General features: G+C 49.9%; 1 protein-coding gene and 2 long non-coding RNA genes across 5 annotated transcripts; 2 read left to right on the top strand and 1 right to left on the bottom strand.

Annotated features, from left to right (window-relative positions):
* Positions 1-25,241: 25,241 nt before the first annotated feature.
* LOC146437304 (gamma-aminobutyric acid receptor subunit beta-4) lies at positions 25,242-95,100 on the top strand. Of its 2 annotated transcripts, none has more exons than XM_085060104.1 (9): positions 25,242-26,243; positions 30,001-30,089; positions 50,894-50,961; positions 72,384-72,604; positions 84,713-84,795; positions 88,742-88,879; positions 90,503-90,655; positions 93,320-93,564; positions 94,579-95,100. In XM_085060104.1, exons 1-9 carry the CDS (start codon positions 26,164-26,166, stop codon positions 94,954-94,956), a joined length of 1,455 nt encoding a protein of 484 aa, XP_084916230.1. In that variant the 5' UTR covers positions 25,242-26,163; the 3' UTR covers positions 94,957-95,100. The 2 variants fall into 2 exon arrangements, with proteins under 2 accessions (XP_084916230.1, XP_084916229.1); XM_085060103.1 differs by having other exon boundaries at positions 25,246-26,243; positions 93,320-93,576.
* On the bottom strand, positions 70,028-74,967 carry LOC146437306 (uncharacterized). Of its 2 annotated transcripts, none has more exons than XR_014852178.1 (4): positions 74,779-74,967; positions 74,614-74,655; positions 72,510-72,634; positions 70,028-71,901 (listed from the first exon to the last, which is right to left on the bottom strand). It is a non-coding gene; the product is annotated as an uncharacterized LOC146437306 (long non-coding RNA). The 2 variants fall into 2 exon arrangements; XR_014852177.1 differs by having other exon boundaries at positions 70,028-71,904; positions 74,779-74,966.
* LOC146437305 (uncharacterized) lies at positions 75,691-79,605 on the top strand. The gene is made up of 3 exons (XR_014852179.1): positions 75,691-76,490; positions 77,314-77,615; positions 78,834-79,605. It is a non-coding gene; the product is annotated as an uncharacterized LOC146437305 (long non-coding RNA).
* Positions 95,101-138,585: the final 43,485 nt, after the last annotated feature.

The raw sequence follows: 138,585 nt of genomic DNA, 5'->3' as shown, positions 1-138,585 counted from the left end.
CTGCCAGCTCTGCCTGTCAGCCCAGCTATTTTGGGATTGGTGAGGGAGGTAGGAACAGCTGAGGCAAGGCCACACTGGTCAAACACTGGGCTGAAGACACAGGACTTTGGATGATGAAGAGCAGCCAAAGCACGTGGGGAGAGGACCAGAGCCCATAAACATCTCTGTGGCTACAAGTGTCTGCTGCCAGCAGCCTGTGAAGCCTCTCCAAAGCAATATCCACGAGGTTAGGGAGTCAAGCATCACAATCAGGAGTGCCAGGACTCAGAGCAGCCCTGATGCCCTCCTACACAGACAGAAGAGCAGCAAATTACGATGGTGTTTAATTATATAATCCCGTTACCTCACTCCAGCACCTCCAGCTCTGCCAGCCAGCCAGATGTATCTATCCCAGACGGAATTAGCACAATGAAGGAGCTGCAGTTCCTGTTTACAGGGAGCTGCTATTTGTAGCTGATGATGGGGGACAAACAGCAGACAGCCATGAAGCTGCACAAAGACAGAGGATCTGCTCTTGTGAGGGCACATTGTGGGAGCAGGCACTGCCTCTGGCTCTTACAGAGCAACTCAAGCCCAAGTTTCCATAGGGAGCCACTTTTTGGTTCCCAGAGGTGTTAGAGACCTGGGCCAGGCACCCCTTACTCCTACTCAGGGGCAGCTGCACTGCACTGCAGCCCTCTGGGGTGAGGTATTCCTGAAATCGTGACCCTAGAGATCTCCAGCTCGACAGCCAGAAGCATTCACTGCTTTCCTGCTTGAAGCTCTGCATGTCAATTCTCACAAATTTAAAGAGAGGCTAAAAATAACGTGTCTTCCAGTAGTGGTGGTGTGAAATTAAATTCATTACCATGTGTGAAGCACTCTAATACAATAGTGATGAGTACTACTGAGGAAAGGAGCAGATTGTACAATAGGCAAAAGAAAAAGCCCTAAAAGCCACATTGAATGCAAGTGCTCAGTGGGATAGAGGTGCTGGAGAGAAGATCAGTAGGGGTCACATAATTGGGATTGTATTGATGCATGTGCACAGCAGGGGGTGGAGTAAGGTAAGAGAGGCAGATTCAGTTTTCATCTCCCTGAACTTCAGGCTTCACTGCTTAAACATTTCAGTAACATCAGCAAGCACAGTAGAGAAAAGCTTGGCAAAGAGCAGAAGGTTAGAAATTAGGCAGGGAAAAAAAACCCAAAACCCAACAAAATAAGGACAAACAACAAACAACAAACAAAAACCCCACAGAAAAAAAAAAAAATCCCAACCCCAAAAAACAAACAACCCACAAAAACCCACAGCCCAAACAAAAACCCAAGCAACACAAAAGAAAAGTTTTAGGCCAAAAAGACAAATGAAATCAAGGTAGAAAATAGCAGGTTTGCAAAAAAGCTCAGCTGCTGATAAAGCACAAGTTCTTGAAAAGGCTGATCTAAGAGCCAGGACTTCATTTACTCCAAACCCCTTGGCTATGAAAGAAAAGATATCCAGAGTGTAGAGGTGAGGGGAGAGGAAAAGTGGGCAAATAGAAAGGTGGAAAGACACACGTACAAAACCAGGGCTGTCAGAGTGACTCCAGACATCCCAAAAGCCATTAAAGGCACACCCAGGAGCTCTGCTAACCCCTCCTACGGTTGCCACACCAATGAGGGCTCACCACAGACTCTGGGGAGGAATTTTCAGCCATCTGATGCCTTTGCCTGGCTTGGGTTTCGCAGCTGCGGCTTGAGCCTCACAGAGCAGCAGCCAGCTGTCCTTGGCCTCCAGCCCACAACAAGCACATCTGGAACAGCTGGGGATGGCCAACTGCTGTTGGCCAGGAGAGGATTCATCATGTGGATTTAATGTTCTGCTTTTCATGCGATGTTTTGGATGGGGAGTGGGGAAGAGCCACTTTTGTGGCCACCTGGGCAGGCCAGGAACCACTGCAAAGGCTCCCTGGGCCACTTGCAGCTCTTGGCTTCCCCAGGGGATTTGATCATTGCCACCTGAGGCTCCTGCAGGCACTCAGACTGCTTTCCATCCCAGTCATCTGCAGGTAGTTTGGTTTGATCCTTTGTGTCCCACCTTCAGAACGCCTTTGTTTTCAAGGATTTTGTCTCCTATGAGAGCTTCCAAGGGATAAACTTTAACAGTCTCATCCTTCATCACATTTATAAAATGGCAGCACAACCTACAGCTGTGTCCACATTTCCTCTAAAAACAACCTCAATTTTTTACTTTAAAAATGTAAAACAAAACTTTTGAAAAAACTGCATTATTTTCTGTGGGGTCTTACATTTCCACTTTAAGCTCTCTACAAGGCAGACCAGCAAGTAAGACAGATTAATTTTTCAGAGGAAACAGAACAATCGCTTTCAGCTCTTTTCTCCTTTTTATGCTTCTATTTTCACCTGAGTGACAAAGAAGTCAGAATATTTGAGCAAGTAGTTACTGCCTTAGTCCCATTCTTCACTCCCATTTTACCAGCTTGAAAAGAAATGAGGGGTTTTCATCACTTTGAGGGAGGTGGAAAGGCCTGGTAAGTCTTCCTATTAGAAGGTAAAAAAATAAAACAGAACAAAAAAAAAGCTTTGTCAGGTGAAAATGGATGAGAAACCACCCATTTGAACCAGGTTCAACTCTTGTGCTAAGACATTCCTCCTAAAAAGCAGAAAAAGAGGGTTTAGTTTAGTACTTGCTGCTAGAGATCCTTTTTTGAACCTGGGCTGATAATAGCAACTAGTTTCCAAAGTAAAACGGTGAAACTGCCTTTCTTTCCCAGGCAAAGCTCAGAGCCTTGGGAGGCAGGCAGTGCTGAGCAGTAATCGATGCAGAACAAAGAACAGTCCCAGTCCTGGCAGTGAGGATGGGGCTAAGGAACACCCTAAATCCATGAGAGGTGTTTTCCAGGGGGATCACACACCTCTGAAGGTTCTCAGGTGTTGGGGGATGACAGCCTGCACAAGTCCTTGCTGCTGGAACGTTTTCTGGTGAGACCCAACCTGCCTGCAGCTCTGGGGTCCAGCATAGGAAGATAATCCAGAGGAGGCACCAGGATGATCAGAGGGATGGAACAGCTTTGCCTTGAGGAAAGGCTGAGAGAATCAGGACTGTTCAGCCTGTAAAAGAGAAACTTCAGGGTGACCTAACTGTGGCCTTTCAGTTGAAGAGAGCCCACAAAAAAGATGGAAAGAGACTGTTTACAAGGGATGGAGAGACAGGACAAGGGGGAAGGGCTTCACACTGACAGAGGGCAGGTTTAGATTGGATATTAGGAAAAAATTCTTTACTGTGAGAGTGGTGAGGCACCAGAATAGGCTGTCCAGAGAAGCTGTGGCTGCCCCATCCCTGGAAATGTCCGAGGTTGGGGTGCCACAGGGCTTGGAGCAACCTGGGATAGTGGAAGTTGTCCCTGCCCATGGCAGGGGGTGGAATGAGATGATCTTTGAAGTCCCTGCCAAACCAGCCCATTCTAGGACACTGTGATGGGAACAGCTGCACATTTTCCTGCATTACCAAGGGAGGGGAAGCCACACCCTGGAAGGTGTTGGGCTGTGCAGGTCAGAACCCCTTTGCCCTGGCACTGAACGCTAGCAGAACACCCTGGGTCAGGAGAGCTAGAAAGAGGCATCCCTATGAGGGAGCTTCCAGAGGGATTCCCTCAGCTATTCACACCCGGAGAGCCTTGGCAAGGCTCACTCTGGAAGCTGCAGCAATACAGATGCTGTGCAAGCTCCCTCTGGGCCTTTTAGGCAGCGCCTGACTCAAATGGAAATCAATGCAAGCCTGGAGTCAACTGCTCCGGAGAGAAAAAGCTGCATGCAGTGCCAAGCCCAGGCCAGCCCCCAGCCCAGGGGGGCTGTCCCTGGCTCAAAGGTGCTGTCCCAGAGGGACCCACTTGGGCAGCCACATCCAGACTGGGCTGGCCCCACAGGCAATGCCACCACATGGCTCTGACTGGCCCCAACACCTCATCAGGAAATGAGTGTCTCACAGAATATCCTGAGTTAGAAGGGACCCATGAAGATCAAAGTCCAGCTCTGAGCCCTGCACAGGACACCCCAAGAGTCACACCATGTGCCTGAGAACAGTGTCCAAATACTTCTTGAACTCAAGGCCATGACCACTGCCCTGGGGAACCTGTCCCAGTGTTTCACCATCCTCTGGGTGAAGAGCTTTTTCCTAATATCCACCCTAAACCTCCCCTGACACAGCTTCATGCCATTCCCCTGGGTCCTGTCACTGCTCACCAGGCAGCACAGACTGGCGCTGTCCCCGGGAGGAAGCTGTAGGCTCTGAGCTCCATCCTTCTCCAGGCCCTTCACCATCCCTGTGGCCTCCTTTGGATGCTCTCTAACAGCTTTAGATCTCTCTTATGTTGTGGCACCCAAAACTGCCTCAGCACCGCAGGTTGGGTGGCCCCAGTGAGAGCAGAGCGGGACAGTGCCGTCCCTGTCCCTGCTGTGCCGGGTGTCCCCAGGACAAGGTGTCCCCGGGACAGGACAGGGTGTCCCCGCGACAAGACAAGGTGTCCTCGGGACAGGACAAGGTGTCCCCGCAGCTCTAGCTGTCCCCATGTCCCCGTGCGTTCCGCGGGGTCTGGCGCCCCCTGCCGCCGCGGGGAGGAGCGGCAGCGGCCCCGACACGGATCGCACGGAATGCATCGATTGGGGTGGAAAAGACCTCTGAGATCATCGGGTCCAACCTCTGATGGATCACCGCCTTGTCAGAAGACCATGGCACCGAGTGCCACGTCCAGCCGTTCCTTGAACACCTCCAGGGACGGTGACTCCGCTGGGCAGCCCATTCCAATGTCTAATTGCATCCTCTGACGCTGTCACTTTACATGGGAGCAGAGCCCGACCTCCACCCGGCTCCGCCCTCCCGCCAGGGAGTTGTAGAGAGTGATAAGGACACCCCTGAGCTTCCTTTTGTCCAGGCTGAGCCCCCACACCTCCCTCAGATGCTCCTGGTAAGATTTGTACTCCAGACCTTCCCCAGCTTTACTGCCCCTCCCTGGACTCACTCCAGCAGCTCAATGTCCTTCCTGAATTGAGGAGCCAGGACTGGACACAGGTGTGACCTCAGCAGTGCCCAGTGCAGGGGGACAATCACTGCCACACTATTCCTGACACAAGCCAGGTGCCCTTGGTCTTCTTGGATTATCTGGGCACAGCTGGCTCACATTCAGCCCCTGCCCACCAGCACCCTCATGGGCTTTTTCTGCTGGGGTACTTCCTAATCTCTACCCACAGCCAAAAAACAAACAGTTTTCTTTTTGGGACCCCTCACAGTTCCAGCACGGTGACCTGGCTGTGGAAAAGCACAGCTGGTTTATTTCCACATATTGATAGCAGCAGAGAAGTGATGGAACAGGCAGGGAGCTCCCTGGTTCCTCAGGAAGGAAACCAACCCCACAGCCACTCTACAGACTCCAGGAGAGCCAAAACTCCCCAGACAGATGAACAGAGAGCAGCTTCCCTCACTGCTCTCCTTTTAACAGGTCTTGTGGCAGCCCAGGGCTCCTAGAGTATCTTTGCAAGGCTCACTTGCTCATGTGACAAGCTGTAAAACAATAGCAGTGTCACCTGCAGACACGTGCCACAGCTGTTCAGGTCACCCAGTGCATTGCTGGTGAGTGGCCATGGCCACAGGAGATCTCTGCCTTCCTTCCCACAGGAACTTCCATTTAAACTGAAGCTTATTCAAGCATTTGCTTCCCAGTGATGCATGAAAGTGTCCCTCTGCAGGTAAAGTGACTGTAAGATGGCATTTTTGTGTATCTGGGATTTTTTTTCAAGCTGAGCTATGGATAGTTCCCTCTTCAGGTTGTTGCTTTTCGGTAGATTTAGAGCTACAAGCTCTGAATTCAGCCTGTCAGCCTCCCCAGCAAGGCAAGGAGCAAAGCAGGGGCTGAACCCCTCCCTGCAGCTCTGCACAAGTTCTGCCTGCACAGCTGTCCCAGCAGACATCTGGGAGTCACTGGCTCTGTTTTTGAGGGATGGGGATGCTCCTTCTCCCTTCACCTATACTAAGGCCCCACAGACAGCTGGCAGCACGTCTAACCCTGGCCCTGCTGAGGAAAAGGCTCCCTCACAAACGAGATTTGTCCCCGCAGCTCTCAGCCTGAGCCAGGCAGCCACTCTGCACCAAGCATTTGCCAGCGTGGGCTACCACAGACACACCATGGGCTCGCTGCAAGAGGCTCCTTGCTCTCCTGACACTCATCCTGCCCCACAGGCAGCAGGGCTCACAGAACTGGGGTCAGTGCACTACCCTCAGGGCCATCCCCACACCCCTCTGCTCCTATCCCTTTGTTGGTGCTCATTTGCAGCCACAGAGGCACAAACCTGCATTAGCCATACCCCTCTCTGGAGAGCTTACAGCAGAAAACTCCATTAAACTGTGGGGTTTGCTTTTCTTCCCCACTAGAACTCCTTGGCTACTTGCAGCTTTTGGGTTGAAAAGCCTTGGTTTCATCTCCAAAAGGAAGATCATTTTTTAAGAACTGTTCAGACAAAGTGTGACATAACAGGGTATCTATTTCTTGAACGGATCTGTTTCCCTGCATTTGTTTGAAGTCTGACCTGATTATTCTTGCAATTGTATTTTTAATGCTCATCAGGTATCCTTAGAGAAAATGGAGAGTCACTTTTTTTAGATCATGCATATGTAATCAGACAAACAAAATATAGCTCACCTGCCCTGTTCTTCCTCTCCACAGCAAAAAGCACATCCTCAACCATTGCTCCAGAGAAAGCAACAGCTATTCAGATGGGACAGAGCACCAGTTTCTGATCTGCCTTGGGCACAGACACCAGAAGTGCCATCTGTCTTCATTGTAGGGACAAATGCTGCCCTCATGCTGGAATAAACAAGAATAAGTTGTTCCCCTGTCACCCCTGCAGTAGCCCTACTCATATCATGCACGCAGTGCCTTCCTCCAGTATTGCTCTCACATATTTGTACAGGTTTAATCTAGATTTTTCAGGTGGAAAGTTCAGCTCCATGGGTACTTCTAGTCCTGTTTTATACAGTTTAATAACCATTACCTGGACAGGACAGCAGGAGGGAACATCCCTCACAGGGTGAGCTTTCATTTCCCAGCAGCTCCAGCACAGCTCAGCATCCTCTGCCCATTCCTGCCTCAGCACTCCCTTCCCTGCTCTGAAACCCCCTGGGTCAGGCTCAGCAAGGCTGGGCTGCAGGGCAGCTCCACACACCCATCTGAGCAGCAAGAGCCACAGAAAGCCCCTCCAGGGCTGAGGCAGAGAGTTTGAGCTGCAGCAGAGTGCTGCCATAAGCAGAAACCATGGACACAGGCAGTGTCTGCACCTCATCAATCATCAGGAGGGGGCAGAGAACTAGTCACCATTTCATCAGTTAATTACAACTGTTAATCATATTTTCATTAACCTGAAATGAAGCTGCCAGCATTCCCCCTCTTTTCACCCCGTGCCCCATGTCCCATTTCTCAGAGAGCAATTCTCCTCCAGGCAGGACACATTCTGTCCTTCACGGTGCACATCTGGCCAGCAATTCCCAGAGCCTGCTTGCCTCTTTTCCACATCTTTAGCCCTTCCCAGGCCTCAGGAGGCACCCGTGCTGCCTTTGCTATGCAGGGAATGGGTTTAGCCCCCTCATACTCACCCAAAGCTGCTCCAGGTACCCACAGTCCTGCTGAGGATGGGGAAAGCATGCAAGGTCTCTATTTCTGTCAGACTTGCTGCCACACTCATCACGTTGCTATAATAACATGCCCCATTTTCCCCTATTTTTAAAGATGACCTGGTCTATAAGCCTGCTCCTGTAAAGCATTTTTAGCTCTCCACCTCCGCTTCTAAACAGAGCTGTCAATGGCAGATATTCCATGGGACAGACAGGAGGGGCAGGAGCACCTTGTCTCTCAGCAGGGCAGAAGGTCACACTGCTCAGTGCCCCAGGGACAGCTCTGCACACTCCAGCTCTGCTCCTGCTCCCACTCCTGGCTCTCCGTGAAGGGAAAGGGTGTTGATTAGTGTTCATTGAAGACTTTGGAGGCTACACCTTCCCCCAGGGTACAGAGAAATGAGCAGTGTGACATTTGAGGTCCCCTTTGCTTCAGCCCTGCCTGAGGGGACAGCTCACCTCTGGGGTGAGATGGGGATTCAGCATTCCCAGGCATTCTCTGCTCTCCTTCCCTATTCCAGGCCTAGAGAGCCCCTCTGCCAGGCTGAGGCATCCCAGACCTCATGTCTTTGTGTTCTTGGGAAAGCAGGACCTGAGCATGGCCACCCCCAAGGCTGCAAAGCAGCAAGCCACCTCCAGGGCACCAGAGTCATGGAACAGCTCTTGCCAGAGGCTGGGGAGAGGAAGGACAGGGGAGCAATCCCAGACCTTGATCCTTCCTGCTCACCTTGCTCTGGTTCAGCCTTGCCCTCCCAGTCGGAACTTCGTGGCTTGAGAGATAGTAGTGACCACCCAGGTCCAAGCCAAGGGGCAGGACAGCACTTTCTCAGCCTCCAGAGCTGTCCCAGACTCCTCACATGGGGAGGGTGCACCTTTTCCTCCATTTGCTTAATCTCTTCATCCTCTCCTAACATTCCAGAGTGAGTTCTTCTCTGTTTGCTCCCCTCCCTGCAGATCTGGGAAGGTGTCAGAAAGCCAGCACCAGAGGCTTCAAGCTCTGCAGTTGCTTTTTCCTCCCTCTCCTCTCTCCCCAGCCTCCAGGAGCCTCAGATGTGCTAAGCAGCCTGTAAAGGTGTTAATGGGGAATGGATCACCCCTGCCACAATTGTGATGCACCATGGCACCCAGGACAGAAATGAGATATAAAGTATGTACTTACTCTCCCAGTGTGAAAACTGCTGGGTTAAATATAACCCAGGCTTGCTGGCTTCAGAGAGCGTGGCTGATCTCTTCATTTGATGGCAGAGTGCTTGCTTTGCCAAACAGCCCTCAATCCCCACGGAGCCAGCAATTCCCCCTGTGTTAAATGTGGATTTACATTACCAGGTACCACAGAGGTGCTGAAATTGCCTTCTTTATATGTATTTCCTTGTAAAGTGTCACAGCCCAATGCCTCACCAGCCAAGCCTGGCTTTTGTTTTTTGTCCAGGCAGGTTTTTGATTGGGTAGAAGTCCCATTGGTTTCTGCAGATGCAGAATTGAATGAAGGAGGAGCAAAGAGGGGCCAAGAAACCTTTGACACCTCCCTGGCAGCCTCAGGGCAGCACAAAGCAAGCAAAACACAAGATTGTTACTGGTTAGGACCTGTGGCAGCCTTGAGATTTAGCATCTGCCTTCCAGTTAGACTTTTAGCCAGATTTCCTCTTCCTTTTCTGACCTGTTGGGCCTCAGACAGAGTCTTGGAGTGATAATAAACTGCATTTGCAACACACCAACCCCCTGACAGCATGGGCTGCTTGGTATTCACCCCAGGCCTTCCACAGGATCATCTGTTACCCCCTGGACTGGAGTCCCACCCTGGACTGGAGTCCCACCCTGGACTGGAGTCCCACCCTGGACATCCTGACCAGCTCCCAGTGAGGGCTTTAAATGCCAAATTAATGCTCCCAACGAGCTCTAGAGCTGCTCCCACAGCTGAGCAACTCCCACACCTTGTGCCCATGGCAGGAGGCTGCAGGTGCTCACACCATTACAGAGAAAGCTGCAAAAGCAAAGCCCTCTAAATTCAGCATAAAGCTGGGTTAGTCTGACCCTGGGGGAGAAGAGGGGAAGAAGGTGAGAAATAAGACTTGCCTGGAGGATGAAGAAAGACTTCTCTGCCAGAAGTGACCTTCAGAGTTTGAAGTTAGCCAGGGAAAAAGTCACAAACTGCACACTTTTAATGGCAGTGGTAATTAGGTACTGCATTGCCTGCTACTGCATTCTATGTCCATTTGCATAGGATTTTCTGTTTACAAGAGATCTATAAATCAAAATACAACCTTCCTAATAAGCTGGCCTTGCCAAACACCTCCTCTGCCTTCATCCTGCTGAAGTCATTTGGCTCATCAACTGAGAAGTGTCAACCGGCTGAAACTTCAGGATACCCTAGATAGAAAAAAAAAAAACTTATTCATATTATCCCTTCTGGCCTCAAACTCCACGAGCTCAAACCTTCTTTGAACCCTTATCAAAAGTGAAGCCATTTCTTGTACCAGCCTAGCTAACTGCCAGCAACACAGGAACACACCACTCACCTTAAAAAAGTCAGCATTAATATTTACTAACTGAATGCAGGCTGCATAACAGCTCTTATCTGTGCTGTTTAATTGTGCCAGCTTTAAGAGCAGCCCAATAAAGGCATGTCAGCAAGGTTTCTTTTTTTAAAGAGGGTGCCAAGGGATCTTGTTGTAAGTGAAGATCTTGGAGAAAAGCGAGGAGATTCATTGCATTAAGTGTATGGTATGAAAGTGGGTTAGACAGAACTGCTCTCCCTGGGGGGCTGCCTCTGCCACTCACCTGGGGAGAAGGATCTTTTAGAGAAAAGCCAAACAACCTGCAGTACTACCCAATGAATTGAAGATTGTGGCCCTTTTCCAGCCCAGTTTTCCTCCTCAGCTGGGAGGTGGCACCCTCAGCCCCCTCTGTCCATTATCCCAGCTGGGTGAGGACACAGCAAAGGGCTACTGGCAAGGAAGCTTTGCCACCTGACCCTTCAGATGCCACTCCTGGGATCACACTGTCACTGCTGGGAGCGAAGCCACAAACAGCAGCAGCTCCAGTGAACCCACAGGGTCCCCATTTGACTCCCTACACCCCACACCCTCACTGCCAGGCAATATTTTGTTACTGCCTCCACTCCTGGTTTCCCATAGCAGTCTCAGACATCTGGCTCCTTTATTTTAATTGTGGCACAGCAGCATAACAGCAGCTTGAGCCAGGGAGAGACCCCAACAAAGCAACCCCTGGGCTTGTCTGCCCTTGCAGTCTGTGCACCCATTCCTCACACACCCTTCACATCGCCCTCTTGGTTCAGTGGGGACATTTGTTCTGGGGTTTTCTCTGGGTTCTCCAGAGTCTCTGGGTGACTGCCACTCTCCTCACTCCCTGCCAGAGCCCACACCTCCATAGCACTACAGCTCCAGCATCACCTGCCCTCCAACTAATCCAGGTCACGGGCTGGAGAAATCCTGAGGAGCAGCTTCCAATACATCCCAGCTTCCAGTGCATCCCAGCCCACCTGGAAGACAAGGCCACAGAGGGCATTTGGAAGCTCTCTTACATCCATGGTGTTCTTACATCCCTTCATTTTATCCCCCAGCACTGAGGCACAGAGCAGGGCAGGCTAAACACCATCCCAGAGCCTGCAGCCTCGCCGCTGGGAGAACTGGGAAGCAACAGAGCCTTATTAGCCTTGTTTCTTCAGGCTGCAAGAAGAGCTTTGAAGATGCAGGCAACAAAGGGGAAAGTTTTGGCTCACCTGAAGCATTTTGCTAAAAATAGCTGCTCTACCTCCCATCACAAGCTCGCATTAGGCTGCTGTAGTATTTCAGAAGGGAGGTTATGCATACAGCTTGCTCCTCTTACCTCACTGCATCTCTGATCTGCAGCTCATGCACACACACACTACAGCATGCACTGTGCCCTGGCAACCAGGCTGCCCTCAGGGCCAGCTCAAAAGGCAAAACCCAACACATTTGGGGCAGGAATTGCTCAAGTGCCCTCAATACTTTGCAGAGGAATCGCAAAACTCAGGAGCTCCCTACAGAAGGAGGAAGGCTAAAATAAGAGGCAGAAGCAAGAAACAATACCTAATCACAGCAAAGAATGGAAAAACCCCACACTCTGCAGTGCCTTGGACCCATCTCTAAGGGCATCTGGCTGCACTACTGACACTGAGTCCCTCATCACAGTCCAGAGAAATCTGCCCCACAGTTCTGCTGCCAGGGTTAGCCCAGCCCAACCTGTGAGACCTCCCCCAGGAGCACAGCACCTATCAATCAGTAATTATGCTGATTGTGATCTGTGAGTGGTTAATTGTAGGTGATTTTACTGCAGTCTGTGGGGTGGATACAGAGGTTCCCTCCAGTATCACAGGTGGCTGCTGGAGGCTGGAGAGGAGATGGATGCTGGCACCAGTGCCAAGGGTGCTGCTCCCAGGCTCAGATTTTGTTATTTCTCAGCCTGGGAGTGCCCTAGGTGAACACAGCTCTTCACCAAGATATTCAGTGCTTAGACTAATTCCTCAGCAAACACCCCACCTGGAGAGCAAAGCCTTCCTCTCTCATGCTCTGGTTTTAAAACAAGATGTTTTTGCAGAAGGGTTTTAAAGTCATCCAGTCTGCTACAGATCACCAGTGGGAGATGATGTCTGGGCTAATGCTCAGCTACATCTCTTAGGGCAAAGGCCAGGGAGAAATACTGCAGGAGAGCGGAGAGGGAGGGAGAGGAATTCCCTGAGCAGAAATTATTTTGAGCACAGAAAGCTGCAGAGCAGTGTGGAACGAGGCAGAAGAAATTCAGGAGAGAGAGGTGGTTGTGCTGGGGGAGACAAAAGAACAGAGGCGAGAGGAAGCTCAAAGGATTCCTCTGGGGGGAATGGAGGTGGGATGCTGCTCGGAGGGGCTGTGGGGAGGATCCCTGCCAGGGGCTGGCTGGGCTCAGCAGAGCTGCTGCCTGCACAGGGATTCCCTGTGCCACCCGCGATTGGTGCTGGCGCAGTGACGAGCTGCTGGAGAGGATTCCTCCTGCCTGCACATCAACCAGAGCTATAGGAAAAGAGCAGCCCCATCCCCCTCTGCTCCCCTCCGGAGATGGGGGATTCCTTCCTCTGCCATCGACAGCACCAGGGCTGAGCCCTCGCACAAAACCACACGAGCTCTCGCCAAGGAAATGCAGAGGGCTGTGCTCAGCCTGGCTGCAGGGCTCAGGGGAAGGTGGCTGCACCAGCAGAGCATTGGGGAAGGGATTCAAAAGCTCAGTCCCTGCTGAGAGCCAACACATCAGCTGCTGTCACTGAGACACCCCTGAGCCATGAGAGGGTCCTGTCTGTCCCCACAGAGGAAGACACCATGACAAGAGCCAGTCTTGCAGAGCAGTCATGCTGCTGTATATGCAGGAGGTGCAAGTGAAGCAGCCCAGGGGATGTGGGACATCGGTTCTCCTCCCTGACCAACCCCTTCTGCCTTTTCACCCTCAGGAGAAAGGGACACAAGGGACTCCCCATCTATTCAGGATCATACTCAGCCATATCTGAGTGCAAAATATCAGAGCCTAAACACCTACCTAGAGTTCAAGGTGTATTTTAGTGACAAAGCACTAATCTCTGATATAGACCTCCTGAGTGACCTTAGAACATTGCTCTGTTCTTGTCCCTCTTGCCAAGGGAAAGGATGCCTTCATTCTTACCTTGAGGAGGGATTAGGAGCAGGACCTGGCCCATGTTCTGTTCAGCCAGCAAGTATTCCAATAGGAATTACACCATGGGAGACTCAGCTGGTACCTGCATGCCAGAAGCACCTCTGCTCTCTGCCTCCCTCTGTGGAGATGAGATCCCCAGAAAGCCAGCCACCCTTTCTGCTGGGGCAGTTATAGGTGGATATCCCATGCCCCAGGTGGGGCTGGTTGGGGCAGGTGGGGCCTGATGGTGCACTCAGGGCTCTTACACAGCTGCAGCATCTTAAGGAAAAACTCTTGAGTGTTTTCAGGTGTCACCGGTGACTCTTCACAGAATTACACCTGACTTTAGGCTGTCATTTGGGGAGGGGCACCACACGGCTCATAGGACCATTGCAGAGCTGGGTGCTGCTGGAGGGGAACCTCAGGGAGCCCCTGCAGGAGACCCAAAATGCAGCTTGGACCAATCTGCAGTCCTGGCCAGGGAGAAACCAGAAGCACATTGGTCTGGGCATGATGTCAAGGGGATGTTTCAAAGCAGCAGGATGTTTATCCTGGCATTAGCCAGACCCCTGTGACACTGTGTGGTTGTCACACTCTCCCAAAGTATGTGCATGAGGGTAACACGTGGTTGCCTCCTGTGGTGGGGACAAACTCATTTAGGTTGTGAGGTCACCTCTGGAGTGGGAAAAGGGACTTTTGCAGTTGCCATTTGTGCAGGGAGTCCTGGTGTCTTGTCCAGAATTCCAGAGATCCCATGTGGAAGCAGTGAAGGTTTTGGCCATGCAGACATATCTGCTTTTTTAACCCCTCTGCCTCCTCATTCCTCTTTGCTCCTTACGGAATACTCTGCATGAATTCTAATGGTGAACAAGAATTACCTAATGCTTGAAAAGCCCTGCATCTTGAACCATTTTAAACATAAAAAAGGTAATTCAGAGTCGTCCTCTCCATCTGACAATGGGGAGGGTAGAGTAGCCCAGAGTGTTGATGAGAAATATGGGATATCATGGCACAAACAAAGCCTCAGTCTCCTGCTGGAACCCCAGATCTTTGTCCACTACCTGACTTTGCCTCTCCAGGGGGAGATATTGGCAAAAAATGGGGGGCTATCAAGAATCAAAGTGGTGAAACCCTCTCCCCCCTCTCCCTGACAGCCGGGGGACAGATGATGCCGTTTTTCTGCCACCACAGTAACGTCGTTATTCAACTTGGCAGCACAAGGTGGAGTGAGTGAGTGCGGGAGGAGGGAGGGAAGGGGAGAACGGCAGTGTGTGAGGTTGGCATTTTTTACATCTAGCAAATATTTCTCCGTTGTGCCGATTGCAAACTCCCGCCCGGCTGTCCCCGCCGCAGCATCCCGCGTTGCCATGTCAACAGAGCCTGCCAGCCCCTGTGTCCTGAGGGGCCACTCCGCTTTCCTGGGGGCCACGGGCTCGTGACAGAGGGATGTGCTTGTGCCTGGCCCATTCTGACTCTTAACAAGCACATTTTGGGGTAAATTCCCCCCCAGAAGTGCCCGTGCTGGGAGGTGATTTACCCCTCTTCAGCTCTTTTAAGATGCCATCATCAGTGCTTGACTTAATCAGGACATCTTGGCATGAGAGACAGCCTCCTCCTGACCCCTGCACGTCTGCTGTGGATCAGATATAACAAAGCAAAGAGCCTTCCCAGTCCCCTTAAAACCTCAGGAGTTGTGGGTGTAAATGTGGCACCACCAGGAGACAACAGACCCCCTCAGGACAGGGAAACACCTACCTGAGCCTGGGCAAACAGCAATGCCCTTGGATCAGGACTGTCCCTTGCTGTGTGGATGGCTCACAGTGTGAGGGGAGGCTGGGGTGGCTCTCCAGAGCTCTCTTGCCAGCACTGTTTACCCATTTGTTGGGTCTGCTTTCTCTGCAGAGCTGGGCAGCTGTGGCTGGAAGAGTTTTGTTGGTGGTCTGGGAAACAAGTTGGCAGCCAGGAGCTGGAATGGTGGGCTGGGAAGTGGCTCAGAAACTCAGAACCATGCTTGTTCCCTGGGGACACAGGAACCCAAGCTCTGTCTTTGCCCCTGGCCTTGCCTCTGGTGCCTGACCCATATGGTTTTGTCTACAAAGTGCTTTGTCCCCTCCAACCATGGAAGCAAAGCACCTCCTGCTCTGGGTGACAGAGACTGGAGCAAGGGAATAGCAGAAATACAGGTCAGCTCACCCCAGTGAGGGTGGTGTTGTGCTGTGTCCTCCTTTGAGGAGGACCCAAGAAGATGTGAAGGCATGAATTGATCTTGAGCTGTGAAGGCTTGGCACTTCACTTCCCTCGGGGCCCCCGGGGGGATTTGCTTTTATTCAGTTAAGGAAACAAACAAAAAATGCATCAGTGATATCTGCAAGCCCAATATGAGTAGCTGCTGGCTTTAGAAAATCATGGCCAGACGAACGTGTAACTCAGACTGCTGTGTGATTCTGTGTGGCCACACCAAGCCTGTGTTTTAGCCCAGCTCCTGGTCACCTCCTGCAGCCTTTTGGGTTGCACATGAGGGCCAGAAACACCAAAGGAAGCAAAGAAAAAAAGGTACTGTTTCCAGGAGCTGGGAGTTGAGGGTTTGCTGGCTCCCAGCACAGCCCAGCCCAGAGGTCCCTGCTCCTCCCTGCTCCTCCCTGCACATCTCACAAGAAAGCTGAGCACTGTGGCTATTCCTGTTTGCCATTCCTGTTTTCCATTCACGGAGGAAGCTGCCTTTCCCTCCTGGAGGAGGTTTGTACAGAGCAGCATTGCAGGAATGCTTTACCCTTCTCCTTCCAGCTGCTTTGTTCTCTTGCCTCCCTGCTGTTTTCCTTGGAAAAGTTAATTTCCCCTATAGACTTTCTGTAGATAGAAACATTCCCCCTCAGTGGATTTGGTGAGCACAGAAAACATCCATTTCAAACTTCAGTGGAAATAATCAGAAGCACCTTTTGGTGAGGAAGAAATGGGCATAGCCTGAGAAATCTTGCACCACTCTATCCACACCTGGGGTCACTGGATGTCTGAGATGTGGCCTGTATTTATGGCAATAGCTTCCCAAAAGCTTCCCAAAGCTCCTGTTCCCCTCCCTGCTACCTTCTGCAGCAGCTGGCACCAGCAAACAGCAAATGTAACATGTTACTAAAGTGTTATGTCTCTTTATGCACTCACTTTAGGCTGGTGCTAGCTGCAGCAGGAGGTGTTGGGTGGTGGAAAATCAGATGTTTCAGCTATTGCTTCAATTATAGATAGCTCTGCCTGAGAAAAGGCAGTGGAGTGAGAGGGACAGCAGCCTGCTATGGGGATGGCTGGGAGAGGATTCACAGCTCATCTCCACCCTGCCCAGGGAACACACTGTCACCCTCCTCTGTCCACATTTTGGAGTATTGCTCATTTTTAAAAAAAGTGCCTTTCCTTTGGAAGCTGAGGCTCTGGCAAGGACAGCCGTGGTCAGCAGTGCAGCTGACCCAAAGTCAGAGTGACCAGTGGGCTCCAGCTGCTTCACCCTGCAAGGAGCACCAGCTCCCAGGTGCTGTGCTGTGCTGAGCCTTCATTTTTAACGAGAGCGCGAGAGAATTAATTTTCTCGGAAAACACAGTACAAAGTGGAGATGTTCTGCAGAGAGAGAATGATTTTTTCCCCTCTATACTCATGATAGAAAATTGTAATAGGCATTGTTCTGATGAGTGTTGCAGTACTTATCAGGGTAAATTTAGTATTGCCTCCTATTACAAATGACAAGGAAGGTACAGTTAAAACAAAACTTTGTCCTGACATTTCAGAAGCAGCTGTACTTGGGTAAAGTATTTTTGCTCGTCTTTTCAAACTGGGGGAAATTAACTGCTGGATTTGGAATTTCCTGCCAGGTCAAAGTCCTCTTACAGCACTGTTTATAGTCAGACTGGGTGAAAAACCACCAAGATGGAAAGCACTGAGGTAAAAGGCTTATTTTAATTGGTAAGATTCTAGAGCTGAGCACAGGGAAATCACAGTCCATCACAACCCTACTGCTCCCTCACAGTGTGGGTGTCAACAAAATACCTTGTTTTATGTGTCCCAGAGGGAGCATGGACAAATTCCTCCTCCTGGGGACACTGTGGGGTGGTGTGGGTAGGCTGGGGAAATCTCATGTGTGGGGCAAAACAGCACTTCAAACAAATTTTTGGGGGTGTCTGGCAGGGAGTCCTCTCTGCTCTGCACATGGATATGGGGAAGGGGATTCCCAAGAGTCATGGATGCAAATGCAAGGACAGATGTGCAGGGAGATCTGTGGCTTTTAGAGGGATTTTGAAGACCAAAAGCATTTGGTGTGGATGGAAACCACTTGCTTTTCTTCTCATTTGCCCTTTTCTTATATTGTTTTCTTTCTTTCTCTCTTATTCGCTCTTTCTTTCACTCTCTGTCTCTGTCTCTCTTTCTTTTTCTTTCTTTTTTTATTTTTTAAATAGTTATTACTTCCAATCAGGTAAAGGTAAAGGAAATTAAAATTAGACTCACAACCTCTGTGCTGACCATGCCTGACCCCTTAGCTCGAGTTTCCCCTGAAAACAGTTTAACTAGATTGCACTAGAGTGGCGCTAGAGTGGAACCCTGCCAGGGATTTCTCTGAGAGGGGCTGCTATCCCTATCACTGCTCAGAACAATTCCCTCAGCCCAGATCAGTGCAATCAGCTTCAAAACTTGTCTGAGGTTGTGAGGACAGCGGGACTATGGGAATCCCTCAGAGGTGAAGAATCACTACAGGTGCTCAGAGAAAAACTGCATTTTCCTGCAGTTCTTTTGTCAAAGCTGAGACACACCTGAGGAGAGACAGCAGCTGTCCCTGGGAGGTGACAGCCAGGAGCCTTTGCAGCTCCTTGAGTGGCCAAATGTCTCCTCTGGGCTCCCTTTCCCCTCCCTGACTTCTCTCTTTCTCCCTACCCTCAGTTAGACTTTTATCTCCCTCTTGGTTCTTCTCACGTTTTTGTGATCATGTTCTGCTCCTAGCCAAGTCCCTGTCCCCCTTCCCTGTGCTCCCTGCACTCACAGGCAGCCACCGTGGCTGGAGCTGTGGCTCCCCAGCCTGGAGAGGACCTGCCCTGTGCTCCATCACTCTCGGCCTGTTGCCAGGCAACGCAGCATCACATGGATTTCACTCCCAAGCTCCCAAACAAACTGGAGATACAGGGGATTTTTCTCCTGCTCTTCCTGACAGGGACCTCACCTGCCTCACTGGTAGCCCTGAGGGGGCTCCAGCAGTCACTGCTGGCTTTGCTGCAGCTCCTCCCTTAAATCCTGCCAGCTGCCAGGTTGGCAACTGGGATGGCATAAAGTGAGTTTTGTTGGAAGGCAGCAGCTCTTGCAGTGGTGGGAAACCCTGCTATGATCCTTGCCTCCCACAGGGATCTGTTCAACAGTGTCCCACCCTCAGACTGCTCAGGACTGTGCAATCACACAGGAATTTTGTTTCCACATCTGCAAATGCTGAGATGGCTCCTGCAATTGAGGTATGGCCTGAGATTGCTCGTTGTCATCAGGCTGATGGACTGTCAGATCTGTCTCAGGAGCAAGACACATGCCTCACTGTCTCCCAGCCTAGGATGTACAAATCGCATTTCATGACAGCCATATAACACCCCTGAGAGCAAATTTTGGCACAATTATCACCTTTTTCAGGTCATAAAAGTCACTCAGCGCTCAGCCACCTGTTAGGGCTGTCAGCCAAAGCCTCTTGCAAAACCAATGCTGTGGTTAAGCACCATGGAAAAGCACACATGAATTATCCCACATGAAATGCTGAGCTAAGGAGGAGCACACATCATATTTCCAGTGGGAATGCATGGCAAATGCCCTGTCTCAGGCGGGAGGAGTGCTGGAGGAAGGAAGCACAGCTGTCCTGGAGCAGTAAGTGCCTCCAGAAAGCACATTTTGCATCTCCACACTAGTGTGGTCTGCATTTCCACACTAAAAACTGGACTCAGGACTGTCTCTATCACAGGAACAAGCATGCCAGTTGACTTAGGTGTTTAGGCAAAACTGAGAGAGACCAAATTTGTGAAGTCAGAACCCTCCTAGCTGGAAATAGGGCACTGCCAGTGGGGACCTCCTGATCCTGCATGTGGTTCAGAGGGTCCTGATCTGCTCCAGGGAGGAACTGAGCAGAGCAGCTCCCTGCCATGCTGTGACACTGGAAATCTGTAGGTTCACAGGTCAGTGGATCCTCTTGCATCCTTTATTGGGAAGTTTCCTGCTCCACTAGCTCTCTGAAATGCCCGTGCACCAACGCACACAGTGTGGGGGATGAACAACAAGAGTAAGAGATTTCTGCGTGGTCACAGAGCCATCATCTCATCCCAGTTACAGGTCATGGAGAACAGGAGAGGTACCTGAGGCCTGGAGAAAAGCCAGGTCACTCCAGTCATCAAAAAGGGCACAAAGGAGGACCCAGAGAGCTGCAGGCCAGTCAGCCTCAGCTCCATCCCTGGAAAGGTTATGGAACAGCTCATCCTGAATGTCATCTCCAAGCATGTGGAGGAAAAGAAGGTTACCAGAAGTAGTCAACATGTGCTCAGCAAGGGGAAATCATGCTTGACCAATCCAATAGCCTCTGGGGATGGAATGACTGTCTGGGCAGATGAGGGGAGAGCAGGGGTTCCTGTCCACCTTGACTTCAGCAGAGTTTTTGGGAGACACGATCTCCCAACATCCTCATAGTGAGGGTGGGGAGATGGAGAGGTTGGGATTGGGCAGTGGATTGAGAGGTGGCTGAGTGACAGAGCTCAGGGGGCTCTGATGGTGGCACAGAGTCCAGCTGGAGGCCTGTAACTAGTGCTGTTCCCCGGGGTCACTACTGCGCCCAGTCCTGTTCAACTGAGTCCACCCGTGACCTGGAGGAAGGGACATCGCCTGTGGAGGACACACCACGAGCTTTGTCACAGGATGGAATGAAGAGGAGACTGTAGGAGATCTGGGCTTGACTCCCCTGACAGAGGAATGGAGTGCAGGTGTGCCCCAGGGTCACCCTTGCTGGGTGCCCTCTGTGCAGGTGGTGGATGCTGCAGGGCTTTTGGTGGAAGCAGATGCCACCTGCTTGGGGACACATTGTCCCTGTGGCCAGCAGGGACCAGCAGCTGGGCTTCTGGGGCTGAGCCCTGGCCCTCCTCAGAGCAGGAGATCTGCGGGCTCAAAGGGAGAAAGAGGAGCTGAAACCATCCACACCTCCATGTGGTGGTCAGGAGTGGGATTTTTTACCTACATCTTGTAATCCATCCAACTGCCGCTTCCAGATGTTTTTGTTGCAGCTCCATGACTCACACCAGGAGCTTTGACTCTGAAGGGAAATTCTCTGCTGGCACAGGTGGGAAGGAGCATCCCCAGGAGTGAGAGGTTCTCCACCCCCTGAAATGGGAAGGCCTCATGGGAGAAATGGGCCCAGCCTTCTGTGTCAGAACAGATTCCATCACCAACAATAATGAGCAGGGAGGCAATTTTTGGCACTTCTTAACTTCCTGCAGGGGCTGAAGGGCCTTTTCCTTGCCTTGTGCCCTTCACACTGCCAGTCATAATACAATCAGAAATGCCAGTCCCAAGGGGCATCACTGCTCCTCCTGAGCCCCATCGTGGGAATGCAAAGAGAAAATAAACCAGGGGATGAACCGACAGACATGGACTCACAGGACTGGGGCTCTGCATCCCTCAACAGCTGTGCAGGGATGGATTCACACCTCTCACAGCACCACAGCTCTGCTGGGGATGTGTGTCAGCCCTGAGGCTGCCCTGCAGCCCTGACTCACCTGCCCTCCCCAACACTCTCCTCGGGTGTGGCTGGAGCAGGTTGTCCTTGTGCCACAGGCTCAGTGCGGTGTCACCATCACCCTGCAGCCTGTCTGCATGGCAGGAGGTGGCTGTGGTGTTGGGAGGGATGTTCTTTTATTGTACACATGAGAGCTAAACCTCAACAACCACAGCCATCAACAACCACAGCCATCACAGCACTTCTGCACTCTCATCACCAAAGGACATTTGCTTGACCAGATCATTTCCCAAGTGAAGGGAAGCCCAGACTAAACATTGCCAGCAGCCTGCTAAGCTTAAAGACAGGCTGGGATGGGAGGTGGTGCATGAATCCACCTCCAAGGACAATCCTTTCTCCCTTCCCACCACACTTCCCATGCTCTACTTAAAGAGATTTGAGCACAGAGGACATCCCAGACTGCAGGCAATGTTCTGCTCATCACTTTCTCCATTCACAGTTCCTAAGAATGGTCAACATTTCCACTTACTCTGGACCAGTCTGCACTACCTCACAAAGTGGTGAAGGATCTAAAGATAAACAAAGATGGGGAACACTGTGAATACACTCTGAGGCATCTCCTCAGGAATATATAACATCCAGCACATGGTGTGCCCAAGCAGAGAGGCTCCTGGGCTAATCCATTAGGAGGGATTTGTCAATTAGAGGATGCAGAGTTGCCAAAAGAGGAGTCACAGCTGCCCGAGTCATTGCTGGTAGCTGTCAGCCCCATCAGCACACGGGGCTGTGATTTGTGGTCTTTCCTTGCCAGCACCTGAGGGAGTTTAGATGGCACTGGGGTGAACAATGGAGCTTTTGTCCTGCAGGACAGCTTGAGGGAAACCTTTCCTGCAGGAAGCTGGAACTGGAATTTCAAAGGCTCTCTGGCTTGGTGAGCTCAGTGCTGGGTGCAGCTGCAGCAGGAGACAGAGGCTGGTTCTAGACCAGGTGGGAAAGCTCCCCTTGCTTCTGCTTGTCTCTATTTCCACCTCATGAGGTGCACTTCATTTACTTCCAAGCTCTTTTCTACCTTCTACACAGAAATGCCAGCCCTAAGACTGTGTATTTTCTCCTTTTCTGCAGGACTTCCCATAAATTTCTGGTCTAATACAAGTTCTTTTTCTTTCTCCACTCTTGCTCTTTTGCTGCTTTGGAAGAACAACCATCTTCTGCTGGGAGTGGTTGGCTGGACAGAAGAGCCAGCTCTCCAGCCACTGGGAGAGGGGATGAGGGACATTTTTCACCTTGATGGCAAGCCCTTGGGAAAGGCAGCACTTGGGGCTTGGAGTTGGCAATTGCCACAGGTAAGAAAGGAGGCCATGGTGTGGAGCTTGCAGCAGAGCAACCAGTAAGAGAGGAGTGAAAATGAGTGATTTAATAGTGGAGGACAGCAAACAGCCACAAACATGATCCTCCATGGCCTCTGTGGGGTGATTAGAGCCACAGCACAGCATCTCCAGCAGCCTCTCACAGAAGTTTGCAGGCTCGGAAGAGATAGGAACTTCAGAAAAACCCATCACTGGGCTGTCACTGGGAAGCAGACAGCCCCCAGCAGGGGAGGGAGACACAGCATTTGGGTCTCTGAGAGGGGCTCTAGGATGCCCATCCTCTGTAGGGCAAGAAACAAATCCCTCAGTGAGCATGGTCATGTATCCCTGTGCATCAGCCTTCACGAGAGCCAGCAGGGATGGGTGACTGACTCCAGAGCAGTCCTTTACTCAAGAACGTGGCTCCAGGTAGATTATTCAGGAGCACACAACAGCTTCTTTGGATGCATCCTGTGCCAAGCCCTTGGCTTTCCAAAGTTTCCTGTCGTGGCTGAGTGGTCAGATAATTCATGTGACACGGTTTCTGCTCCCGACTGGGTGAGCTTGCAAGCACAAATGTCACCATTTGTGAGCATAATTTTTCCTCCTCATGTATGCCTCTGACATTTGCTTTCCACTTACCTTTCCTGCCAGTAACATGCAATCATAGCTGGTGGGAGGGAGCAGAGCGAAGGGGCCAGAATGGAAAGGGAGCAAGCAAGGCTAAATGGGGCCTCTGGTGCGAGAGGCAAATGATTCTCATCTCCCCAAGAGCTCCTCCCTGGTGCCCAGTAGCTTAATTCAGAATGAATGCTTCAGAAAGTCACTGCTGTCAGGAGCTGTGAGTGCTGGCAGCAGCACAGGAGGTAAATGCTATCTATACCTGTGCAACAGCCAGAGCTTGATGGCACCAGGCAGCTCATCCTGGGCTCAGGGCTCCCAGGGCTGCATGGGCACATGGGGACACCTTGCAGGACCAGATCTGCTGGGCTGATCTTCAGCAGGATTGTGGGGATAACCTATTGCTTTGGCCCATCTGCCATGGACCCCTCAGCCACAGGAATCAGGGGGGTTGATGAACATGCCTTGCTTGTGACATCAGGAGTGTGGAAGCCCAGGAACATGCTGAGAGCACAGTGCTGGGAGCCCAGGCAGACAGGCTTGCTCTGGGCTATGCTGCAGTGAAACATCCCCAGCCACAGCTGGGTGTCCTGGGGGAGTCCTTGCAGCCTGGAGAGGCCACAGGGAGTGACCTGCAGTGAAAGCCCACATGGCCCTGACTCCACACAGACAGACAAGACACATTCACTGGATATGATAAGTGCCATTTACCTGCTTTGGTCTTGGAGAAAGCAGTGGAGATCACTGCTCTGAGCTTAATTTGTGTAAGTCTGGGCAAGCAGGGGTGGTCTGGGCTCTAAACCTAGCAGAAAACATTTTCCACCAGCCTCAGCAGCAGGTGAGAGGACCTTTTCCCCTGCCATTCTAGCACAGCCTCATTGTAGATGTTAAACCTTCCCTGAGCCTTGCTTTTCCCCACAAGCCCCACATGCTGCCTGCCCCCAGGACCTCCCTGCAGTGACACCAGCACAGCACACCACCCAGCTTCTCCTTGCTTTAATGTCTCTGCATTGCAACAGCCCAGTCTGGCCTGCAAGGGGGAAGCTCTTCAGAAAGGTCATTCCCCACCTTCTTTTTGGGAGAAGGACATTCAGAGCACATGGTCTGTGGTGTAATTCTGATGAGGAAACCATGTAGAGCCAAGCCAAGCATGAGAGCAAGGAGCATTAGGGACCCTAGAGACAAGGATTCTTCCAGCCTGGGCTGGGGCAGATCTCCCTGCAGGACAGAGGTGCTGCCCTGTGCCAGTGGACATTACCCTGTGCCCCTTCAGAGGCATTTTGGACCTTTTCCCACCCAGCTGCAGGAACAGCTCTGCCCTCTTGTCCCAGAGGGCTTTGGAGACCATCTACACATAGGTGCAAACCAGGACTTACCTGCTCAGAGGGGCTGCTCTGAGCTGCCAGACAGGTACAGAGGAGATGCCATCCAGGCTGGTGAGAGCTCAGATGTTTCCTCCTTGAGCCATGGCTCCTGCTCTGCATTCAAAGTGCTGCTGGATCTCTTCTTTTTCCTAGGGAAAAAAAATCCTTCATGGTAGTACATTACTACATGCCTGATGCAGAGTTCCTTAATTATATCACTTTTTTATGGCAAAGATCAGAGGCTGGAGACTGTGACCATTTCAGTGGCTATTGCCATTCCAGCAGGCAGAGCCCCAGCACCAGGAGCTGATCCCCAGCAGCATTTCTGGAAGTCCAGGCTCCCTTTTCCCACAAACTATTGTATGCATAACACAGCATCCTTCAGGGAGAGCTGAGCATCCCTACTGAGCTGGGTTTCCCCAGAGTGAGGAAGTCTCCAGCCCCACCAGAGCCTCCAGATCCTCCCCAGTGCCCCAGCAGGAGGCCACCAGGCCACTCTGCTCTGTGGCATGGAGACATCCTCAGTCAATCACCTTCTCCTTTCTCTCTCTGTGGCTGCAGGAGGAAGCTCAGCCTGTGCTGCTGACACTGTTTCAGGCAACCACAGCACCCATCGGCGCTCACAGCCGAGCCACCCTTGCCCAGGCACATCCCCCAGCTTGCCAAAATGCCATCACCTTGCCCATCATCTGCCCTGCACCCACCTCCCTGGGAGAAAAACCAAAAAGCCACCACAGCAAAAATGCTCATCTATCCCCTGTGCAAGCCAGCAGGGGTTAATGTTGTCAGCCATGACGTCAGGATCCCAATTTGTCCGGAGAGTCCCCCTCCCCAACCACAAACTCCCTCTCTCCTCCCCTCCTCTTGTGACTTTGCAATGAGCAGCAAAACTCCACAGGAGCTGCGGCAACAGCACTAGGGAGACATCCAGCCCTCCCTGGGAGAGCAGCGCTTTCCGCAGACAGGGATTTATTTATTTGCTACACATGCATATATGTATTTTTTTATTTACTGGGCTGCATTGGTTTTTCCTTTTTTTTTTCCCCCTTTTCAGCCCTTTCACAAAAGCTCCAAACCTCCCAAGTGATGAGCCTGAGATTTCCCTAGAATAAAATAACTGCACGGTGGGGCTGGGTGGCTTCCCCTTCCCCCTCGGAAAATAAAGAGGAAGGGGGGAGCAAATAGGTAAAATCCAGAAAAAAATCATATTGCTCGAAAACTCACACATCCTCCCTCTCTCTCTCTCTCTCTCACACACACACACACACACACACACACACACACACACACACGCTCTTTCTCCTCCTCCTCCTCTCTGAAGGTGGGTAGCAGGAGCCATGCAACATCTGCAGAACCGGATGGCAAAAGAGCAGGAGGAAAAATAATCCAAGTGGAGTGCTCAGGGGACACTGAGTTGGTTTTTTTCTTTTGCTTTTTTTTTTTTTTTTTATTTTTTTCCTTCTTCTGCCGTGTACCTGTGAGATTCGATTTCGCATTTTGCTGAGCCCATTTTGGGGTATTTTATTTTTCTTTCTCTTGGGATTTTCTCCATTGCCAGAGGATGTCTCTTGTTGAGAGGATGCTGAAAGGAAGAAGAAACGAATTCTTTGACTGGCACTGAAGGAGTGGGGGGGTATTTTTCCCCCTCATTTTTTAGTTTTTTTTCATTATTCTTTTTCTCTAGGAAATCATTAACTGGGGGGGGGGTTGGTTTCTTTTTTCCCTCCCCCCCTTTTTTTGGAGGGGGATTTCAGAAGATCCATCTTTCTTTCCCCTCCCCTCCAAAGATTTTCTTTTTCATCCTTCGTCTTTGTGGAAATGTGGACATTTCAGGCAGACAGATTGAGTGGAATTGTCTCTGCTTTAGCAGCTCTTTGTCTCGCCTGCTGTGCGCAAAGGTAAGGATTGCGATCCCAGGCTGCAGGGACAGGGGGGCTGGCACAGGGCTTGTTTGTCTTGTTTGGGGTTTTCTCCACCGATCTGGATGTGGGAAAGGGGAGGGGGTTCTTTCCCCACATCGCTTCCCCTGCCGTTCGCTGTTGTTATTCCCCGGTCCATGTCGTTCTGGGGGAGGAGGGATGCTCATCCGTGAGATGTGGAGCACACTCTGCGGACAGAGCCCACTCGCCGCGCTTGTGTGTGTTTGTCCCCCTCCTCGAGCTGGGTGAAAATGGCCAAACGCAGCCTTTTCCTGGGGAACATGGTGCCCGCAGGAGCCGCCGGAGCCCCGGAGCTGAGCTACGCACCCGGCACAGGCTGCCTTGGCCATGCCTGTGCCTGCACACGCAGCCACTCTCGCACCCGAGCGAGCTGCGCTGTGCCACAGCCCCGGCTCTGCGGAGCTCCGGGGGCGATGCCCGCGGCCGTGCCTGGGCGCAGATTTACGGCATGCAACACCCTCCTCCGCGGGTGCCATCCGCCCGGATCCGTCCCTGCGTGTGCGCAGCCATCCGTGCCTGCCCGTGTGTCACCGCACACCTCCGGAGCGCGGCTTCACCTGCCCTGCGTGGTGCCCGAGCGCCGGCACCATGCATCCCTGCGCGCTCGGGCTGCAGCTAGTGCCGGGCTGTGCCCGGAGCCCTCGCAGCGCTCCAGGCGCCCGGGCAGCCCGGCCGAGGTGTGCCGAGCACACCTGTTTGCTCGCCCATCCGCTGCTGTGGCACTCGGGAGCAGCGCTGCTCCTCCGCACACCTGCGGGCAGGTGGGTTTGTCCCCCCGCGCTGCCGGAGCCCGCGGGGCGGGGGGAGCCGCGGCATTTCCCCGCTCAGCCATGCACGGGGAGCAGCGCGCTGCCGACGCACACATGCAGGTCCCTGCACAGCCTTGCGGGGCCGTGGATGCCCAGATTTGTGTTCCCATAGTTATAAACACGCACAGGCGCAGGCGCGCGCCCACCTTGCCCACGCCATTCATGCGTGGTCCCGCTGAGTGGGGACACACGCAGGCAGCCTGGGAGGCACTGTCCGAGCAGACGTGGGAAATACAGAGCCCACAGCAACCCCCTTTGCTCGGGCACGTCCTTGTATGTGTGTTTGCTTGTCCGGGATCGATATTCGCCTATAATCTGCGGCTGTATCCGTGCACAGCTCGGAGACAAAACGCTCTCCGTGTGCACAAGCCTCCAGCTACTCCTCCACACCCCAGCCAGCAGCACGGGGTGCTGCTATGTGGATGTTTGGCTGCAAGTGTACGTGGAGATGCAAAGCACATGCCCACTGACACAGAATCAGGGACACAGCACTCTGGAATTCAGTTCACAGGCTGCATGTACGTGCTCCCTGAGCGGATGCAGACCCACATTTGCCAGGAATAGCACTGACATGCAGCTGCTCGCCCACAGCTGGGCAAACGCACGACTTGCCTCTTCAGTGGGAGGGATGTGGCTTTTTGGATCAAAGGGAGCACTGGGAGGCAAAAGACCTTGTCCTTAATCATGATGTCGGTTTATTCCCTCACTAGGCCAACTTGTAGCTGATGAGGAGGAAGGAGTCCCCATAGCCCTCTTCCTACTCTGCCCCTTTCTGCAGGGCCCCTGACACATTTATCTGTCTCAATTTCTCTGCCCGAATTAAGGAGGTAATATAGATTCCTGAGTTTATGTACTGTAGGAAGCCAAACAGAGGTGTCCAAATCCCCTGAGAAATGCACAGTGTCCATACTATGAATATGGTAATCTATGTACCTGGGAATGGCAGTCTGGGTAGGAACAAATGCTGGTGCACACTATCAATCCACAGTGACAGGGCTGTGTTTTGCCTGCTGCAAAACCTCGCACACCTGCATAGAAATCCACAGGTGCTGTGGACCTTGCAAGCCTGGAACACGGTGTTGTGAAAATGCCCACCTGCACACACCTCTCTGGCCTTTCCACAGTGATTAAAGCCATGCAGGGAAGGGCTGGACCTCTCTCAGGAGCAGCACACTCAGGAATGGAGCTCAGCCCCCTTCCCCTGCCAGCACAAGGGCTCGTTGGTTGTCCATGCACCAGAGCTGGGTACTGCCTCACATTTGCACATCCCTGTCCTGCTGGGAATCCCTGCACATGCAGAGCCCTGAGACCTGCCCAGGCTCCCAGGTGGCTCTACACGCCTCCACCCACACCTCCAGGGAGAGCCTGGGCACCCTGGAACCCAGCCTCAGGAGCCCACAAATGCCTGCTTCTGTGCTCCCCATAAATCGTGTCCACAGCCCAGCATCTCCTCACAACCCAGCCGAGCAAGGTCTGCACCCACTGTCACCTCCAGTCACCTCCAGCCCCTAACTGGGCTGTGGCCACACACATCTGTGTGTGTTTTAGAGCTGCACCCAGTGCTCTCCTGTGTCTGTGTGCCTGTGGGCACAGGCAGGGAGTCCCCACACCCTCCACAGGGCCAGGAGTGCACGTCTGTGTGTCTGTCTGTGTGTCTGTCTGTGTGTTCAGACCCACGGCCATGCCAGCGCCAGCCCCGGTGCCCAGCCAGGCACGGGGCTGGCAGGCAGAAGCAGTGCCGTGGTGCAGCTTTCCAGGTTGACTGGGATGGATGTGGGAGGCGGTGTTGACAGGGAGCCATGCTGTTGTGGTGGGTGACTGCAAAGAGCAGCAGTTGTCACCGGCAGGGTCTCTATTCTCATGCAAAGCAGAGGACGAGGGTGGCACAGAGGCTGGGTATTCAGGCAGAAAACCTGATATACCCCGCAGCACTGAATAGGGCCAATATTTTTAGCATCCCCTGCTTTCTGGTTTCCCACCTTCAGTTTTGGTTTGGCTCTTGGGCTGGTTTTAAAGGAACTCCTTGCTGTAATGCCTGGGATGGTGTTAGGGAGGACATCTGCCCCCTCTGTGTGCAGGTTAAAGGGTTGGGAGGGGAAGGATTGCTGCTCTGGCTCACAGAGGGAAAGATGGACTCTCCTTCCCTGTCTCTGCCTCTTGATCTGCGTTGCTAAGAAGTCACAGTGATGCTGAGTGACAGAAACTGAATTTTTACAGGGCAAAGATCAGCCACATCTTGAGGCCACAGGGGAAAAAGGAGCATTGTTTTCTCATTTGCTTCAGTAATCTGAAAAAACCCCTGGGTGCAGTGAGAAGCAGAGGTTGCACTGGGGTGTGTGACAGTGCAGGGAGCCTGCTGGGGGCCACTTGTGTAGTGGGGACCTTGGGACATGCCAGGTCTGTGCTGGGTGATGCAAGACCTGGAGCGAGAGGAAGGGGAGTGAGACCTGCAAGAGAGAGGCTGCAGCTGCCCCACGCACAGCCTGGGGGAACAGGAAGGACAATTTCTGCCTGTGTGTGTGTCTGTGCACCCCTCTGCGGGCAGGGCACACTGAAGGGGTGCAGCAGCAGGACCCCTGGGCGCTTACACCAGGAGGGGATAGCCAGGGGTAGAGCTCGGGGTACCCTGGGGTCAGGGTGAGCTGCAGAAGAGGAGCCAAAATACTGCTGAGACTTCGGAGCACCTCCCAGGATGGCTTAGGGGTCCTGATAGGGGCCTGTGTGGGGTTGGGGGGCAGCTGGGGGGCTGAGAGCTGTGCCAAGGACAGAAGACATGAGTGAGAAAGAAAACAGAGAGGCTCTGCCCCTGGCTGGGGTGTTCTGGTGCCCCAGGGGGTGAAGAACGCTGAGGTGCCCACGGCTGGTGCCACACGGGATGACAAGAACTCTCTTATTTTGTCTTTCAGCCCATCCACTGGAAATATTTCTGTGGTGAAAGAGATTGTGGACAAACTGCTGAAGGGCTATGACGTCCGCCTCAGGCCTGACTTCGGAGGTACGGTGAGGGCCGGCCGCGGGCAGCGGGCAGGGCTGTGTCCATGCTGACCCCTCGGCCACTCCCAGCACACACAGACCTCAGGGACTGCTCCCATGAGACACCTTCAGCCCTGGTCATCCTGACCTTCTCACCTTCTCCCTCACATTTCTTTCACCTCTCCTCCTTTTCCTTCTCCTCTCCTCCCGCCATCACCATTCCTGCAGACAGCTAGGCTGTCTATGGTGTGATGTTTCTGGGGATATTTTGCCACAACAGAGACACTCAGCTTTTCCTCTGCTCCAAGCTTCCCTCCATCATAGACAAGAAGTCATCCCTCCTCCAGCCCTTCTCTCAGTGCCAGATATTTTGGCTCTTTTCCCTGCAGAGGGTCGGGGTGATTTCTGGCAGGGCTGTTGGTTGGCCTGCAAAGCAACGGTGAGGGATAAAATATTCCCTGGCCTGACTGCCATTCAGTGGGAGGTGCAAGGATCTGCAGTTCCTCTCTTGGGTCCTGTGAGCAAACAGGAGAATGACAAGGGCCTGGTGGAGATGAAATATGGAAAGCCTTTGGATACTGTTATATTCCCAGGTCCAGTTGAGGTCCATCCGTTGGAGAGGAGCAGGCAGTGGAGAAGCACAAGGAGGGGGATTTGGAGGACTTCTGAACTCAAGAGTTTTTGGGCAATGCTATTTCCTCCTCACGAGGAGATGTGTGGGGTTGGGGGCTGTCCAGACCACAGGAGGACAGGCACACATCGAGGTGTCCCTCTCCACAGGACTGATAGGAAACAGCCTCATGCCTGTGCTCTCAAGGGGAACAGAGACCAGGGACAATTATGTGGAGGTTCAAGGGAGGAGTTTTCTCCCTGCAGGGCTGATCTGTAGTTCCCTGAAGCTGGGAGTGGAGGAATATCCTCACTGATTTCATCAGGTTTTGAAGGCCCCTCAGTGTGTTGCAGTTTTCCACGATGTCTCTCCTTGGAACCTCTGGTCTCCTTGCACCTCACCCAGACCCGTCCCCATGCACTGAGCACCCCATGCCCTTCAGCCCAGACTCCCTTCCATCCCTACCTGCACTGTCCCCACCACCCTTGTCTCCCTGTTCCACCCTGGGCTGCAACAGGGGCTTCCAGGTGGCAGCACCAAGTGCTGCTGGACCTCAGGGGGGGCTCTGGGGTGGGGCAGATGATGCCCATCCCTCCACAGTGCTCAGGAGCACCTGGAAGGTCACCCCAGTGCAGTGGGGAGTCACTTTGGTTGCAGCATCCTGCAGGCAAACAGGGGTTCCCCTCTTCCCTCTTTCCTTTGCTCATGGGATATGGCTGGTTTGATTCCAAGGCTCTGTCCGGGAAACACGAACTGTCCCTATTACCTGGCCGGCCCTGATCACAGAAATTGGTGCAGTCACATTTTATGAGGGGGAGAGCTGCGGAGATGACATAAAACTGGAAGAGAACCATGGTGTAAAGCCACAGCGGTGATTGTGATACAATAAAGCAGGAGGTGAGCTGGCTCTGCAGAGCCACAGAGCAGAGGGGAGCCACGGGCTGGGGGTTCTGCAGGTTCCATTTCCTGGTTCCAGGTGCCCAGGGCATTCAGGGCGTGGCGCAGCCCTTCCCTCAGTGCGGGGCTGGGTGCAGGCAGCTCTGCTGCCCCTGCCAGATCTGTGCGGTGCTCAGGCTGGGCTCGGCAGGCACCGCATCCTCCCGGGCTGCAGGATGGATGGGGCTGGGCAACCGTGGCATCTGATTTGATTTTACTCTGGATTCCCAAAGTGCAAGCTGCATTTCTCCTCACTGAAGCAAAGAAATAGAATTACGGCCATAATCCCCTTCCCTGTAATTGCCTCACTGCTGCCCTTCACCCTTTCTTGTCCTTCCCTTTGCTCATGAGGACAAAGTGCTGCTGGGGAGCACCTCTGGTGTTCATTGTGCAGGGATGCCCAAACTGTCAGCATTCCTGGCTCCCTCCCCCTGAGGACAAGCTTATCCAGACAAAACTCCTGCAGCATTTACAGCTGGACTGAGACAAGAGTCTGGAAACTGGAGATCATTGGTGTTATAAGCCCAGGGGAAAGGGGTGGAAGTTTTCTTGTACCACCACTGTACCCAGAGCTCACCAGTTGTCTGGGATTTTGGATCAAACCCATTTCTAGGAGAAATCCAGTGGGATCATCCCAGGATGTGTCTAACCCCATGTGGCTCCCTGTTCATCCACAGTCCTGCTGTGGAGAGGGTGAAGTTCCCCTCAGTAAGTTGAGTGCAGCTGGCACAGCAATAGGACCTAAAGGAACAGCCTGAAGTCATGTCAGGGGAGGCTTAGGTTGGATATTTGGGAAAGGTTCTTCCCCCAGAGGATGTTGGGGCACTGAACAGGTTCCCCGGGGAATGGGCACAGCCTGAGGCTGCCAGAGCTCCAGGAGTGTTTGGACAATGCCCTCAGGGACAGGGTGGGACTGTTGGGGTGTCCTGGGCAGAGCCAGGGGTTGGACTGGATGATCCTTGTGGGTCTCTTCCAGCTCAGGATGTTCTATGGAAGAGGCACAGTTTGGGCAAAGCCCTGGGACCTGTGAGTGTGCAGCCCTGCTGTCTCCCAGGGATGTGTGGCACAGGACTGGGACTGGGCTCCAGTTCCGTATCCTGAGGACTGGCCTCTTCTCAGCCCACCTTGTGCTCCACCTGGACTGTCCTGCTTGTCCCCCCTGTGCCTTCCAGCTGGGCAAAATGGGGGTAAGCTCTCTCTGCTGAGGGAGACGATCCCACCACACACTTGTGTTCTCATGCTGGGAACAGCAGTTAGGGTGAGCTGTGAACAGCCAAGGCACATCTCGGAGGGGTGGCAGGTCCTGCTGGGAGCCTTGTGCCCTGGAGGAATGTCCTGGAGCTGTCTTGAGGACGGCCCAGCAGGGACAGAGGGCTCTGGCTGGCCTGCCCGAGTGGAGGGGACTGGAGCAAAGCCACTGCCACTCAGCTGTCTGTGAGCCAGGGTGGGCTGTGCCAGAGAGCACCTCTAAAGCCAGAGCCTACAGCCCTCTGTGGCCCCACGAGGAGGCACTGGGGGCAGGAAGGTCACAGCAGCCACTCCTGGTTTCCCCAGAGGTCTGGGCACAGTGAGGTCCTTCCCAGACAGATTCCCATGTGAGAAATGCAACCCAAATGAGTGATAAACCAGTCTGCTTTCTCTTCCTGCCTTCCTTGCTCTTTCCTGCTTGCTTTGCCCATGTTTTCCTCACGCAGCAGTGTTATTTCCTTCTTACCATCCTGCCCCACATCAGTGGCACCCTGCACTGTCCCCACCACTCGAGGTGGCAGTGTCTCACCTCGATGTCCTGGGGCTCCTCCTCCATCCAACCATGGCTGCTGCCTGCAGAGCAGGAGGAACTGGGGATCTTTGGATGGGAAGGCACTGGAAGAGTCTGTTCCCATGTACCATTTGCCATGGTGAGGCAGTTCTTGCACCTCACAGTCTTTATAAGAGAGTCAGTGGCTTTCTAAGAGCCCCAAGGCTCATCCCAGCACCCCCACCCTGCCCAGGATGTGGTGCTTCCACAGCTCCAAATACAACTCACGGCTCCCCAGTCCTCTTTTTTTTTTTTTTTTTTGAGAGAGAGAGAGAAAGAGAACTCCGCCTAATGCCAAAAGGAGGACAGGCCTGCTGGGGATTGCAGTTCACTTTTTAATTTTGAGATGCCTCGTTAGCTCTGGGCCGAGCTGAGTGGCTGAGAAGCATCAGCCACTCACTCTTCTGCCTCTCCCCCACCCCTTGGAAACCCATTAGGCCGATGAGCAGGTCGGCTCTCAGGGGTGATGCTGTGGCAGGGAGGGCCATGTGTTCACCTGGGGAGCTGGGCTGAGTGGGGGACAGCGAAGGGGAAAGATGGAGATGATGGAGAAATCTGGGAGCAGCTCCACGGGAAAGCCATCCTGGTGAACTGGGAGCAGCCTGAGGGACAGTCCCCTCTCATGTGACTGCTACAGCCCCCAAGGCCTGGAGTGTCACAGCATGCTGGAGAGATGAGGGACAGTGCCAGGGTGGGATGGACAGGGACCACAGAGCCCAGTGGGCTGATCCAGGAGAGGGCCTGGCACTGAAAAGGCAGGAAGGGTCATGGCAAACGAGTCTAAAGGGTCTGGCCAGGGTTGTGGCATCTGGAACAACCTCCAGGAGGGATTTGCAGGGGAGGAGTGAGGTGCAGCCAGGGCTCCAAGAGGGAGATCTCTGTCCTGGTGCTGCAGGAGCAGCAACAATGCAGAGAGAGGTCTTTTGGTGTTTGGAACAGGACAACGTTCTCACAGGGACAGCAAATCACAGGTGGGTGCCATCCAGCTGGCCCTGGCCTGAGGGATGAGCAGTCTGGGGGATGATTTATGGAGCACAAGAATTACACCATGAGGCAAGCAGGGTGCTCATGGTTTAAGACTAGATGGGCAGGAGATGCTGCAGATAATGTCTGGGAATCATTGCAGAGCCACGGGCAGGGGAGGCAGGGAGCTTTCAGAGCATCATCCTGGCTCTTCTAAGTGCTCTTAGGCACTCACTTTCAGAAGCATTAGTTCCATAGGAGGTAAAAAAAAAAAAATTGGAAAAAGAAAGCAAACGAAGATCATATTGCCCCAGGGTAGAGAAGGCAATGAAGGAATGGCAGGAAGATCCCACCTGAGCTCAGTGACTCAGCTGCTCTCTGTTGGTGCAACATTTCCAGCCCAAAACTTTGCAAGAGTTCCAAGCAGATGGTCCTTTATGGTTTTCCAGCATCATTTACAGATCTTGGTAGCCAAAAGCAAGGTGAGGGCACTCTCTGCTGCTTGCTGCCAGCCCTCCTGGAGTGCAGAGTTCCTGGTGTTTCTCCTGGGTGAGATGCAAATGTCTGGAAATGTCTGGTGAAAACAGAATGACTGTGAACCCTTGGGATTGCACAGTAAATCCTAGTTTTCATGCCTGTGGATCCAGCAGCTTTCCCTGCCCCATTTTTAATTCAGACTCCTCTAAGGAAAATTAGCATTTAAGGGATCTTGGGCTGAAGTGAGACTGTGTCATGCTCCTCATCTGCTCTGTGTCATGGATCTGGCTGCCCAGCTCTTGTCACCTTCATCTGGGACATCCAAACCCCTCCTTAGCTGTGACATCTTGGCCTTCCTCCTTCCTGTCCCCTGGCCTCCCTGCTCTCAGCTCCTCTCTGCTCCATCACACCTCCACCCTCTTGGGGACCCAGCCCTGCTCCCATGTCCTGTTTATTCCCTACTATTCCTTCTTCAAAAGCCACTCTGTGGAGCTAGGGATGAAACCCTCAGCCCTTCCCTATGTAACAGCATCACTTGAAAACCAGAATTGTAAAAATAAATGATTGCTGATGCATAAAGTGTTGCAGTGAAGCATCGCCAGTGGTTCAGGGCTCCAGAACTGGCAGGGCTGAGAGGCTGCACTGGCTGGCAAGGATGCAGCAGGGGATGGGGGAGCCTGATGGAGCCTGATGGAGCCCCAGCAGCCCTGTGTGCCTGGGAAACAGCTGCTCTTAGTGGTCTTGTGCTGGAAGGAACGGGAGTTTGGTTTTTTCCACAGTCGAGGCTGGTGGTATTGTTAAAGCCTTCCCGAAAATGTCCCTGTTTTCCACTGCGTGTAGGGTGGTGTTTTTTTCCAGGCAGCTAGCTTGCTTTGGAGTTTTGAAGGGGAGGGGGGAAAATTTTAGGAAAAATGATTCAGAAATTTCTGAGAACGAGCCAAGGCGTGTATGTGCCGCGTTTTTTCCTGTCCTAAAATGTTGGGGGATGAAACTTGTGGCATCTACAGCAGGGCTGGTCCCTGTGCATGTGGAGCAGGCAGGGACCCGGGGCCACCAGCGACCTGGCTGGCACCAGGGCTGTGTCCCCACTGTCTCTGGTGCTGAGGCAGCATCCCAGAGCTGCTGCAGGAGGAGCAGGCTGAGGGGCTCATCCTGGGCTGCCTGTCTGTGGGGCTGCAGGAGCTGCTCACCCACCTTTCTAGGCTTTAGTTCTCAGCTTTCCAGCTCTCTTCCCCTCCTCTTCCGTGGCAAAAATGTTTAAATCTCAGAGCAGCCAGATTCAATTTTTCTTTTGCTTTTGAGATGCCTTGAGCCAGCCCTTTTGGGGCAGGGAATTTGAGATTTAGCAGGAAGGTTTTCATCCCACCAGGGACAGCTCCCTTCCTGCCGGCAGGAGGGTTTGCCTAAAGTTGGACATAGGGTGCACTTCACAAAGCCTCACTCTGCCAGCAAATGTCACCCTTCTGTCCCCATACTGTGGCTGGGCAGAGGAGCAGCTCTGGGTTGAAAGCAGAGGGGTAATTATGGATCAGAGTGGGGAAAGGAGTTAGTTGAGAAAGGAGAGACAGAAGCTGTCTGGAAAGTTTGGAAAGCCCAGTGTCACTCAAGGCCAAAGAAAAGGCCACTGGATATCTACCAGGGCTGTCAGTAGTCCCACCTTTCTTCCTGGAAAAAGAGTATTAAGAAAAGGCCATTCTTGGTCAGTAGAACTGGCTGCAGCTGTGCAGCCCTCACTGCCTCCCCAGTTTATGTGACTTCTGGCTCCAGACCATGGGTCACATCCTCTCTAGGGCTAATCCAGAAGGAAGATGACAACCTCCTGCTGTTGTGTCTTCCTTCATTAACTGAAGTGGCAGGAAATGAAAGGATCCCGTCCTTCTTGGGACATATGTGGATGTTAACACATTGCCACATGATGGAATTTCTATTTTTTTCACTTTGCTCTTTTTATATGAAATACATGCTGTGAAAGGGACTTGGAAGCTGTAAAGTCAGACACACAAGACTTCAGAAAAGCCAGAATTGGGGTTTCTCCAGGGATCTATATTTGGTCCCCTCGGGAAGGTGCATCAGAAGGCAAGATTCAACAGTTGCTTCCTCCTGGACAGCCCCACAGAGCACACCAGAAATGCCATTTACACATGCAGCTGGTATTTCTTGTTCCCTTCATTCCAGAGGGAGTAGAATGAAGTGCGTGGCACTGAGGACCAGCTGAGGTGGCCATAGCAGGTGATCAGGGCAGGTTGAGGTGACTGTCTGCTGCAAAGCCTAGGACTGAGCAGCCAAAGTCCATCTTGGGCTTGTGCTTTGCTGGCTGCTGTATGCTCAGAGCTGCTCTCACCACAGGATCAGCTGTTTTTGTAAGTGCTGTCAAGCCCAGCAGTACAGCAGGAGCCTGTTCACACCTCCCCCCCGAGAAGCCAAAGGTATCCCCTGCTGAGGGGTGCCCAGTGAGAACGTGATTTTCCAGGAGGCTCAGCAGCACTGGAGGCAAGCACTGCCTGTTTGAAGAGCTCCTATTGATTTCAGCCACAGCTGTGAGCGCTCAGCCCCAGTGCCCCGAGAGAGAGACACACAGAGTTCACTGAGATCCGTGAGCTGGAGGTGACTTGTGTAGGATGGAGCAGGCAGGAGCCCTGGGACACAGCCTGTCCTGAAGAGCAGAGCTCAGCCACATAGACATCTCCCCTTTCCTGGGTGCTTCCCCCTCACTCTGCAGGGCTGGCAGGGACCCCTCTATCAGCACTGCCCTCCTGCAAATCTATCCTCTATCAGTCTAGGGAAAGGAATCAGCTAGGATGTTGTTTAATTAAGAACTGGCTCTGTAATATCCACTCAGCAGTGGGCATCCTTCTGCCTAACTTTCATCCATTTTGTCTTCCTCGCGATTTTGATTTTGAGGGCAGTAATGTTTTAGAATATTAGCCCAGTCCTTTCCTCTGGTATGACAGAGCTTGTGAGCCACTTGAACACACTTGTGCAATCATGTGTGGCCACAATTATGATCCTCCTTCCGAGACAGGAATCTCTGGCACAGAGCAGTGGAGGCAGTTTTGGGAGAAGACAGCAATGGAGATGAGTCTCAGCCCAGAGTCAAATTGGCCTTGGGTTTCTGAGCAAGCTTGTGCCTGCCACAGAGCTGTGCCTGGTTTTCAGGGTTTGGTATTCAGTGGGGAACATGAAGTTTTGCTGTCACCCGTTCCAATGCACTTCCACAGGGACTGGAGATGTAGGATAAATGCATCTGGTTGCCTTTCTCCTTCCTTTTCCCTCTTGGCTGGTGTAGTCCCTCCCTGCAGCCCTGCCCAGGCCCTGACCCAGCTGCTTTCCAGCCCTGCTGGAGCAGTCCATGGCAGGGCACTGGACCCCTCAGAGATCTCTGAAAACAGAGATGTCATCAGCATTTTAACCAAGCATTTATTCCAGGAAATTTGCCTCTACTCTTAGTCATTGAATTTTTTTACCACAAGATGCAATGCATTTGAGTTACTGATTAGCAGAATAATTCCAATACTTTTTAATTAATTAACTGACTAAAAGCAGATTGTTGTTTATTGCCAGTCTGGAGGTTGTTTGCCACATCACCTGGACCCATCTTCCTCCTTGACAAACATCTACGTAACACTCACCACTTCTGAGATTATTCCTGCCAGTAAACTTGCCTTCGAGGGGCTGCCACTGAAAGCAAAATGTGAAAGGAGTGTAAAATCCATTAGTAGAAGTCCTTTTGATTACTCAAAATATATTCCCACCGCCCTGGAGCTGTTCATCAGAGCAGCTTTACATACCTGCATTGTTCATTTCCTAAGACTCCCAGCATCCCAAATAGGCAGAGAAACACTTTTAATCCATATAACATAGAATATAAAAGCCAAGGAATATGCTGTAGTTTTCCTGCTAGGTGAAAGAGACTCTGTGTATGCCTGTCACTTTTCTCACCTGTGTCTGGTTCAAAGAAAAAAAGTTGGAGGCTGCTGCAGAGCCAGGCTGGTTGAATGTAAGATGCTTCTTTGGTGGTACTGACAGCATTTGGACTGTAAAATCCGTTCATGCACAGAGCCCTGGCTGGAGGTTTTCCTGTCTTGCTATTTCATGTGCAATACCATGCACTTGTTTAAGCATGAGCAGAAGCATGGACAAGACAAATGATGTTCCCAATGAAGGCACAAGGTCCTTCAGAGGAATTTGCATCATGTGTGTGAGAAAGGGCAGTGTTGGATGGTGGAGTGCTACAGCATGAACAGAATGGTCAGTCAAACAGGTTTGCTGGAGATCCAGGGATTGATCCTTTTCCCATGAAATGGAAGGAAGCAGAGCTCTTCTCCCTTCCCCCTGGGATGTGGGAGCACTGCTGTTTGCTCTGAGCAGAGTAGGAATTTCAGGCTGGTTGGGAAGCACTGAGCACGCCGTTCCTATAGGCTGTTTTTCTGGTTGTGGCATCATCCTTGGTTCTGTGTCACAGCTAAAAACTCTTCTTCTCCTCTGATCTTCCCCCCTCCCCTTGCTGTTTCTCCTGTTCTTTGCAGTCCTACAGGAATGCTGCTGTTAAATAATTGTGCTCCCAGAGATGTCTGTGCTTGTGACAGGGGTGAGCCTCAGCCTAACCTACCGTGTCCAAAATTCCCCTCCTAGACCTCAGGACCTCTCAGCTCAGCTCTGGGATGGCTCTGAGTGTAGTTCGAGTTGGAAGAGAGATTCTGTAAAATTACATCTTGTTGTTCCATATTTATTCTCCCTCAGTGGTTTCCATGTCAAACTTGCTCAGTTTACCAGTCAAAACAAGATATTTCTACCTGCCAGCTCTGCCAGCTCAGCCTGGGCTCTGGAAATCAAGCTGTGCTCTCTCTGCCCTGGACATCATCACTCACCAAAAAGGATTCTCAAATCAGGGCTGAGCTGGATGTGCTGTTGATTATGCACAAATATAATTTGTTCTGGGGTGGTAGTGGGGTCTCTGTGTGACAGAAAGCAGCAAGGCTCCTGTGCTGTACAGATATTGACTAACAATTTTCCCCCACAATCCACTACCTGGGCCACCACTGGGGCCATTTTACACCTCAGGGACACCAAGAGGGGACAGTTTTGGGGCAAAACCCGATAGTAGCACCAGGAATGGCACTGGGAAGTTCTGCTTCCCACTGTTCTCTTTATTTTATATCTGTGAGAACAGACCTAAGCACCTCCAGTGCTCTGGTCCATTCCTTGGTCACCAAACTGTGACCTTCCCTTCATCTGTGGTGTCCTGTGGGATCCCCGCTGGGAACAGGCAGGTGGGCTCACTTCTTGCTGTGGAGAAATGTCATGGTATAGCCAGAGGAAAGGCTCTTAAATGTTTACAATTGTTAATAATAGTTGTTCACAAATAGTTCCCCTTCTGATGGATGAGCAGAAGGACTTTCTCCAGAAGTCTTTTCTGGACCCCTTTCCAGAACAACTGAAATTTTGTAAATTCAATCATTGGCAGAATGTTTAAGAAACCCCTCTATGTGGCAGAAAATACATTCCCTGTGTATGATGCTTAGCTACCTGGAGTAGTTCTTACTCTTCTCTTACATACAGTGAGACATTCACTGCTCTCTGTAAGGAGCTTGGTGTTGGTGAGAACACAGCAGGTGACCTCTCCAGGCTGGGGGGATCTCGTGCCACAGGAAAAGCCACATCCAAGGGCTGCACTGGGCAGTTCAATGGGTGATGCATTCCAAAAGGGCTGCAAATTGCAGGTGGCAAAGCTCTGGGTGTGACATCAGAAGCTGTCAGGCCAGGAGAGGAGGCCAGCTAGGTTACAGATGTCACCTGGAGAAGGTGTGCAGGAAAGCCCACTCTCCTGGCCTCTGAGAGGGATCTCAGCTCGGCAGGAAATTTTTGGGAGTGAGGGAGAGGGTAGGCTATGAGCTGAATTCTTCTTCTTATCCTCCTTTCACAGCAAAAATAGAACATTTATCACAAGTTCCCCTACATGTTTTTCTTCCCTATTGCACACTAGCTCCTTGCTAGTATTTGAAGCACCAGAAAAAAGGAATTGATGAGTACTCAAGTTAATAATGTGTGCTTATTGTGTTGATGAATTGCTTGAGATGAATATATATGTAAAAGCTCTGCAAGATTCGCTCATCCATGCATCCTGAGTGAAAGCAATTATTTTGGTGAGCAAATGGGACTTAGTTTTATGTCTTAATAAAGATTTTCTGGGTAAAAGGCAACTTTTGTCCAGGACATTATTGCAAATCAAATCTTGCTGAAATAATAGAAACACCAACACAGGGGGCAATCTTTCAAAAGTGAACAACTTAGAATCCTTTTTCCTGCTAAACTCTTGCAATTCTTGGTTACCACTGAATTTAGTAAGATCTTTCCTGTCTTCAGACTGTGGACAAAGGGCAGGACCACCTGAACAAAGCACATCCAAGAGCCTCAGAACCTGAGGGATAAAAACTTCTCATCCCATGCAGAATATTTGGAAAGCAGAAGGCTTGTTTTTGTGTGTGTACTTTGTTTCTCGTGATTCCTAACTCAGATATGAATTTCATCTGAATGTAATGATATTTTCAGGCCTGACTCACTCCATTTTTTCAACACTTGCCCTGTAAATTGTCCTGACTGCCCCTGAACATAAGCCTTGGGCATTGTGCACGTTTAGCATGTCCCAACCTGGCCATCCTGTTCCTTTTGTTTTTTCCCCCACATGCTGGGATGTCCAACTGGATTCAATCCAGGAGTTCCATGCTGTGGTACCCTTTAAAGACAAGAGTCTGTAAACAGTGATGAGGAGGTGTGACTAACTCGTGAAAAAATTGAAAACAGGAGGGGAAAAAAGAGAAAACACCTTGTTGTTGTCACTTTGATATTTTGTTGTTGTTACAAACACTTCCAAGACAGAGAAAGGGATTTGATGTGAACAGAGGAGCTTGTGTTAACCCATTTAAATTAATTTCGCTCAGCTCATTTGCAGCTAAAGGGATTAGATGGCTCAGGATTTGGTCATGTGTGAGACTGTTTTCCCAGACAGGTCACTCACTACAGCCCAGGCCAGGTCTGCAGTTGCTTTGGGGGATGATATTTCCAGTCCACATGAGAAAGAGGCTCCTCTATGAAGAGGACATTTATTGATCATGTGCCAGAAAAGCCCCAGCACTGAAAGTTGGGTCAGGACCTTTGTCCCTGTGTGGGTGGATGAGGAGTGAGACATTCCAACGGGCAAGAGGGGGGAAACTTCAGGAAAAACTGCTAACTGGCATCACCTGTGGGCCATTCTGGCAACCCCACCTGAGGGGTGAAGTTTCCTGAGGAGGGAGGGAGTGGTTGGATCCCGTGGGATGGGGTGGGATGGGTGTCCCACATATAACAGCACCACCCTGGCCTTGCGGCTGGTTTGACTGTGAAGAGGAGGAAGAGGAGGAGGAAGAGGGTGGTGCTGAGCTTTCCTTTCCCAGGTAGTTTGCTGCACTCCTACCTCCTCGCTCTGCAAGGAGTGTCATGATGCTGGGGGAGGCATCCCAGTGTTTGGGATTCAGCCTTAGTCCTGCTTTAAAATCAGTGTGCCTCTGTGGACCTTGTAGCACCAGAACTAGTACAGAAGTTGAACATTTGGCATTGCAAAGAGTGTTTTCCAGGCTGTGGTGAGTCCTGGGTGTTGGTCTGCTCAGAGATTGACCTGGGGAGCTGGAGATGGGGCAGGAGGGGACAGCTGCCTGTGGGGAGGCTCGTGATGAGTGTGCTCTGGGAGAAAGCTGTGGTTACATGGTTAAACACCCTGCTTCATTCTGCTCATTTACCCAAGGCATTCAAAATATTTCATGTCTGTGTGCAATGCTTTTTGAGACTCTGCCCCCTTCAAAAGCAGGGTGGCAGATGGTGGGCTGGGAATTGAGGAGCAATAAGGTGCCAAGGGTTCCTGAGCCTGCCCCAGCTGGAGGAGGAGAGGCTCTGAAGTGCCCTGGCTGGCTCCAGGAGATGGAGCAAACACGAGCTCTGAGGGCTGAGTAAAAGCAAAAGGGCTGCGCTACCCTGAGTCCATCGCAGCTCCCCAGGCAGGCAGAGCTGTGCCCCAGGCTGCAGTGGCAGGGCCCCTGGGGAGATGCAGTTGCCTGCCAGGATCCTGACAGAGGTAGGAGGGAAGTCTTCTCAGGTGGAGAGCTGTGGGGGTGGCTGATGAGCGTGGGCACAATGCTGCACGCTGCTGCTGGGGAGAAGATGCCTGGCTTGTGTTGTTTTGCTGTCACTCTACGAGAGGCACTTGCTTGGCAAGCCCTGCTGTCCTCCTGCTACTACTCTTGGTGGAGAGGAGCTGGAAGGACCTGGGATGCTCAGTGCCTCTGCTTTGCCGGGATTAGCTCAGTGTAAACACGGAGAAATGTGGTTGTTCACAATGCCAGCTCTGCAGGGAGGGATGTGACAGGGAAACACTAAGGCTGTGCCCTGCAGCCTGCAGAGCCTCTGAGCTGCTCTGTGTGGGGGACAGGGCAGGTGACCAATCCTCCAGGAGGATGGAGCACTGCCATCATCTCCTGAGGGTCAGGTCTGAACCCACCTCCTGTAATCTCCCTCCTCCAACAAGGAATCCCATGGCAGTGACATCCCTGCAAAGCAAGCTGGCTGTGGCTCAGCTGGGCATGGCCAGCTTCAAGGGATGGATAGGAGTTGGGGCTCAGAACCCTTGATAAAGTTGCTCTTAAAGGGTTGGTTGCTTGGGACCCACTGCTGATGCCAGGTTGATGGTGATCAGTTCTGGTGAGGTGTTGCAGTTGTGTGTCTGTAAACAACAGCTTGGCAAACCTGGGAACTCATTTTTCTCTTGCACTGCTTTAACTGTACCAAGTGTGCATTACCTGGCCAAGAGATTCACAAGCAAAAGGCCTTGGAAGATCCTCTTCATCACTGAGGGTGGAACAGCCTTAAAAATCCATCCCCTGAACATTGATCTAAGTCTCTTCCAAGAACAGGTGACATTCTGAGTAGTCAGTATTTTTTTTTTTTTTTGCTGCTGAAAGCCCTGTGTGTGTGTACAGGTGCTCTGCTGGACTGGATCCACTGGCAGTCCAGATGCTCTAAGGCTTGGTGTCTACTCTCTTGTTCCATTTTTAAGCCTGTACATTTGAGACCTTGTTTTTATTCAGCTTGGGTAGCTGTCTACCAACACCTTTTAAAATCAACCTTGATTTAGCTTCCTCTGTAATCCTTCAATCCCTCTGGGACAACCTTCACATTGTTTTTGCAGCCAGCTGATTGTTCTCTCTCACTTCCAAATTTCCATGGGATATTTGCAATATCCCACTCTAATACCTACTAATCCATTAAAAATACCCCTGAGATAGATTAGGTAATCCACTGTGCCTCACAGATTGTGCTCCTTAACTCTCTGCTTCCCCTGGAACAGTCACAAAACGGGTGCTACATCTGCCCTGCTCCTCCAGAAGGATCCCTCAGCACTGGCTCAGGAGCAGGCACAGTTTGCTTGAGAAAATGTTCTGTGACTGTTCAGATCCACAGGGAGAACTTCATGTGATGACAGGCTGGGGCTGTGTTCTGCAGGTTAACCTGTGTGTTTGCAGGAGCAGCACAGAGAGCAGTGCTGGCAGGAACAGAGGTCAGCTCTGCCCGCTCTGTGAGCACTGTGTCTCTGGCTCCTCATTGCTTGCTTGCAGAAAAGCCTGTCTCGGACTGAAACCCTTGATTTGTTCATGTTTGGATATTCTGGAAGTCTGCTCAAGAGCTGTGCTGTGGTTGTAGCCTCCCTTAGATGTTCCATGCTGCATGTGTGCTGTCTTTGGTATCACCATTCTGGTGAGAACTTCCTCCAATCTTGCATTTTCCTTGGGAAGTCTCTTTCTTAAATGAATTTTGCAAATTCACCCCTCTGACTGGATAAGGTGACATGCCAGGAGCATGGCACAGGCTGGAAATCCTCATTATCCTCCTTGCACAGGGTGATGCTGTGCCTGGTGTGGTGTATATGGATGGAAACCATACCAGGGTTAGGCAAAATCTCATTGTGTTCATGGGCTCAGTGGTGTCAAAAGTGCCAAGCACTCCCTAAAGGAGTATGGCAAAATATAGGAAACCTGTCATACCCAAGGGACTGTTTTCTCCCACTTGGAGAGTAGCTGCAATCTCCATGGGAACTGGTGGTGGTAGATATCCTTCTTGCCCCTGCAGAGCCATGAATCCATGGAGAGTGAGCAGGCATTGACAGCCCCAGATACCCTGGAGGCCAGGACTCTCTTTGAGCTCCAAAACCCCATTGAGAGGTCCCTCAGCAGTGGCAAGTCCCTCATACACAAGGCAAGTCCCTTTCCCCCCACAGGCAAAAAGGCAGTATTGGATTTGCTGACTTGCCATGAGACCATCTCTCCTTCTGGTAATGTAGAACAGTGCCCAAAAATGTAATGCCATGATGTGCTTTGCTCTTTTAAATACAAGGGATTCCATGGGGTGACCTGCTGGCAGTAGAGGGAGAGCTTCAATATCAGCCTCTGATTGTGTTTGATGTTTCTGGCTCTTGTGCTGAGCCTGGCAAAAGAAATGCACAGCATTGACTGTGGGTGGGGGGAGAGATCATGGAAATGAGAGCAAAAAAAAAAAAGTGGGTAAAGGATTGGAAAGTGTTAAATGGATGTTTAAACCTAGATTTTATTGGAAAAAGTTTAAGTAGGTTCTTAAGGGACCCTGCTGAACTCGGTGCTTCTAGATGTCACTGCAAATCAGAAATGCTGGATGAAAGTGGTTCCCAGAACATTTCTGCTTTCATGATACATGGTCAACTTTTCTTGTTCCTCAAGCAATGTTAACACTAAACTGAGTTTGTGCTTGATGCTATACATAAGCTAAAATAAAAGGAAGAGAACAGGAAAATCAGTGTTGGGAAGCTTCTTTGTGATTTGGCTTGTGTAGCCTGCTGGGATGGCATCTTTTAGACATCCTTTTGCTGCTGTAGCAGAGCCTCAGTCCTGAGATCTGTAAGCACAGCTATTATGCACACAGCAATTTGTGAAACTCCTCTTGCAATCTTCCTGTGTGCTGAAAACCCAGGAGCATTTCCATTCCGCCTGCACTGGAGTGTAGTAAATTTGAGTGTGCTGACAACAGGCTGGCCTCTGAGTTATCTTTTGGGTGGTTTGAAAAAAAACTATGGCCCAGGACTAATTAGTCCATCAGCCCAAAATGATTCAAGGCTATCTGTTTTGGGAGGGCCAGAGGGAGATTTATGGAGAGGATGAATGTTTCCATCCAGGCAGCAGCCCCGGTGCTGGATGTGCCTCCTTCTGCACCTCCAATTACCTGGGAGCTCCTGGCTCCTCACTAACCATGTCAGTCAGGCCTTGTGTAACCAACTCATGGCTGCACGTAGCACTGACGTGGGCCCTGGGTCTGAGCTGTAAACACAAAGCCAGGCTGCCCTGAGGTTCAGAGCTGGGAACAAAGCAGAGGCAGTGACTTGGGAGAGCCATTTTCCGCAGAGAGAGCAAAGAGATGCTGAACACTTCTGCCTTGCTCAGGAGTGGGGAGGGAAGACTGAAGGGAAAGTGCTGGCAGTGGAATTACAGGCTGGTCGTGCCTTTGGCAAGGCTGAGATTGTCCTGAGTGCTGATCCTGTTGGGTGGGGAATCACTGAGAATGTGAGTGAGGCACTGCAGTGCCATGGTCCTTTGGCGGCAAACCTGGCCCTCCTCGTGCCTGCCTGTACCACACTCTGAGTGCAGAAACACTTCGACCACACAGTGCAGGGACTCGCCCTTTTGGGGCTCCAGTGCTGCCCTTCAGCTTCTGGAGGCTTGGGACTGAGGAGCAGGGTTTTGCATGGATGGATTCTCATGCCTGCAGGTATTTACCATTGCAGGGTAAGGCACAGACCTGTTCTGTATGTAGGTTTAGTAACTGAAGCCTCTAATTTTTCTCTGGTTGGCTTTGTTTACTCAGCAGAAGACCTAAAAGCAGCTTTGCTGCTGCTGCAGGGATCTCAGAGACTGGTGATGCCACAGGCAGGGTGCAAGCAGGGAACGCTGAGGCTCATGCACAAAGCTGTCTTGAATAATTTCTCCTCTTGTCCAGAAGAGACAGGGCTGTGCTCCCTCCTGCATGCGTGAGGCACTCGATGGCAGAGCTCAGCTGCCTCTTTGCCATCTCCAACCTCCTACACAGTGAGCAGCTCCCAGGATGGGTGCAGGGGTTTGGAGAAGCTTCAGGAGGGTTCTGTACAGGGGAGGTTGTTTTTTCTTCTGTCTATACTAGTCTGGAGTGTGTCATTGCTTCAGTGGCTGGTTTCTGGGTACCAGGCTTTAAAATAGAGATGTAGACAAATTGGCAAAGGGCCAGAGGAGAGCAGCACTAATTGTCAGAGCTTTAGAAAACATGACCTCTGAGGAGAGGTTGAAGAAATCAGGTGCATTTAATCTAGACAAGGCAGTATTGGTGGGGGAGGGAGGGGGATGTCATGGTTTCTCAGAACATAAAAGCTGTTGTTAAGGAAGGATGATTGATTTATTCTTTCACTATCGTGGAGGGGGGGATGATGAGACTAAACTACATTTGAACTGCACAGAAGGTTTGGTTTGGGTATCTAGGAAAAGCCTTCAGTGCAGTTAAATGCAGGAAGGTATTGTTCAGGGAAGCTGTGAAATTTCTGACACCCTGTGAATGCCTTTGTTCCTGTAGTTCAGACTAAGGGGTAATTTTAAGGCTGATCCCTGTTCCTCAGCAACTGCAAACCTTGGCTATGCCAGCATTGCCAGGTCCACATGGTCAGGAATGCAGGAATCAGGAACCTTCAAGCACTGGCTGTAATTCATAAAAATGTGGCTTCAGTGGATCATAAATTGAGCTCTGCTCACCTGCCCACTGGTTTGGAGTCTTTTTGGCTGTGTCCAACTGCAGTTGGAGATCTGAAGGCAGAGGAACCCAAGCTTGCTCTTGGTGAGAGTGAAGAGGGGACAGTTTGGACCTTAGCTCAGGGCAGCTGCCTGAGTAATCATCCCCCTGTTTCACTGAGTTTTACTGTCTTCAGGGAGCTCTGCAGCTGAGGCACCAGGCTGAGGGCTGGGAGAGTTGTCCCAGTCCAGGCTGCCAGCACCTCTGGCTGGACTGCAGGCACACACAGGCTTGGGAACACAACCTTTCCTCTACACTTGTGCCATCTCAGTTATTCCTGTAGCAACGTGACTCCAGGTGCTGGGGGGGTTTGTGCATTATAAAATAAAATGTGAAAGTAGTAACTGGTTGCTGGGAAAATATTGCAGATTAGCACAACTTGTTCTCTACCTTGACTGTGTTTATATTTGACAAGTATCACTTGCAGAAAAAGGACAGGTTTTATTATAACTCTTTATTATAACTCTTTTTTGTCTGCTTTCCTTCCAACTTCCTGAGTGCATTATTCACAGGCATCAAACTGCTTTCAGGACAAAATGTTGGTGATCTCTTCAGTGGTGGACAGAAAAGGTGATATGTGAGGGTGCCATTCACTGGTAAAAGTGGCAGAATTTCTCACACTCCCTCTCTTGTGATATTGCCTACAAATCCTTTCCAGGCAGAAGCTTTTTCTTTAAGGGGAGAAAGTCTGGTTCCTTGTACCAATTGGCAAGGCACAGCTAAATAAATAAGGCCTTTAATATCAAGTTTACTTCCTTTGCCCTGTCTTGGATCCACAAACACAGAGCTCCATCTTTTCTGGACAAATTTACAGATGATGTTATCCCATATTTGAAATACCCTACTTTTGTATCCCTCTTGCCTGAAGCTATTAACATTGGCAGAATTGGTGTCCTTTGTTTATTTTCCTGTACTACTTAAAGTCTGAATGTTGGGCACCAGCTGGCCCAGTTTTCCATTGGGCTGTTCTGAGAGTCAGGACTTATTTCTGTGATGGCTGTCCTGAGTAGACTGGGAGCCAGCCTTCACAACAGGGCTGGACAAGGTGAAATGGCTTCCCTGGCATCAAATGAGAGTAGGGGCAGTGAAAGCAGGACTTGCCTGGTTCATCTTTTGCTGTTTGCAGGACAATCACACACAGAAGGCTGTGGGTTGCACACCCCAGGGCTGCAGGTGGGTGATGGAGCCTCCCAAATTCTGTGCTGGATGGGGTGTGGAGGAGTTGGCAGTGCCAAGAGGAGCCCTGCTGAGGAGCTGGGGGCAGCAGGGCTGATTCCTGCACTCTAGAGCTGCTCCTGGAGCTGGGAGGTCTGGAGCTCATCCCTGACTCTGACACTGAGTCACTGTGTGACCCCAGGCGCTGGGATGCCATGGTGATGAACACAGCACAAATGTCCACACTGATAGAATGGTTGGATGGGCTCTGGGTTTGACAAATATCTCTGTCCCCACTGCCAGTGCTCCCCTGCTCTAACCACCCAGCCTGCTGCTTGCAGCGGGGGAAAGGAGCCTGTTTTGTGCTGGGGATGGAGTGGATGCACAGCCCCAGGGACACAAGCACTGTGGGGACAGACTGGGAGCCAAGCAGGCAGTGGGGCACCCCTGGAGGGAGCAGCTCTGTGTGGCAGAAAGGCTCTGGAGTGGGAATCTGGCTTCTCCTGGGCTCTGCTCAGCCCTGTGCATAGCCCTGACTCTCCTCCTGTTACTAATTAGCCTGCAAGATCCTCAGGGCAGCACTGACTTCCTCCTCCTGCTATGGCTTCTGTCACAAGGCCCTGATTTCAGGGAAAAAAAGACAAACTATCAAAGTGAGACTTCCTTAAAAGCTTTGCTGCGCCTCTGTCAGCCTCTGGCGCAAAGGAGGCTGCAGGAGAATTGTGACTGTTGGGTATTTTCCCACCTGGTTCCCCTGTGAAGGATGAAGGTACAAGCACAGCAAAGATGTGTCTGGGAGTGAGTCTGTGTGGGGATCTTCAGAGGCTCCACGAGGTCTCCTGAGCAGCCCTGCCTCGGGCACCTTGTCAGCCAGCCCGGGGTGCTGGAGCTGCTCTGCCTCTTTAAGGAGATTTGCATGGCAGGGCCTAATTACAGTTGTTGATTCTGATGTTTTCAGTGTTGTTCATATTCCATTAAAGGATAATGCTGCTTAATTTGCAGCCGAGGGTCTCGGTGAACAGCACACCCAATCACAAGGCCCCCCTAATGACACCGTTTCCCTACTTCTGGTAACACATAATTAAAAAATCACTTCGTTTCCAGTTGTGTGGTTCTCCCCTCTCCCCCAGCCTCCTAATTATTTTCTAAGCCATTTCATGATTATCTGTAAATATTTCAGCACCTAGATGTACTAATGAGTGCATGGAAGGGTTAATACCTTGAGTGGCACAACTGCTTGCCTTTCCCTTTCTTGTGATGCATTGCAAGGGATCATTTTCAACCTCATATGTGTGAGGAAAGGGGCTTTTTTTGGGGGTAGGATTGGGTTTGTGCTCTGCCTTTAGGGCCTGAACAGGAGAAGGGGTAACCTGCAAAAGCTCCAGCTCCCAAGTGGTTTTTGCTGGGTTTGGTAGTGGGTGTGTATCTTGCTGTGAATGGTTTTAGGTGGCTTAAACCTCACGGAAAGGACTGTCCTGTCCTCCAATCCGAGCTCTGCTCTGAAAAGCCACTGTACAAATGCTGCTTTTTCACTTCATAGATTTGTTTTCTGTACTTGTCTGGTGTCTTGGGTATTAAAACTCACTTGGGATTTTCAGATTGAGTGCTCAGAGCTGGCAGAGTGATGGAGGAGTGAGCTGAAGAGTCTTTCCTGCCCATGGCTTACATGGTCTTGGGTGCTGTAGTCTTTGTAGGGTCAATTAGGACCACATTATACCAGCCCACCAGGAGTCTATTGATGGTCTCTGAAGGCATTATTTGGAATAACCAGAGCTAACTGTATTACTAGGGGTAATTAACTTCCAGGCATTTTAAAAAATCAAGCTTAGGCTGCACTACTCCTTAGGGTGAGTCTGTAAGTCTGGGAGTCAGAGAAATCTAATCATTTGAGCACATTCAACTCCATGATACTCAGGGAATGTGGGACTGCTTAAAATCATATCCCTGCACTTTAAGGCAATCCTTACATTGCAGGTAAGAGAGGAGGGCTTGAATGTGGTTCTAACCCAGCCTATTTGTGTTTCAGGTAACCCTGTCACAGTGGGAATGAGCATCCACATCTCCAGCATTGACCAGATCTCTGAAGTCAACATGGTAAGTTTGGAAAGACAGAGAAAAATTTAAAAAGCAAAAAAGAAAAGAAAAGGGGGAGGAAAAAAAAAAGGCGCCACAAACATTTCTTCCATTTTCTGGCTGAGGTTACTTCCAAGTCAATGGCTCCTTGGAGGCATTTGGATCTTTGCTGGCACCTCTAGAGCTTGTGGCATCTCATCCAGAGTAGATTCTTATCCCTTCTACTCTGTGCTGGTTGCACAGTCATGTCCCCAAGTCAGTAATGCTCATGCCTTAATAGACTAGATGTGAATTGTATTTTGTGGTTGATACAAAGGTGGCTTTATGGTCAGTCTGTCCCTGTCAAGTTAAAAACAGTGACTTTTTGGGTTTGCTGGTGGTAATTAAACATTTCCTTGGAGATCTGTGCTGGAAAGAGAGGCATCTAATGGAGATCTGGTTTTAGGTGGCATTGATAGACTAGAGCTTTTCATACCATAGTGAATTAAAAAAAAAATCTGCTCAGATAGCAAGGATTTGGGGTGAAATCTGTGAAATTTTTTGGTGACTTTGGTCATGGTTTGGGTTCACATGCAGGGCTGTGCTGTTTGTCCCTCAGAAGCCCTGAGCACCCAGCAAAGTTCATGGGCTGTGTTGGCACTACCTAAACTTGCTTTTCCCCCTGCAGCCCAGAGGTTTTTCTCCCAGACTCTTCTCCTTCCCAGAGGCTGAGTGCAGTGGGAGGCTGGTGGGAATCTCCTGACAGTTCCTGTCCCATCCCTCCCTTCCTGACCTGTGCAGGAGAATCCTGGACTGGTTTACAGCTCTTGCGGTTCCAGTCAATTAAAATCTGGCTCTGCCCATGCTCCTGTCCTATTTCTCTGTCTCTGGCCTCACCTGCCCTGCTTCCCTGGCCTACCAGCCCTTCTTCTGCTGTTGTGTGGAGGGGAGGAAGGGAGGTGACACACCCTGACCTGTTGTTTTTGTTTCCAAATTGCCTGAAAAGCCTGAATATGTGTTGGAGTGGCTCAGGGTGAAGAGCCAGCGATGAAGCAGTTCATTTTGCCAAATCTCTGCTGCCATCCCAGCATCACCCTAATCCTCTGCATGACCTGTGGCAGCTCAGCCCAGTGACAGTGACCCTGGGCAGTGTAAGGCCTTAGATTTGGGTACAGAGCTGTGTCTCCATTGCACTGGGTGGCTGTGCTTGAGGTTAGGCTCAGCTCAGAAGGGCCAGATGGCTTAACCTAGTTCCATCTATCATGCCTGTCAGGTCACAACTCAACTTGGTCATCTCCTCCCCTGGTCTCAGCTTGGCCCTGAATGTTCTGGGGTGGTGGACCAGATGTCACCCTCCCTGCTGGAGCCAGCATGGACCATTTGAGGTCTGGACTTGTGGATAAGATCCCAGCTTGCACAAACACAACTGGGAGCGTCTGAAAGGGTTGGTTTTCAGCTCACCTGGAACAACTGGCCCTGGGAACCTGAGCAGGTCTGTCCCCAGCACAGCAAGGACAGGGGCCTATTAGAGAGAGTCCAGAGGAGGCACCAGGATGATCAGAGGGATGGAGCAGCTCTGCTGGGAGGAAAGGCTGGGAAAGCTGGGATTACTGAGCCTGGAAAAAAGACAACTTTGGGGTGGCCTTACAGTACCTGAAGAAGCCCACAGGACAGGTGGAGAGGGACTTTTTATAAGGGCCTGGAGTGACAGGGCAAGGGGGAAGGGACTCAGACTGAGAGAGTAGGTTCAGACTGGATCTTAGGAAAATGTTCTTCCCTGTGAGGGTGGGCAGGCCCTGGCACAGAGTGCCCAGAGAAGCTGTGGCTGCCCCTGGATCTCTGAAAGTGTCCAAGGTCAGGCTGGATGGAGCTCTGAGCAACCTGGACTGGTGGAAGCTGTTCCTGTTCATGGCAGGAGTTTGGAACAAGATGATCTTTAAGGTCCTTTGCAACCCAAACCATTCTGTGAAGGCATCTGACCCTGCAGGGGCTGATGCAGCATGAAGCTCCTGCTGGAGATGTGTCCATGGACTGTAAGGGCTGACCAAGTGCTTTGTCCAGCAGATGTGAGCAGCTGGGGCCAAGCATGCTGTGCCTCAGCCCAGTAGCCATCCTCCCAGCCCAGTAGCCATCCTCCAAGCCCTTAGATCTTGTAGAATTTGAGCAGCACAGTGGTGGACATTGAGTGCTTTGGTGGTGGTAGGGCTGTGGGCAGGCTGGGCACCACTGCCCATGCCACACTGCTATGGATGCAGTGAAGGAAAATGTCACTTCTGGGCTTTTGGTTATTCTTCCTGGCTCTCTGACTTGGCAAGAATAGTCTCCTACCCATCTGTCCTGCATATATTGGGTCTGGGGAGAAGGGGTGGAAAGGGCTGGGGATGAAGTGCCTGTAGGTGAGAATTTATTCAGGATCAAGATCTCTGAGCACCATGGTGAGGCAGCTTCAAAAAGGGATTAAAAATCAGAATCATCTCAGAGAACAAACATTTAGGGAGCAGAAGAGTTCTCATGTGATGTAAGTTTCCAGGCTGAAGGGATTTTATGTGCATCATTCTTCTGTGTGACAGATGCCCCGGGGAAAGGGCTGTGTTTTACCCCTGCTCTGGACATGGATACTGGCAAGAAAAACAAGGCATTTTTTTGGCATCATGTGTGCTTGGGAAAGGAACTGTGCAATGAATAAATTAAAGGCACACAAGTGAAGCTGGGTTGTCATGGCGACCAAATAGCTTCTATTGTTCCACAAGGAGTGTTATTACTTACTGCCCCTTGTAGGATAATTAATTAATCCTCAGACATCCTTTTGGGAACAATGGCCCTGGTGCTGGGACTGGGCAGGCTGAGGAGAGCCCCCGGCTCTCCCAGACCTTTCCCTGGGACTGCTGGCGCCTGCTGGCTGCCTGGTGGTGGGGAACAAGTGCTGTCACTGACCAGACCCTGCATGCTTCCACAAGTTGTTTTCCATAGGAGCCCAGCTGGTTGTGGTGCTGTGGAGCAATCCAGCTCCATCCATGAGCACTCCTTGCCCTCACTCCCATGAGAACAGTGTTCCCAAGATGAAGACGTGGTGACATCTCAGTCCTGGAGGACACATGGCCCTCTGCAAAGGCAGCACTGTTGTGTCTTCACGCTGGATGTTCCCAAACACTCTGACACAGAACACTTTGCAGCTGCCTGTGGATCCCTGTGTGCTCTGACACCCAAAGCTGATGTACCTCCAGCCCCCGAGGGCCATGCCAGGTCCTGTGCCACGGCACAGGGCAAAATGTGGAGCCATGCCAAGGTGCAGGGTGTGCATAGGTACAGTGCTGGCTTTGTGACCATCTCCCAGTGGTGAGAGACCAAAGCTATAGGCCTTATTTTACAAAGTGTCCCCTCCTGGCTCATGGCAGCTGCTGCCTGTGTCTGGGCAGCCATATTTCCAAGCTTACTTTCCAGAGTAATTCTTCATTGCTGTGTACTCCCCTTAGCACGGCTGAGCAACGCTGAGCTGCAGCCTCTGTTCTTGTCAGTGATTAGAAGGATTATTTGCTGAGCCAAGATCAGTGACATCAATTGAAATGTCTGGGGAAGGATGCCAGGGGCCAGGCCAAATAGGTATTGGGGAGGGCACATTTGAGTGGCAGACCCTCCGGGAAGTGCTGATCCATGAAGATGAAAGGCCTAGCTGGAGTCTTTTCATATCCTGTACACATTTGCAAGTTGGGGATTTGAAGGCAGGCTGAAAGGAGGAATGTCTTCATCCTGCTGTTCAGTAGCTCAGATGACCCCTGAAGGACAGAAGGATGGATCTCCTGGATAGCTCACTCAGCCTCTCTCCTTTGAGGTGAGCTGGGAAATGCCTTTTGGGCATAGGTGGCTAAATTGCAGTGGGCAGGGAATGACCTGCAGGTGTTCACAGACACTTGCTGGTGTGCAGTGGCACTGGGGCAGTGCCATGTTCAGCTCTCTTGCTGTGCCACCAGGTGACTGAGGAGTCCAGCAGTGTTTCTGAGCTGGGGAATGAGGAGCTCTGGCAGTGTGGAGCTCACATCATGCTCAGCTGGAGCACCCTGGGGGTGTCTGTCCTTGTGCTCCATGGCCTGAGTGCTGCCCTGAGTCACTCACCTTGGGAGTCTGATTCACCCAATGCCCTGGTGCTGCAATTCTGGCAGTGTCCAATACCAATGGCTTCAGGAAGAGCTCAGAGTCTTCCCCCACACCTGGATCCCCTTTCAGCAGGCAGCTCAGGACTGGCCTGCTCAGGGTGTGCTGTATATTCCTGCCTGGTGAGACTGGAGCCTAATCCTTCCAACTGTAGCATTTTTCCTCTCCAGGCAATCTCTGGGGATATATTTTTCTAGCACCAGACAGTTCAGACTACCCTGAAGTATTAATGAACTATTTCAATCAGGAAAACTACCAGAAGTTTTGTATGCATTTGAAATAAGAGCAGGTTACCCTTCATAACGCTTCAATTTTCCTGCCCTATGATCTGTGCAGTCCTAAACCTGCTCCCTCCTGTGTCTGCACACCATAGACAGCTCAGAGCATCCAGCCATTCTAGTCGTGATTTCTTTGTGGCTCCTATAATTTATTCATCCCAAGATGCTCTCCTACATCTGCAATAACATCATTTCAGTTTGTTATAGCACCGGCTTTAAAGTTTTATAAACCCGGTGACAAGTTGAAAAGTTACAAGAGGATTGTTGCAGAGGGCTAGTGTAAGAAACAAGGCTTCCAGATAGACATGTTTGCAGGAATGTGGGTGTGAAAGGAAGGATGTCTGGGGGATTGCCAATTCCTGTTGCTGGGGGACAGTCTGCAGTGGGGATGGGTTAGGGGTTGGGGCAGGATGCTTGGCAAAGCTGACCTTGATACTTTGGGTTGGAAGGGATTTAAAGGTCATCTCATTCCAGACCCCCTGCCCTGGGCAGGGACACCTTCCACCATTCCAGTCTGCTCCAAGCCCTGTCCAACCTTGCCTTGAACACTTCCAGGGATCCAGGGGCAGCCACAGCTTCTCTGGACAACCTCTTCCAGTGCCTGACTGCTGCCCAGCCCTGTGTCCCCAGGCTGTGCCTTGCTGGAGTGGCTGCTCTGGCGCTGGCACGCTGCTCTGCATCTCCGGGAGGTTACGGCAGGAAGCATCGTGTCTGTTATTTCCCAACTTCTCGAAGCTTGCTTGAAAAACAAGCTGTCTGGTTTGGCAGATTTCCCTGTTCAAGAGAGATGTAAAGCATGTCTCGAGGCAACGATGAGCTGCAAGGGTTTTAAATTGGGTTTTAACCCAAAATGAAATGGACCAGGTTTTGTGTAAGGGTGTTCTTGACCAGGACAGTTCATCCTACAACCTGTTATGCCATCATCAGTGGGGCATCACTCTTCCCACTACATCAAATTTTCCATCTTTTGGGTGGGCTTGAAATTGTAGTGGAATCTGTCCTGAGCAGGCTTTGCAGCTCTGTTTTCAATGGAATATATGTACACCTGCAATACTGGACAAACCCAGCTTTGCTGCAATGTGCCCTTGAAAAGGATTTTCCATTGGTGTGGATATCTTGAGCTTTAAAACCCAGGATTTTTAAGAAGGTTCTACTATTATGCTGTGCCTTTTAGTACCATCTATTCTCTTCAAATGTATCAATGTTTTCCTTATTCTTAATTTAAAATGTTCTGTGTTGTTGCTGTCTCTTTTCAATGGAGGAATGACATGCAGATATTTCTCAGTCAGTCTCTATGTCCCTGGGTATCCAAATGTTTTAAAAAAGCAAAGGTTAAAGCATTTAAATCCTACATTCAGAGTTTTCTGGAGTTATGTGCTGTGAGATACAAGTATGACATGACACTCCAGTGCTGCAAATGTTTCTCTCTAGCCTTGGGTATCCCCAGCCCTGCAATGCTGTGGTAATGTATACACACACAGAGTTTAGATACATCTTGGTATTCAAGGCTGCTGAATATTTAGGACTACCAAAATGTGAGAAAACTGGGAGGCAGCTTTGGTGCTGAGCTGCAGATGGTGCCCTGTCAGGGTGCTGCAGGGGATACCATCCTGCTGGATTGCTGGAGGCTCTGGGATGGAAATGTTGTAGGTAATAGAGGGTGTTATAAGGCCTTGGTGATGGAGAAGGATTTGGGGGAGAGTCGTGGTGGGTATCAGGAAAAATTTCTTTGCTGAATGAGTGGGTAAACATTTGAACAGGCTCCCCAGGGAAGTGCTAAAGTCACCATCCCTGGAAGTGCTCAAAGCCCAAGCAGACGTGGCACTTTGTGATATGGTTCAGTGGACATGGGGGGATTTGGTCAAAGTTTGCACTTGATCTTGGAGATCTGTTCCAACCTTAATCTGTCTGTGAATCTTGATCTGATCCTGGTCAGAATGGCAGAGCTCTGCCTTGGGGTGAGATATCCCTTCAGGCATGGGCAGGTGGGGGTTCTGTGTGCTGTGATCTAGACAAGGACATGCAGCACTCAGCTGAGATGAAAGGTTTCCCCAGGGCTGGCAAAGGTCTGTGCCTTCCTGGGCTGGTGGTGCCCCAGCCCAGCTGAGGTCACACAGCTCTTGTCCCCTCAGCTCCTGGTGTGTGGGGCTGCAGAGCATGGGGTGCTTGGGAAATCAAACACTGCTGGTTTTATACATGTGAAACAGCATTTTCCTGGAGGGGAGAGTTCCCAGGGGAGGCAAAGGTCCATCCTGCAGGGTGGCTGCAGGCAGTGTCCTGTGCACACTGCCATCAGTCACACTGTCACCCTGGGGACCTGCTCACTTTGCCTCTCCAGCAGTGGCAAGCAGGAGACACAGGACCACTTGGCTGGCTGAGGGAAAGCAGCAGCATATTGATGCTTTTTCCTTCTGCTAGAAGGATGTTTGGAGGAATAAAAGATGGCTGTGGCAGGATGGAGAGCAACCTCCAAACCACTCTGGACTTGGCAGCTTTGAGATGCTCTTGTTTGCATGCAGGAGGCACAGCTGCCTGCTCTGGGGCTCATCTGGAGAGATGTCAAGAGCAGAAATCCACTGAGCTCTAGATACACCTTTGCAAAGCTGGTGTCAGGGACCCATCTCACCTGCCATCATTAGAATTCTGGTTAGGATTTTTTCATCCTTGCAGCAGGGATATCCTGTGACTGCTGAGGCTTAGGGTGCCTTTCACGAGCACTGATACAACCTGAAAAACCAAGGATCAAATGTGGATATCTGCTCACATCACATGATGCCTTTCTTTAACAGAATTCCCACTGGTTGTGCTGAAAGATCCCTTGGACTGAGGTAGTGTGTGAGGACAAGTAAAGCATCTGGCCTCAGGGATGCTCTGCAGGGTGATGGTAGAGGGGATTGGATACTCAGGTTTAAACAAGGAATGGTCCCCTCTCTGCCTAAAACTGGGGATGGTCCTTCCACAAGGGGCTGCATAAAACAGTTCAGAAGAAAGCAAACTCGAGGAGGGGCCTGAAGTGCTCCCCATTCACTGCTACTGAAATCAGTTGCAAAGAGATTGTCCCGGCTTAAAAGCAGGAAAATAGGTCAGTGTGACTCATATGTCAATATTTACTGCATTTATGGCAACTTGTAGACGGGAAAAATCTTGCCTGCCTTCCATAATGCTTCACAATTTATCCCATTCCCATGACAAAACTCTCCCCATGCCCTTGGTCCTGGTAATGCTCCGACTGCAGTGACAGCCCAGTAAATTCACTACTACTTAGAGTTCAGTTGCTAAGGAACAAGCCAAAGATCACCATACAGGCTCTCCAAATGCTGTGGCCAGCTGGGAGCTGGATCTGCACGAAGCCCTGGAATTCCTTTGGAGGCAGAGGTCTCAAGGAGTGCCTGTGGAGCAGCAGTCCTGCCACCAAACAACCTGAGGCTCTCCTCGTGTGAGGGGACAGCTCCACTGCTTCCCCTGTGCTTGTGCTGAAGGGCTCTGATGTTTTCAACATTAATGACGACCTTGATAATTAATATTTTTCTTGGCCAAAGGGCATGATTTTGCCATAAGTAGGAGGTGAACTGCGGGAACCTTGCTGGAGCAAGCTCTCAGCTGAGGAAAGACTGAACTGCTGGACAAGGGAATGATTCTCTCTCTTGCCCCTGAAGCTTTCTATTCTACTCTGCTTGTTTCTTCCTGGCAATGTTTTAGCATTCGCCTGATACCTTAATGGGAGAGTTTGCAGAATGCTCTTCATCTGCACGAAGGGAAATTCCGGGTTATGGGCAAGCTGTGGGGTGACCTGGCAGATTCCTAGCTCAGACCTTGGGGTTTGCAGCAGGAATAAAATGTGGTGGCTACTCTGGTGTGCATCTTTCCACGGCACTGCTCTCCCTGAGGAGCAGCTCTGCCTGTCCTCCAGCACAAGCCCAAGCCTCAGGAGGGCTGAGTCAACCCTGCTCCAGTGCAAAGATCCAGAGTTCCCATGTTTTGCTCACTAGGCAATTTCCCAAGCGGTGCACTCCCAGAAAAGGCCAAGTTCACTGCACATTTGGGAGGTGACTCCACCCCACGCCAGGAGAGGAGTCGCGGTGGGGAGGAGGAGAGGCTGTGGCTGGATGGTTTGCAGCGTGCTTTCACTGAGCAGGGCTATGCATTGCAGTGCTCCATCTGTTCCTCTATCAGCCGAGTTATCTTTAGCTCTGAACATGTCAGTGTTGTATGGTGCTGCTATGAACCACCTCAGCTTGCACCCCAGCATTCCTGTAGTAGTTACAATTCCTGCTGCAGAAAACTGCCCGGGATAATTTATTTTACCCCGCCCTGCTTGAATTTTTATTCATGTTTTTTACATGGGCAAAACTCCCACAGCCTATATGTATATTTATATATATATGTATAATAAAGCTGGCTGTATTTGAGAGCAATGTTCCAAACTGCCACCTGTTTCAATAGCAATGTTGCAGCATTGGAGAGGCTTACTGCAGAATGCTAAAGTAGCTTTCCCCCAAGTGAAAGCTTCATCTGATTTGATTGAAAACCAAATTAGACCTTGAGAATCTGACCTTCTGACATCCTGTCATATATACATTTAAAGCACCCAGCAACAGAGAATGTATTTGTGCAAGAGTGCCAGTACCTCAATATAGAACCTAAATCCAAAATACAAGTGCTTGCGTGTCGTGCTGCTATTTGAATATGTAAATAAATGGGGCTATAAATAGCTCTATATGTTATGTACATGTTAAGTGAAGGTGGCAGATCCGACAGCTGAATGGCTCTGCTGTTTCTGAATGCTGGGAGAGGTTCTCTGCACGCTCCCCACATCTCTCATGTTTGCTCCTACCCCTCTCAGCCTCTCTGCTATCACATTTTTCAGACCTCTGGAGAAGATCGTGTGTGGGGACAGGAGCTGTTAATATTCTGAGTCTGTGCTGAGTTGCTAGGCTACAGAGAAAAAGGAACATTCAAGGAAAAGGGATGGTAGAAGGAAGAGGATCTGCTGAGCTGTTTGGAGATCCAGAAAGGTCCTCTTAGTCAGATGAAGGGATCATTTTGGGGAAGGAGGGCATGCAGGCATGTGGGATGAGCTGTGGGTAGTCCCTGCTGCCCTGGGACAAGCAGAATCACAGGCCAGCCCCAGCCAGAAAAAAATAGCAGAGGAGGGAGTGAAAGCCAAGAACCACTGGCCCCTTGCACATCACTGCTTGCCAGGTGTGCACAGCTGGTCTCCAGGTGCCAGGGTCACCAGGCTGGCTGTGCCACCTTATACATCCTTGCCTGCATTTTTCAGAGTGTGCTGAGCTCCCATCTGAGGCTCTGGTGAAGAGGGAAGCAAACCCAAACCATCCTCAGTGTTTACAGGTTGGATCTCCTCTCGTTTTTTTTATGCAGCACCCTGCTACCACAGTGTCTCCTGTCACTTCAGCAGGGCAGGCTGTGGCTTCTATGTCCCTGTCTATGTCCCTATGTCTATGTCCCTGTCCTTTGATGCTTTGCTAGGTCACTGACATACAAAGCACTGACTCTTATCCATCAAGGGTTTATAGCTAGGATTGCAGGGGACTCGATGTTTTGCAGTACAGAAGCTCCTGTCTGAGCCTAGTTATCCCAAGTCCCAGCTGTTACCCCCAAAAATGAGTGTCAGGTATTTATCTGTACCAGCTGTGAGCCATCAGACCTTTCAGGTTCCCTGTGTTCCACTCTTCTGGATGGATGGATTTGCCCTATGCTTCTCTCTGTATCAGATCTCTCAAAAAAAATTCAACAGTGCTTTTGGGTATTTTTATTATCTGGATACTTTATTTACTGAGCTCACGTGGGCTCCCTGCCAGCTCTGCAAATAGAGCTCCTTGGCTCCAGGACTGTTGGTCCTGGTGCTGCAGCAAGCACTCACTCAGTGTGGACAGGGACTGCAGCTTGTTCTCCCCATCCAGTTGGCTGGGAAGTCAAAGTTTGCTCTGCTTGTAGACCTCCACAGCCTGCTGAAACCTCCTTTTTTGTTTCTTTTCCTTCATGCATCCTGTAGTAAGGTTGACTTGTTCAGCAGAATGAGGAGTGTTTGGTGCAGCTGCAGTCTGAATGCTGTTCTCAGTGCTATTGGCACCCATCCATCAGGTCTGGGATCCCACAGCCGGGATTGGGATGGATAGAGGGGCAGTGGGGTCTGCGTGGTGGGCACTGCTGCTGGGCTGGTTCCCTGGGCTTTAGCCTGGAATAACCACGGGCAGACCAACCCATGGCTGGAGGAGGAGGTATCTATCATCAATCCATCATGATTGCTACTTTCAGTAACCTTGGCAGTAGAAATTTTGTCCCAAAACAGATCTGTTGGTACCCTGCACACTGCTGCTGTCCCAGCATGACTGAGCAGTGCCCTGTTCACACCACAGCTGATAAAGTTGCTTGCTGGCCCTTTTCTCTCACAACACTCCCTCTCACTGAGCTTGTCCCCCTGCCCTAGGGGGCCACAGGTACAGCTGTGCAGAATATTCACGTGCAGAGAGTCACCCCACATACAGAATGGGGCTCTGGGCACAAGAGTGTTGGGGTTTGCAAGTGAAATGGCTTGCATCCCGTTTGCTCAGGCCTGATGACAAGTGGGCTTTGTTTTTCAAACCCATCCTCTGTGCTGAGGAGACCATGCCTGACCTGAGCCCCCCTGCCAGAAATATGTTCTGCTCTTCATCACCTGCTCTGCTTACTCCCAGTTATCTTTCCTAGGTAATAAAACTGTGTTTTCTACAGGAAACAAACACCATTTGAAGTTTTTGGTCAAGCCAATCTGTGCCAGCCTAGCTGAGGTGATTGTCTCACCCGGGATGTGCTAGTTGCCTTAAATAATTTAAAGGATTTGTTTGCCTCTGGCTAACTCCTGGGAAATGACATCTTTCTGGCAATTTTCAGAACCTGAAACAGGAAACCTTCCTTCCCTAAGTTAAAACAGTGTCTTGAAAGCCTTGTGTGCCTTGATATTGTTGCAGAGTATCATGGTTTCAATGCTCAGAGCTGGATATACAGCATTGCATTTTCCCATGTGTAGTAGTAATATTGCTTTATTTATAACACGAATCCCTACCTATGTGGCCCCAAACTGCACTGGTGGTCTTGAAAGCTCAGGGAAGTACACGCACTGTCTAATTTCTTCCTCTGGGAAGAAAAACTAATTTCTGTGTTTATACACTTAGCACTTGCCCAGAGATGTGGGGGAAAGATTTAGGAAGCATCACTCATCTTCCAGCGCCAACTTTCCCTTGACATAATCCAGTTTCCTTCCTCCATCCTTCTGAGAGCTTTAGAAACTGATATCTTCACTAGTCACTGTTCAAACGCCTCACTCAGATTTAATTTACTCTAATAGGCTGGTTGTTGCATGTTTAATTAAATACAAAGTGATTATTAAAAGCATTTTTGAGCTTTCCTGGCTGTATATTAGATATGCCAATGTGTGTGTACAGGAGGACAGTGGCTGTAAGGCAGGAAGGGGAGGGGAGAGGTGGGATGTAGGCAGCAGCACTGTGGAAGGCAATGGGGCAGAGGGCTGGATTAGTGCAGCCCAACAGAGGAAGGTGAAGATAGCCTTGGGAAGCACCAGGGAGTTCTGTGGTGGGGCAGCATAATCTGTTTTAAATCATCAAGCACTTCACACCAAAAAGCGTCGTGTGATAAAAGTGAGTCCTTGGGCTTCCCTTTGCCAGCTCTACAATGCTTGGTCATAATTCTTATCTGAGTTTCCACAGAGATGGGGCATTCATCTTGTGTGTCCCACGCTGTGGGAAGGGGATGGCCTTGTGCATGCCTAGGGAAAGGTTAAGAGAATTAAAAGGGGCTAAGTTAGGATTTTGCCTTAGGTAAATATGGTGAAGGAGAGAAGGGATTTGGGAAGGCTTGGAGCAGCCATTTGGCAGCATCTGATGCTCTAGCAAATGGGAATGTGAGTACCTTATCTGTTCCCAGCCCATCTAGGACTAAAAGATACAGTAATAGCATCCCTTTCTGCCTCAGAAATGGTCACATTCATGTGCTGCCTTTCCCAAACTATGTATGGCCTTGCTTCTCTGCCCTTAGGTGGGTGTCTGGCCAAAGCTTGCCCTTCTGTGCTGGTTTGCCATGGGAAGCTATAGGAAACAAAAACGTGTTTGACCCTTTTTCAAGAAGTGCCTACTCTCTGGAAAAGACAATTTCTCAAGTTGTGGTGGGTTTTGAGAGTGAGCTAGCTGGTGGTGCAGAAACAGGACAGTTGGGGGTGGAGAGGGCTCTAGGTTTTGCCTGGCTGGGAGCAGAGTGAGGAGAGCAGCCCAGCAGGAATGGTGTGCATTAGCTCACAGATTTCATGGCTCAAGGATAGAAAGTGCCTGGCACTGCTTTCCAAGCGCTTGCCTGGGGAAGATGTTGTGCTGCAGGTGGTGATTTTGGGATGGCTGCCTGTAACTCTGAGCAAGGTTGGTGTTTTTTCTCTGTGCTCTCAGAACAGGTGACACTCATCCCCGTGGCCAGCAGTGCTGGCTCTTTCCTCCTGACCTCTGCTTCCAGCAGGACTGGGGCTGTTCAGCAGTGCCACGTGCTGCTGCCTCCTGCTCAGACAGGGCTCTGAGCTGCAGGCTCAGGAGTCTGAAGGCCTTGCAGATCCCTTTGTCCTCCACCTGACACCTGCAGGACCAGCACCATCCCAGGTGCTGCAGGGACAGGGCCAGGCAGGAGAGAAATAGGGCAACAAAGCCACACTTTCCCCGTGCACCCTGAGTTGTTGAGGATATTGCAGACACCTGTCCCAGTTTCTGGTCATGCATTCAGCAATTAAACACATGCAAATTACTGCAAAAGTAGATCAGATTAGTGAGGGGAACATATCCATGTAAAGTGCTTCTCAGGTCCTGAAGAAAATGAGTTCAAGAGCACAGAGACCTGAGTACGGAAGGGCATAGAGTATATCCTAGAAGCCAACCTTTCCTTGCTTTACTGGTGTGCAGGTGGGAAGAGCTCTTCCTGATTCCCAAGTCAGGGCTGACACCTTGTTATTCAGAAAGAAGGAGAGTGGGAAAAGATTGTGACTTTTCTACCTGCTAAGCTGAAGTGTAGGGAGAAGGGCAGTGTCTGAAGTATTTATCACTTTATGTATAACAGCTGTCACACAGGGCTTCAGACTTGTAAGCTGGGCACTGGCACTTGCACCAAAACAGAAATTAAAAGCAGCATTTTGGCAGGATGCTCTCCCCATGAGAAGTACAGTAAGTACAAAAGCTGCTGCCTCCTGCCTCCAGCAAAGGTGAGAGTCTGAGCAGGCTCTGTGCTGTCTCAGGGCTGGAAAGGCTGCTGGCAGGTATTTACTTATGACAAGTTAACTGGTGCTCCTTGAGATCTGGGATGCACTGGTTTATCTCTTTGGAGATGGACAATCCCTTGGGAGGAGAAAGTAGTTTTCTTGTTGAGAAAGGACTGTGGAGATCTGTGCTCTATCCTTCCTCTGTATTCCTGTACATTTTACACTGTTCTAATTCCTTGCAATTGACTGCAGGCAGATCCTGTCTTCTCCCCTTCAAAATAGTTCCTCTTATTTCTCCTGTCCCCTCCTTCAAATGAAACATACTTGAGGACTACTTTGTCCTTTAATTTCTTTCCCAGGAATGACGGGAACAGGAGCTGGTGTTTAATCATCAAAGAAGTTGAAGCCAGCAAACTGTTCATTAGTCTCTGGCAGTGGCAGCTTGGTTTTTACTAAGTCAGATGTTCCATTTTTCTCCCTCTTTCTGGAGCATCTTGGCTTTCCTAATGTTCTTTTGTGATCTTGGACAAGGAGACCATATGTCATTTGCTTATATAGGGAAGGACTTTTATTTGGTTGCTTCTCCAAAAGGAGGTTCTTTATCAAAGTCAGGGATGGGGAAAAGTCAAGTGGTACAGCCAGAGCTAGAGGTGAGTTGCAAAACCTCCTTTATCCCTCCTGCCCAGTGCCCTGCAGTGGCAGAAGAGCAGAACTCTTTCTCCTGCAGAAAAATCATTGCTTCCAGCACCTTACAAGTGCTTAATGAAACACAGCCTCCAGTAGCAGCCTGGAATAGTCACCTTCTCTTTCAAAGCCCCACTGAAAGGTATCCAACTCATTTGTCATCCACAGAGATGGACCAGGCACAGGCAATGTCCATGATGCCAGAAGTGCTTTATTCTGAGCAAATATTTGACCTTTCCACACACATTATCCTTTCAGTTTCTGATCCTGGTGTCTGAGCCTGGTGAAGCCCCTAATGAGCCTGCTAGTTCAGTGCTGAGGGTTCTCTGGGTCACAGCATGAAGGGAAATGGTCTGACCCAGCCTGCCCATGACCTGTGTCCCTTAGGAGCTGTTCTGGGGTTTAGGGAGCAGCCTGCCTGGGAGTTCTGTTTAAATATGGAAGAAGTTGGAAGATGGAGCCTTGCAGCAGCAGCAGGCTCAGCATCCTTGAGCTATTCTTTCCTGGTAGTTCCTTTCTGTAATGACTTGAATTTCTTTTTCATATTAATGCTTAGACCTTCCAAAATACTCTCATGCTCCTGACTTCATGCTTTTGTAACATCAAATTGCACAGGCTCTGTGGAAAGTTATTTCCATTACCTCGCCTTCAGTCTATTCTTGTGCAACAACCCATTGCTGAACGTCAGCCACTGCCATCCTCCAGCTCTGCTCTGCCTTTAACCCGTGCAACAGTTCTCCCTGCCTTGCTGCCTCCTGCCTCTATCAGAGCCTCCCAGCTACTCCTGAGAGTGTTTGTAGTTATTTGTGCTCTGATGAGTAACCCTAAAGTGTCTAAAAGGAGGTGGGACCCTGAGAGCACAAGGTTATGGTTGTTTACTAACTTAATTCAAGCACTACAGGAGTTGGAAAAGAGCAAACCTGATTTGTACCTGGTTTAAAGGGATGCAGACATTGTGAGGAATTCAGCTGTGCAACTCACTGCTGCAAGATTGCAGATGCCAAAGGTTGAATATTCTGAGAAATAACATAAGCTCTCATAAGAGAAACTATCTTCAGTTAAGAAGGTACCAGCTCTGACTGAGGAGATCTTTAAGGCTCAAAGAGCTGCAGAATTAAGTATCACAACAAAGACCCTTTTTTACTTCTATTCCTCCCTGCCATTCTCTTTCCTGTCACCGAAGGCAGGATATGACTGTCCAGAGACTTTTGGTCTGACACAGCACACCCATGTCTGCAAAATCAGCACAAACACATTGGTAACAATTCCACCTGGGACACAGACCCTGTTTGTGTTCTACATGCTGACACCAGACTGCAGGAGAAGAGGGGCTCCTTCATTTTGTCTCCCTCCTCTCGCTGCAGTGTGCAGAAAGGGATACATGATGTTCTTTGGTGCCTGAACTTCTCCTGCTCCACCCCTTGCTGTTCTTTGATCCATAACCAAGGAAGTTCAGGCTCCCACCCTGAGCTGACTCCTTGCTGTGTCCCTTGGTAGTCTGGGCACATCCTGCTCACCACTCAGTGGCCATGGCTAGCCCACAACAAACTGCTCTGTGTCCTCACTGAGTTGGGGTGGATTCAAATAATATCTGCTACCTGCAAGCTTCAGCTTCCTCCTGCCCTCCAATCTGTTACTGCTCCAGCAGCAGCCAGCCTGTGCTCCCCACAGCAGGAGTGACTCCTCTCCTGTCCCCAGCCCTGGATTCACAAATCCTCTCACTGCCTTGGCCCCCCAAACTTTGCCTTCATCTGCCTGAGTGTGTTTGTGCCTCTGCTCAGATCTGGCATCTTAACCTGGCACACTTCTCCAACAGGCAGCTTGGGTCTCAGGGACAGTGGGTTCAATTCCCAGGCTGCACAGAGCCAGCACGAGTGGGGAAGAGACCAGGGTGAGTCCAGGATGGCTTCCTGAGGATAGGTGAGCACTGCACTCCCAAAAGGACCTCTGTGAGGTGAAGGAGGAGAAGCAGCTTTTAGGATAGACACTAATAAAGGTGTTTGGAATACGAGCCAGTGGAAATTCATTCTTGAATTGGTACTAATGGTGCCAGCTTATTTCCCTTCTTGCTGTGCCTCAGCTGCTGTTCCCTTAGACTTATCTGCCCTGTCCTCTGAGAGTCTGGGGAATCCCTGTGCATGCTTGGCTGAGTTTGTTGCCTCTGGGGTTCTGCAGGAAATACCTTCCTCCATTCATGCCCCTGCCGTGTCAACATTCCAGCCTTTCACACTGTACACCATCTTTGCTTTTGGGGTCTCTGCTGAGTTTCAGGAAAGGCTGTAAATTAGCAATATCCTCTTGTCAGGAGATGGATTTTAGCATCCCTGTCCTCAGCAGCTGGTAGGAACCCATCATTTCAACACGTGGGGCCCCCCAGGTAACCTCCTCTTCCTCGTGCAGTATTTTGGTGTCCCTGTAGGTGAGCTGGGGCAGCTCCTCTGCGCCGTGAGTGTCTGCCAGCCCCAGGTGCCTCTCTCACCTCTGCCTTGGTGCCTCCCGCAGCAGCAAGGAGGAGAGAGGCAGAGAGCAAAGCCCTTGGAAAACCTGGGGGCGTCGAGGGGGCTGGAGCTGCCAGCTTGCGCGGAGCTGCTCAGCAGAGCAGGCTGTGTGCAGGGATCCCGCAGGGAGTCAGGGCTCAGCGGCTCTCCAGCAGGCTCAGGTGCCAGCCGAGCTCCGGGAGGGGCTGGAGGGAGCTGCGCTGCCCAGAGCCATCCCACGCACAGCTGGGATGGAGGGCAGCTCGGGGATGCTGCTGCTGCTGCTGTGGGGAATGGCAGGGCTGGGAGCAGCGCTTGGGATCTGCTGGGTATCGGATTTTGGGATAAACCAAGGGATGTGGCCATTGCTGGGCTGGCAGAGAGGCGGGAGAAGGGAAAGGCTTGTTTTGAAATATAGGGACATGTGATTTGCAGCTCAGTGAGCCTTTGCAGGGCTGAAACAGCTTTCCCCCGGCCAGAGCTGTTGGCTCTGGCATTTCAGGCTCCCAGCTTGGGGTGCTGGGCAGGGCAGGGACAGCTGACACAGCCAGGTGAGCTCCTGCAGCAAAGCCCAGCTGGAGAGAGTTTGCGGGTATCTTTGCAGAGCTTGCTCTTCCCTGGGGTGGAGAAAGAACAAATGGAGACATATTTCTGGTCATGCCCACCCCTCGAAAGCCCCCTTTGCCTTGTCCCAGCCTTTGCTTTTGAAGGACTGAATTCTGGGGTCACACTGAGCAGTTTCCAAAGTGCAGTGCAACTTGCACAGGGTTTCTGGTGAGGAGTGGAATCTCCCTTCTTCCAGCCTCATCTCTCCTCCCCCAGCAGGCACCAGATGAAGCAGGAGGCTGCACAGGGTGGCCTGGCACACATGTGCTCCCTCCAACGTGAGCCCTGCCTGCTATCCCAGTCCAGCAGGTGAACTCAGCAGGGTGAGCTGGGAGCTCCCTGTAAAGATCTCCCATCCTTGCCCCAGCAGTGATGGCCTTGGCCAGCCACTGGCCCTGCCTGAGCATTTTATGGTCCTCCACAAAGACCTAGGGGGTTCCATCATTTGGAAGCATTTTTGCTGCTGCTGGAGCTGCCCTGGTGCAGTGGGAAAAGGCTCTAGGTTGCCAATTTAGAGGCAAGCGGAAAGTCAGGTTTTCCTGCACCCCTCATTTGATCCTCCAGCAGCACCAGTGGAGAACTCTGCTTACTGGGTGTGTGTGCAGAGGGAAAACCCTCTCGCTTACCCCTTGCACAGGCAGCAGGGAAATCCAGCTGTGTTGTCCCACTAAAGTGCCCCAGTGGTGAGGTGGAAGGAAGAGCCAGAGGAGTGTGTGGCCTCCAGGTGTGTTTGGATTCAAAGTTCTTCCCTGGACCCAGTAAATTGGCCAACTTTTGTCAGCTGGTGCTTCTGGGAAACCCAGCTTGTGTTCTATCTGTGGCATCAGCAGGCTTGTGAGTGTCATGGATTAGTGGGAGGTTTGGGAAAGCCTCACATTAGCCCAATGACAGATAAAACCCCACAACAAAGGCGTCGTCATCCAAGGCTTGGAGGAAAATCAGGCTCATTGCCTCTGATTCCTGAACCTATGAACCACTGCATGCCTTGGCTCCATCTGGCCATTCTGCTGTCACCCTTGGCCATTACTGCATGTGCCTCTGCAAGGAAGGCTGTGATTAAGATCCCAGCAGCTCTGGAGCCTGGCCAGGATGTGATGTTAGGGTGGCACATGGGTACTTCATAACTGCCTGACCAGGAAATAGAGTGGAAAGGGGAAGGCAAACTCACTGCTTCCTCTCCTGGGTCCTGGTCCCCTCACTGCCTGCAGGGGTGATATCAGTGCTGCCTGCAGCCCCTGCTCTGTGCCTGCCCTATCCCAGGGGCCTGGAGGCAGAGCTTCCCTCTTCCCCGTAGCTTGGTTCTGTGCCCATCCTGTGTCAGTGGATACCTGCCCTGCTGTTATCCTTCTGCCCAGAAATCCTGCCTGCAGTTCAACAACGTGATGAGAGCAGGAGAGCAAGGAGTGGAGCACAGGAATCAGCAGAGAGAGAGGCTGAGGGAAACCTGAGGCACTGGATGAACCATGATCATCAAGTGCTCAGCACCTCCATGATGATGCTCAAAGCAATTTGTTGTGCCAAGAAACTCAGGAAGGCTGGAGAACAGAGCTCAGCCCAGGGCAGGGCTGCCTTTTCTTCCCCAGGAAGGTATCTGTGCCTGATGAACATCATCCAGCTGATGGCTGGGGTGTAGGCTTTTCTCTCTGCACCCCTCTGAGCAGAGGGTGTGTTTGGAAGGTGTATTGCTCACTTTGTGAGCAGCTTGCCCTTTTTGTCACCTGCAGATCAGTGACACCTCTTGCCTGCTGCTGCCTGAAGGCTGGCAGGAGCCTGCAGTGCCAGCAGGGTGGCCTGGTTAGGGGTGAGGTGTTGCAGGGCTCTGTCAAGGATTAGGAAAATGCAGGTCAGTGAAGCAGCTTGCCAGGATGTGCTGGTGGAGTTCTCAAAGGGGGGAATGGAAATGATGCCTTTGTATCTACAGGCAGGGGATGAGTCTGTTACCAACAGGGGAAAGAGGCTTCAGGAATTTGGGTGCTCTGCTCCTCTGCTCTCCCTGCAGTGCAGCCCCAAGCACCCTGGGAAGGATTCTGGGGACAACATTTTCCTTTGCAGGGTCCTGACCAAAAGGAGAATGTTTGTGCCTCTGAGAGATGGACTGCGAGGCTTCTGAGGCAGGAGTTTACAGTCCTTCAAAAAGCAAACCAAAACAGTTCCTTGGCCAGAAAGCTGTCACTGTGTTTTTGTTCTTTCCAAGATAGCACAGAAAGTGACAGATACAGCTCTGTATCTGGTGTACACCACAGATCTACTCCGTGACCTTTCAGATGTGCATGTGGGTCTGGATTTGTGAATCACAGTTAGGTACCCAAAAGCTGGCATTATCCGTGATGTGGGATTATTTGAGCTTGTTTTCAGAGGTGTTAATCAAACCTGGCTTTCAATGAAGTCTGTGGGAGAAGACAGGCAGGCAGATGCCTCAGTGCTCAGCCCAGATGTTGGTGAGCAAGCTCCTCACCAGCCCCTTGCACAGAGCTGGGATTTGCAGAGTAGGAAGGCTCATCCTGCAGATCCATGTGGTCAGGAGGATTCCTGTGGCACTGCAGGTACTGCTGGGGAAGAGACAATGTGTCTGTGATCTGAGGAAGGAGTGGAATCAGATCCCACTTGTTCTAGATCGCTTGTAGAATTGCTTTGTATTTAAGGACTTGGGAAAAATCTCTGACTTCTGTAAGGTCACTGTCAACAAGATTTGTGCCCACTTTCTAATCAACATCCTGTTATTTCACTGCTATCTGGATTACCCTAAAAATCTTGTCTCTCAGCCTATTTAAGACCTGTTGTGAGAATGTTTCCTGCAATTGCTGTGTACAAGACTCCTTCCTGTACTGCTTGTTTACCTGAGAAGAAGAAATTGTTCTTCCATTATGTGGCACCACACTGTGCCTCTGAACAGGCTGATCCCAGGCCTCTGGATGTCCCCTGGAGGTGCTGTTACTGCCCAGCACTGGCTTTGGTTTTTGCAGAGCTATGGCCACCAAGCAGCTCATGCTGCCTTCTGTAAAATCCTTGTGTTAGCAACAGTTTCAAGTGTCAACTTCTCACTGTTGGACAGGAGAGGAGCAGGAGATGTGTATGGCATTGTGCTAGCTGGGGATGGTTTGGGAATCCCAGAATCACTGAGGTTGGAAATGATATCCAAGATCCAGTCCAACCTGTGACCAATCCCCACCTTCTCCACCAGATTATGGCACAAAGTGCCACGTCCAGTCATTCCTTGAACACCTCCAGGCACGGTGACCCCACCACCTTCCTGGGCAGCCTCTTCCAGTGTTTAACAACCCTTTCCATGAAGAAATTCCTCCTGATGTCCAAGTTTATGGGAAACTTTTCAGGGAACAGCCCCTTCACCAGTAGCTCATGCTCCACTGGTGACAGATTTCCTCCCCATATGTCCCTTGCTGAGAACCACAATGAACTCCCAACTTAGCTCCTGTAATGAGGCAAGTGCTGAGAGCTTCTCACGGCTGGCCTGGGCTGACCTTGAAACCTTGGCCTCGAGGTGAGATTCTCCCTGTGCCCTTTGGAATGGCCTCAGCTTCTGCTGAAAACAAAATTTACCAGCTGGGTGGTGAGGAGCAGTGCCTGGACATGGCTGGATGGTGTTCGTGTCACCTTTATGGGATTGAGGTGGGAGAGCAACCCTGGAAGTCTTTGCTGTGTAGCCACTGTTGGTTGATAGTGCTGTGGTAGCCTGAACTGCTGCTGGTTGGGCAGACAAACCCTCAGCAGGCTGGGACAACACAAGTGGGATGCAGTTTTGCTGGATTGGAGCCATGTAATGTCATTTTGCCCTCTGTAAAGTTCAGGCTTGCTCCCATTTTCCCAGAACAAATTGCAGCATGCACCCCTTGGAAAAAGAAAACACATAAAAGAAAAAAAAATAAACAAATAAAAAAAAAGCAAAAAAACAAAAAAAACGCCCAAGTGTTGGAGGTGTGGACACAACATTTAGGTGCCAAGGAAGGGCTGAGGGATGGAGCTCAGTGGCCCCAGGCTGACGTTTGCCCATTTCTCTCGCAGGACTACACCATCACCATGTACTTCCAGCAGAGCTGGCGGGACAAACGCCTGGCCTACAACGACCTCCCTCTCAACCTGACCCTGGACAACAGGGTGGCTGACCAGCTGTGGCTGCCTGACACCTACTTCCTGAACGACAAGAAGTCCTTCCTGCACGGGGTGACGGTGAAGAACCGCATGATTCGCCTCCATCCCGACGGGACAGTCCTGTACGGCCTGAGGTGAGCCCAAGGGTTTGCTCTGATGGGTTGCTGTGGAAAATGACACCTCATTTCAGCTTCTCCCTTTTCCAGAAATAATCCAGTAAGGCAAGGACCCAGAAGATACTCAAGCGCTACACAGTGCTGTGTGTCTGTTCTTTCTCCAGGCTGGAAATGGCTGTTTCTTTCAGGCCTCCAACATTTCCTGTGCTGCTATAGATGGATGTTGGAGAGGGGAATAGTCTGCTCTGGGCGTTTCAGGTCACTGTCATTCATGTTGCATAACGCTTCCATTTGAAACACTCATTTTCAGTTGCTTATAATTTTCTGCAAGTTTGGCCTATGGAGATGAGCCTTTGTTACTTAGGTATCTAAGGCTGAATTTCTGTAGCATTTGAGTCCAACCACTTCAGTCATTTTTTGCGTTCAAGATATGTTTTTGTACAGTTTAAAAAATGTCTGTTTACTAGAACAATTCTGAAGATTGGGGCTTGAAAATTGATATCTAGTAGGAGAATGGTCGTCAGTGAGGACACTTTTTGTGGTGTCTGGAACAAATTGACACAGGCAAGTCCAAAGCCTTTGAAATTGCTGTGCTTGTGTGCAGTGAAGGGAGAAAAGGTTTGTCTTACTGTGTTATCTGGGTATGTGAAGAGGCCAGGGTAGGTAATAAAGTTGAATGGAGAGGCAAAGGGCTAAAATGAAAATTTGCAACTGTAGGATACTATTGCTGAAATCCAGGCAATGATTTTTCCAACATTGTATTTGTCTGCTTTTCTCCTAGTATTTTTTTTTGGGGGGGGGGGAGTTTTTTGGTTGTTGGTTTGGTGAGGTTTTTTTGTGGGTTGTTTTGTTTTGGGCGGGGGAGGGGGGGTTGGTTTTTATTGGTTCTTTGGGGTTTGTTGTTACAATTTTTTCCCCTTTTCAATTACCAGAATTCATGGCTGCCTTTTCTGACCTGCCTCCACATTCACAAATGCTCTTCTAGCAGCTCTGGGCTTGTGTCCCAGTGCAGCAAAGAGGGAGGAAAGCCCTTTCCCCTTCAGAGAGGGTACACCTACCCTCCCCGTTTCCATTATCAGCTCTCGTTATGTTGTTGATGCTGTCAGAGAGCCCTGAGCTGGCTGTACTGACCCACCAGAAATGCTGCAGCAGTCCTACAGCTGACTCCCCCAGATTTTCTCATTGTATTAAACCAGGAGTGAAGGCCAGGCAAGAAGATGTTTTGACTTGGGGCAGGTGGGAGTATAAATTGAGGAAGGAGGGGGCAAAGAGTGTTGCTGAGCTGCTCTTTGCTGCTGAGCCAGCCCACCTGAGCGTGGAGCTGCCTCCCCCAGGCTGGTGGGCAAGCTCTGCACACACCTGCAGAGCAGAAGCACCAGAGCTGGGGTATTTTTATCAGCTGCCATTTAGTCAGCTCAGAGAACGAGCAGAGTGAACCCAGCAGCGCAGGTGACAAGCAGGGGAAGTCCTTGGAGGGACTGTGGCAGCACCTAGTGCACTGTCCCTTTGCTCAGCTCCCTGGAATGCTCAGCTCCCTGGAATGGCCTGTGCAAATGGCAGAGAGCAGGGAAATTGCACCCAGGCCAAATGAAAGAAAATGACAGCTGTTTGCCCGCTATTTCCAGGGCCTCGGTAAGAGCCGCCCGCGTTGGTTTAATTTTTGGCTGGTTTTCCTGGAAGCTGCTCCCTTGCCCCTGGAGAAAATGGCAATTGCAAAAATGAAGCTCTGAGCAATGGCAGTTCTGGTTCCCAAGCCATGCCTCAGGTCGGGATGGCTGGCTGAAAGCAGGGGGATACAAACCAGGTGCCCAAAATGCTTGAAGTCCCTCTAGTTTTGCTCACAGTAGTATGGAAAAGAATTTCTTTAGGGCTGCTTTCTATCCTGACTCCAGCACCTGCAATTTTGCTGAAAACAGGAGTGCTAGGTCCAGTTCTCCAGGTGCAAAGAACGGTGATCCTACTCAAAAATACACAGCCATGTGTGCAGCGGGTGTAAGCAAGCAAGAAAACAATCCCTGAATATTCACCTGTGTTCCCTTCCTCCCTGTAAGTGTGCAGCCAGGCTTGCCCTGTGAGCAGGCAGGGAAGTGCAGTTTGGTGTTTTGAAGTCTGTTCTTGCCTTGCCTTGCATTTTGTGGAAGAATTCCTGAAATGGAGTCGCCCTGATGGAAGGAGGCCAGAGGAGGCAATACCTGTTCCTTTCCCTTTGTTTAGCTGTTTTCCCCTGAGCGAGATCCCACATCCAGCTCCTCTCCTGCCACCTTCTCGCCAGCCGCTTCCCCCTCCCCTGGGCTGATCCTGTAGCAAAGTGACTCAATCATGCTATTTGTGGCACAACAGTCATTTTTTTTCCAGCAGGCTCTGATGTCAGAGAGCAGGGAAGGATGACATCCTGGCAGGGCTCTGCCTTCAGCAAGTGCTCCAGCAACCAGCAGGGCTGGGCTCAATCCCCAGATCACACCCCAGGGTCCAAGTTAAAGCACACCCAAACCATGAGTAGTTTCTGCCTTCTGTGAGAACAAGACCAGGCTCCAGATAATTTGTTTGCACGAGTGAACGAAGCCCTGCAATCCATTGTGAAAGCTGGGTGTCAGAAAAGCATATTCTTCTTGGTTTTGGTGGAATTAGCAAATTAACGGATGAAGGGAGCGCAATACAGCTCCATCTCAGGGAAGCATTCGATACAAAAGCTTACTCCAAAATTAATTCCCACTGGGCTCAGATTAAAAGCTGGTTGCCAGGTCTCTAACAAAAGGAATGCATAAACAGCAGCAGTGATGCTGGGATGCAGGAATGGTGTTCCCTACCCCCTTCCCAAGCAGCTAGCAGGTGGCACAAACCCCAGAAGGCCAAACAGAGCCCTGAGGCCAAACACTCCCAGCTCTGCAGACACCCAGTGGGATGGGAGGATGCATGAGGTGTAACCTGGCACGTTGATGCTGAGCTCACCTGGCCCCTGAATGCTTTACTGCAATGAAAAGTGTCTGTGAAGCACAAGGAGGAATATTCACCCCTGGCATGAAACGGGGGAGTGCTAAAATGATGTGGAAATTCTACAATACAAAGGGAGGCTTGAAGGTGCTACCCACAAAGACAAAGACGTGGAGGAAAAGCTGGATAGCACTTGCTGAATTTAATATATTTTTCCACCTAATGGGCTTTTTTTTTCTGGTCAGAAAAGGCATTGGTTTCATCAAATTTTAAACAAAAAAATTAGAGACACATTTTTCATTTAAGAAAACCCATTTCAGGGAATGTTGGTGTTTCACTCATGTCGATATTTCCCTCACCATTTCAAGCTGCTTTACAACCACTATTGATGTTTGAATAACAGAATTACCAAGGTTTTCTCTGGACCTCCTAGCCCAGCCCTTCCCCAATATTCAATAAGCTTTACACGACCACACATTCAAGCTCTACGTTGGTCTGAGATTTTTATTTATTTTTCCAGACCATGTTGCATCCATTTGGTAGTGAAACAAGTCGACACTTGTCAAGTGCTGATGTCACCAGCATTTTGCTCTCTGTTTTCAGAGACCTAAAAATAGCCCCAACTGTAACAATGCCGAAATTCTCATATGGTAATTGGAGGACTGCATTCGAAACTGGCTTTAAAACGTCCTTCAGGGAAATCTTGAAGCCGTTTGGTTTCGTTCTACTTAGAGACCAAACTGGATTTGGGCAGAACAGGTGATTTGAGGAGGCCAGGCTGCATCCCTGAGCTGGTGGGGAATCTGGGATGCTGGGAAGCAGGCGTGGAGCAGCGTGGATGGCGAGCGGGATGCAATGCCTGCCTGGCGAGGAGCCCAGGCAGTGTAAACTGAGCAACTGGAGAGCTGCAGAGCAGTTTGGTGGTGGAGGCTAAATCCTGTGTGGAGGGAATGAGGGATCTCCTCCTGCGAAGGTGGGAGTGGTGGTGGGGAACGTGTGCATGTGTGAGGTGGGGGTTTTGATGGGGTTTTTATTCCTGGCTGCGGTGATGTAAGGAGGTGTGCTTGAGGGATGAGTCAGTCTGGGAGCACGCAGAGGTGTCGAGGCACAGAGGGGCTCCGAGCCCAGGGAATGCTCTCCTGGGGAGGCACAGCCCTGCTGCCCTCAGCAGTGTCAAAAATGCCTTCAAGTGAGGGGGGGAGAATTGCCGCACTTCAAACACCTCAACATTGGTGGCTTTAAGCTGAGAGAAGCTGGGTGTGTCTGCTTGGGCAGCCCTTCATTTCTGCTTTTTGTGGTAAATTCTCACCAATCAGCTGCTCCTGGGGGACACCAGCCCTCTCCATGCAGCCACTGGCTCTCCTGGCATATGGGAGCAGTGCAGGGTGCTGTCAAACATCCCACCTGATGGCCCGTCCAGCCCTGGGGACACTGTCAGAGTCCCCCATGCCACCCCAGAGCCTGCCCTGCCTGATCCCCATGGCTGGGGCTCCTCCTGGGGGCTTCTCCATAGCCTCCATCCCCACCCCACCCCTTGATCAGCATCCAGCCCTGTCCACCTTACCTTCCCCAGGTCCCAGCCTGGGGTTATTTAGCTCTCCAGCCAATGGAAAGGTTTCTCCTGCTGCTGTCTCACTTGGAGTTGCTGTCTGCAGCCATGTCCTTGTTTTCTCCACGGGTGTTCACTGATTTTCTGCAGAGAATGTGGCCTGATGGCTTAAGACAGGAGTTTTTAACACTGAGGAGTTTTTTTCTCTACTGAGACCACTGAGCAATTTTCTTCTCCCATCTCACAGGTCAGAAAGGAAGAAAACCACTATTTTTGCTTCCCCTTCCCTCCCTGAGAGAGGTTTCTCTGGAAACATGAGATGATTCAGGCTCTACCCTGTCTCTGGGAGCTCTGCCTGCTCCTTCCACAGGTTAGGCAAAGGCAACAGAAGTCTCTCTCGTGGCAGCTTGGGTGCAAAGCATTGGACTCATATCCATTCATCCACTCCTTGGAGCCAATCCTGAAGCCTTGTCCTGCTCTCAGCCCGGGGCTCTGCCTTGGGCCAGCTCCTTAGCAGAGAGATGTGGAAGTCGGAGAAGAGTTCATTAGGTGGGTGAGGGGAAATCAGGGTTTAATTAAGAGCTCAGCTCCCCAGTTGAGGTTAAGGATAGATTCTCTCCTTCATTTTTGCCTCCTAGGGTTGGGATGATGGATTTAACAGGAAACACTTGAAGAGAGTTTAATCATACAGAATTTCTAAATAATCTTACAAGCTGAGGAAGGAATTGGAGCTCACTAAAACAGGACAAAGCAGCAAAGCCAGAGCTGCTTCTCCATCCCAAACAAGAAGAAAAGCAAGCACCATCAGGGTCTGCCTGAAATTGCTGCCTGTATTACACCTGCTATGAGTCTGACTTGTTTATTAGCAGAAACAGAGGTCAAGGAGTTTCGACTGTCTCCTGACAGATCCCTGAGGCAGCTGGTGTGCCCTGAACCCCCAGCTCACCCTGGCAGTACCTCTTCATCCTCCTGCTTATCCTACCCCAGCCACCACTCTTAGCCTGTCCTTGGGCTTTGCCTTTTCTTTGTCACCTCCCACAGGTTTCAGTTATGCTGTTTTATCAATGCAACTTATGCCAGCTTGATGCTCTTGAAGGGAGATATCTCCTGCAGGTCACCAATATTTGAAACACCTGTAACGAAAGAACCTTTCTAAAGGTGTTCCACCACTCTCTTGTCCCCCAGTTCAGCTGGCAGCTGGCCAGATGCACAGTGCATTTGGGATGGGATAAATGGGCAGAAAAACAAAACCTTGCAGTCAAGGCAGCTCAGCTTTGTACTCTCCCAGGGTGGAAAAATGTTTGGTGAAGATGACTGTACCCTGAGTACTAGTTTGGAAAAGCTTTTTTTTTTCTCCTCTCCCATCTGAGTACAGTGCACACTGTTATTTATCAAAGGATGCCTATGCAAGCACATATGCTTTTGGAAACAGAGTGACCTTAGCGGGATTGTGCCAAGGCTTGTGGAGTCAGTTTTAGGCAAACAGACACAAGGGGAAAATGTTCCATATCCTTGCCTTGCTCTTGGTTCAATCATGATCTCCAGGAGTTTGCAAAGATCAGACTGTGTTAAAAGAATGGCAAAATTCACCACGGGTTTATAAATCCCTCCAGGCCCTTGGAAGTTTGTGCTTACTGCCAGGCAGAAGGTGACATTTGCCAGCATGTTTTTATGGCTGACTTTGAGAATGTACAGAATAAGAACTCAGTTTTGGTTTTATTCCCATGTTTAGCAAAACAGTAATTTTGCCTCTCTTTCTACTCTTAGTCACCAGAATTCCCGTGGGAGTCTAACTTGCCCCATGGGGCGAGCCTGAATAAGTCCTACAGAACCTGAGCTTCCATCCCTTCTCCTTATTGCTGCAAACTGTTGTGAGCTTTGGGAGTCTGCATCCCCAGGGAATGGGAGCATCTTTAGCTTCTTGGGAGATCTGAAATCCAAGAAGTTGCAACCAGCAACATAAATGTTTATCTTTGGCTGTGCAAGTGTTTGTGTTAGTCCCTGCATAATGGCACTTCATCCAGAACTGGGAAACAGGGTAAGGTGCTCACTGGCTGTGTCTCTCCTGGAATTAGAAAGGCAGTGGGGGGGATTTGTGCTGTTCTACTCCTGTTCCCAGCCATGCTGAATTTTAGGCAGCGTCCTTTCCAAGCCAGAGGTATCAGAGAATATTCCTGGACACTGAACATCAGTGTCCTCCACAGTCTGTGTTTCCTGGGTTTGCTCTGTGTCCATAAACAGTTGGGCATTCCCCAGCTGGAGCCCAGCAGAGGCTGGTGACCATTCCCAACAGGCTTTCTGCATGCAGCCAGTCCCTTTCCTGTGGGGTAAAAATTGAAGTGTAGACCAAGGCTGTTCCATGACCAAGGCCATGTCACCACTGGCCCCAGGAAGCAGTGCCAGGCAGGTTTAGTTTGCTGGGATAAACAGAGTTATGATGCAGAAGTTTACTTTGTGAGGATGAGCTTTAAGGGGAAAAGCCCCCCACTTGCTTTAGGAGTGTCTCAAAGGTAATGATCTTCTCCTCTCCTCTCCCACCCAGTCCTCCTTAGAGAGCCTGGACTTGCTCCTTTTGAAATCAGGCCATGTTTTGGGGAAGTAATTTTTGAGCCCTCGCACTTGTGGCCGGTGAGCTCAGGTCTCCCAACACACTGGAGATGATCCAGAGGATGAATGAGTGGCTGAGGGCTTTCAGAGCCTGCAGGAGGGAGAGATCAGGCTGGGGCAGGAGCTGAATGGGCAGCTCCCCTGAAGGTGGGCAGCACCAGGATAAGGAGGAGGCAGAAGGGAAACACTGGAGTGCAGCAGGGTTTGATGGCAAGTTGGAGCTCTGTGCTGCTCTTGGCCTGTGGACTTATATAATCATTCTAAATAAGACAGAAGAAGCCATTAATAAGTAAACAGTGATGAGAAGGATCAGAGGGGGAATGAAATGGCTGGTGGTGTGTTCATGTCAGAGAACTGAAATATTTGTGGAGAACTGATGGTTTGCAGCAAGCTGAGCGCTCCCTTTGGAGCTGCAGCTGTGCTGGGGCCATGCTCTGCTGCTGCCAGGCTCTGTGCAGAGCAGGCAGCAGTGCAGGGGCAGCACTTAAGGCTGCATCACCCTCCCCATGCCATCATCTGCTGTGGCCATCCAAGCTTCCAGTGGGCAGAGCTTTCCTCTTTGTAACAAATAGATACTGAGCGCTAACCCTGTGTGACCTAGAGCTTCATGGATGTTTTCCTAGAGGTGGTCTCTACCTCTCCTGGGGATGAAGGGCCCTCTCCAGAGTGAGGTATCCATGTTGCTTTGGCTCCTGCTTGATCCACTTGATAGTGGCAGAGAAGGGAATCTCCATCAGCCCACAGCCTGCCAGGGCTGCTCAAAATCTCATCCCAGTCCCTTTTTTCTTTTGTGAGATGCACGGTGCTTTCTCCACAGCACAGTCTCCCCCCAGATGAACTGTGTTTGCCTGCCAGCTGTGCAGTGGAGTAGCAGGGCAGTGAGGACTTGGCTACTCCCATAGCACGGCTGCCTACAGACCTCGGGAGGAACAATTAGCGGCGAGGGCATGAATGTCTTTTTTTCATGGGGGAGGAGCTGTGAAGGTTGTGAATGTGAGGGGTGGGCAGAGGCCTGTGGGGTGGGTAGGGATGGAGGCAGGGAAGGGGAGCTGCAGGGTGGTGTGGCCAGGCTCGGTGTGGAAGGCGCTGGACGCTTCGCTGAGCGCTCGGCGCGGGAGAGCCGCTCCCCTCCACGGGCTGTGTCTCTGTGAATCGCCGTCAAAGCAGATGAAATTTCACACCACACAAATTTCTGAATTTAAAAGGGGAGGGAGGTGGGTAGAGGAGCGGGAGAGGAGGAGGGGGAGGGAGAAGATGCAGGCTGGCCGGGCGCCAGCGCCTCATGCTAACGCCACGGGGAAGGTGGCATCCTTGCCTGGCGTTCCCCCTGGTCCCCGCGCTCCCTGCTCCCTCTCACTGTGCTCGTGTCTTCTGGAGGCAGCGTGCTCTGACTAGAGCTGTTTACAGGGTGATGGTTTGTTCCCTGTCTCCTCATCTCCCTGCTCACAGAGTGACTATCTGCTCCTCTGCTTTCCCTCTTCTCACCTCTCATTCCCCTCCGGCTCTTCCTCCCCAGGCTGCTTCACCCCTTGCATCCCCTCCTCTCTTCCCTTACCCTGGTAGTCTGTCCTGTACTCTCTGCTCTCCTTTCTGTCATCTCCACTCCCTATCAATGCTTGTGCCATCATATCTCCTCATTTTTCCACCTCTTTCTTCACTTCCACCTTGATTTTCTCTTAACCCTGTTAAGGAGCTCCTCAGTGTCAATCTCCCCATGCAGCCTTCCTTGTGCCAAGCAAACCCATCTTTTCACACAACAGCTCAGAGTGGATCAAGGTAATCTGTTTATACCTATTCAAGAACGAGGCAAATGTTGGTCCTGTGGCCTTCTGGACCAGCGGTGGCATGTGCTGTGACCCCAAAATATCACTGGGGTGACTGAGTCTTGCTTCTGTTCCCCTTTGACTGCAAGAGGTGCATGAAGCCTCTCATCCGTCCATGAGTCCCACAGAGAGCACACAGCCACCAAAGGAGCTGGAGAAAGCTCTCCTTGGCCTCTCTAGGAGCCGGTGAATGTTGAGTCTTCTAGCAGGGTGTGTCAAAGGGAAGCTGATGTCCAGGATACCTCTTAAGGTCTAAAGTCTAAAGAATTAAACACTCCCATCCTCTCTGGCACATCAATGCTTTATCCCAAGTTGGTTTATCAGGGTTTAGGAAGCCCAGAGACAGGGCCTGAGCTGGACCTGGTGCCCTAGGCCAGCTGCCCCTGGCATCCTGTTCCACTTCAGGCCCCCACATCCCAGTGGTCCTGCAGTGCTGGTGTCCCTGGGCTGGCCAGGCACTGCTGCTGGACGAGCAGGTGGCTCCAGCCTGGCACAGCTGTGCTACCTCTGCTCAAAAAGCACAACAAAACCTGACGTGGTTCCAGTTCTCACCTGCCCAAGCAGCGTTATGTGGGCAGATCACCCACAGTTTGGGATCTGCACCAAACTGGGGTGTCTCTGGAGGACGCTCAACTACACAGTGTGGATACACCTGCCCTTTGATTGGAAAGAAAGAGAAATCATCTGGCTTTTTGAGGACAAATGTCCTCTTAATCTTGTTTTTCTCCTTTCTGTCCTGCCTGTCCCTCCTTCCTGAATCAACAGGGCTAAATTCTGCCCTGATGTAAATCTCTGCTGATACAAACTGGTGTGATCTTGCAAAAATCATTGGAGTGGCTGTGGATTTATGCCAGCTGCCAGCGTGAGCAGGTTTTGGTGCATGGAGTGTGGTAGCCATATCTCACTGTGTCACGCTCCGCATCTCCAACCAGCACTGCAGGTGATAAGCAAATCCTGGCGAGAGGAGAGGGTCCCTCTGCGAGCAGAGCCTGGCTGTCCTTTGCGCAGCCAACTCAGCCAGCCAGGCTGCGGTTTTGGGATGGACACCGTGCAAAGGTTCCAGCCCGCGGGGTCTGCAAATGGGCTGGAAAATTTTCATTTAATCTTTTTTTTTTTTTTGGCATCTCGCACTTTGGGGAAAACAGGAGAGCGCGTTTGTGGCCGCTGTTTCCCAGGGGTGCAGTATAATCCGCGGAGTGGCTGCTGTGTGCGGCACTGGGGATGGATGAGTCATCCCCGTGCGTGACTCCTTGGTCCCAGTGCCCGACTCCTTGGTCCCAGCGCCCGGCCTGCACTCTGCACCTCCCACCTTGGGCTTCCCTGCCCAGCTTGCAGCTGCCCTGGGCTGGGATTTGCCCCCAACACCCTCCCCACGGTGCCCCCCGTGCGGGAGGATGAGGGTGGGATGGGCGCTGCGTTTCCAGCTGCCCTCCCAGAGGTGCCAAGCTGGGAGGCTGTAAAAGCAATCTGTGCGATGGCAAAGCCGCCGTGGTAATTTTTTAAGTGGTTCCTGTCCTGTCGTCCTTCCCCCCCTCGGAGGTTTCTCCTCCACCCCGAGTGCATTCCAGATAAAAGGGTTAAGAGCTCGCCTGGGCCCCCTGCTCGGAGAGAGGGCAGTTGCAGTGTTGTATCTAGACCCAGTGAGGATATATATAAATTCCCTTCGTCTCTTCGGATCTATTTATAGCACGGCAGGCAGTGGCAAAGGCTCTCCTCAAGGCTTCATCTCCTACAAACAGACTTCACAGACAGCAGAGAAGATAAATTTAGCACACGAGATTTCTTAAAGAGCCAGCAGCTCTGCGGGGCTGCCAGCCTGCCCTGCCACAGCCCCTGCCCCTGTACCCCCACTGGGGCAGCCCTCTGCCACGGATGCTCATCCTCCCACCTTCTTCCCCCATCCTCCCCATCTCCAGTTTTGCATCCAGCTTCACCCAGAATCTCCCCCTTTCTGGTCTCTTTTTCTACCATTGATGTTTTTTACTTTTTTTTCCCCCCTTCTCTTTCACTGGTTCGCCATCTCATCCTCCCTGCTTTCTTGTTTTTCTTTTTTTCCTCTATTTTCTCTCTCCCAGGCCACAGGGCTCCGAAGAAAAAGCTTTCTAGTTAACAGTTCACTGGTTATGCCTACATAGTAAAAAATGTGTAGCTTGATTAATGCCTTCCAGATGGTTAATTGAAAAAAATAGGGGGAGAATGCAGCAATCTCTCCCCCCTCTCCAGCACTCTGCACACATCCATGGCACGGGAAGAAGACTGCATTAAAGGGTGAGGGGAGCAATAGATTTGAGAAATAGGGGCAGCCTGGGAACTCCAGGGTGCTGTTGCCAGGCTGGGGAGTTAACTCTGCCCCTGCCTCGTGCCCTCATCTATCCATCCCACCCCAAAATCTCCCATCCCAGGGATGCACAGTGTTCCTGCCTGTGCAATGTGTAACACACACGGACCCTGCTGGCATCCTCAGCTGAACCTCAGCACGGAGCTGCTCTGTGTCCCTGCAGTGCTCCAGCACCCCCAAAGTGACACCCACCCTTACCCTCTCCCCACACTGATTTTCTGGGGGGATGCACACACACCCCCCATATGTCTTTGATGACCACACAATCATTTGTGCACGAGTGACCCCGGTAAGGAGAGGGAGGGCTCTGCCAGAGGGCTCTGGGTTTTTGGGTTTGGCAATTTGGCAGTGCCAAAGTGGGTAAGATGGGGGTGCACGGGGATGGGGGGCTATAATTAGGGGGTTTGGGGCAACTCGTGAGGAAAGGGGGCATAATGTGGTCAGCAATTCTACCCCATCGGGCAGTGCTGGGTGATTTAATCCATCCATCCTCAGCCTCACGGACACGTGTCGGCTCTCTCCCCGTTCCATGCTGACAGCCTCTCTCCCCCAGCCGGAGCTGTGCCTCCTCCCGGCTTCTTTGTCTCTCTCAAGGGAGAGACAGGAGGAGCACAGATCGCTCCCCACCCCGCCGATAGAGATGCTGCCTTGCTGACGTGAGTCACGGAGGGTTTGTGCCGTGCCATTGGGGGTGAGCCGCATCAGCCCCCCGCCCCGCACACCTCCCACCCCGGATCTCCCTGGTTTCCAGGGAAACAGCGGCCCCAAATGCTGCTTGACTTTCACTTCTGCCTTTCATTTCTCCTTTTTTTTTAAAAGAAAAGAGCAGACACAACTGATTTTTTTTTAATTTTTTTTTCTCTCTCTTCCCCTCTCAGGATCACCACCACGGCCGCCTGCATGATGGACCTGCGGAGGTACCCCCTGGACCAGCAGAACTGCACGCTGGAGATCGAGAGCTGTGCGTATGCCTCGTGCCTGTCCCCTGCCACGCCGTGCCACCTGATGCCACCTGCCCCAGCCGCAGCTTCCCACAGGGGGATGCCTCCCAGGGGTGCTGCAGGAGCCTGAGGGCACCTCACGGGGGAAATTCCCAGGAAAACAGAGCTCTAGCAGCATGCTGGGCATTCCAATCAGTCTCAGGAGGGTGGGGGAAACCTCCCTTAGCCTTAAGGAATCCCTGGAATGCTGTCCTCACTCGTGGCTGGCTCCACTCCGTGTGGGAGGTGGCACCCAAGCCCTCATGCCGTCCTTCCCTGCCTGCATGTTCCCTGGGCTCCCATGGAAATCCTCCTCCAGCTGTGCTGGCAGAGGAGGTCTGGCTGTCCCTGATAAAAATGCCCTGCAGGATCCCTCCAGGGCTGCTCCAGAGCAGCACAGTGATGCTGCAGCCCTGTGATTATCAGAGAATTCCTGTTTCCAGCTCCCACAGCCCCCCTGGCTGGGAGCTGCCATCCCCATCCTGTGCCAGGATCCTGCCGTGTGCAGGGGAATGGGATGGGAGTGATGTCCTGCTGGAGGCACCAAAGCCAGAATGTCATTTCTGCTACTCCTCAGTGGAGAGTTGCCACTGCCACTCTCAGTTTTGAGAACAGTTTACAGTAGAACCAAGGAAACAGAAGGCAGGGAATTACCCACAGTTCCCCGTGTTGTGATTTTGTTCTTAATGGGTCATGTCAAGCCAATTTGTTCATCAAAGCTACATTTCCTCACAATATTCCTGAGACCCAGGCGGAGATGAAGAGAGCCAATTGTTTCCTTCCTCAGAGCCTTTGTCTTTTACACACTTGCACATTGAAAATCTTCACGGCTCCATTTTCTTTGCTTCCACACGGCTCTGGAATATCAGTCCTTTTAGGGCTGGATTGTAAAACCAAAGGATTTTAACAAAGAAAACCAACCCAAACCTCAGAGAAAAAGGCCTTTTGTGGTGCAGGGGTGCTGGGTTTGGGAAGCAGCAGAAGGCAAATGGGGTCCTCTGCCCCACAGCAGCTCAGGGCTCTTACCTGTAGGGGAGAAGCCACTGCCTGTTGATTCCATCCCTCCACCCCAAAAATAACCCTCACCACGTCTACCCCTGCCCATCTGTGTGCCAGGATCCAACAAAAACCTGATGAGGCAGGCTGCAAACAGGCTGCTAATCTGACATTTTAAGATGTCACATCAATACTTTTTGATATTTCAGATGGAAATGACTTGTCTTTGTGAAAGTTCGTTTACTTTTTAGAAGTAAAATGGAAATTTGGTTTTCTCTTTAAAGCTAGAAATCAAAGCGAAGCATTTATTTTTAGACCGAGCAACCTTTCCCTTTAGAAACACTTTTAAAAAATGGCTTCATGAAAAACATGCTCCATTTCATATTGCATAATGCCACAATAAAAAAAAGAAAAATACAAAAATTGGTACCCAACACCAGCAGGTCATGGAATAAATGGAATGGAGCTAGTTAACTGTGAGATCTCCTAAAATTAGTTACCGTAATTTGGCATTTTCATTGCTGATCAGGAAGTAAATTTGAAGTCACTGCTGTTAAATTTGTGGATGATGAAGATAGCAGCGTGCGGGGCTCTGCTCGCTGCGCATTTGAATCCTTCCCAATCGGAATCCATCCGGAATGGGCTTGAAGGCAGCCGGTGCAGAGCTCTGTGCCTGTGTGCAGCACTGCAGGGCCATCCCGAGGGGCTCAGACCCACCCAGGGAGGTGAGGGAGGGATGGCAGCCCCGGGCAGCACGGCTGGAGCTCGGTGGCTCTGGCAGACAGGGCTGGAGCCAGCCCTGGTTATATAAACCAGGGGAGCCTGAGTCAGAGCTCGGGATTGATTGGCCTCTGAACGTGCCGCTGAGATGGGGAACGGGGCTCTGCCTATATTTGGGTTCCAAAATTTGGAGAGGAAGTTGAGAAATCGGAAGAGGTTGAGGAAAGATGCTCAAAAGTGGTTCAAGGGCTGGAGCAGATGTTGTGCGGCGAGAAACCTCAATAGCTCAATCTGGTTTGTTTACTGCGAAGGAGGTGGAGAGGGGAATTGTTTACAGGCTGGGTGCACCTCTGCAGAGGGGAGCGGCGGGGGAAAGGGCTCAGGAACCTCCCGGAGAAATTCAGAACAACCACGGGAGCCTGAGAGCCCGAGCCAGATGAATTCAGATGTGAAATCGTACACAATGTTTCCTAGCTGTGAGAGCGCTGGAGCTGCTGGAATCAGCCACCGGCAGCAGTGGGGGGGACTGGGATGCTCCTTGCTGGTTCCAGCCCTGGGGCTGAGTGATGCAAACACTGGTCCTGTGCACAAAGCTGGGCTGGGAGCAGGATAACCCAATGGTCCTGGGAACCTGTGGGATCCAAGATGTGAGTGCTTTACCACTCTGGGAGCAAGAAGATGCCAACTGGGAGAGGAGGTGGAGCCCTGGCTGAGCTGATTTCCACCAGAAGCAGATGTGGCACGGCTTTTGGAAGACTGGGTTTATATTTTAGCACCCGTGAATAAGCGCAGCAGTTACTGAGAGCGCAGGATGTGGGTTTGGAGACTGCACAGTCATCAAATAATTCCGTTTGGGAAGGGACCTCAGGGTGTCTCCAGCCCAGCCTGCAGCTCAAAGCAGGGTCAGCTGTGAGATCAGAGCACATTGCTGAGCCCTTTGCCCACTCAGCAGCTGCAGGATGAGCCTGTCCTCAAAGGTTCAGCTCTGCTCTGGGCTAACCCTTAGCCCCCAAAGCAGCAGAGAAGAATTTCTCCTCCATGGTGCATTCAACAGCTCTTCACTGCCCTGATCCCACTGATGCTCTGTGTTGGGTTTGGTGGCAGCTCTCCTGGGTGGCTGTGACCCTTGCTGGCATGGCCAGCACTGCCTGTGCTGCAGTGCAGGTGCTGAGCACAAGCCCTGTGGGCACAGGTGAGGCTCCTGCTCCACAGGCTCCTTGCCCCAAGCTGGACCAAAGCCTGTCCATGTCTCACTGCACACACAGGGGCTCCTGTGAAGCTTAATTAGGGTGAGAGTCACCCCTTGTGCAGCAACAGCCAAAGGGCTTCAAAACACACAAGTACTGTTAATTTTCAAGTTGTGACGAATCCTTGCCACAAGGGAAGGGCAAGGCTGTGAATATCGTGCTGGTGGGTGAGGGGTTTCATGGTTTTACCCCCTGGGCCTCATTCCCCATGAGTCCATGGCAACTGGGGTCTCATTTCCAGCCCATGCAGCCCTGTCTGGCATGTACAGTTTGGGGTTAAGGCAAGAAGCTGCACTTTTGGCTGAGTTAACAAACCCATGGCCCTAGAATGTGAGGGATGAATATTTGTTATGAGTCTGACTCCCCTTCCTCTCTTCTCTCACTGCTCTTCTCAACCAGCACTTGGTAAAAGCAGCCCCCAGCCTCAGGGACTGTTCACTTCTTGGAGCTGAATTTTGGTTGAGAGTACTTAGAAAAGGGAGGTGCTCTGATCTTCAAACTTCTTTTCAGCTGCTGTAGGTCTTTTCCTCTCTGGGAATTTTTAATACCCAGTATTTTTAATACCAAGATGCCCTGTTTACCCAGTCCCACCAGTCTGCACTGTGTGGTCTCCCCCTCCTGGTAAAAGGAGGCAGTTTTTAAACAGCAAAATGCTGTGTTTGGTGCATTTGACAGAGGCTTCTGGTGCACAAGACCCTGTCATGGGGATTATGTAGTGCAAGTCAAGGCTAGATGAGCCACACCTCACCTTTTTCTGCTGAATTCTAGCCAGAAGTGGGAGTCCTGGCCAATTTTTCCTCTTCCAAGCTCAGCTGAAGAAGGAAAGCACATCAGCAGGGAGAGGCCAGGCATGGTGTGGGCTTTCTTTTGGATCCTTTTCCAGATCACCGTAGTGCAAATGGGGGGGTGTGACCTGGTCCAGCTTATCAGCTGAGCTGTCCCTCTGTGCTCCTTCCTCCCTCAGATGGGTACACGGTGGATGACATTGTCTTCTTCTGGCAAGGGAACGACTCTGCTGTCACAGGGATGGAGGTGCTGGAGCTGCCCCAGTTCACCATCATCGAGCAGAGGCTGGTCAGCAGGGAAGTGGTCTTCACCACGGGTGAGTCTGCTGGAGGGAGGCATGGAATGGGCAAACCTGCTGCTGGTCAGTTGGTTCTCCCTATGATTCAGATGCTGAGGCACCAATGTAGGATCTAGGCTTCAATTTAGGCTTCCTTTAGAAGAAAAGGAACCCTAAAAGGGTTCATCTTCTGCACCCACCAGCTTTGCTTTTTTTTTTTCTTTTATGGCTGCTTCTCTTCAAAGTCTTACAGGATCATTTTCTTTGGTGCACTTGTTTCCTTTTCTTAGTCAAAATAATGACTGAGCTCAGAACCTCTTTAGAAGGTTCTCAGCCTTTGTCTAATTTTTATGTGGTTTACCTCTGGGTTTCAAAGCTAATGTAGGTGCAATAGTAAGGAGAAAATATATCCATTGAGAAGCAAGTGGGCTATGAAATGATGCAAACCCATCTGTACATGGCAATAAAAAGATTCGGAGAGAATACCTGGGATGATTCAGAGGCTGCCAGTTGGAAAGTTGGAGTGGGCTGGATTTTGGTTGCTCTCTTCACTTTGATCAGGGGTGGAATTCACTGCCAGAACAGCACAGCACACACCTGTCAAACAGGACAAGTTTTGAACTGCCACAAAAACCCAGCTTGAGCCTCTCAGCAGTGGTGGCAGATGGTGATGTTGTCACAGCAGTGCCTCAAGGCCATGCACTGAGCAGGGTCCCATTGCAGTGATCATCCAGAACCCCACAACAAGAGGCAGAATTCCTCTAAAAGAGGTTTGCAGTCTAAATAGGTAAAACCTTCCAAAAAAAAGACTGGTGAAACACTGTGTTCAAGCATGTGGCATATAGTGGTGAGAAAACAACACTTTCTTTATCCCACTCTACATCCTTGATGGTTACAAACTGTTGTTTTCATGTTACTTTAGCTGCCAAACAGGATTCCACCCTGTTTCAGGCTCCTGTGCTGCCTAAGGGACAGAGGTGGGAAGGAGGAAGGACTTGGACTTTGTCTCACAGCAATGAAAGAGACACTACTTTGTCAAAATTAGCCTGCTCCAGTGGAAGGACTGTAAAAGTACTTCTTGTCCTCGCTATCCTCATTAGGTTTGCTAAAAGATTAGGAGGAAGTTGCAACAACTTGAAAATAATAAAAAAGAGACCTTCAGATTAACTAACAGTGCTCTATTTGCATATGAATTTGCCCAGTCTGACCATAACCCGTTTTTAGAACAGCATGGGAAAAATATGATTCAGATCTTCATTGCTGTTTGGAGGCAGAGCTGGCAGATGAAACATTGGAAAATCATCTCATGGCACCCAGATCTAGGGTTAAAGTCTCCTGTGTAAGCCTCCATCAAATTGGCTGGCACCTTAATAACAATTCCAGCACTGAACAGCCATTCTCCCATGATGACTGATATAATAATGGGACTTTTGTAGAGTTTTCTTCCTTCTTAATACTCTGAGACAACTGAGCAGATTCTGAAGAGACCCCTTTCAAAAAGTGATGAGCCTGCAAAACCAGCTGCAGCAAACAGGAGATTTCTCATTATTCCTTCCCCTTGAGAACATTTTCCAAATCAAATTTCAATTCCTAACCTAAGCTCTTCCCACAGACACAGCCTTGCCCTCCTCTCAGACAGCACCTTTAATGTCTCGTTGGCAGGTTCTTATCTGCGCCTGTCCCTGAGTTTCCGGATTAAGAGGAACATTGGTTACTTCATCCTGCAGACCTACATGCCATCCATCCTCATCACCATCCTGTCCTGGGTCTCCTTCTGGATCAATTATGACGCTTCTGCTGCACGAGTGGCACTGGGTATGGATGTTTTTATTATATTTTGGAGGTGTTTTCTTGAAGGAAGACAGCTGTAACAAAGAAAATCCCTTTTCTTTATGAGGTAGCAATTAAGCAAGTCTGTTAATGTTGTCATCCCAAATGGGCATTGTGGTTTTTTCTGAGAACAAACTTTAAATTTGCAGTCAGAAGAGTTACATTTTTTTATTTATTAGTACTTCCCAAACTGGAGTCTGTTTTATTTGAATCAGTAAAAGTTCTGCCAAAAATATTCTGGGAGTGAGTTTAAACTCTCTAAACAAAAACATGAATGGTCACAGATTCTCAGATCTGTGAGACCCTGACATGCCATGAGCCCACCAGTTCCTTGGCTCTGGTTTGCACTGGTTTTCTGGAGAACAGAAATCTGGGCACCTCTTTGCCAACAGGTGTGCCAGGACTGGTCATTTGGGTTATAAATGCTGAAGGTGGAGGGCCAAAAAGTTGTATGGGAATGGTTAAAAAATGAAAGAAATAAGGGAAAGGGCATTACACATTTTCATGATAGTTTAGACCCCGTACACACATTTTTTGCAGCTGAAGACCTTCATGGCCAAGGCAAATGTGGGACAGCAGTTAAAGTTCAAGTTCTTCTTTGGCACATGCTCCCCTAAATAGGAATGTTTTCCTATAAGAGGGGAAAAAATGAGGTCTTTTAAGCAACAGAAGGGAAGTGGGGGTGGATGGCAGCTGAGGGTTTTGAAGGAGGAGCAGGAGAAAGGGGGGATGGCTGCCATATGAGAATGGGCTGTGCAACATGAGGGGAAGTTCAGAGGCAACAGGAGAGATAAGGAGGGAGCAGGGCTGGATCTGTGAGTGGGACAAGAGAGGCCACACAGCTCAGGCAGAGGCTGTGTCTCACAGAAAGGCTTGGGGGCTTGAGTTAGCTCTGGGAGAAGGCTTTGAGAAGACCCAGAGGAAGGGTGGGTTGCACCAAGATATAAATCAGGGGATTTGGCTGTGCCTGCTTGGAGAGGATGGAGCAGAGATGGGGAAGGAAGAAGGAGAACTTGGTAAATTAAAAAGGTAAGTTGAACTGACAGGAGTATAATCAGAGAGAGAAGAGGAAGAGACAGACATTGTTAACACAGTGAAAGCACAAGGAAAAGGGTGGAGGTGAGATACACAGCTGTTGGATTTCTGCTGACATCTGGACACAAAGGAGAAGACAGAAGAAAAGCATTGTAGCTCAGAACTGCAACAGCTCTCCCTAAACTATTCCTGATAGTTCTCTATCTAACTTATCCTTAAAAAGCTCTGAAAAAAGAAACCCCACAGCCTCCTCTGGTCCCTTTATCTCCAGATTTACCTGCTCATGAAGTCAAAAAGCTCCTCTTTACCTCTGCCCTAAGCCTCCATTGCAATTTGTCCAGCTTTTAATGGAGACATGAAGAACATTCCCTTTCTTTGCCTCAGATTTCTGTATATTTAGACTACTGCCTAAATATAGACCATGTAATATATTGTGTGTATATAAATATATCTCCCTTCTGTTTACCCAGCTGAAGGCTAATAGTTTTTTCAGTCTTTTATCAGGAATGACACTAAAGACACAGTGAGGGTGAAGGGGAAACAGGACAAGCAGAGGTCCAGGGAGCACAGAGAGCTGTGAGAGCCATCACTGGAGAGGTGGGGCTGAACCACAGGAGCAGATTAAGGTCATGGAGACCATTAGAGCTGCCAACAGAGAGATGAGGAGGAAAAAGGAGAAAAGAAGATCAGCAAGGTAGTGAGAACAGCTAGAGAAGCAGGAGAAGACTAGGTTGAAGAGGAAGAGTTCCCACTCCCAGCAGAAGTATGAAGGCTCACTGCCATCTTTCTGGATGGCAGAAGACCATCAAAGAGGCAGGTCTGAAGCCACTCTGCCAGTCCAGAGAAGGGAAGAGTCTGAGAAGAAGCTGAAGAAGAGGGCTGAAGCTGTGAGAGTAATCATAGTGAATCAGGCTTTTGGAACTGAGTAGATGGGGACAAAAGTGTTCACAAAATGCTTATTTAGGATGCAAGGAATGTGAGGAGGCCTAAAAAGGAGAGTGTGAGAACCATGGGAGGAATGTGTACAAGTGATAATTGATGTAATGAATGGTAAAGCTGGTGAGAGGAAGGTGGGAATTGATGGGGTCAAGGACACAAGCCTACGAGGCAGGCAAAAAAAAAGAGTGTCATGAAGAGGAAATCTCTTCACTCTTTCTCCAGTTCACGGCATTGGGAAGACACAGCAGATTATAAATTCATGCCAAGGATGCTGAGGCATTCAGTAGCACACAGTGAAGCCTGATGAATTCATGAAGGAGAAAAAAAGGAGGAGAAGAGGGTAAGAGGCAGAGCAAAACTGAATATTTCCTACCACACTGAGAGAAAAAAGGAGGATCAGGGGGCCTCAAAGAAACAGGGTCCAGAGGATGTTGATCCCCATCATGCTGATGATACTCAGCTTTGACACTCTCTCCCACTGTTTGCTGCTGGTTCATTTTCTGCTGCAATTTGTGCTGGGCATCTGGGCTTAGAATAATGACAATTTCCTTCCCAGTTACACTGCTCCCATCCCTCCTGAGGCTGTCCAGCTGGAAGGAGGGATGTGGGAGCCGAGAATGGCATTTCAGGCAACCCTCCCAGGTGGGTAACAGAGCGCCTGCCCTCTCCTCACAGGGGTCACCACGGTGCTGACCATGACAACCATCAACACCCACCTGCGGGAGACTCTCCCCAAGATCCCCTATGTCAAGGCTATCGATGTTTATCTCATGGGCTGCTTTGTCTTCGTGTTCCTGGCACTCCTGGAATATGCTTTTGTCAACTACATCTTCTTCGGGCGAGGGCCCCGGCAGCAGAAGAAGCAGAGCGAGCGCATCAGCAAGGCCAACAACGAGCGCCACCGCTACGAGGAGAAGAGGGTGAGAGAGCAGGTTTGTCCTCTCCTTTCATTGTGCCAGGAGAATTCAGGCTCTCCCCTGGGTGAGCTGTGGAGCAGCCTTTGTGGTCATCATGAGAAATGAGCTCCAGTTCCCCTTGTCTGGTGATTACTGGGAATTTTTCCTCCTTGATCATTTTGTCATCATCCTCAAGCCAGTCTTATCAGCACCCTCCTCTTGCATGGGGCAGGTGTAGCCAAAAGTCCCTCTGGGGCTGTTGGTCCTCCTGTGTTGGCAGAATCACACTTTCCCCACTCAAAAGTTTGCTGCAAGCACAGCTGGCTGGTCCTCCAACCCTCAAATGCAGCACCTTCAGAGCTCACAAATTGCCTGATCAGGGGTTTTGTCACCAAACTCTGGGGAAGAAAACAAACTCTCCAGCATCATCTTTTAAGTATTAATGAGTCAGGCATTACTTTATTCTGGTCAGGATGTGCAGTGGAAATCACTCCAACCACACGTAGTTCTTTACCAGAATTTTGCACATATTTATACATTAAAGAAATTCTCATTCATTGGTTCTACATTATGCAATTCTTAGTATTCGATCTACTGGTTATTGATCCCTTCTCCTTCAATACTAATTTGGTCCTCATTCTTTCGTTCTCTTGTCAATCTTTTCCCAGCTTGGGTATCTCCAACCCTGCCAGGGGGTTAATATCCATTATGTCCCTTTATCTCCTCTGTATCTTTTTGCTGCTCCCAGCCTGTAGATGTTAAACTCTCAGACACTAGGAATATCCTTTTTGCTGATTGAGGCCTCACCCAGTGAAATTCAAACCCTGGGTGGACAGACTGTTTCAAAGAGAAACCTCAATTTTCTTCCCCCCTTGGCAAAGGTGAACCAACAAATGACTAAAGTTATCTAATAAATTTTAAATGTTCTGTATTTTCCAACAGTATTTTTAGAGAGAAAACTGTCCAGAGTGGCCCCTGATGGTGTGTGGCCCCTGCCCAGCACACCCACTAGCTCTGTGTCTGTGTTCCCCTCTCCAGGTTGACCCTTACGGTAACATCCTCCTCAGCACTCTGGAGATGAACAACGAGCTGCTGGCCACGGACATGATGAGCAGCGTGGGCGACTCTCGAAACTCTGTCATGTCCTTCGAAGGCTCAGGAATCCAGTTCCGCAAGCCGCTGGCCTCTCGGGATGGCTTTGGCCACCACCCCACCCTGGACCGCCACGTCCCGCTGACCCACCACGCCGCCGCCCGCAACCGCGCCAACTGCCGCCTGCGCCGGCGGTCATCCAAGCTGAAGCTCAAAATCCCAGACCTGGCGGACGTCAGCACCATTGACAAGTGGTCACGGATCATTTTTCCGATCACTTTTGGATTCTTCAACCTTGTTTACTGGTTGTACTATGTAAATTGATGCCTGCGGCCTCCGAGAGAGATAATAGGGACAGACACTCAGACAATGACAACACAGGAGTGTTGTGGTCTTTTGGGTTTGGGTTTTACTCTTTACTATCATTGTCATTTATTCCTATGGTTCATTAGATTTATTCTAAGCTTACTCTTCTCTTTTCAGCACATGTAGAACCACGGAGTGTGGGGTGGGGTAAAGGGAGAGAAAGGTACGGGAGGGGGTTTGGTTTCAGGGAGGGATGTGTTTGTCTTGATTTTGGTTTCCTGCTGAAGGACTTAAACCATTGTAAAAAAAAAACCAACAAAACACCAAAAACTAAAAAAAAAACAAACAAAAAAAAACAAAAAAAGAAAGAAAAAAAAAGAAAAAAAAGACAGAAAAAAGGAAAAAACACACAAAAAAACCCCAAAACCAAGAAAAGTTTAAAAAAACAAAAAAAAAAAAAAAAAGAGGGGGGAGATTTAAAGAAATTGAGTCAAAAACTGGTGGGGGCGATAGGTTATCTTTGGCTGTGCTCACTAATGCTCTATCCTCACTTCCATTTCACTACTGAAATTCATCTTTCACTTTTCAGTCTTATTATATTTTTTAATCCTTCTTCTGTCACTGCTCTGAACCCCTTCATGTTTATTCTTTCATGGATTCATGAGATGATGGGGTTTCATCCTCACGCTATGAGATTTTTCTTTTCTTTTTCTCTCTCCCTCTCTCTTGCTTACAAGCCTAAAAGAATCTTTTAAACCAACAAATAAAAAGAAATATTTATTTTGGAAGAGCTGGGAAGGGGGGGGAGGACGAGGCAATTATTTGGGAGGGAAGGGGCAATGTGGGCTTATGGGAGGGGGGGAGGAGGGAACTTATCAAAACCGAGGCACATTTGGAAGATGCCTTTTTCCACCTTCAGGAGTTTGCAAGCTGTTTTTCTTGTGTGAATGTATGTGTGTGTGTGTGGAGCATCCGTGTGCGTGTGTGGGCACGTGTGTCCATGGATGTGTGTGTGCAAGCATGTTTTCTGGGGAGGGGGGCTGGGGAGGGGGGTTTTGTAATATCTTTTTGTAGAAAGAGAACGCAGATGACATTTAACTGGCAGTGTGTTTCTGGGGGGGAATAGAGGGGGTTTGTTTGCTCATTGCAACTTCACGAAGGCAGAGCTGGGGAGGCAAAGTGTGCAAATAGGCACTTGCTGAGGGGAGAGAGGGATTTGGGGATCAGCAATAGGGCAGTGCTGCTGCTCACTGCTGGCGTCTGATCTCGAGGAGACTAAGCTGATTCAGCCCTCAAAGGAGGGGTTGTTCCTAGTTATTCCCACCCTGCATCTTTCTTGGGGAGTCTGGAGAGAATAGCAGTTGCAGGACCTAAAAACTGAACCCTTCCCCCTCTCCCTGTTCCTTATGCCAGACAATGGATCCACACTCCAGCCCACTGAGTGACCACAGCCTGCATCCAGGTGCAGGAAAGGCTGGATGTCATTTAACTTTGTTATGTTCAGGATGAAAAAATAGGGAAATGATAATGATCCCCTTTCCTGAGAAGTTCAGAAGCGAATGAAGGGCTGGCAGCCTCTGATCTGTACTGCTTCTATCAGGCCTTGTTTGATGTCTGTTAAGACATGCAGAGTGTTGAGGAAAGCACCCTGTGCCCTTCCTTGCAGATGATGAAGCTAAGGATGCAGTAGAACTCCATGGAGCATCATCTCGCTGGGAGATGATGGTCTCCAAAGGCTGGGCAGGGTGAGGGTTGCAATGAAAATGCTGAGCTTGGTGCTTGTGGAAGCCCCTCAGCCTCCAGCAGCTTCCATCCACAGGCATTCCTTAGGAAGGTGCAGGAGGGGAACTTGGCCTTGGACAGCAAGGTCAGCTTTTTCCAAAGGAGCCAGTGACTTTCAGGAAAATCACTGAATTATTGGCCACTTTGGCAATCACTGATGATTGATAATCTCCCGTATAATGTTAATAAAAGCCATGAAAATGTTAAATTCACAAGTGCAAAACTTTAATCCTAGGGACATTCTGCCATTCCTGGAGTAATGACGAGAACCTTGTTCTTACCCGATGGAGTTTTTTTCCTGTCAGACCCACAGACACCCTCATTGCCCTTTATCCAACCATCCCTTTGTTCTCCTACTAGCATTCTCTTCCCTTTGCCTTGATTCCCATTGCTTGGGAGAGCAGAGTGATCCTCTGAGAGCAGGGAAACTCCTGGTTTTCAGATGACAGATGAACCTGATGCACATCTTTCACTCACTCATTTATGTCTGTACAGTAAGAAAATGTGAATCACTACAGGCCTGACCTAGCAACACTGAAGTCAGTGTTTGCCTTGATTTGGCTGGAGCAGGATCAGGCCTCATCAGAGTAATTATTGTTATTTTTATATCAGTAATGTGTCTTATGCAGAACTGAAGCATAAGGATAGAGCATCCCCCCTTCCTCACCACCCTGTCTCTGTCTCCCTCTCTCATGTTCATGCATGCACACGTTTGGTCCAGGCCTCCCTGGGCTCACCAAGGTTTTAGCACAATTGTTAAATCAGATTTAGATTCTCCCCTGCTCTGCAGAACAGTCTCTGGCTGGCTTCCCCATCCAAGGGCAATGCTATTGGGAATGGGTTTTCCCAAAATTGCTGCAGTTCATGATCTGTGTGGGTCTGTATAGGAGTAAGAGTCTGGGTAGTGGCTGGAGAATTGGGTAGTTCTGCCTACCTGATACACAGGAAGTTGAAGCTTGGCCAGTGGTGAAAGTTACACTTTCTAGTGCAGTTCTACTCAGAAATATCTTTTAAATGCTTTAATGGAAGTCATAAAGTCATGTTTTATGACAGCAGCAGGATAATGTTGGTGGATATGTGCATGTCATGGCTGCAGCTCCCACATGGAGACTGCCTATCAGCAGGTCCAGTTTTCAAGGGGAGTCTAACCACATGATTGATGATTAAATAATATATCTAAACACTCTTTATATACATGATTGCAGTGTAAAGGGTGGTCAGAATGATGAAAGTGGGGAGAAAAAGAGGCAGTTATAAGAAGCCTATTAAGATTGGAGGGAAAACAAATGGCTTTGTGGTAAGAAATTCTGAAGCTGAGGGAGATGACTCAGGAACTCGAGTAATCTGATAGCTGTAGTAAAAGCCTGCCAAATGGGGCATAAATTAGGCACCTGAGAGCTCTCTCTGCTGGTCCCAAGGCTGGCAGGGCAGCAGCACACAGGTGATGCAAACCCCACCGATGCTCTTTGCTTCTTGGGTGCTGAGCCTCACCCAGGGTGGGGCTCTGAGTGACCAGTGCCCTGCAGGTCCAGCCTCCAGGAACTGCAGATCAGGCACAGGGAGGCTGTGACCAATATTTGAGGCTTCAATCAGAGATTGAGCCCAGTGACAATCCAAAAGCTTTCCAGGGAAAAAGCACTGCTTAGCAGATTTCTTCACCTGCTGGCACGGGGAGCCAGACTCCTTTGCTGTGGCCTCAGTTCTCTGCTGGCTGGGTTCTCTTTCTTATCAGGAGTCATCCTAGTTTCTCTCTTTGAATGTTTCTAACTTGGTATCACCAGGTCAGTGTTATTCACAGAGTCAGTACATCCAGATTCTGGACTGTTGGGTCCGACACATTAATCTTTGCCAAAGAGTGTGCAGGCAGGACTTGTCACAGCTCAGGAGCTGCCTTACACTTGCTGCTGATGGGGCAGAGTGCTGGAGAGCAACAGAGTGTCCTGGGATGGGATGAGGAACAGGAAATGTGTCCTGGAAGGGTGCTGAAGGCCTTTAGGAATGCCCTCCTCCCAAACTGAGGTGGCACCTGCATGTCCCCTCTCTGCGCCCAGCCCTAAGGAAGGAAACAAACCCATGGCTTGTTTTGAGGTCCAGCCATCCAGAAAGGAGGTAGTGAAGGGAAAACAAGGCATTTGAAGGATACTCAAGGCTCAGAGGTTTCAAGCCATCAGAAGAATGAGTGTTACCAGAAAGGTGGAGGGGATTTCCATGCTGCATCTTGCATGGCCACTGCTGCCCTCCTTTCCTTCTCGAAGGGAGAGCTGTGGGGAAAAGGGAAGGAGAGGGTGTGAGTGCTTTTCCACTGTTTCTGACTTTTGTTGCAGTGGTGCAGAAGGCAATGCTCAGGGCTTGGTTTGTTGGCAGCTTGGGGCAGGATTGCTGCTTGCTGGGTCATGTTTTTCCAGCAGAGACCATAACTTGAACGTGAAGGATGTTCCAGGCTGCCTGAGGGAGCTGGGCTGGGGGAGAATGTTTTGCACCTTTTCCACATGTAACAGCCTAAGGAAGGCATGTGGAACAGGAGGAGGAAAAGTAGAAATAGAAATGAAATCTCTCTCAGGACATACATGGCCAACACAACTCTATTGCTTCATTTTCTGATACTGTATAGTGCTGTCACTCAGGGACCTTTAGTGACTGGGACCTTGGGACTGTAATTCTCCCTGTCCCTTTCCTATCCCCCCTTCACCTTGAGTACTGAGAAATTAAAAGAGAGTGAGACAAAAGCGCAGAAGAGCCCTGCTAGCAAACCCCTGCTATTCCATGGGTGAAAGCAAAGCTTTGGTCACTGAGGTCAAAGGAAAATGTAAACCTTTATATTCATGTCTTCGAGCATAAACCAGTGTATATAGGATAAGTTCACAGTGCATGAAACAAACAGGACTGTAGGTTTTAACTGGCATCCAACTTTCTTGCATGCACATCTGACACCACGCCAGCAGCTTATGTCTTGCAAATAAGTAGGGAACCTGCCAAGGCTTGGCACTTCCTCTGTCCAATGGACAGCACATCCACTTCCCAGAAACAGAGCCAGGGAGGGAGCTGATCTGGCCAGTCTGTTTGACCAGATCTGCTCCAGACTCTCTGGCAGGAGGAGATAAGGGGTGGGGAAGGGAGCTGGGTTTGTTTTCTCTGTTGTGGTGAGGAGGAAGGGGTTTAAATCTCTGAGCTGTGTCCAGACAGAAGAGAAGCCTCTGGGGCTGCAGACCAAAGGACAGTGGCTTTAGGGAAGGTGCTCTCTCAAATCCTGATGGAGAGCATGGTTAAGGAAAAGGTGGTTGCTGGGAGAGAGCTGTAAGTTCAGCAGCAGAGCAAATAGGAGAGATATTTTGAAGATACATGTGCAATGTAAGAGGTTTGAAGGGACTCTCGAGCACTGGGGCCATCCCTGAGTCAGGCAGGCTGGGTACAGCTGCAGGCAGCACTCCAGGAAGCCCAGCCATGGCAGCAGTCCCCAGTGGGCAGAGACTCTGCTCTCTGGGGGACAGGGAGGTCAGGAACAGGGAAAAGAGGGAGACTCAGGGTGCCTGGCCATCAGCAGGAGCTCCTCCCTGGGGCAGGGACAATCAGTTGCATGCAGACAAAGTTGCAGGAGCTGGGCTGAGATGTGCAGGGCAGTGAGTGCTGTGCCAGGCTGGGGCACAGCTGAGCTCTCCCCTGCTGTCACATCACAGACAACGAGGCAAGAAACGTCCTGCTGGTTACCAAATGCTTTCTTGGAGAGGAGACTGGGCTTACTGAGCAGGGTGGGATGTCTTTGCAGTAGACATGAAAGCTGGGTTGGGGGCATGGGTTGGGTGAGAGATGTGAAACCAATGTGTTGGAAGCAGGACTAATGCAGATGCTGGGGGGGAGGGAGGGGGGGAGGGAGGGGAGCAGAGACTGGGGAAGAGAAGATGTATATAGTGTTGGGTTTTATTTTTCATTTCCTTTTGTTCTTTTTTCTTTTTTTTTAAAGAAACAAAAAAAAAAAAGTTGTTTGATTTCTAATGTCTTGATGTAAACCAAATAAAAATGGTTCTGTACATTCAGAAGTAAAGAACAGCTGAAAGGTGACAAGTATAATAAAGAAGCGCTGTCCTTCAGGCTGCCTTAACCATTTCCCCAGACTTTTCCCACAGGATTGGAGGGCAGAGCTGTGCCTGTGCCTGCACAGAGGTGCTGGGATGGTGACCTTGGGGTTGGCTCCCTGATCCACCTCCGAGCACGACAGGAGAGGTGGGCAGTAGAGGTGGAAGTGATGGTATGTAAGTAACTTTTCAGTGTTTGATCCCACCACCCCTGAGGCCAGCAGGAGCAGGCTGGGTGTTAAATCCCAGCCTCTTCCCAGAGCCAACCTGCACCTTAGTGCATCTGGAGATGCAGTGAGGAGGGGAGGATGGTATTTGGCTATCAGTGGGATAAATGAGATCGTGCAGATGGAGTAAAGGCAGTGTGAGCCTGAACTGGCTTTGAGAAGCCTTTGTTAATGCTGGGGCTTTGTCCCTGTGTCTCAGTCTGGGGTGACAAGTGCTAGCAAGTGCCCAGGTGCACAGAAGAGGTACAAAGCAAGGCCTCCATGTGAAAAGATATATCTTAAGGCCCTTTGCAATTCGATATAAACTTACCTGTGCGTTCATGGTTGTCAGTGAAGGATGAATATGGAAGAGAATGCAAACAGGGACCTTGTGTCAAGCTTATCTGTTAGAGTGGGCATTGTCCTTGCAGAGACAAATTCTTCAGCCAAAGTACAGAAGGTCAGAAGTACAAATGAGTGGGCTCAAGTGCAGGGCAGTGTTTGAATGTGAGCTGAGGCTCACATGGTTTCCATGTTAGCAGAAATGAGTGATGGGCAATGCCAGGGATGCTGATGTAAACCTTTATATTCATGCCTTTGAGCATAAACCAATGTATATGGGGCTGGGACATCCCGGTAACCCTCTGTGTTAAAATCCTGGGCAAAAAGCAGGATGAGAAATTGCCTGTCTTGTGTTAAGTGCTTTGGAAAAGCAGAGGCCATTCTTGTCTCCATGGGGCAGGAGTGTGGCTTCTCTGCAGCTGGGGCAGGAAATGTCCTGTTGTTTCTGTTACTGCAGCAAGACTAAAAGGGAAAAAATGAAGCAAACCAACACTTTCTGTGGAAATCAGACCTAAGGGGAGTCTCAATCCTCTTAGGAAAGGCCATTCTTCAGCAGAAAGGCTGCAGTGCATCAGTGTGGGGCAGCCCCAGAGCCCCCACACAGTCCTTTCTGCTGATGCCCAGGCCACCAGGGCTGCTGGGGAGCCAAGGGCAGCTGCTTTGCTGAGATAAACAACGGGGAGCAGTGTGAGCATGGAGCTCCTGCACTCCATTGTGCTCTGCCACAAAGACAGTCCCTTGCTCCCAGGATCCAGCAGTGTCATCCCAGCTCCTGGAGACAGTGCACCCAGAGCATCCCAAACCTCCCCTCCTCAGCCCATGCCAGAGATAGCCAGAACTTGGGCAGAAAGCACTCCCTGAGCAATATTGAACGTGTGTATGGCAAAGTGAGGAGAGGAGCTGTGACAGACCCATTTATGATCCAAGGATGCACATTTTGTCATTTGCACAGGCTGAGCTTGGCATTTATGCTGGCAGACTTTTCCCCCAGAAAGGATGAAACGGTATAGCGATGAGTAACATTATTTTTTTGAAGGGGATGATAATTTCTCTTCTAGTATGTGTTTTAAACAGCAGATCAGTGTTGGTTTGCCTTCTGTGGAGCCTAATGCCTCCCAGGTCTCAGTGCTCTGATGTGGGGATGCTCATTGTTATACTTGGTTGGATGCTGGGTTGTTTCTGGGGACCTTGCTGGGTATCTGATGGACAATGTCAAGGCATGGAGGCCAAAGACCTTTTCCTTGGCTTTCCCAGCCCTCTGGACATGCCTTGAGCACAGAGTGCTTTGCTGGATGTGCCATCTTGTGGCTCGTGGTGCTGCTGGGCCTGGTGGGGAGGTTTGGGGATCCACAGGCTGGGAGAAGGCAGGCCAGCAAGGAAGGGAACTGTGCTGACCTTTGTTGTGATGCTGATGCCTCCTGGGGACACAGCCAAGAGCAGTGGCCAGGTTTCAGCATCAGGAGCAGCTTGTCTCAGGTCAGCAAAGGCTTTTTCTTTTCTCTGAGCTGCAGAGAAAGGATCTGGCACTGCCTGGGCACTGACAGACGCTCTGCTGTACACTGGGATGAACTTGCTTGTCTTAACTCTGGCCTTCAGAGAATGCTCTAATTTCCCTGTAGGGGATGGTGCATTTGGTTGGGCTTTTGTCTCTCCCTGGCTGTGGCCAGGGCTCTGGAGCCTGTGCTGGAGCAGCACCAAGCCCTGCCAAGGCCATGGCCACTCCTGGCAAGACCAGAAGGTCTCAGTGGTGGGGGCAGAGGCAAATCCTGCTGCACAATGTCATATCAGGTGGGAGCCCAAAGAGGTGCAGCTTGTGAGAGGGCTGGTGCTGGTGCTGGCAGAACTGGTGACACTTCACCTCTTTTCTCCAGTGTCCCACAGAATTTGAAAGTCTGGGGACCACTGTGCTCCCTGCCTCAGGGACATCTGGGCACCCATGGGGGCTGTTTTGAGCAGGAATATGTCTTTTGCAGTGCAGCTTTCAGGCTTTTGTTAGAGATCTTTCGCCCTCATGCCCCTTGACTTTGGAGGCAGAGAGAAGGAAGATGTGTCCCAGAGCCTCTCACAAGCAGACACTGGGCACAAATCCCTGAGTTTCAGCCCCTGCCAAGGCTAGGGAGGTTAGCAAGGGAATTGGCAACCTTTCCCACTCCCATTTCAATTGCACTGAAGCAAGAAAGGGATGGGCAAAGCAGAGATTAAACCCACATAGCCCCAGCCCAGAAAAGCCCCATGTCTTGCTCAAGTCTGAGCACAGGAGCAGACCTGACAACTGTGCATCTCCCTAAAATCCTGCCTGGACCTGACAGCTTCACTGGGCTGGGGCCAATGTGCCTGGCTGGCCAAAAGGGAAGGTTCTGAGTGAGCAAACCCCTAGAAAGGCTCAGCAGTTGTCACAGAGAAGGATTTCTAGTATCTGGAAGGATGAGTAGCTACGTGCTAGAGGAGAAAATGGGAAAATTGAGGCTAAAGGAGGAGTTACCCAGAAATATCCCCTCCTCTGGCAAGTACACATGACCCCAGTGGCAGCACTGTGGTTGGGTTTGTGGGGTGAGTTGGTTTGGTTTTGGCTTTTTTTTCCCTATTGCCTGGCAGGTCATAGTATTGTGTCTTTGTGTGGAATCACATCCTCTTCCAAAAGAGAACCCTGAGGGACAAACACCCTTCCATGGTGTGCTCACTCCAGGGATGTTACACCAAAAAGACACTAAAGCAAGGCTGGGGCATCCTTTCCAGGCAAATCCATTCTATTTCTGCCAGTGGTTCATCCTCTCCAGCTGCACCCATCCATCTCCCTCTCAAAGATGAAGAAGCTGAAAGTCTTCTCTAGCTGGGGACAATCGAGGTGGCCTGAAATCCAAACAGCTGTGCCAAGAGGACAGGAAGAGCAATGTCAATGTGTGCTGTCGAAGGGACTGCTGTGAACCATCTGAACATGCTCTGAGTGCTGCGTTGCATCCTGTACAGCGTTATAAAAAAAAAAAAAAAGAAAGAAAAAAAAAACCAACGAGAAAAACCAAACCAGAACAAACCACCCATTTTTATGATCTTTAATTTGCATTTTCTGCATGAAATAAGACCTTGGTCCTTGTCTTTTTTCACAAAAGCAGATTCTGCTTTAACTAATGTAAAAAAAAAAAAAAAGGAAAGAAAAATAATGTTTCTAGCAAAGTGATTTAGATGTAGAAATTTTTGTAAAAAAAAAAAAAAAAACCAAAAAAAGGGAAAAAAAACCAACAAAGAAATAAAATAAAATGACCTAAAGAGCCATCTTTGTCTACTCTAGAGGTGGAAAGGTGTGACTGGTGGGTGGCACTTTCTGCAGTGTCCATGGGAGCAGTGCTGGAGCCCACGGCTGCCAGGAGGGCTCTGGGAAGGACGTGCTCACCAAGTGCTGCCAGGTGCTTTCAAAAACTGTCTCCTCCTCCTTCTCCTAGGCAGAGTGGGTAGGTGGGCAGGGGGAAGGGTGGGGAGGGGTGAGGAGAGTTGCCTTGATTTTCTTTTGGGGTTTTGTTTGGGGTGTTTCTGTTCCTGTAGTGACAGTTTTTGAAAGGTGACGATGAACAAAAGTGGAAAAAAACAACAGACTTGAAAATAGTTTACAATTTTGTACAAACATTATAAATACTAACGGCAAATGTTTTTAAAAATGGTCCATACCAGTGCCAAAATAATGTAATGTGTACATTAATTTATTCTCTCTCTCTTTTTTTTTTTCTTTTTTCTTTTTGAAAAAAGGTGTTAAAACACAAAAAAAAATTTTCTTTTTTAACAAATGCTGTATGTGGACATAAATGTACTTGAACACTGTTGGCTATTAATTGGTTAGGAATCTTTCTTGGGCTTTTGGGTTTGTGCTTTTTTTTTCCTACCCAGAGCAAAAGTAACACTTACAAAATACAGCCTTTGAAGGTGAAACAATCCACTCCTTCTCTGCTGGTTTGAATGTTCTGTGTTGCCCTTTTCAAGGCACTGTCTTTAGGCTGAGTCTGTACCTTGCCATTGAGAGGACTCAAACCTGTCCTGAACTTTAAACCCAGCTGTGTTCATGCCATCAGAAATGTGTGTCCAAAGGACTTTGCTAGGACCTAAGCAAAGTTTTCCTCATGTCCAAGTGTTCTGCTGGCTTGAAGCAAGAGCTGGGACATGCCCAAGCTCCGTGACACTGCCCAGAGCAGAGAGAAACATCCAAATTAATTCCCAGCCTTATTTTTCCACCATAAAGTGAGTGACTTACCCCAACTTTGAGGAACAAAGATCAGAGAGTCATCATTTTTGAGGGCTCTTCAGTCCTATTTCCAAAAGCAAGTCAAATACTTTAGCCCTTGTAGGCTTTGCCATGCTGAACAAAAGTGAATCAGGAGTGTTTTCAGAAATGACCAATGCACTTCCAGCAAGGTATTGAGGCATTTAATGATCACAGACTGAGACCTTAGCTCCCAGACTTATTTTCCAAACTTTTAAAGTCCATCTAGAGGTCTATTGGATGTGCAAATGAGGCTGCCTGTTCAGCCAGGGGAGTGGGGGACTCTATTGAGCTGAGGTGTCACCCATGGAGGGACTGTGGGGACATGGGGGATGCTGGCAGGGGGTGGCATGTGTGGTCAGTGATGAAGGCAGTAAAAGGAGGGAGCTGGCCTTGAATCCCAACTTCTCTGGGGTGCAAAGTGATGTTTCCACCCCAAATTCCCTCACTGGAGCTGCAGGGGGTGTCCATTCCCCACCCAGGCTGTGCTCTCCAGCTTGCTCTGCCCCACACCTCTGCGGGTCTGTGTTGAGAGCAGAAATGTGAGGATTCAAAATACAGGGAAAATGAGCACAGGGATGCTGGGGGGATGCTGGGAGTGTGCTTGTCACTGATAGGCCCATCCTTGCACCCCTGGAGCACAGAGGTGCTGTCTCCCCCACCCTTGGCAGGAAAACAGGGATATTTTCAGTGCCTGATAGGCTCCAGCTGGGCATTCAGGTGTCCAGAGCTCTTCTCTGCTGGGATCTACTGCCAGTGGGATCAGTGTGGCTGCTGGGGTGAAAAGTCAGGGATCAAAATCACACTAGGATCTGCATGCAGCACCCAATGTGTGAAATCCATTCCTTGTTCCCCTCTCCAACACTGGCTGAAGTCACCACCTGCTCAGCAAACCAACTCCATGGTATTTGGCAGGTAATGGGGAGGAAGGTTTCTTTTTTTCATCCTTTAATTTTCCTTTTTTCACTGAGGTCTATATATAATATAAAACCATTTTCTTCTTTTCTTCAAATACACCAATTTGACTTGTCTCTCTCCTCACCAGCCATTAAGGGCAGATTTTGTCTCTAAAAGCCCTGAAGCCCTGCTGAGCTCAGAGGCTGCAGTTTCAGCTCCCACAGTGGGGAAGCTCTGGGAGCATCACTGCCCTCTCCTCCTGCCTCCTCCTTCCCTGGAAAACTTCAGCTTTAACAAATTTGGGAGCAGGGGAGGCACTGACTCCGTGTTTGCTGAAAGTTGAAGTTTTTTGAAACCTAACATGGGAGTCGGGCATCTGGTCCTCAGTCTTGGATGTACAAACTCGAGGGTCTCATCTTCCCCAAAATCAGAGATGAAAGCTAGAGAGACTTTGCCCCCCAACAGAAACAGCAAAAGGCAATTATTAATTATCATTAACAGTGCTAGCAAACTTATTGAATATTCAGTGATAGAGCTCCACATTTCCACAAATCCTTAAGAGATTAAAGCATCCAAGTTCCTCTGACTTTTCAATGATTTGGGCATTTAAGTTGCACAATAATAATAATAATATCCAAAGTGACATGCAAAGTTTGTAAAAACATTAAAGCATATTCCAATTGGTTTGTCCTGGAAATTCTCCTGAGGCTGGAAAGAAGAAATCCTCAAGATCACTTTGTATAACAGCATGGAACAATATCAGTACAAACCCTCCTAACTCTGTTTGCAGGAAATGCCACTGCAGATAAACCTCCAAAAATCTGGAAGGAGCAACAAGCTGGAGTTTAGTGCATTGCTCTGCCTGCTACCATTCATTAAAGCACATAGAAAGCCTCTTCAATATGGGAGAGAGTAGAGATTTTAAAAAGAAACAAACAGTTCTTTGGAAATTTCAAAGTGATATCTTTAATGCATGTGAAATCTTCGATGTCAAAAAGATTTCATTTTTTGTTGGTATGTCTTCAGAGCATTTTGTCTTCAAGAATAAATTATGTTTTTATCTGTATCAACACCATTTTCACTGTCTAATTTCAGGCAGGCAAAGGCAGAAGGAGGGATAATTAAGAAAAAGAAAAATGGAGAGCAGAATTTATACTAAAACTTAAATGAAATAAAGCCTGTCATTTCAATGCAGCTGAAGAGCATTTCATTTGAATCAACACAACCTGACCTTTTTTTAACAGTTTTTTTTGACAAAATGCAGATTTTTGAAGGGAAAAAAACCAGAACAGCAAACTTTACCCAGCCAGTTGTCTTGTGAAGTGTCATCCAACAGACTCTGTGCTGCAAAGTGCTTGTAAGTCACTGTCAGTCTGGAGAGCAGAAGTTTCCAACTCCACCAGCGCCTGGTTTGGGGGAACCTTGGCATTCTGTGCTGCCTGTTGGGATCCTACATCTTTCCCCCAGACAATAAACTTCTCCAGATGAGGGTGATGCTGAAGCAGCTGCCTCCATCGGGCACTGTGTCAACAACTGAAATACTACCAGTTCCATGTGCTCCCAGCAGCCCGTGGGAAATGCAGGACCAGCCACAGGACTTCACCTCCAACCCCACCTGTGGATTTTTCCCCCCAGAGCTGTGCAGTCACAAACAGGATGTGGGCCTGAAGAGAGCCCACATGGCCTTCCACAAGCCAGCTCTGACATCCTGTTTATCCCACCAAAAGGCTGTGTAGGAAGAGAGGGCTTTTCCAGGGTCTGCCCCAAACATGCTCAGCACCCCAGAGGTGTCTGCTGAAGAGAGGAAGGCTCCTTCTCCATCAAACTGAAGATCCATTACCTCCAAAACAGAGGCTACTTGGCCAAAAATCCCCAAAACCCATGCAAAATTAATGTGCTCAGGGACAAACAACCCAGCAACAGGTATTATGCCAGGGTCTCCACCAGCCTGGGTAAATGGGGTTGTTTAAGTCTTGCTACCACACTGAGCACAGTGAAGGAGTCTGGCTTTGCAACAACGGAGGTACAAATTATAATAGCAATGTCTGGAGCTGGGAAAATTGTCTCCAGAGAAGACTGGTTAAAAATGTGATTTATGTCAGCAGTTTCGTATGCTCTTGTCTCCTCTTTAGGATCAAAACTTCACCTCTGTAGCCTATATGTGAGATACCACTGTCATTTGTGTGTTGTGTAGTTACAGGGCAGGTCCTAGACCAGGATTTAGAGGACCTCCCCAAAGTTCATTGTACCATGTCAAGGAAGGGTCTGACTTCAGCCAGGATCCTACACTATATGGAAAAAAGACCCACCCATCCTTTTCCCCTGTCCTTGCACTTGTGGGACAACAGAAGAGTTCACCTTCAGCACTCTCTGAGGTGACAGGTGTCAGGTAAACATCAAGAACAATCAGGAAAGTGCAAGTCACTGAAATCAGAAGCAGCAGCAGCAGCAGGTAAGGCACTCCATCCACCACGCCTGAAATCTGTGCAGCACAAGCCCTGAGGGAAGAGCTCAGTGCGTGCAGCAAAAGCAGCATTTTGTGGTGCGATGCAGAGCTCGGAGCGGCGCCGCTTGGAAAGCGCCCAGGTACCAAATCCCCGATCCCACGGGGCACAGCCGTCCTCACCCACCCACAGCCTCCCGCTGTGCCTGCTCTCACTCCGGGGGTTTGCGGGGAAGGATGAGCACATTTTCAGCTGGATTCCTCTCCCTGTTGCCATGGGGAGACAGACGCATCCTCTCCGGGGCGCTGCGAGCGTCACAGCGGGAGCTGCTGCTGGGCTGGGGCAGATCCTGGCCTTAAAGGTGTGGAATTCTGCGTTTGAGGTGTGGAATTCTGGGCTTCAAGGTGTGGGATTCTGAGTTTAAAGGTGTGGAATTCTGAGCTTACAGGTGTGGAATTCTGAGTTTAGAGGTGTGGAATTATGGGTTTAAAGGTGTGGGATTCTGAGTTTAGAGGTGTGGAATTATGGGTTTAAAGGTGTGGAATTCTGAGTTTAGAGGTGCATCATTCTGAGTTTAAAGGTGTGGAATTCTGAGCTTAAAGGTGCATCATTCTGAGTTTAAAGGTGTGTGATTCTGAGTTTAAGGGTGTGTCATTCTAAACTTAGAGATGTGGAATTCTGAGTTTAAAGATGCATAATTCTGAGCTTAAAGGTGTGGAATTCTGATTTTAAAGATGTCTTATTGTGAGTTTAAAGGTGTGGAATTCTGAGTTTAGAGGCGTGTCCATTCTGAGTTTAAAGCTGTGGAATTCTGAGCTTAAAGGTATGGAATTCTGATTTTAAACATGTCATATTCTGAGTTTAAAGGTGTGGAATTCTGAGTTTAGAGGTATGTGCTGCAGGTGGAGCTGCTGGTCAGGACAGGGCAGGAGGTCAGTGCTGTGCTGAGCACACTCCTGCTGGGGCAGGAACTGCTGTGGCATTCCAACTCTGCACCTGACACCACCTTTGGCTGGCAGAGACATCCCTGTGCACCTGCTGGCAAGGTGGCTCTGCTGCTTAACACTGGAGGATGCACAAATAATATTATTATTTCATGTTTTTATCCCTAGTCGCTATTCCTTTTCCCAAGGCAAATTATTTTTTGTTTTATTCTAAACTTTGAGCAAAATCCATTCTGCCATTTTGAAGTCAGACGGGTGAAAATGAGCCAACTTTAAATCAGAGTTGCCAACTGGTTTCATTTAATTTGGTGAATTAATCATGAGTCTAGTTCTAAGTCCTTCTTAAAAAAAAAAAAAGAAAACCCAAACCAAAGCACAACAACATGTTCTTAGATTCATGAGAATATATCCAGGGCTGTGTTTGCATTTAAAAACAAAAAGTAAGTTTCTGTCATGGAGACAAACTCTCATAAATGTGGCTGCTGGAGCCTGCTACCAGAAGATAAATTAAAGGAAACTGTCATTAAATGTTTATTACTGCAGTAATAGGTTTCAAGTCAAAAACAAGATTTTGGAGAAGCAGAAAGGCAAATAACTCATGATTATTGAATATTTGTGTCTACCAGTATTTCTGTACCCAGCCCAAAACCTCCTGAGGTCCCTTTCCCTGCAATATAAATATGTGTCCACCCCCAAATCCCCACAGGAGAATATCACTTTCTCCTCTTGGACTCTCTCACAACAGCATTTCTGGCCATCTTTGCTGAACGAAGTAAAATGATGCAGAATAAGCAAGGGTGGCACAGAAGTACAGGACTGCTCATTTTTAGGCTTTTGTTGGATAAAGTTTCCACCTGGCTTCACGTTACGAAACAGAGATGATGATTCACACTCCTGGAGTACGTGAATGCCCCAAGGCAAGAGTGACCACCCAAGGATGGTATAAACAGCAAAAGCAGAAATGTAGAGTCCAGCTCTGCAGATCCCCTGGTGCAGATCCTATTCCACTGCAGCATGGCAGAATGTTTGGAGGGGAACATACCAGGATTCCTGCTGCAGGAAGAGTTTGCTCCTGCTCTGGTAACGGTTCAGAAAGGGGAGATAGGATTGTCATCCCAATGAGACAACATGATTTATTGGTCAGATGGAGCAGTGGCAAGCACTGGAATCCTTGGGGGCAGGAGAAGGTATCTGCTGGGCAAACTGGGGAGAAACTCCCATAACCCATTGTGACAGTGTGAGTGCTGCACTGGCAGAGGCTGTTGTGCACCTTAGGGCACCCTAATTGTATGAGAGGGATGTCCACAGGAGGGTGTCAGGAAGGAGAATGGATTTAAACCTCAAATTTTAAGAAACTGTTCCCTGTGAGGGTGGGCAGGCCCTGGCACAGCTGCCCAGAGAAGCTGTGGCTGCCCCTGGATCCCTGGAAGTGTCTAAGGCCAGGCTGGACAGGGCTTGGAGCAGCCTGGGAGAGTGGAAGTTGTCCCTGCTCATGGCAGGACAGTGAAACAAGGTGAGCTTTAAGGTCCTTTCCAACCCAAACCATTTGGGGATTCTCTGATCAAACACAAGAGGATGTTTTACCATCACCTCACCACCCTACACATTTGCACACACATTGTCCTACTTGCCACTACTCCAAGCTCCCAGACAAAGTCATGTTGAGGTGCTGGGATAGTGAAAAGCATCTTCACAGACCCTAGAGGTGAGTGGACAGTGTCTTACAGGAGAGGATCCTTTCCCTGAAAGGAAAAGGGATCAGGAAAATTAGATCAGCACTTCATCCTCATTCCTTATGGCAGGGAGGGCATTGATGTGTAAACAGGCAAAGGGAAGATGAAATTCTCACCACCGAGGGAGTCTTTCACAATTCCCCCTCCAACCTGTGCCTGGTTCCTTTCCTTAAAGAAGGTCATTCACAAGAAAATCCCCTTCCATATGCAGCTCCCTCCAGAGCTAACTAGATGTTCTTGTAGGCTTATAAATCATAGAGGCAGCTGTTCCCATCAGCATTTTCCTTCTCCCTTGAAGTACCAACAGCCCCAGCAGCTGCTGAGTCTGAAGGTAATTTCACAAATTAACCTGAGAGCAGCCCACAGTCCCAGGACAGCAACCCCACCTGCGCCATGCATCTCCCTGGCAGGGACAAAGTTTGCAGCCTCAGCACTTCTGTGAGCTTTCCAGGAGGATGGGAAACTCTTAGGAGGGGGAAACCTCAGCTGGCTAAGCGTTTCAGCCAGAAGGCAAAGGGAGAAGAGAGGATGCATTGTACAAAAGCAAAATACAGAGCAGAAATAAAAATGAGAGGGGGAAAATGCTCCTAAGAGCATGGCTGGAATGAAGGACATGCACAGTTATAGCTATACTTTGAAAATAAATAAATAGGAGTAAGACTGGAGCTGGAAGAACTTGGTACCAGTGGCATCCAACCAGGTCACAGCAGCCAGAGCCCTTGGTAGGTCAAACACCTTTGTTTTGTTTAATGTTCTGTCAATTTTTTCAATACCACGGTGGTCTCACACCCCAAATTTGCCTCTGGAAATTTGTCTTCACTCTTTCATGTCCCTGGGGTGTGAAAGTTTCTTGTAAAGCCAGCCCCAGCTCTCCCCATTTCAGCTGTAGGGCTTTGAGCCTTGAGCTCACTGCTGTGCTCCTCAGGTGAGGTAAATGTGCTCTGCGATGCCCAGAACTTCAGAGCTCAGGTTTGCACAGGGTAATAGTGAAACTGGTGAGCTCTGTTGCCTTCTTGTTCAGGAAGTGGTGGAAAATGGGACTTTGTTAAATGCCATTCATGACTCCTGCAGGCTCTGCAGCTGTGGAGCCACAGCCTGGAATGGCAGGGAAAGGAATTTACTAATGGAGATGAATGAACGGTGAACTCCAGTAATGGATTTGGGTTTCTGTCCCTAGAAATCCATTGCCTACTTTGAGGTTTCTACTTCCCCTTTCAGGCTGGTTAATGAAATGATTTATTGCTGTAAATAGAGAGCAAGAGAGAAGGAAGGTGAGTGAAACTGGAGCAAACAGAGAGGGCTCCTTTCAATGGCCAAAGCATCCCTGCTTTCCTCACCCCAGCTCTGCCATGGGGAGCCCTGTCCTCCTGCCTGATCAATATTGCCAAGTGCCTGGGCTGTTCCTCATCTGTTTGGAGGTAACATTTCTTGTTGGGCACCTTGGCAGAGAGGCTGGAGAAGCTGTCCCCTGGAAGTGGTGACTTTGTGGTGTGTGTGGTGAAAGCCTGCAGGACTGCTTGGGCAGTGCTGACCTGGATGCAGCTGGGAGGGACAAATCTGAGCAGTTAAATGGTGTCTGTTCCTGAGCACCTTGGTGCCTCAGTGCACTTGGCAGGGAGAAGGGGAGAGCTGTGCAGGTGCTTTCCTTTCCTCCTCCATCAGCAAGTTCCTCTGGCCAGGACCTTTTCTATTCAGGGCACAGGGCTAGCTCATGATGTTCCCACAGGTGAGGAATTTCCCTGAACACAGCCAAAAAGGCCCTAAAGGCAGGCAGTGGAATAGCAGAGGGGGTGTTGATCCTGTCTACCTCCTACCATTTCCCAATCCCTTCCTAGGCACAGGGTCAAACCCACTCCCTGCCGGTTCTGGAAATGCAGCCCCTGCCTCCTGTGACCATTCTGCTGCTCATGAAAACTGCAAAATCATGTAAATGAGAGGGGTGGAGCAGCCTGGTGTGCCCTGCCCACCCCAGAGATGTGGGACCTGCTGCTTCCAACCCCTTTGGGCAGAGGAAGGAGCAGAGTGTGACTAAATGCAGTGCCTGTGGTGGATCAGGATTTTTCCTCCTGCCCCAGTTCTGTGAGACTACTTCGTTTCTCCATTTCTTTTCTTCCTATGGGTCTAAAAAAAGAATTAAGCCTTCTGTATATGAAATATCTGATTCAGTGTAAAGCCATACACTCCTCATCTCCCACCCTTCTGTGTGAATTGCTTCTTCACTTTGGCTAACAAAAAATAGTGCGTTTGCGTGAGCACAGCCCTACTTACAGGAGGAAATGAAAATTCAGCATTGCCCCCAGTTTGGGGCTTTGATATCCTTGAACACATTGTCTTAAACAAAAAGAGTTCCAGCTCTTCCAGAAAGGGGATGTGTTGGAAGTTTGGCTGTGCCAGACTGATCCCTGAGGGTGGATTCCTGCAGGATGGCAAGTGGTAGAGCCCAGGGGACATTGGGCATCTCTTGTCATCCTAAGGAGCAAGGAACCTGCCTCTCCCTCAGCTGCAGCACAGACAGGGCTGTGTGCTAGGGGAGAGCAGAGCCCTCACATCCACTCCTACTTCTGCTTCCAAGAATTGTTCTTTGGTAAGGAACGTTTTGATTAAAGGAACTAATTTACAAAGCAACAATAAGCAAAGAGAATCCTTGTGTGAGCTCTCGGCAGCAATCACAGCACCTCACTGCTCCTAAGCTCCAAAGACCAACTTGACATTTCATTCCAGCTCCTGTGCAGATGCAACAGGGACCACAGAGGTCATCAAACCCTCAGTCCCCTGGGTCCTTCAACAAGCAGCTCCTCCTGTGCAGGGTCACAATTACCCAAAACAGCACGTTGTCAGGAAACAGGGTGTCCCAGGCATTCTGCCCCTCAGATTCCACTTCAGGAGGAGTTTTCTGTCACATTAGACTCACACCTCCTGCCTGCTTCCAGTCCTGTGTTCCAGGGCTCTGGACTGCTCTCACACAGTTTTCACAGCTCTTTTTCTTCCCACTGTCTGCCCCAGCTTGCTCAGTCAGGACCTTCAAAAAGAGCTGCCAGGCTCACAATTAGAAATTCCCACCTCGATCCTGCTCTTATCTGTGATGTCCCCTGACATCTTGTTGGCCAGGGAAGTTGTGGATGCCACATCCCTGGAAGTGTTCAGGGCCAGGCTGGATGGGGCTCCTAGTAACCTGGGATGGTGGAAGGTTCAGGGGCACTAGGGAAGAGTGGACTGACCATCTCAGAAGATCCATACTGAATACTGGAAAGGGAGTACTGGAAAGAGAAGTCCCTTCTGGGGACAGTTGTGGACAAGCTGTTTCTTGAGAATCTTCTCTCTTGGTGTTTGCAGCTGCACACATCTGGGTCTGGAGCTCAATCCCCAGGAAGTTTGGTTTTGTGGCTTGGTTTGGGTCTGTTGTTCTCCAAGCCGAGGCTCTGCAGTATATCCTGCTTTTCACAGAGGATTGAGAGCTCTTCTTGGGTCTGTGTACATCCTTTCTCATTTAATTTGGTCCTAATTAATTTTCACAGTAAGAGGATGGGAGGCAGGATTGCAACAGAAGAAATTCTATTAGATGAAAGGAAAAAAATTCCATAGTGAAGGCAGTTAGCCATCAAATCACAGGCCCAGGTGGGCTGTGGGATCTCTCTGACTGGAGACACTCATTATTTGACAAAATGGACTTGAAGACCTAAGTTAACTTCAAAGGGGGTCAGAGCTTCAGTGCTGGGGATGCCTCTGGCACCACAGAACCCCCAAGGACAAGGTCCAGACCAGGGGAAAGAGCTCAGATGTGCAGAGATGACTCTGGAATAGGATTCAATGAAGCAAACTGATTTGGGTGGAGGAGAGGAAAAATAAAGCACTGCCTTTATCAGTGGGGCTGTGTCCAGAGGCCAAGAATTAAACCAGAAACACACACAAGCCTTGGGATGGGGAGTTATTTAATCAGCTGGAATTAGCTGTGGGGTTTGTCACTTCAGCTTTTTGTGTTTGGACTGATTACAATTAAAATGCAAAGTTCTGACTGCTTAAGTGCTCCGTGCTAATTGGGGGATCAGTGGGCTGTCTTTTCCCTTTCTCTTCCAATTTCTTTTATGGCTTTGTTTCCAGTGCAGAAGGTGTGGCAATCCCAGGGGTTTGAAATGAGGGAGAGAGGTGGGAAATGCCAAGCAAAACCTGTGTGGGCAATTTCTCCAAAGCTGGCGAGGGAGGGAAGCAGAGGTAGGGATAGAGATAGGGATAAGGAACAAATCTTTGCAAAGGGATGTGATAATCCTGCTTTCCTCTCCCCTGGTTGCTTTTGGTCCAGCAGGTGTGGGGATTAATTGAATGAGATGGTTGGTCAAGAGTTTGCTTGTTTTTGCAGGTTGTTTTTGTGTGGTGAAAGAGCTGCTCCTCAGAGAAGCCCTTTTCTTCTCCAGTGGGTGCTTTTCCAGGGAGAGGCCTGAAGGATTATCACAGCAGCCTTCTCCACACCCCCATCCCAGCAACTGACAGCCCATGGGTTGCAGTCCTGGGGTGGCTGTGGGCAGCAATTTGGCTGTCCCCATCAGCAAGATGCTCCTTGTGCCTGGAAGGGAGAAATCCCACTGGGATTACCAGAGTGAACAGAAAAAGGGAACAATCTAAGGCCTCCAACCTGCAAAACAGAATGGAGATTTCTTCTTGCACCAGTAGTGTCTGGGGAGGAGTCTAGAGCATGGTGCCACTGCAGCTGGTGGTGGGGTGGATCTGCAGTTCCAGTGAGAATTTGGGCCATGCTTCAGCACCCAGCAGGGAGCAGCTCAGGTGGGGTCAGAGCTCAGGGGCACTGAGGCACCAGCACCACAGAAAGAGCAGCACTGACTGCCACGACGAGCAAATGTTGCTGTTCCCACCCAAAATCCACACTGTCAGCTCTGCTTCACAGAGAGCTGTGGTCAGCAGTGATGGGCAGCTGGGCAGAATCATTTCCATCTGCTGAAATCATCTTTTAAGCAGCTGAATGTTCCCTGTGCTTGTGCCTAGCCCAGGCTGTTGACAGGGTGATGTGTTACCCCTTTCTGTTTGATGGAGAGCTGAGGCCCAGAGCACAGCTGAGATCCACCCAGGTGATGCCAGCAGGGAGCAGAGCCAGCAAAAATCTGGGAAAATCGTGTCACAGGGGTGTGCAGAGGGCAGGGAGGATCAGCCACGTGACAGCTGGAGGTGCAGCGAGTCACAGGAGGGCAAATGGACCTGGAAAGTTCCTCCTGAAGGGACAGTCACAGCAATCCCCTACAAACTCCATGGCAGGGGCTGGAGGAGGCTCCATTCCACAGCTCCTTCCCAGCAAGCAGCTGCAGCACTGCAACGGAATAAAAACTCAGGCTGTCTGCCCTGAATCCCCCTTGCAGGCTGCCAGGTGGATGGCAGGGAGCTGTCACCTCCGTGTGGGGACCAGGGATGGCTCTGGAAGGGTTGAGAGGAGGTGAACCCCTCCTCAGGGACACAGAGAGAGTGAGGGAAGGGTGAGCTGCCCCCACCACGGCCAGGGCCTGCAGGAGGCCTCTCTGTCCCTAATGAAGCTGCTCATGCCCAGCCAAGCACGTCAGCAGAGCAGCCCCATCCCCGGGGAAGGGGAGGAGGGTCCCAGGGGCTCTGCCACAGAGCAGCCCGTGATGCAGCTCCTGCTCTCGCTCCAGTGGTCTCCAGAGATGGGCAGCTGTATGTGAAATGTGCTCAACTTCTTGGGTTTTTTCATGAATTCAGCAGGACTTACCACCAGAAGGAGGGCAACAAGGAGAAAGGAAAATATCTGGTCCTAGTGGGGGCTGTGGGGAGTCACAGCTGAGGAAGAAGAGGAGAGAGAGGGCACTTGAGGAAGGCTGAAGGTATTGGAGCAGAGGCACTGGGAAGGCACTGCTGTTGGTGGGATGGTTTATCCTCATCCATTGCCTGTGCTTCTCCCTGTTCCCCCACAGGCAGAGCTTCCCTCACACGTGGAACACAGGAGCTCATCCCTCAAATCGTGGCCCAGGAGGGAGCTGTGGCAGGGGTGGCTCTGTGTGTGAGGCTCCCCTGGGTGAGCAAGGGGCCATGTCCAGAGCCAGCTCCGGGTGTGTCTGTCCCCATCGCCCCTCCTTAGCTGTGTTCTGTCTGCCAGCACAGCCCTGTCTGCCCATGGGAGTTGGGGACAGCTCTGGGTGTCCATGTCACACTGAACCCAGCCCCAGCTTCCCCTTGCTGCTCCTCAGCACATCCTAACTCAGCCTTGGGGCAGCCTGGCTGAGCCCAGAGTTTTCTGTTGCTACACAGATTTCCCAAAAAGCTGGGAATTAAGCCAGACTTCGAGATCCAAGTCCTCAAAGCAGGTTGCCCTCACTGAGAAGCCCAAAACCCACCACCTCCTGTGCTTCCACCTGCTCTGAAGGTGTGACCTGAGCTGCAGGGCTGTCCCTCCTGAGGACAGCAGCCCAGTCAAACAGGCAATAGGAATCCTGAGCAGCAATTCCCACTGCAGTGGGTGTCTCAGCTGGAGGTTCCCTGGACTGGCTCCCTTTGGGGGTGCAGATGTGTTCAGGGTGCTGCTGCCAAAAAAAATTGTGGGAAGAACTGGAGCAAGAAACCACATTCAGCGTGGTGTGGGGGAGAGATTACAATACACACAGCTCTCATTTTCCTCTAGTCTGCAAAGCAGGAGGAGATATTTAATGGAAATGTGCTTGGACTGGCAGGGAAGGATTTTTTTTTCAACATCTCAATTCAAAGTGCTGGAAAATGAGGTGTCGCTGAGGCAAACTCTAAACTAAAGGGCATGAGAGTTTCCAACCTGTCATCCTGAAGGAAAACTCAGAGGCAGAGAGAAGCAAACCATCCTTGCTGAAGAGCTCTGGATTTTTCCTTTTTTCTCCCTTCAAACACCCAAATGGAAGCACAGAAGGAAAGGTCAGCAGCATTATCAGGTCACCTGCTTGAGAACAGGCATGGGTGGCAAAGGGACTTCCCAGAAACCACAGGTAGAGTTGGTACCCAAGCCAGGGCTGGGATCAGCCTGGGCTCTGTGGGAGCTCAGTGTGTGATGTGGGCAGGCAGGAGGGCAGAGCTGGGAGGAGGATGCTCTGAGGTCACTCTCATGCTCTACAGCCATGCACAGCAGGAGTGTTCTCCTGGATGTGCCCAAGCTCTGGAGCACCTAAATGTGTAAGGGAAACATCAAGTGCCACCTCCTGAAGGCCAGTCTGGTAAGATCCCAGCTTGCACAACAGCAGAGAAAATTGCATTCAGAGATGACACTCTTTGCAAAGTAGGAAGGACCATTTACGGTGGTTTTCCTAAGTGAGGGAAGGAGAAGAGAGAGGGAGCTGCTTGCCCCAAAAAGAAGGGGAAAGTAGAACTCAGAGCCTGTCTTCTGACCACAGCAGGCTGATGAGATTTCTCCTAGTGTGGGCTGGTCCTCACCTCAGAAATAACTGGGGCAGAAGGATGGAACTGGCCTCTTGTATCTCACTGCCATCCAGTGAAACCTTCAACTTGAGCCACCAGCACTGGGCTGTGTTTGGAAAGAATTCGGGAGCACCCCCAGGAGCCAAGCAGCACCTGTGCTGTGACCCTTGGGCTCTGTTACCCCTGGCACTGGGATACTGCTGCAGCCAGGAGGGAGAAGAGCAGCTCAAAGCCGAGGTCTGCACTCTTGTTCTCCCGACAAAGGCGTTTCAATGGAAGCGGAATTCCAAGCGGAGCCGATAATAGCTGTGCTATTTTCATCCCTCCGTGTCTCCCTCGCCTCGGCAGCAGCGCCGACGTCAAAGGCAGCCGAGGCAGGAAAGACCCTGGGAAAGGCTCTGGGAGCTGGCACGGGCACGTGAGGATGGCAGGGCACAGGAGGGGACAGCGTTGTCACTGCCCATCGGCTCTGTGCCCCTGGATGGGGCTGCCAGGCCTCCCCAGCCCAGCAGGAACCACAGGCAGGAGGTCTCCTCCTGCAGGAACAAATCTCCAGCCCATGTAGCCTTGATAAATAAATAAATAAATAACTCAGGCTCCGTGCTCCCCTCCCAGATGCCACTGCGGAAATCCAGAATCGGTTCAGTGGATGAATTCCAAATGGACCAGTGTCAGGGAGAGATGGATTTAGCCTGAATGGCAGAGCAGGGAAATGAGATGCTTCTGCTCACTGCACTGAAGCATAAACATAATTTCCCTGGTGAAGTTTTCGAGTGATCCTGTGGAATGTCACAAAAGGGAGCAGTGGCTCCTCTAGCTGCCCTTGGCTTGTTGTCCCAGCAGCAGCATCCCCTGTGTGTGTGAGGGGCAAGGGGAGCACATCTCGGGATTTTCAGAGCCCAGAGTGTCCCAGGGGGCTCTCTGGCATCAGGGATGCCTGTCCTGGAGCAGGGAACAGCAATAAACACCCACCACGACCCACTGCCTTCTGCCCAAATTTGAACCCCAGCTCTGGTGCTACTGGAGTGGAATCTCTTTGCCCTGAATCAGGGCAAAGCTCTCCTTGATCTCTGAGTGAAGCACATGAAAATTGTAAGAGAGGCAGAGGTAATGTGGTTTTACTTCTTCAGCTTGTGGTTTTTTTTCCTTGTAACATACCTTGTTCCACTCCTGAGTTGATTTTTTTGAGCTCAGTTATCTTTTCCCTTGTCCACCCCAAAAATTTAGCAGAGATTGCTTAAAAAAAAAACAAACCCAAACCAAATAACCCTAAATGAAAGCCTGCAAGCAACACAAAACAAAACAAAACAAAACAAAACAAAACAAAACAAAACAAAACAAAACAAAACAAAATAAAAAAAATTAAAAAAGCAAAAGAATTTCTTTGTAACCAAATTGATGTCAGCATCTGTGGAAATGAAATATTTAGCCCAGGACTCAGTGCTTATCCTCCTGGTGTCAGCTCTAATCCGAGCTGCCACTTCAGAAAATGAGCAAACAAACAGAAAATAGCCCAGCCTTTTCCCTTCCGCCGCTTTTGGGAAGCTGTAAATTGGGGATTCACGCGAGTGAGTTTCTGTGCACACACCAGATTGTTCGGGGGAGCTCGCCATGTCCCACCACAGCTCCTGCGCTCAGCTGCTCCCTTTCCTCTCCTCCCTCCCTGCCCCCAGCTCCCTCCCCCGTGCTCATCCTGTTCTCCAATGCTGACAGCACCCCAGAGCATCTCTGGGCTCTGTGGGGCACTGAGGGTTTTCAGTTTTTTGTTGTTTTCTCTTGGTGCTCCAGCTCTCTCTGCTCTGCTGGGCACAGAGCTCTCAGAGCTCTGCTGGGCACTCAGACCTCTCCAAACCCATGCCAAGCTCCAGGCCAGGTGTCCTTAACACAACAATCCACCTTGTAAGGACTCTTTAAACTGACCTTTAAACCAGCCCTAGTGAGATTCTGTCTGGGGATTTGGGGGTTGGTTTATTTTTGGAAGCAGGAACAACAAAAAGTCAAATAATATTTTTAGCTTTGGACACCCCAGGAGCACCAACAAATCCAAAAATATTCCTGAAAAGCAAGACAGCGGGGATCTGCCTTAACCGTAAATGCCACAAAAATGGTGACCTCAGGAAAAGCTTTTATTTTTTTTCAATACTAAAAGCAAATACTTTTTCAGCCAAAATAGAAGCTGATGTAATAGATTTGACCTTTCTTGCTGTCAGCCCAGCATCACCACGATATTTACCATGTCCTCATGTGCCACATCCACATGTTTTTTGATCTCTTCCAAGGATGGTGACTCCACCACTGTCCTGGGCAGCCAGATTCAGTGCTTTACAACCCTTCCAGTTGAAGAATTTTCCCTAATATCCAATCTAAACTGCCCTGGATCAACTTGAGGCCATGTCCTCTTGTCCTGTCATTTGTTACCTGGGAAAAGAGACCTCACTACAATCTCCTTTCAGGCAGTTGTAGAGAGCAATAATGCACTTTTTCTCCATCTGAGGGTCTTGCATTGATTATTTATGTTTCAGAGACAGAGAATTTGATTTTCCCCTTGTCTCCAGACTGCGCTGGACCCTTCACCTGGAGTCTGGTCTGGAGAATGTCTTTGCCTCGGTCCAAACAGGCCAATTGTCCCCAGTTCAGGGAAGTCTTGGACTCCCTGGAGGGCTGCCAGCTGTCCCCTTGTCCTCTGCACCCTGTTGATGCTGGGAGCCAGTGCTGTGTTTGCTTTTCATGACCACAGCAATGTTCTCAGTGCAGAGCAGCCTGCATGCATTTAAAGCAGCAAAATTCAGCTCCCTCCAACCCCCATCCCCAGCCAAAAATGAAAATTTCAGCAAGGTTGGAGGGGAAATGGCCCAGCTGGGTGTTCTGCCTGCCTGCTTCAGCAGAGGTAAGGAGTTTCCTCCCCAGTCCTGTCCCTCAGGGATAGGGAAGGAAGGGGTTCAGAGTGGCAGGGGGGAGCTGGCAGCAATCAGTCAATCTTGATCAATCTTTCTGCCATAAATTTATGTCCTCTCATAGCTTAAAATGAATGGCATTTAAATGATCAGCAGCGAAATGAACCACAAAAATTAGCAGGGCAATGTTTCAGCAGTTCAAATGTTATTTGGTCTGTTACAGGACTTATTTTACCATTTGAAATTTCCATCCTCTTTTAGGCTGAAAAAATGCCTATGAAACATGGAAACCACACCTGAACTGGAGAAAATATTTCCCTCTTCTTTTGAATGGCTCCTTTCCCAGGCTGCCAGCCACCCACCCAGCTCTTTGCAAAGTCCCCTTGGGCACGAGCAGCCTGCCAGCAGCTCATCTCTGCATTCCCAGCCCTGCAAAATGCTGCTGCTGTGCCCACAAAGGCCTCATCTCGCAGTGGGATGCCCCAAGAAGCTCTTTTCTGATAAGGCAGTGTTGGCTGGAGGGCAGGAGGGCTCTGCAGAGGGATCTGGACAGGCTGGATCCATGGGCTGAGGCCAATTGTGTGAGGATCAACCAAGCCAAGTGCTGAGTTCTCCCACTGGGTCACAGCAGCCCCTGCAGCTCCAGGCTGGGGCAGAGGGGCTGGAAAGTGTCCAGTGGGAAAGGCCACGGGGGTGCTGGTGACAGCAGCTGAACATGAGGCAGAGTGTGCCAGGTGGGCAAGAGGCCAATGGCACCTGGCCTGTACCAGCCATGGTGTGGCAGCAGGACCAGAGCAGTGACTGTCCCCCTGACTGGGCACTGGTGAGGCCACTCCTGAAATCCTGTGTCCAGCTCTGGGCCCCTCAAGACAAGAAAGACATTGGGGGGCTGGAGCATCACTTTATCCAGCAGAGCACAGCAGGGAAAGCTCCTGGAGTGCTTCTCCTGAGTGGAAAAGGAAAAGGTTCAGTCAGTAGCTGTGTCCTGCTGACAAAGGAGTGCAGAGGAGACACACAGAACAGCCATTCCCTGCCCTGGGGTTGGCTAGGAAGCCCTGAGACTGCCCATGCTGTCACCCAGAAGCAGGAGGAGGTGCTTTAGATGCTGAAAGTTGGCACAAGGGCTGCACCAGAAGAGGCTTTGTGCAGGTGTCTGCCTTGGCTGGGAGTCCACATGACGTAAAACTGATGCAGTTTTCTGTGCAGACAAAACCTTTCCTGGCTAGAAAGGATTTGTGAGAGATGCAGGTTTGAGAGAGCAGCAGGGACATGAAGGGGAGGATTGGGATCTCTGATTCAGCCCTTGTCACTCTGGGAATTTCAGCAGCTGCAAAGAAGCTCCTGCATCTTGTGGAGCAGTGACTTCTAACTCCCCACAGCCACTGACTGGGACGATTCCCAGCGGTAGCTGCAGCAAAGAAATGTGCTGTTCTGAGCCCTGGACATCTCTCTGTCCCTTGGGATGTGTTACTCTTAATGCCAACCCCAGCTGCGCCTCCCCAGCCTCCTTGAGGGAAGCAAACCATTTTCACAGAAGGTGAAGCCCACCTTAGAGTGAGCACTGTTCCAACTGGACACCAGGAAGGCAGATAGGAGAAGGCCCATCCCTGTATTTCTGCTTCCTGTAGACAGCTGGTAACCAGGATTGTGAAAGGTTTAGGGCCAGATAAAACAGCTGAATGGGTCACTGTGGAGGGCAAAGCAGCTCCACAAGGCTGCATGAGTTACCTGAACTTATTCAAGGGAACAGTGCCAGTGTGGGGGCTCTCAGTTTGGGTTAAGAAGTGTTTATTTTAGAGGCATGGGAGTTAATTATGATGTTTTCCTCAGCCTAATTCAAAAAGAAGAGAATTAGGGCATCGTTGTGGTGTTTGCCTGTGTGTAATGAAATGCCCTTAAAAGCCTGGGTTTAAATCACTTGTTGATTTTCTTTTTGGGCTTGGTTTAATTATACTGGTTTGGAAAACAAGGCCTTTAGCATGCTGGATGCTCCTGTGAAAAAGTTACCCTTTGTCTAGTTATTTCACTAGAATTATGCTGGTGCAAACAACCAAGAGGAGTAACCTAGACCCAAGCAAGCAAATGTCTGCTCATACTCCTACAAAATTTATGGATGTATTTTTATTATTTATATTATATATATTGTTTATGTGAATGCACTTGTCCTGCTGGGCAAGGGCAGTGAGGCCCTGGCACAGAGTGCCCAGAGAAGCTGTGGCTGCCCCTGGATCCCTGGAAGTGTCCAAGGCCAGCTTTGGACAGGGCTTGGAGCAACCTGGGACAGTGGAAGGTGTCCCTGTCCATGGCAGGGGTGGAACAAGGTCCTTTCCAACCCAGAACTTTCTGTGATTTTCTGATTGTCTGAAGTCAGCCCAAAACAGCCCAGGGGTGTCCAAGCTGCACTGGGAAGCTGCAGTGTGATCCTCCCCTGGTCCCCAGCTGGGAAGTTCCAGAGGTTTTTAGGGCTCTGGCTTCAGCACTGACCAAACCTCAGAACCTCAGACATCCGTGAATGTATTAAGCAGTGGGCATGTGAAGACAGCAAGTTAATTCAATTGTATTACAGCTGAGGTAGATTTAGATCTCTACAAAATCTGGCACTGGTTCCTATTTTTCACCCAAAGTGTTCTCTTCAATCTTAAAAATGGCTTTGATATGTGCTGAGTAGCAGAGAAGCTGTGATCAATTTGTTAGAATGAGTTTATTAAGGAAGAGAGTCCTCAGAAGAAGAAATTGGGAACATGGCACCTGTAATTATCTCTGTCAATTGAGATGGATTCTGAAAACCTGAGCTTCCCCTCTCCAGCTCTGCTGCAGCTCTGATCTTTCACACACACACTGCAGCTCTGGGCTGTGCTGGTTGATCTGCTTTCCTCCCCTGAGCACTGGGAGATTCCTTCCTCTCCCCTCCCCACCGTGCCATAAATAATCAAAACAGATATGCCAAACTGCTGAAAATTTTCCTTTTTTCAATTAGACCTGACCTGTGTGCAAGTCTGTGTCTAATTCCACAAACAGCTTCAGCCAAAAGTATGCAGGATTTGTTTTGACATCAAGTCAAATGTATTGAAAAGGCCTTTTTCAAACTTTCAGCACTGAGGCAAATTTTTTTTAGCCTGACATTAAAAACCAGAGTAGATGATAAAGGACATTTTTCTCTTCCTGTTGAAGGAACCACTTAGGCCTGACTTTGTTTTGCCAAAAAAGGCAGACCCAAATTTCCTCTGCTTTCTTTGGGTTCAGCCAGCTGTAATTCACACATCTCTACTGGTTTCTTGCCCTGGCTTTCTTCCCCCAAGGTCTGTTGCCTCCTTTCCCCACCCAGTTTGGTGCTCACTAAATCCCCCTTGGTTGTGATACAGCCCCTCCTCCCAGGGCTGGTCCTCTGTGGAGGGCCATTTAATTGTTTGGCATAATTCCCTTATTATTCAGCACCACCAGTGTATGTACACATAATAGGGATTAATAATGGATGCTAATAATGCACAATTAATTCACGGTAAGTGCCTGTCGCAAAGTCAGCATCAGCAGTGGGATCAGCCCAGGGGAATTCCCCATCCCTCTCTCCTGAGGAGGGGTTTGATGAGACCTGAGCACCATGTCATCCCCGAGGGAGGGTCTGGGGGAGGAGGAGACCCTGGCCTGTGCACTCAGAGCAGAGGGAAGGGCTGGAAATGCAGTGCCAGGAGCTGAGTGACTCCTGTGTGACACTGGGCAGGAGATCAGCTCCTCCCCTACCTCCTCCTCATCCTCCCCGACCCAGGACAGGACATCAGCCCAACACCAGCTGCTCTCCAAGCTCCTGCTGCTCCCAGAGAAGGTCCTGGCTAGAGCCTTATCCCTCCTGCTTAATCGCATTTGTTCCCCGTGTCAGCAGCAGTCAGGCTGGCACTCACACATGACAGCTTTGATCTTCCCAGCCCTGCTGTGGGAAGCCTGGCAGGGCCTGGGCTGCCTGCTGGCCACCATTAAAGCCCACTTGTGGGTGTACCTGATGGCTGAGGCTCTTTGCAGCGAGTCCAAGAGGCAGCATTAGCCTTGGGCATGAGCAGGAGTGGATTCTCACCACCCCAGTGCCTGTGCTGCCATGCAGGGAGCACTCAGCCTCCTCCAGCTCTTCCCTTTTCCACCGAGCATCAGCAAAGCCACAGATGGACTCTGGAACCAGCCAGAAGGATGTGATGGGAAAGGAGTATCCACAACACAGCTATTTCACCTTCCTCAGTGCCACTGCCTGTCCCCAGTTAATTCCTGCCCATGGGAACAGGGGGAACATCCCTCTGCAGCTGATGGATTCCACGTGTGTCCAGCAGAGTTCTCCTGTGCTCCCTGGCAAGAAGGCAGAGCACTGCTCAGTCCTAGGTGGGCTCTAGGCACAGCAGAGACCCCAATTCCATGCTCTAGGCACAGCTGAGACCCCCATTCCTTGCTAAGCCTTTACATCCCTGGCACATCTGTGAGAATGAAGGATGCAAGGCAGCACAGATTGTCTGAGGTATGCCCCACAAAGGGGCTTGGCCAGGCTCTGACCTCAGCCACAAGCACAGGGAACCCCAGCACCACCAGCTTCTGAAGGCAGCAGTCAATCTATGCCCCACCTCTTGGAAAACCCTGCTCCCACCTCATTTCCCCTGCTGCAGCCACAATTACAAGGGTCAGGGACTAATAACAGCTTCAAATATCCTCACAGCAGCACCAGTGGAGCAAGTGCTGAGCAGCCATACAAAGCTGAGCTGTTCAGCAGCTTCTCTGCTCTTGACCTTCCCCTGACCCTGCTTTTCACAAGTCCCCATTTCCAGTTTGGCTGATGCCAAAGCTTACAAGCCACTGCAATGCTGCTGCTCTCCATTACTATTCCTTCTGCTCCTCCTTCATGTTTGGCTCCACACTCCTTCCCACTTGTCATCACTGACAGTGGAGCAGCTGCTGTCAGCCAAACCCTTACTTAAGGGGAAAAAAGAAGTTTAAATTGCTCGGTGAGGGATTCTTCTGAAGATGGACTGGAAGAAAGTGAGTCTCTTAAACCAAGTCTTCAAACCTACAGCAGTAACCAGGGAGCCCTTGCATGGTGTGAAGAGAGAAAGCACCAAAAATTCTCTGTAAAAGGGATCTGACCCTGAGTTAAGCTGAGAATCCCACACTTTTCCTGTGCCAAGCTGCAAACCCACCAAGAAGGAGCACTGCTGGCCCCAGAGATGTGGAACAGCCCCAGCAAACAAAAGGTCAGCTTTCCATTCTAAGCAATTCAAGGGATTTAAGCTGTACCAAACACAGAGAAAGCTCAGGATTCTGCATCACATGAAAACATGGCAAAATTGCAGCAATATGTTTGACAAATCCATCAAGTTACATCAACAGAGGGCCTGGTGTTCCTGGATTTCTCCAGGCATGCTCTGGAAAGCAGTAGGAGTTTGCCAGAGGCTTTCACCAGAGCTGAGCTGCACCTTGGAAATGCAGCTTTCCACAAGATCATCCTTTGCTCACAGCCAAGCACAGGAGCTGTGGGGTCTCATCCTCTTCATCTTTCTGATGGGCTCTGCAAGGGACAGGAGAAACTGTGCTTCATTGCATTCTCCATATGCAAGGTGACATTTCTTTAACGCTTTAATTTCTGGATTTGCTTGCTGCAAACTGCCAACAGCCTTTGCTGTTTACCCAGTGATAGTCTGAACATGGGTGCAGCTTTTTCTCCTTTCACCCTCCCTTTCCCATCTTGTCTACCTGTGAAATCTATCAGGAGAGGAAAGCCAAGGAAAGGAAAACCAAGTTGGGAACAGAGGGTGACCACAGAGGCAGCCAGCACACCGAAAAAGGTGAGCCTGTGTCACCATCAGGAAAAGGAAAATGTTGCCAGTTTAGTCAGGAGTAGTTCAAGGACAAAGCTAGAAACCACATCAGAGCTGAAGTGTAGCTCTTAAACTGATGGTTGACACTGGGGGGATCCCAGATGAGGCTAAATAGCTAAAGCCTATTAATGAACACAGGCATGAAAAAAGCCCTTTCATTGCCCTTTCTGGTGTAATATATGTCATTTTTCCTTTATCAGACTGTCTGGTCATCACACACACTGGTTGTTTTCCCAGGAAAGATAAATGCTACAAAAACCCACATTATCAAGGGAAAAGCAAGGATGCTGACAGTGCTCCAGGTGGGGAAACCACACAGGTATTTGGGTGAAGCAAGTCCCACAGAACACTCCAGGAACCACTCAGTCAGGGTGAAAATATGGGGAAAACATGGGAAGGAGGAGAATTGAGGTGTCAGGGTCAAAACATGACCTTTTATGCCAAGGAAGAAAGGGGCTAAAGTCACCAGTGGTCCCCTGGGTGCCACCATGCCATCGTGCCCCTCTGCAGTGGGGTCCCAGCAGCCCCAGCCCTGCAGCTTCTGCTGCACTTTTCTTGCTCTGTCAGGGAAATGGAGTACAAAGGGTGACAGGCTGGCATCCAAGGACACACAGCTCTGCAAAATCTGCCTGGGGAGAGGGAGGCTCCCTTCAGACAGCTGGGCTGCTGCAGCACAGGCAGCTCGGCCTGATACAGAAAGCTCCGAGTTTATCTTTCAGCTTCCAGGATATAGTCAGGAGCTGTTCCAAGCAAATATTTAGGAAAAGAGCAGCCTAGTTTATGGAGCTGAGTGAGAAGGTAGGAAGGCCTGACTGGGCATAAAATTAAGCCTCAATGTTTGCTGCTTCTCCTCCCTGCCAGGTGTCCAAATCCCTGCTTGGACAAAACCGGCTGTTCCACTAGTCCTGAACTGGCCTGACTGGAAATTCTCCACTGGAGTCTTCCCTGGAGTCATTGTAATCCAGGCTGTGTGGGAATTATGCTGCTCACTTGGAGAAACCTGTGGCCATCTGGGCATATTTTTATGGGAAGTGGACGCAGGAGGAGGGTCAATACCAGAACATTTCAATGCCCTTAACAAAAAACCATGTTACTTTTCTTCGAGCAGGGTATTGCATGTGGTTCCCTTGCTTGAATCCCTTGGGTATCACATTGGGTTATCCTGTGCCCAGACTAACCCACTGCATCCACCAATCCATCTGTTTCTGTTGAAGAATTCCCAGAATGTGACCATGTCTTCGAGTGTTTATTTAAAGTTCATTTGGCCTTGCTAAAGACTTCATATGATCGCTCTGGAAATGAAGAGTGCTGCCCTTGGTGCAGCTGTACTGCTGTTTGTGGAGGGATGTGTGATTTGTGATTTTCTGAGCCACAAAATGGGCAGATTGGGTGGGGGAAAGGGAGGGTGGATTGCTCCTTTAGGATAGGAAGACAAATAGCTTAGACATCTCAAAAAATAGGAGCTGTTGTTGTTAGAACTGTGTCCCAGGCCCCACATGATTTTAATGCTGGGAGCAAGCAGCAGGAGCAGCTTTGGTTTATCATAGTATTGTAAAGGTTGAAAAAGGCCTTTGAAATCATCAAGTCCAACTCAGCAGCACCACCACCATGCTCCCCACTAAACCATAGCCCCAGGTGCCACATCCACACATCTTTTGAATGCTTCCAGGGATGGTGACTCCACCACTTCACTGTTCTGATGTTTGTCAACCCTTTCCATGAAAAAATTTTTCCTAATATTCAATCCAGTCCTCCCCTGGTGTAACTTGAGACCTTTTCCTCTGGCCTTGAGCACTTTGTAGAGGAGCATCAAGTCCTGTAGTGCTGCTATATGAACAATGCTTTCTAACCAGGCAATAACTTCCCCCTGACTTCCTGAAATCTTCAGTTTGGAGGGGAAGAGGTGGTATTGGATTTCTAGAGAGCCTTGTCTCAGAAGAATTGATGTTCACCCACAACAGGGCTGCCATCACCAGCCCAGCCCAGCCAGCCCTGCCATCCACAGGTGTTTTGAGTGAGAGCTAAAAGGGCAGAGCTCAGCAGAAGAGGGCTGGGCTAGGAGGAGGGTTGGGTTGGAAATGTTTTTTGTTGTGTAGTTTGAGGTAAGCTTTGAGGTTTGCTGAGAGGTATTACTGGGTAGGGGCTGAGTGAAGCAGCAGGATTTGGTGTGAAGGGTCTGGAGATGTGGATCTGCTGCTGAAGAGTTGCTGAGACCTTGGATAGGTGGTGAGGAGGAGCAAGAAAAATCAGGTAAGAAAAGCCAAAGGAGGGACTTGTGAAACAAAAGTTGGCTTTGGCTATATCTTAGGTCTGGAGCTCCAAGCTTGGATGGTTTAATTTTCCTTTCTGGTGCTCAGGATGTGTTGCTGAGGGAACACAGGTGACACAGCAATGCTGTGACATCAGGGCAGATGGCAGAGGGTTTGCTGCATGTCTGGGGACTGCTTTTGACCCAGCAGGTTCTGAGCTCTGCAGGGCAAGGTCAGGCTCAGAGCTGTGTGTCCCTGTACCTCCCAGCTCATGCTGCAGCCTTATGGACCTACAGTGCCTCTTTCCTCAGAGGAAAAACTGGATTTCCATGGCTGTGTGGGGCCAGAAGTGGGAGGGCTGTCTGGGTTTTGCTGTGTTCAGGGAGCTCAGGGTCTTCTCCCTCCCACACAGTGATCGCTCCACTCTGATTGTCTGATGCTCTGTTGACAGTTAATGATTGTTACTTTTTTTTTTTTTTAAGATGTTATTTACCAATTTTCTTTCCTGTGGAGCTGCGAATAATAGCAAAATCAATCTAAACTACCTGACACTAAGAAAACAAATAGATTATCCAGATGACCAAATTAAGCTGCTCACAGAACTCATGGTGGTTCTGCTCAGTTGCAGCTGTGGGACTCCAAAATAATTATTGCCAACAGCCAAATGTGTGATGGGTTGGGTCTTTGTGAGAGCTGTGAAAAGGGAAGTACAGACACCCCATACAGTGAAAAAGATGCAGGTATAACTACTGGTATCACATAGGTTTAATAGCATTTGGTATTGGCTTTTTTTGCTACTCAAGAGAAGCACGAAGATAATAGCAGTGATGAGAATCTGCATTTCACCTGGGGAAGAAGCAAAGCAAATTCAGTTTGTCAATAGGGTTGTCTGGTAACAACGTGAAGAGTCTGTTTTCTCTGGCTGTGTAGGGCAGTGGGGAACCTACAGAAATCTAGGGGTAAAAAAATCCAGCATCTTCTGGGAAGCAAAAGAAAGGAAAGGTGAGAAAAAGAATCAGAGATGTTGTGGTGGTGGGGATTGGTTAGGTTGTTTGAGGGGGTTTTTTGCTGGCTGTGTCCCTTGTTCTAGCCATGACACAGGGATGCTCCTAAATATTTCTGCCTTTAATGAGGCATTTCTGGTTTAGGGTGTTAAAGACACCCTAAATGCAGCAGGAGCAGAGAGGCTTCAGCATGGTGGGCAGTGGATTAGCAGGAGAGAGGATTCTAATCCCAGGAAAAATGTTCCACCTTTCTTTGGAGAGTGGCATATCTGGAGGAGCTGTAGTATTGGACTGTCACCTCTGAGGGAAGGCTCCAGGAAAGGCAGAAGCAAAGGTAAAGGGAAGGGAGGAGAGAGGCAGTGCCAATGTTCTGAGCAGAGAGCTGCAGAGCCAGAACCAAGGGTGCAGTCCCACAGGGATTGTTTGTGTCTCTGCTGAGCCTGGGGAGAGTTCTGTAGATACCAACAGACAAAAAGGTTTGGAGCACAGACTGTCCTTTCCTACCCAAAACACAGCAGCAATCGGCATTTTTACTCCAATTTGCTCAGTGTTTTTTTGATTTTGGGGTATTTTTTTTTTTTTGCTTTATCTTTACAAACACTTGCATGACCTCTTGGTGAGGTTATACCTCCCCTGGTCTGTGTGCAGGCTTGGAGCCAAGTCCCCATTCCCAGTGAATGCTGGTTGCCCATCTCTGCTGTACACCAGCAGCCTCCAACTGGGAGCAGCTGTGCCAGATGTGCAGTGTCCTGGCTGGATGCTCTGTCCAGCTGCTGATGCCTTTGCACTGCTCGTGATGCACCTCATGCTGGGGAAAGCTCATTTTTTGGTGAGCAGTTTGAGGCCTCCTGTCAGCCTTAAACCAGCTATTGGGGATCCTTCAAGTTGGCAGAACAGCTGGGATTGAAGGTGGGAACAGCTGCTGGTTCCATTCCACATCTGGGATCACACAGCAACTGCTTATGGTGAGAGTAGGAGGTTGAAATCTTGTCTTTGAGGAAAAAATTCCAGGGAAAGCTGCACAAGCTGAAATATGGAGGCTTTATTGGCTCACCAGCAATTACTCCTAAACTTACACAACTTTCTCCTCCAGTGAAAACTAAGACACATTTCTCCTTTCCCTGTGGCTCTAAATCTAATGTGGTCCCAGCTATGCTGCACTTGGCTTTCTCTTAGCCATGTCCTTTTTAAAAAAGAAATACCTAGATATAGTAATATCAGTGATTTCTTTGCCTAAGGACACAGCTTGAGGAACTGATGCAAATTTGCTGATTAACTTCAGCTGAGGGAAGAAAGTTGAAAGGCTTCCCTTGGAAAACAGCAGATGTGAACACCTGGACACTTCAGTGTGAAGAGGCTTTATTTTTAAATTGGCTTTAATTTTAAATTGGCTTTATTTTTAAGTGGTTAAGAAACTCAGAGAAAAATGGAGTTATCAGGTAGGAATACTACCCTGAGTGAGTGCTGATACTGCAAAATAGTCATCCTGATTATGGGAAGCTGCCCAGCTTTCTCCCTTTGTGATGAATGCAGGTGTCTCCTGCTTTTAATTTTTATAGCCTTCACAGTGGAGAGGAAACTGCTTTTGGAAATCATCTGCCTGGTGACAATGAGGCTCCTGGAGTCTGAGGCTGGTGTTAATGTTATTCCAGGTAATTAAGTGGTGCAAGAGGGGCTTCTGCCACCGGTGATGATCCCTCGAACGTGGAGTACACTTAACACAGGATTAGCCAACAAGCTGATTTAGGGGATGGAGTTAGACAATGCAATCCTCCTAAATGTGGCTTTGCATTTGGAGAAGGAGCTTGGGGAAGAAGGGGCTGAGGGCAGCCCTGCTGCCTGGCTGGCAACACCATCCCTGCCCTGCTGGCCCAGGCTCACCTGGAGGAAAAGTGTGCGGAGGCATTCTGGGATCCTGGGATAAAAGGCAAAAGTGTGTTCATCCAGAAATCAGATTATAATTCCAGCAGGCTAGAAGGAAGCAGTACTTGGAAATTAAAATGAGATTTAAAGGAATAATTAAGGGTTCTGCCACTGCCAATGAACTGGCTGAGGATAAATCATATTTCACTTGAAGGAAGTGACCTGGAAATAGATTGTTGCCTGTCCCTTAGCCAAACTTCATCACCAGGGAGTGTGAGGTCACCCTGCTTGGAGCTGGGAAGGGCTCAGCTGGGGAGTGAAACCTTCTGGGCAGAGGCTTGGAAGCCTCCAAGGTGGCTTTTGTTCCAGACCATGGAAATCTCAGCTCAGAGTAGACCAGCCCTCATCGGTACAATTTTGCCTCTTGAAAATGCACACAAAATCTTTTATTAAAAACCCTGCAGATGAGTTAACAGCTGGGAGAAGCTGGAATATGATTAATGTCTCGTGAATTAGCCCTGGAGGTACTTTATGGAAATAAGATTTACAACACTATTACACGCAGTCCTGAATGTGCTTTACATTTTTAAATGAGGGGAATGGATGTTTCTCTCTGCTCTGCTCCCTTCTCCCTTGGGCCCTTGCAGAGGTACAGAATGAAGATCCCAGCTGATGTGGGATGGGAGGGTTTGCTGCTCGGGGAGGTGTTGGACTGTGCAGTGAATTTAATGATCTCACTGGCCCCAGTGCTTTATCAGGCAAGGAACCAAAATGTGTCCTGACATGTAGGATGCAATTAAAAGTCATTAACAGAGAAATTGGGATGGAAAGAAGGGATCCATCAGGCTGTTTTGTCCATCCTCTCTGCCAAAGTGGGATTACTGCTGACAGCACATGGTTGGGTGCTTCTGCAATAGTTTAGCTCCTGACACCTTCGGAGCACTGCAGAGCTTTGAGCAGTCCTGTTTATTCCAGGGTTTTAAATGTTCTGCTTGAGATTCTCCTTCCAGAGCACACAGGCCTTGCTAGAGGGAGATGACAATCTCCCTGGAAGTGGCAGGAGGTGAAGGGCCTGCCTGGGCACAGGAGGGGATGCTCTGTGGAGAGGAAAGGTGACTGTCCCCTTCTGGGAGCCCTCTGCTGCTGGGACCAGCTCAGCCTGGCTTTACCTCCCTGCAAGAAATGTTATTAATGACCTTGTGTGGCCATGGAAAAACTCTCCCATTCCATATCCAAGTCACAGAGGTCTTTTCCAACCATATTTCCAAGCATAACGATTCCCTTATCACCCCAGCACCACTACAATGTTCCCCTCTAAAGCATGTCCTCAAGTGCCACATCCACACCTTTTTTGAACAGGGATGGTGACCCCACAGCTCCTCTGAGCAGCCTGTTCCAGTGCATGACAACTCTTTCCAAGGAGAGATTTTTCCTGGTATCTAGTCCAGATCTCACCTTGCATCTGAAGAGAAGCTGAGCTGAGCACAGACCGAGGGTGTTCTGTCCTACAGTGAGCAGGAAAGATTAAAAATGGGCACCTGAGTCTCTCAGCCTCATGGTTCTGCTGAAGGAAGGCCAAAGGGATGTAAAGGAAGGAAGCAAAAATGCCAGGAATGGACAGAAAAGCAATGAACTCCACACTCCTGTCACCAAAGGTGACCACAGGAGAGGAGGCTGGGCTAATTCAGATAACACAGGGTAAAAAACCTGGGGCAAAGATGATTTTTGGGTGAAGGGGACAAAGCAGATGCATCCACCTGGTTGTCTCTGCTAAAGCACTGGTTTTATTGATGACTGGATGATGAAAGAAGAGCTCTGAGCTGGCTTTGAGCTCATGCTAGTTTTGAGGCTGGCTTTTTATTTTATCCCCACTCCAGTACTTTCCCATGAGTACCTGGTGTTTTTAAAAGCTCTGTTTAGGTGAGGACTGTTTTGCTTTCCAGCCATAGGCATCCTTAAGCTTAGCAGTGAGCCTTTCTGCTGAAACCTCTGTCCCAGGCTGCCTCAGGTGATCTTGGACCCCAAAATGAAGCCAGGCAGACCTGCCCTGCTGACTGATACAATGGCTGCTCCAGACAAACTGAAGGCTACAGTGATTCACTGATTTACTGAAGATTTTTCAGAAGGTTTGAGCAATCTGAGATAAATTGGGATCAGAAAGTGAAGGTGGCTTATCTCCCCATTGTCCTAAAAGCAGTAAGGAGTGGGATATCTAATCCACAGGCAGGCTTGGAAGGGACTAATGTGACACGAAGCTTTTCTGTGACATGTCCAGGAGAAAACGTGTTTTTCTCTCTGAGCTGCACTCAGGGAAGCCCAGCTCCGTTGGGATCAGGGTGGAAAGCACAGACAACTCCTGGGAAGGTGGATGTGGAGCAGAGACTCACCTGAAGCTCCTGTAGCTCATAGCCAGGACTGTCCCAGGGGCTGGCTCTGTCCTGTGCCCACAGCAGCCATCAGGTCTCGCTGGGAAATGGGCTTTTCTGGCCCAGCTGAAGGTGCTGCGGGCACATCGTGTCATTCTGCTGGGCTCACGGGCTGTGCTGTGGTGCTGGGAAACTCCTGCGGCTACGCTTGGCAGCGATGCTAGAGCCAAGCATCCCTGGACTCTTATTTTAGTTTTTATTCCCATCTAGCGGCAGGCCTCGGGAACTGAACGTTGAAATCCAAACGAGCGCTGCCCGAAGGTTGCATGATGTAATCTCTGAACACCTTGCTCTCTCGTTAATGCTTTGCCATCACACATTTTGTCTTCCAGTCGGGATTACATTTCACATTAATCGGTGGCTTCCCACAAATTCCACCCTGAATCTCCATTGTTTTACAGCCCATGTATCCCTCAGTGTTTCACTCTCCTGCAAAGTGTAGCTTCAGGGCAGCAAAATCCTGGTAGTGACAGGAGCTGCACAGGGCACAGGAATGTTCCTTCTTTGCCCTTAAGGAAGGCTCTGTACTGGTTTGAGTGAAAAGCACTGAATCTGCCATTAGGAAAACCAATATAAAAGGGTAACAGATAAGTACCTGTACTGAACTTTGTTTTTAACTTGACTGCCAATCTGGGTAGGTATCTAAGCATCTCTAAGGTGCAAGTCTTCTCTGTCTGGTTTCCTAAGACAAGCTAAACCCCAAAAGAAACCCTTCTGGATTAAAATAGTGCTGCCCTCAAATGTCAGCTGCCTTTGGACAGATCACCTGCAGGCTTGCTATGCTGTCACTGCTGTGAAGTTCATAAATCTTTAATCTGAAATTGAAATCTTCCAAGAATCCCTATCTGAAACAACGTGGGAGTCACCAGGCAGAGACCTGAACTTCTGCCACAGAGATAAATAATCCTAGAGCTGTACTTTTATAAATTCTGCATGATCTTCTGTAGCTCACTGCAGTTCCCTTGCAGAAATTATTCTAAGCAGAAGGGCTGTGTTCTTGTCCTACAGTAACGGGAAAGAGTAGTTATGGCTGTGTTCTCAAAATAATTATAAATCCATTCTTTCATGATTTGGGATCAAAGACTAGGGATCTTTTCCTCATGACTATGTAGATACCATTTTGGGGTTTATTGGTTTGTGTGCAAGGACCTTCTGAGGGCTGAACACTCTTCTGAGGCTGATAAAGTCCCAGCTGACTCAGTTGCCCACAAAAACAAGGTGCTGATGGGTGCAATGCAGCTTGATTTGTCTGTTAGATGGTTTGTTGATGGTTAATTGCCTCACAGCAATCAGATGCAAGTAACTGTGCCATCGGTGTCTGGTCCATGACTTTGTGCTCTTACAAAAGGCTCCCAGGAAAACAAGGCTGGAAAAGCAGTCAGAGATACCTTGGCAACCCCAACGAGTGAAAAAATGAGAAGAAACAAAAAAAGGAGGAGGAGGGAATATGATCAGATAATGACAGATGCAGTCTTGCCGTTAAAGATGCAGTGGTAGAACCGTAAATCTGTCCTTAACCAGAGATACCAAAGGGTGAAGATGCCAACTCCAAAAAAAAAATCCCAAAAAACCACAAACAAACAACTGGAAATTATCCCAGCCATTGACAAAGTGGCTTGAAAAGAAAATAAAAATGCTCTCTTAGATAGCAGTCCCTTCTGCCTATGACCTTTGGTGCTCCTTGTGCTGCAGCACAGCTCTGGGACTCGGTGCTGAGGGGATGTGTGTGCCATGTGCAGGAGTTTTCCCATGGACTGCAGCAAGGTTTGCTCCTTGGCTCCGTGCTTTCCATGTTTCTGTCATGCTCCACTTGGCTCAGGGTCGCCAGGGTGTAATGAATGATCTGGGATTGCATAACTCGGATTTCAGCAAGAGGAACGAGATGAATGAAGTGTAGCTGTGGCTGGAGTGGAGCATGGCAGGTGACAGAGTCCTGTCACATCTGTTTAAGGAGAGGTATTTAGGAAACAAAATTGAGGCAGCTTTGTGTCCTACATAATTTGGGATTTATTAGGCAAACTGCTATATGTGCTGTATAAGGAAACAGTCTCCCTGGTTCCCAAAACTCACCATGTAATGGTTTCTTTCTCAGTATTTAAGCACAGCTGCCCTCCCTGCACTGGGAAAAGAGGAGGAAGTGAATGGGGATATGAAAAATAAGGTGTTTCCCTGTTGGTTTGGAGGGGACAATTTTCTGTCATATTTCACTCCTCCCCTAAGGTTTTGGTCTTTCTCTTCCCCAGGATCTGACACTGCAAAGCAACGTTTTATCAAGTGCCAGAGCAATGGGTGATCCCTGGGTGTGCTCATGAACTCCTCAAGAGGTTGATTCACGTGAGTTGTGCCATTGCACATTCTTGTTTTGTGGCAAACAGCTAGGAACAAAGAACAGCAAATGCTTCTGCTTCAAATGTCCATCTCTAGCAGCTTTTTAGCTGTGTTCACGTTGCTGTTTGGACTCTGTGATGTTTCTGATTCTCTGGCTGTGGCAGAGATGCTCAGTGCTTTGACTGAAGAGGTGTCAGATCTGAGGTGGGGTTTGGTTTTCCTGGGGAGAATAATGGTCATTGCCCTGCCAATTGGAACAACTTCAGAAGGTCCCAGAGGGTTTTAGGAGTGAGGGGGGAGAAGTCTGGATTCTCCCTGCTGGCTCCCCACCAGTTTTCAGCTTGTGCTGGATATCCCAGCTGCTGGGGAGCTGCACTGGTGGAGCTGCAGGCACCACACACAGGCAGGCTGATTCCTTGTTTCACTTCTGAGGTGTGTTCAGATAGCTCCACATAACACTTGCACCCAAAGCTGCATTTGGAATCCACTTTTAGAAGATAATTTCTTCAGTCCCTGCAGGGAGAGATGAACTGAGCTCTGGAAGTTGAGCACAGGTCCCTCTGTCTGTCCTGTTCTTTCTCAACCTTTGACTTTTTTAGGTCAAACAAAACCTTTTATCTTCTTGGTGCCTTAAGCCTTTCATGATGATAGATATAAAAGATGTCAGAAAAGCTTTCCTGAATTACAATAATGTATTGCACATTTTCATCCCATTTTCATGCCTCTCATTCTGCCATGAGGTTAAGGCAATAAATACCCTGGAGCAGATTCTGGCTCTCTCCTAATGATCTTTAACTCCTTGAAATGATTTTGTGAACCTTAGCCTACATTAACTGCTACCCTCTATTTATGGCTCAGCAACCACGAGCGAGTTATAGCTGATAGATGAGGCAAAAGCTAAAAAGGGAAGTTTTCTGACATCACAACAGATTTTTTAAAAGTCCTGTGCAGCTATTCCGGGAACTCAGCTGCCAGGTTGGC

This window comes from Lichenostomus cassidix, chromosome 4A (assembly GCF_008360975.1).
Source record: "Lichenostomus cassidix isolate B80296 chromosome 4A, HeHo_3.0, whole genome shotgun sequence".
NCBI classification, from domain to species: Eukaryota; Metazoa; Chordata; class Aves; order Passeriformes; family Meliphagidae; genus Lichenostomus; species Lichenostomus cassidix.
This window is presented reverse-complemented; position numbering and strand designations above follow the sequence as displayed.

Bases quoted from the DNA above. Each gene is read 5' to 3' on its own strand.
- LOC146437304 (XM_085060103.1), top strand. From the start codon at position 26,164: ATGTGGACATTTCAGGCAGACAGATTGAGTGGAATTGTCTCTGCTTTA. The intron at 30,090-50,893 runs GTACGGTGAGGG...TTTGTGTTTCAG, and splicing joins CCTCAGGCCTGACTTCGGAG to GTAACCCTGTCACAGTGGGA. The intron at 50,962-72,383 runs GTAAGTTTGGAA...TTTCTCTCGCAG, and splicing joins AGATCTCTGAAGTCAACATG to GACTACACCATCACCATGTA.